The sequence below is a fragment of the Gigantopelta aegis genome, chromosome 3 (assembly GCF_016097555.1).
Source record: "Gigantopelta aegis isolate Gae_Host chromosome 3, Gae_host_genome, whole genome shotgun sequence".
Taxonomy (NCBI): Eukaryota; Metazoa; Mollusca; class Gastropoda; order Neomphalida; family Peltospiridae; genus Gigantopelta; species Gigantopelta aegis.
In genome coordinates, this window is record NC_054701.1 from 53,122,610 (window position 1) to 53,266,788 (window position 144,179).

Genomic DNA, 144,179 nt, shown 5'->3' on the forward strand with positions numbered 1-144,179 from the left:
CAGTATGAATTATAGGCCAAAACCAACTTTTCTTCAGTGCTAACTTTGATTCAAACTCCATTCAGAGCCATGTACAGAGATTATTGTCAAGGTCAAGGTCATTGTGAACTTGCATGATCGAGTGATGGCTAATTAATCAACCAGTATAGTTTAATTAAATAAAATGACAAAATCATAATATTTTTTATTATGCACTGAATATGTGCTATACTGATAACATACATTTTTCAAAAAGTGTCCAGCTATGTGTCTTTATGACAACCAGGATCTGGTGTATTCTGACATAAACTGACAACCTCACTGAAACTGTTGTTTCTACAGTGCAACCTAATATAATGTACACCTCAAAAAGCATATATATTGCATATAGTTTTGTACAAATGCAATATGTCATATTAAACAACAAAATGTTTTAAAATAAAACTCCTGAAGATATTTACTTTCAGTTGGGTGTGTGTACTCAGGTATATATGTAGAGACAACAAAGATAGTCAGAGTACCTCTACCCCTTTAAAGAATGCCATTAAAACACATGCACTTGATTGACCCCTAGATTATGAAGACCTTAACAGGCACATCAAAGAAATATCAGTATTAAAAAAATACACTGTCTGAGGAAGGAAACACAAACATGACTGTACCTGTATGAAGTAATGACTTAATGTCCTGAACATTAGTGTTGGGAGGAAATCCTGTATGCTGGGTGTGGGTGTCTTCAAGTTACCAGGTGTGGGAATTTCAAATCCATCGGCCATGCTGATTTTCATAATGAACCATCAAAACCATTGGCAGCCACCAATATTCCTGACTATATTTTATTTATAGCCTACTGTAGTTGGAGGTTTTAATAGTTGTGATATCTGGAATAATCATGCAGCTTTAACACATTTATTTTTGATTAATTACTGAAAAAAACCTGTTTTTAAATGAAAAATTACCCGAACATCTATTTTCTTGCATTATTTTCTAATCCGGATGAATACAATATGTACATTAGATGTATTCCTACAATCTGTAATCCAGCATTTTATTTAGCTAGTAACATTAGGTAATACAGCTTTAACAATAAAATAAATTATCAACTTAATCCAAGGCAGATAATCAAATCTGAAAAAATTGGTTCTGAATCTAGTATAAACTCAAAATGCTTTTCATGAGAGCTGACTAAGTGATTATTAAGAAACAAAAATGATCTGGAGATCTAAGTATATGTTTAACAACCTTATTGTTATGTACAAATAAGAACAGAAGGCACAATAGTGACAACAAATTTAATTATGTTTTTGGTAAAGTTTTTCTTCAAATTTACTTTAAATTTTGCATAAAACTACAAATTTGTCTAAAATATAACTTAGCACCCTATAAATATGTCAAAATGACAATAAAAATCAACTTCTTTACAAATTTGAGTTTTCAGAATTTCATACATAAAAAATTAACAATGTTAATGGAAACTAAAAGACATTAACCCACTATTGGCACATGCTATTTTTAATATAAAAATAAATTGCTATTAAAATCTTAGTTCAGGTTGCCTATATATAATACCATATTTAAGAGCAGTTGTATATGGCAAGTCAAATACCATGTAAAAAGAAATTATTGAAATCTTTACAGTATGAATTATAGGCCAAAACCAACTTTTCTTCAGTGCTAACTTTGATTCAAACTCCATTCAGAGCCATGTACAGAGATTATTGTCAAGGTCAAGGTCATTGTGAACTTGCATGATCGAGTGATGGCTAATTAATCAACCAGTATAGTTTAATTAAATAAAATGACAAAATCATAATATTTTTTATTATGCACTGAATATGTGCTATACTGATAACATACATTTTTAAACTCCTGAAGATATTTACTTTCAGTTGGGTGTGTGAGGAAATTCGTGTGACTTATTTTGATCGGCAACAGTCAACTGTAAAACTATTGTTTTCCCCGTTACAGCGTTAGTTCAGTCATTTAGCGTTACTTTCAATAATCAGTTGTGATTAACGCAAAGTTTTAAGCAACCCAGATAACAAAATATATTATGGTTCGAATGTTCATCCATTTTAGTTGCACTAGCTGTTGTTAATTTAAAAACAAATCATTTAAGTACTGACCTTATGATACAGGACGGACCAGAATATAATATTAACATCGTGCGTCCGAGGTGTAAATATTTTATTTTTCAAATATTTAATACATAGTAAACAAGCAGTTAGTCGATGAGATGAAAATATTGTCAGATTCCTTGTGTATTATTTACATTATTAATTGTTTTTAATTATTGTCAACTAAAATGTGTTTTACGAATCGTGTCGAAATATTCCGTACATATTTGTCGTATTATTTTGTTTGTTAATGTATTAACAAGCCACAATACTTGGCAAAACGCATTTATACTGTTCATATATTTATGAATAAACTGATTTAATTATATATATATATATATATATATATATATATATATATATATATATATATATATATATATATATATAATAATAATAATAATAATAATAATAATTGTCTCACCCACAATGCATATGCGAGTCTGTCATGTGTTTTCTGGGCAAACTGGGCAAAATAATATAATGCATTCTCCTTTTGCATGATAATGTATCGAATGCATTTTCTAAAAATATATAAATACGATCCGATAATAAAGTATTTACAAATGCAAGATTAGTTAGTCTTTATCTACATTTATCACTGATCTGTTACCCATTTACTCCGATTTTTTAAAACGCGATTTCACTTCCGTTACAAAATTATGAAAAAAATTTGCCATTCTCATCATATGTGTATAGGTTATTTGACTTGGTCATAAGCGCTCGCTATAATTTAAGAAATAAATGTAAAGATTATATACTCTTTAAAAAAAGTAGAGGAACCTGAAATATTAAGGTTAATATCAACTATTAGACCCAACATACTTTTTGACCACAGACATCCTAGTAAAGAACGTTCAGGTCTGTTTATCAACGCACCGAAACACATTCCATAGTTTGCACATGCATCACGCAGTTTCCCGTACACGTGCGTGGGGTGTCATTCTCGATTTTGACCATTTCCAGAAAGATCGATTAATCACTGTGGAACATTATTTCTGTCAATTGTTTTCATTCTGTTGATCATACAGTTGTTATTGTTTTGTTTTTAGTCATATTTATTGTTTGAATTTGCGATTTACTGATAAAACACGACAACTTTTAAATTTCACTTCCGACCCCAATCGTCCTTCAAGATGTTTGGTGGTCATAAAACCTACTGTAATACTGAACTACCGGTTGTAATGTTTGCCCAATTAATTCACTATTATCATATAACCATTCCCCACAGCTAATATGCCTTTCAGTTTTGGCAATTGTAAATTCTTATTGAAGAGTAATATAAAAAATTACAAACTAATTTTATTTAGCTTTAGAAGAAAAATAGTTTTATTGGAAATTCTATAGAGGCAGGTTAAGCACATGGCAACAGTTTTACATATACATCACAATAGACAAATATGGTACTTGATAATGAAACTTGTTATTTTTTAGTTGCGGCTCTTGCCATATACATCCTGTTTCATATATTAGTCCTGCAAACAGGATAATAAAAAATGACTAGTTTTTGAGTAAGTGTAACATTTCCATCCTGTCTGCACCAATTCTACTCTACCAAGCAACTCTACTTTACCCTAAATTAACATAACATAATACTCTGAAAATGTCTTCCTCCCTTTACGAGAATCTCATAAAAAAAATTCTAATATCACATCCCGTGTAAAACAAGGTTTATTACTCAACCCACAACCCAAAAGGATACATTCGAATAACCCATATTTTGTGCCAAATGCAGTCTTCTTCATATCCTCCTTTTGTGTGGCTATTTGTTAGTATGCCAAAGTAGCATCTAGTTTTGAAAACGACACAGTGCCAGTCAGTGTATCCAAACGCCAACCAATCAACGGCAATGGAAAGCTGTCGTTGAGGTTCACCGAGTTCAAATGTTGTAGTATATCTACTAGCTTACCCCTCCTTCCAGTGGAGGAGTAGTTACAATAAGTAAATAGATAAAATTTACAAGATCGCCATCATAATTCACTAAATTTGTGTCTCTTGCATGTGAAAACAACAAACTCAGGATGTTAAAGGGACATTCCTGAGTTTGCTGAAACGTTTAATATGTCATCAGCTAACAGAGCCTTTTTAACGATTGTAATTACATATCAAATATATTTTTCTGCATAAAATATTAGTGGCTGTATATTAAACGTGTTTCTAATATTTTTACTAAGTTAAAAAATATTTTTTTTCCTAAAATATGTTTTTTTCGTACGTACGAAATTATTTGAAGACCGAATACAGTTTGGGCTTCTTAGAAATATTAAGACGACCAGAAACACATTGAATATACAGACACTGATATTCTAAACAAGAAAATATATTTAATATGTAAATTTAATCGTAGAAATATTTTATTAGTCGGAAACATCGTACAATGCAACAAACTCAGGAATGTCCCTTTAATGACGTGCATTGTCATCATCAATTAGTCGAGCATTCTGTTATTATCCAATACTGTCAATGACACCGGCTTGAGGTTGAGGTAGTTCCTGTGTCTATGGTCATCATGATGGAAGTGTGTTGTTAAGCATCACTGATATTGTAAGTGTTAATAATATAAGCATATGGTGGCTTGCAACACTGTAAAAAAAGAAAAAGAAAAAAGAGATAGTAATATTAACTAGCTAAAACCTAAAAGCAAGTGAGATAAAATAAATACGCTGTATAAAGACGTGTGTGTACCACTCGATGGGACGAGTCATGCGCGTACGCTGCATTGTCGTATATATTATAGGCAATATATATGACAAACAGAGAATAATACACGAGTTTCAGTTTGATACCACTTATCTTACGAGCTGTTTAAAAACGTACCCAACAAGCGAAAACGAGTTGGATACGTTTTTAAACAACGAGTTGTAAGATAAATGGTATCAAACGGACACGAATGTAGTATTCTACTTCTTACATACCTCGAAACAATGAAAAATGTAAACAGTATAATGAACTAAATTATGTTGTTACAGAACGTAGCCTAACTGGGTCATGGCGTATGGATACTTGGTTTTGAGCATACATACCACGTCATAACAAAATCACTACTGTACTATCAGATCCGTTTTCCTTAAAAAAATAGAGCACTCTAAAACATTTGCCAACCACTCGGAAAATGAAATGGATGAAAAGCGAGCATTTTAATGTGGCGAAAGCATTGTAATAATACAGCTAATTTTGAATCTGAATGACGTTAGTATTCCAATGACGTCACTTTACATCTACAATGACAGGAAGGAAGAAAATGTTTTATTTAACGACGCACTGAACACATTTTATTTACGGTTATATGGCGTCAGACATATGGTTAAGCACCACAGATACTGACCGAGGAAACCCGCTGTCGCCACTTTATGGGCTATTCTTTTCGATTAGCAGGAAGGGATCTTTTATATGCACCATCCCACAGACAGGGTAGTACATACCACGGCCTTTGATATGCCAGTCGTGGTGCACTGGATGGAACGAGAAATAGCCCAATGAGCTCACCGACGGGGATCGATCCCAGACCGACCGCGCATCGAGCTGGCGCTTTACCACTGGGCTACGTCCCGCCCCCTGCAATAACACTAAACTGGGTCATGACCGAACATACACAACGGTGATCTCCTACACGGGTGTAAGAATATAGACGGGTTTATTGCCCAGTGAAGTCAAAGTACTGTGCGCGGCCATGTTTAAAATCACGTGATCGGACCGCCATTAAGGGAATGAAACTTGCACAATAATAACATGTGAAGGCATTGCATCTGGTTGCATTTTCTGAAAGGATAATGCAACCTCATTTAAAGATTGTAGATTCATATCAAAACTGGTGGAAATGTGTTAATAATTAAAAACGTAAATAATAAAGCATGTGAATACACGTGAATACAAAAGCTTAACGAATAATTTAAACTTATGCAAGCAAATATAATTTCCCTGGACACCTGTATAGCCTAATATATTGAACTTTAAAACAGTATTTTAGCCACTGCGGACGGGGGTATCAGATGACACCCCCACACCCTAGCCTATGCTCCTGTTTTGTTTGTACTTGTCTTGGGCATCACCAGTAAGTGTCAAAGGGGTTCGTTTTTTAATTAACTAGTATTTAGAACATTTAATGACTAATCAGAGGCGCGTTTTCAGGGTAATTTAGTGTTGAATATTGTGGATGATTAATTTAATTTAATTTGTTTTCCTAGAAACAAGAAAATAATTTTAAAAATATTTATAATAATTAAATAATAAAAAATAAATTAATTAATTAATAAATTAATAATAAAAATATAAATATGAATAATAATAAAAATAATAAAAAATAAATAATATTAATTACGTCACATACTTCAGAGGCTTCCACCCCTCTTGAAAAGTATTCCATAATAAAGTAAATTGGTAGACGGCCATAAATTACTTGTTTCTTGTCCTAGGAGATCTCAGCGTCATAGCTACAAAGTTTTGTGGGGATGGGGTAGGTGGAGGGGATTCTGTTTGTACCTAAAACTCCTCAAACGGTTAAGAATAGGATTTTCCTTAAGTTATTATTTTTACCAGATGTTTTTGCCTCCCCCCCCCCCCCCCCCCCCCCCCGTTAGCTACGCCCCTTGATATAGATGACAAGGTTACATTCTGGTATGTGGAATCTGTTATTGTAATGGTTTTTCTATGATTTCTGTCTTGGCTACATGTGAGGAAAATCTATTGATAATTAAAAGTAGGAGAGTAGTTTATCCTAATTGTTAACAATTTTGTTCGGACTTTAAAGTCTATAACGTCCTGGCTCGGGGGGGGGGGGGGGGGGGGGGGGGGGGGGGGTTCGCATACATTTCTCTTTTGGAGAGAACTTAAATTTTCTTGTTCTATATGCCAAGGTCTTCAGAAAAAGTTTGGGTGACACTTCCAGGTTAAGTACGTTTTCTCACCAGAGCACATTTATGATTTTTGGTTGGCCGCGAAAAGACTAAAGTGACGATATTAGAGTTTCATGCAATAAATAATTATTTGACACCCATAGATGATTCATTTTGATTTATTTCAATTATTTGGGTGTTACTAACTATATTTTAGCATTATTCATTGCCATAAACCTGGGTTGGGGGTACACAATGACCTTATTTTACATAGTTTTACTCGGAAATCGCTTTCGATTTGAAAGTAGCTCAAAGTCTAATGGCTTCTCAGTCAACCAATACTGTAAGCAGAGTTCCACAAATTGGCCAACTGTTTCTTCATTAAATGCTCAGAGCAATACAGTTTTCTGTTTGATACCTCAAATTGCTGGATGATACCCATGTGGCCCATTGTATCTCTACTCCCTAAAATAAACACTTTTAGGGCATTTCGTCAAATGACCATATCTCCTAATGTAAGTGCCATAAGAAGTTAATCTTTGTGTCTATAAATGTTTTGATCCCCAAAAAATTGACTGGTACCATTACTGTGACTTTTTTGGAGTTGACCTAACTATCATAATTCCAAAATGGCGTCCAAAATGGCCGCGGAATACTGAATTAGACATAACTTCACATACAGAAGAGCATTTGAAGTGAAATTATTACATTATTAGTGCAAAAGTTTCAAACATACCAAAATACTGCAGAACTCAAGCTAATCTTATCAGACAATTTTTTTTTTTACATGAATTGAATCAGGGCTAGCTCTGGGTGAGCAAAACATTTCGCCAAATTGTCTATTAAACTTCAAAAATTGCAGAAATCGACAGTTATTATTTTTAAACAAATCAATTATTACATGAAATTATTTCGCCAAATTAAAATAAAATTCGCAATTTGCGAATTTGGCGAGTGCCAGAGCTCGCCCTGTGAGTGATGTTTTCTTACACTGACAGAATTTGCAACATTTGACCTCAGCCACCCTGCATGGGCAAACTGAACTGATACACTTATGACATGAGCATATGACTGACCAATTAACCTCAAGGAGAAGCTACGATGTTGCAGACATTAGTTGACCTTGGTCGTGCTCAAAGCCACAATATTGCGGTTTCAGTGATTCAACAGTTTCAGGGTCGAGATGGCTCTGCAAGGCATGCATGGTGGTATGAACATTATATAACGCACGCTGGATAGGAGGCAGAATACCATGACTGGTCGGGGGCAGGTTGTCGAGAGAGCTGCCTTTATTGAAATCTAAAACCTGCATGGAGGTCACAGAAATTTGTGATATAACATTTGTGGTATATCAGCACCGTCACCGAATAAAGCTCAGCATTGCGAATCATGGCTGTAGAGAGGGCTGAATATCTTTTCCTTTTACCTGGTAGAGTACGATGGAGTATTGCCGAGATTCAGAAGTATTTCCACGAAGATGACGACAAATTAGTTTCTCCAGAAGACAGAAGAAGTTTGGTGTTGTTTGAACACCAGAAAGTCTGTTTTGTTAGAGGTGTTCCTGGTTCGATGGAACTGTGTTCATTTGGTACAGTATTGGTGCGCTTCCTTCTCTCATTGTCCTTTACTGACGGGTCATCCAAGTAAATGTCGAACACATAGTCACATCGGCCAAACTGACGATAAACATCAGAAAATGACATGAAAACTCAAGAGATCCTGACAGTTGGAAAGGCCAGTAAAACGAATCTTACGAACAGTGGCCATGATGTCTATAACAAATGACAAGTTTCTCTGATGTGTATATTCATAGTCCTCAGTCTTGAGATGAGTCTCTAATGCTAATCACATGTCCACCGATTTGGGATAAGGTGCCCGTAGTGGCCCATATTTTGGGGGAAATTTGCAAAATCTCACGGCGGCCACAAGGGTGCCGTGGCTATCCTGCGGGTACCTTGGCATTCTTTCCTCGCCGTAGGTCGCATCGGAAGCTTTTAGCGCAGAGTTAAAAGTTCCTGATTGGTCGTAAACCCGTAGACACGTATACAGCATCGCACGGGCCCAGTATGGCCACTGCAACATTCGTACGGATGCCATACGATTATGGCACTGAATTTCGGGCCCCTCAAATCGTACGGCACTCATACAATTTCCAAGATCATCGTACGAGTATCTTACGATGTCCGTGCGAGTCCCTCTCGAATCCCGTACGATTTTTGCAAATCGTATGAGATTCGAGAGGGACTAGGCTCCTGTCCGACTGCCGTCCGTAGGATTATCCTGCGGTACCCTTGCAGCTTACCCACAGACGCCTCGCGATTGGAGTCGAGAAAACTTCAAAAGGCACGACGCGGACCCCGCTGAATATGTGACTGCTACACATGGATGCTGCAGACCCCTGTGATATCGAAATCATAGAAATCCGCCGTAGGTAGAAACATTCGTACGGGGCCCGGTGGATATGTGACTGTAGCATAACTCTTTGAGTAGCTGGCTTTTCTTTGGGCTGGTCATCATCCCATTGTTGAATCTCACAATAATGAAAACCACCAGGAACAAGCCACAGCAAACAATCACGAAAATAGCGAAGGAGGTGAATATTGGTGTAGAAAATGATTGAAATCGTCCGTGATCATGGCCTCACAACAAAGGACCTTTTGAAATATGTCACACCCTTTCCTCTCCTGTTCAGTGACAATGATTTTATGACCAGCCCACCTCTATCAAAACAGGAGGAAATGTTCTGGCCTTCAAAAAACAAGAAGGTTCTGGAGAAACTAATCTATCGTCATTTTCGTGGAAATACTTCTGAATCTTGGCAATAGGCCACTTTAAAAGATGAGAACAGGCAATGTGTTATGGTTTACAAAGGCAAAGAAAAAGATCTGGCCCACCTTCTATCATTTGAAGAAGCTGACCTTCATGTCTTGGATTCTCTTGAGGCAGGACACAAAGTATGTGTCTTAATCTCCATTGATATAGATGTAATTGTCGCCCTGCTCTACCACATCCCCGTATTGCTGCAACACGAACTTAAGGAGCTGTGGGTACGAACTGGAGTGGGAGATTCCACTCGGTAGGTGTGTGTCCCTTCCTACTCTGTTCGACATCCTGGGTCATCAGCACTGTACAGTATTCCCAGCTTTGTACAGCCTTACATGGTGTGACATCACCAGCAAAGTTGGTACGAAGAAGGCAGCTTTGAAAGCAGAACTGGAGAAGTATATCAAAATCTTTGGGAGATATTCGCCCCTCTCTACAGTCATGATTCGCAATGCCGAGTATTATTTGGTGAAGGTGCTGAGATACCACAAATGTCTATGACCTCCATGCAGAGATTTCCGATTTCAGTAAAGGCAGGTCTCTCGACAACCTGCCTTCGATCAGCCACAGAATCTTGCCTCATATCCAGCGTGCGTTCTATAACGCCCACACCACCATGCATTCCTTGCAGAGCCATCTTGACCCTGAAACTGTTGGATCACTGAAACCACAAGATTGTGGCTATGAGCAAGGTCAACTAATGCCTGCAACATCGTAGAAAACCCTCGAGGTTATTTGGTCAGTCATACGCTCATGCCATAAGTGTATCGGGTCAATTGGCTCTTGCAGGATGGCTGAGGTCAAATGTTGCAAATTCTGTCCGTGTAAGAAAACATCACTCAATTCCTGTAAATGTAATTGTCCGATAAGATTAGCTTGAGTTCTGCAGTATTTTGACATGTTTGAAACTTTTGCACTAATAATGAAGTAATCTTTAAATAGTAGTAGACAGTTATCAATGATAAATAATGATAATTCATGAAAGGTTCATTTGTACTATATTAAACACAATATATAGGCCTGATGTTTTTAATGACTGAACTTCATTCTTTATTAATGTGGACTTTTTGATTGGATGGGGTTTTTAATTATTATCTGGGATATGGTAGGGAGAAGGAGGGGTGCAGAATTTGTGTATTTGATTCTCTTTTGTTAAGTGTCAATTGGAATGTATATGTGAAGTTATGTCTCATTCAGTATTCTGCGGCCATTTTGGACGCCATCTTGGAATTACTGCCAATTAGGTCAACTCCAAAAAATCACAGTAATGGTACCAATCAATTATTTGGGGTTAAAAACATATTTATAAACACAAAGATTAACTTTTTGTGACAGCTACTTTAGAAGATATGGTCATTTGACGAAATGCCATCAAAGTGTTTATTTTAGGGAGTAGAGATACAATGGGCCCCATAGGTATCATCCAGCAACCCGAGGTATTAAATGGAAAATTGTATTGCTCTGAGCACTTAATGAAGAAACTTTTGGCCAATTTGTGGAACTCTGCTTACAATATTGGTTGACTGAGAAGCCATTAGACTTTGAGCTACTTTCAAATCGAAAGCGATTTCCGAGTAAAAATATGTAAAATAAGGACATTTTGTTTCCCAAACCTAGGTTTATGACAATGAATAATGCTAAAATATAGTTAGTAACACAAAAACTATTGAAATAAATCAAAATGAATAATCTATGGGAGTCCAATAATTATTTATTGAATGAAACTCCAATATCATCATTTTAGCCTTTTGGCGACCAACCAAAAATCATAAATGTGCTCTGCTGAGAAAACGTACTTAACCTGGAAGTGTTACCCAAACGTTTTCTGAAGGCCTTAGCATATAGAACAAGAACATTTAAGTTAACTCTCTAAAAGAGAAATGTACGCAAACTACCCCCCAGAGCCTATACTATTACGTAGCCTAATTGTTGAACGGCACCATATATATACTCTTCAAAAAAAGTAGGGGAACATGAAATATTGACCACAGACATCCTAGTAAAGAATGTTCAGGTCTGTTTATCAACACACCGAAACACAATCCATAGTTTGCACATGCATCACGCAGTTGCCTCGTGCGTGGGGAGTCATTGTCGATTTTGACACGGTCGATTAATCAATGTGGAACATTATTTCTGTCAATCTTTTTCATTCTGTTGATCATACAGTTATTGTTTTGTTTTTAGTCAATTTTATTGTTTGAATTTGCGATTTACTGATAAATAAACGTCAACTTTAAAATTTCACTTCCGACCCCAATCGTCCTTCAAGATCTTTGGTGGTCATACTTTGGTGTAATACTGAACTACCGGTTGTAATGTTTGCCCAATTAATTCACTATTATCATATAACCATTCCCCACAGCTAATATACCTTACAATTTTGGCAAATGTAAATTCGTATTAGAGTTCCCTTATTTTTTTAAAGAGTCTGTCTGTCTGTCTGTCTGTCTCTCTCTCTCTCTCTCTCCCTCTCTCTCTCTCTCTCTCTCTCTCTCTCTCTCTCTCTCTCTCTCTCTCTCTCTCTCTCTCTCTCTCTCTCTCTCTCTCTCTCTCTCTCTCTCTCTCTGTGTGTGTGTGTATGTGTGTGTGTGTGTGTGTAATGTTTTGTGGCCACACCTATAGTCCGTCCTACGGGGCATGGGCGGATCCAGGACATATTAAAAAGGGGGCACATTGGCTTGTTAAAAGGGCATCTTAATAAAATAAAATAAAATTGTAGTTAATGTAAATGCGTTTGTGTATATATCGCAGTATACGAACGGAAGTGTACATTAAATGACAAGCTGCGTTTTTCTGTAGCACTAGCTGCATTAATAAAGATTATTTTATGAACTTTGAGGCCCGTCGGATTATTTTTTTTAAAGGGGATAAGCTAATGACCAGGGTCGTTTTAAACACGATATGTGTAGGGGGGAGGGGGGGGGGGGGGCGTCCAGGGTAAATTTTTGAAACTGGATGGCTTTAAAGTTTAAATTAAATGCCTTTTCTTGGCACTGAATCGCAAAATTAGCCATTTTTAAACAATAATTTAAAAACTATTTTTTTGCATAGTATTGAAACCCAAGAATGTGTTTTTGTCCCCTTGGCATCTTGATAGAAAAATTACCCATTTTCAGACAGTGATAACTTCCTCTTTTGGAGTTTTACAACACAAACATTATTATTTAACCCGGAATTTTAGCATTGACCGGGGGCCGGAGAACCCGAGAAAAAGCCATAGAATCAAGTTTGTTTCATATATAAGTATGACTATCAAATATTTGATTGTAATTTGACTTTGATAACTTTTTTTAAATGGCACAATTCTAGCCTGCAATCCCCCCCCCCCCCCTCCCCACACACCCACACCCACAAAAAACAAACAAAAAACCCAAAACAAAACAAACAAATAAACATACAAACAAACAACAACAAAACCATATAAAGGGCACTTGTAAGCACTTGTAAATTTAAAACTTTAAAAGACACTATCCTAGGGACGGCTCCGTCTAGGTAGGGCAATTATACATAAAAACAATATAAAGGAGCAGTTGAAATGTTATAACTTTAAAGGGCACTATTCTAGGGACGGCTCTGTCTAGGTAGAGCAGTTATACACAAAAAAAAAAAAACACCCCAAAACCCCCCCAAAAAATACCCCAAAACCCCCAACCTATATAAAGGGGCATTTGTAAATTTTAACTTTAACTGGAACTATTCTAGGGTCGGTTCTGTCTAGGTAGGGCAGGTATACATAAAAATGACAGAGCCTATTGTTCATTAGTCATTTTGAAAATCTATACAATTTCAAAGCAAAAACTATTAGGCTATCATTATGCAACTTTGATCACGCAACTTTAAGGTGCTCATTACTCGCGTTAGACACTGTGGTAAACTCCATTGAGACAAAGTAACACAGACACACATCTGCAAGATTGCGCATACACGCACAACTTAACTTCATGCAGCTAGCTAGATAGATAGATAGATAACTAAATGTGCTCATATACCACTAGGGTTTCGAACACGCCCATCCGGAGTCCAACCTCCGATAACATCGGTGGCCTGACTCGGGATGTGTGTGTGTGTGTGTGTGTGTGTGTGTGTGTAGAGTTGATAGTGGGCAGAATTTTGGAAATAGCAATTAGTGAAAAGGTTAATAGTATTAAAAAAGAAGAAGAAAAGTTACAAGCCAAAAATAAAAAGAATTGACTGCTCGGCCGAAAATATATATAGGCTAATTTGAAGCATTTTTGAATGACAGTCGAAAAATGAAATAAGAGAAAGAAAAGAGGATCGGACTATTTAATAATATTTAAAAAAAGAGTAATTTTTGACATAAAATTTTGAACGAAGGTCTAATGTCCGATCTATATGTCCACGTGAGAGGCCTCGTTAAGGCTGTTAGGGTGCACAGCTTGTAGGACGAGATAGGTTGCATCCCGCCAAGAAAACCCCTAGATTGACCGTCATTAGACGTTGAAGGTGTAGTGCTGTGCTGAAATACAGATCGATCTTGAGAAGCCGGATCCGTCTGAACGAGAGCGAGTATCAGACTAGGGTATAGTCCAGTCGTCATGTGTTGGTACAGTGGTGCGGATGGGCCCGACTCCGGAGGATACAAGATGGTATCAATATAAAACAAAGTAAAGTCTACAAAAGAGTAGTAGGGGCCGACCCCGCTTCTTATTTCTTCTTAGAGTGGGGCAGCCAATCTTCCAGTGCAGCTAGGACAGGTTCGGACATGTACAGACTAAATGCGAACAACCGTGGCGTTCTGCAGAATGGCCGTCATACGAGTCACGGATAAACAAGTCAACATAGTCAGCCGGAGAAATTACGTGGAGGCAAGGAATCCAAGAATCCAACCTGGTGGTGCAGGCTGTGAAACGAGAAGCGTTCCAGCGTTCAATCAGTTCCAACGGCCGCATACATCCCAGTAGAAAACTCCATTTCGTTGACAAAAACAAAACAAAATGGAGGATTCCCAAATCGAGCACACGAAAGCAGTGCATCATGCACAAGCGAAACAAACACATCTTACCGCGTCGATCTCCAGACTGGGAATCTCATGCAGCTAAAAATGCTTACGTGCAAAACAATTTTTATATAAACAAAAGGGCACATGAACATTTTGAGGGCACTTGAATTTATTTATTTTTTAAATTGGGGGGGAGGGGGGAGAAGGGTATGCGTCCCTCTGGTCCCTCCATCTGGATCCGCCTCTGTCCTACGGGGAACGCCTTTTTATGCTATGGAATTTACAAGTTATCTTTTTCTGAGTCGATTCTTTTCTACATTAGAAACAAAAATAGTATTATTTTGTTATTTCAAAACATTTAAAATTTTCTTCTTACGTCAAACAAAACTGAAATTATTTACAAAAAAAGAAAAAAGAGTATAAGGATGTGATGGACTATAGGTGAATACGGAATTTACTACAAGTTATTTATTTATGAGCCTATTCATTTTTATATTGAACACAAACATCATTTTTAAAATGTGTTATTTCCAAAACACTTTATTTTCTTATTACGTGAAACCAAACTGAAAGTTTTTAAAATACTCCCCCCCCCCCCCCCCCCCGACATTTTTGTAGGATGATAGGACGGACTATAGACATCATTCGCTGTATTTCCCATATTTGCCACACCTACCACCAAAAGCCCGTTTATCGAAGCATTTTTGTTAATATATATGATGAAAAATACAAAAAAGCAAGTCTACATAATGTCCTCTCTGGGTGGCACTTAGCTCATTCTGAAGCCGGTCTAGTAAATATAATATTTTTCAAATATTAAATACTTACTAAAAAGGAAAGTTAGTCGATGAATAAATAATTTTTAAAGAAAAAAGCATTGGTTGTTTAGTATTTACATTAGTATTTGTTTTAAATTATCATCAACTAAAATGTGTTTTTACGAATCATGTCTAAACATTCCGTAAATTTTCGTTTGTTTGTCATATTATTTTGTTTGTTCACATATTAATAGACCGCAATACGTGGCAAAACACATTTATACTGTTTATGTATTTATGAATAAACTGATTTGATTTAGTCTATATTTTTAAACAATTCGTCTCACCTACAATGCATATTGGAATTCGCCATGTTTTTTTCTGGCTAAAATCCTATTAAAAAAAATCCAATGCATTCTTGTTTTGCACGGTAATGTATCGAATGTATTTTCTAAAAAATATATCAACACAATCCCGATCATAAGGTATTTACGATAGTAAGATTAATTAGCCTTTTTCTGCATTTGTCGCAGATATTTTAACAATTTACTCCGATTTTAGTTTTTTTTTAAACACGATTTCACAGTTACAAAAGTTTTATATTTTGTCATAGCCAACATATGGGACTCAGTCTGTATAGGTGTTTCACTTTGTCATAAGCGCTCGCGGCGCTCGCTAATAATGTTAAAGTATAATATATTCACAATGTACAATATTAACTGTGCTTGATCAGCCGACATCATAAGAAGGATGTTGTCAAAAACTGAATGGTAGCCATGCTGTGTATACTAAACGCCAAAAGAAACTATATACTTAATATTGTTCCCAGTTATTTTTATAATATTAAAACATCATAACAATGGCAATATCATTTGAACCAGATTGCATTCACAAACAAAACACTTAAAACACAATTTCAATATATTTTACATCCTGTGGTGGGTGGGTGTAAAAATAAAAAAAGTAAAATTGTAACACATTTGACAAATCGAAATTCTTAGTCGGAAATTGAGGTAACATATTGCATTTGGAGTCTTAACTTAGTTAATGCTGAACCACATTTGCTTGTGTGTTTCGTCATTTATGTTCCAGCACTCCAACAAATGCAGGACGAATGCAGAGTTATTGGTTATGTCTCGCCCTCCTGCATACTATGTGTGCACAGATTTGACACTCTAAATGAATTGAAGCATGCCTATTCGATGTTTGCATTGAACTTGACTGAGCCTAGCCATTTAATACTTTTCAATATCCAATATGTTTTTCAAGTTTATTCAATGACTACCATTCAGTATTTGATTCATTATGAACTAGTCATTTGCATACTTTTAATTTAATCATGCACGTTTTGTTTTGCAAAACCAGTTTACCGGACCAGCAGTGAAATGCCTGATTGCCACTTTTGTTGGGTGATTATGTTCATGTGATAATTTGTAGAAATGTATTAATGTATTTGAGAAAATATGGTATTTTAAAAAGTGTAGTTTCTTTTGGTGTTCAGTATGCATGTACTGCTTGAAAATAACATTTATATGGTTATACACAGGTACAACTAAATATTTAACACACAGTAATACATAAATATATGTATTGTGACATTTCTAAGGTCTCACTACACAGATCTCTTCCGGGTGAGAGTTGATTGATCACGGTCCACTATAGTTCCTAATTGTGACACAAGTTATGGTTCACATATTTACTTCTAGGAAATGGTGAAGAATTAAAACAATATGTGTGTGTAATGGTAAGCCTTCTGTCTGTATTTTGCCCATGCTATTTTGTAATATTATGCATTGACCTTTTGGGACATCGGTAAATGAAACACCTGTTCGGACCGGTATTACAGCCAGATGCGGTTAGATAGCAAAATACTGAGACGGAAATATTCTCAAGTTTGGAGTAAAAATAAATGCTTATATAATGTATGTTCGCAATGGTGCATGTTGTTAGTGCCAACGAGAACACGTTCTATTGGCAATCTTCATTTGAAGCTGGGCAATTTAACATGGGTTTCAATGGCAGATGACATCTGTGTAGTGAGACCTAAGCAGTTGTCAAGATAGAACATACCTGTTTGGACAGGATTGAAAGATCCAGTCAGGAACACCTCGTTTAGGATAACCAGCCACGGCTCGGTGGTTCTTGAGTCTGACATGACTAAAAACAATTTAGTTAGCCAAGTCTTAAGTGTGTGTGTGTGTGTGTGTGTGTGTGTGTGTGTGTGTGTGTGTGTGTGTGTGTGTTAGAGCTGTTACGTTGCAGGAGGTCGCGACAGGATACGTATCCCGATACTTTGGTCGCGAAACGATACGTATCGTGATACTTAACTTTAGGTCAAGTTTATGAATCATGATAACCGTAACCAAAATTTACAGGATTACAGGATAGTTTTATTATCACCTCAAATGCTGGGGAATTCTAGCGGGAGAAGGTCAACTCGCACCTAAACCAACTTGCCCCCCTACCAACTCGCCCAGCCGTTTGTCAACTTGCCCCACACTGTTTAGTCGACTCATATCATTACAGTTTTATTAATTAAATATAACAATAGTTTAAGCAATAATGTATGCATTAAATACTGTTGAATATGCACAGCAGTCGGAATCCAAAAGCCTTGCCTGATCATTCCTTTAAGAATATAAAGAACAAACTCACAAACGTCGTTAAAATAGGCTTGGCAGTTCATTGTAATTGATTATTGGATCTCCCCAATATAAAACCATTTTTAAAAAGTGGTCGTAATAGCGGAGTTTCAGTGTAATATTAATTTTTAAAATGACACTAAAGTTGTACACGTTCACTTTTAATTTCGTCACAGTTATTTACGGACAGTAAAGTTTTGGGGCGAGTTGTCCAAACACTGGGGCGAGTTGATCAAACGCTCGGGCGAGTTGGTTTTGGGGCGAGTTGACCAGCATTCATTCCAGCAACTGAACGTCGAAATTACGTTTTCATTGCTCTACTGTGCATGTTCCGTAAGTTCGTAAATTTCTGCTTCAATGTTTTTTTACCAAAATTTATTAAAACATGAATGTATCGTATCGCGATACAGCTGTCCTGAATCGATGTTACGTATCGTGGCTCTCATATCGCGATACGATACTCGATCGTTACAGCTCGTGTGTGTGTGTTTTATTACCAGAGTGCGTTTCAGTATCGTCAATATCATATACATGTATTAGGAATAAAAAATGTATTATACTTTTTTTTTCTTATATGATATTGACGATACTGAAATACGCGAGGGTAATACTCTCTTTATCATGTGATATCAAACCTAATCGTTTTCATATATGTAAAGGTCAATAGATGGTTTATCTAATTTGTGAAAGTCATTAACATTGTGCCCACTATTTGTCCCCTGAGAGGGGATGAAGTTTACTATTGATATAGGGAAATGCATTTAAACTTTATTTTCTTCAGATATACTGGACCATTTCTAATTAAATTTGGTCCTTAGCTTATGGAGAAATTTACCCCCGACCCCGAAAATGGGTGTTGTGCATTCCATGATTCTGGTAGATGGGGTCAACAATTTACTTAGGTGACATTTTAGGCCTATGGACCTCTTGTTTTAACATATTCATCTATGTTTTATGTCGTATAAAAAAACCCTTTACCTCTCTTTGTTAATAAGGTATATGTCACCATCGATCCACGTTGTCACCAATGCATAATCAGCCGGAGAATGTGACCAAAACGTTGTAATAGTGTGTGATGTTACATGTGGGGAGTCACGATTTTCACTGAACCTCCAAAACATGGTATCCTAAAGAAAGACAAAGTAAGCATACTGAGCAAGGCATTTAAGTGAATAAACCTATATACTTTCTAAGTCCATCAGACTAAGACCCTGCAGGTTTTATAATTTGTTTTAATTTATTTGTGAATATCCCGCCAGCAACAAGGTCTAGATTTATCCTGCTCAGTGCAACACTGCAAGGCCGTAGGAAGCGGTAAGGTCGGTCAGGATTAGGCCTGATTAATATTTGCAAGATTAATAATAATAATACCCCCCCCCCCCCCCCCCCACAACAACAACAAAACAACATATTCCGGCACGAATAAATAAAATAAAATTATTAGCATTTTCACGCTGGTCATACGGATAAAACAATAGAGGTTGGATAAATTATGCCGCGGTTATGGCGCCAACTTGGAAAATCCGATAGGTAAGAGAAAATGATTAAATTTTCTATCGATTTGTAAAGTTATTCCTTCAGAATATGCTGTTAATTTGAAACGAAATATGGTTAAACAAGTGTGTAAAAGTTGGAAGTGATTCCGCTGATAAAAAGTCCGCAAACAAATAATATATTTGCACAATGTTATATTTTCTGTACACTTCAGTTGGGTTTTTTTCGTTGTGTTATATTTAATGTAATACAACTAAAATTAATAGTTATTTAAGAATGTTATTTTAGAAGTGTTATAGGATAAATAGAATTAGCTACTTGTGTTTTTAATATGTGAAATATCAACCTCGTCTAGTTAATCGGTATGGACTCGGTTGCTATTTTCAATATTAAAAAGCACCCGTGACGAATCCTCTATATACTTGATTTAAGTTGCTAATTCCATGTTATTAGACCCAACTCGTCCGGTATGATCTCGACAGTCGTGGCTATCTCTGAATTATTACTTTAAATTTCTGGCTTAAAATTCGAAGTGGTCAGACTAAGCCCACAGATAAAAGCTGATGGGGAATGGCAGGTGTTTAGGCACAGATAGCCACAAGAGACAAGCACCTGTCGCGATTGGAGAGACAAGGACTGGGATGTGGAGGTGGACAGCGAAAGAAGTTGAAAAATAGGAGTTGCCAGATCGGGAAGAAACACACACACACACACACACACACACACACACACACACACACACACACACAAAGAAAACAGATCATCACATGACTATATCATTAAGCATGTTTCGATGTGTGCACCGATATGCTGTTTAATGGGTCATACAAAGTTTCGGTTTGGGTCTGAGACTTTCATGGGTTTATTTTGTCGTAAAATGTGCAAAGAAATGAACGATAATAGAGTATGCTTTCATTTAAGGTCCAATATTTTTATTTCACAAAATTATGAAACGCACATGTACATTGTGGGGGAGAGTTGCCATGTCACCCGACGTAAATGTGTTCTAGGATATGTCCTTAAACAAAATTAACAATAAAAAAATCTTAATACCCCCAGTCGCATTTCTCCGCCGTCATCGAAACTTATCAATGTGTGCTTCAAAATGCCTGAGAATGAAGCAAAGAAGCAATTTTTTAAAAATGGGTGGATTCAAAACAGGTCTTACGAATAATTGTTGGCTTCCTACGGGCCTGCAGTGTCAATGAATTTATACACTGGTCATATTGTTGTTACATTATTTTATAGACATGTTTTGAGCTTTGGTATTCGATATGTATACCTATTTTTTACCTTAGGTAATTCACAAAAAGTTGAATGTTAGACAATGTATACATCATACACAAAACATTACTAGGTATTACATAGTATTGCATAACATCTGAAAAACGTATGTATTGGAAAATAAAAATACGATTCTAGTATATCTTTGTAATACCCTGATTTCGTATGAAATAGATAATAATTTTACTAACAACAAGGTTCTGAATTTGTGCATATTAATTGCGTACCTCTATATTTTTAACCTTATTTTTCCATCTCGGTAATAAAAAGGATAATTAAAATGTCCACGAACTCATTGAAATCATAAACATACAACATATTTGTCTACAAAATATGAAAAAGCCAATTATAATGCTCTTTTTTGACAGGGTCGACCATGTTTGGTTTATTAATATATATGCTGTATTAATTTAACTGGTTCCCTAACCAGTAATTATTTTCTGTAATTAATACTATTGATGTTGTGATTATTCATACTTACATTATGTGGGAATTGTAACTGAACAACTTACACCAAAAATGAATATTTCTTCTTTAGCGTATTCTTGCGTTCCCACTATTCCACGTGGTTCTTCTGGCATGGACACCTCGTGGAAAGAATGAGGATACTCGTTTGCTAAATGGTACCCGTTAAACCGCCACACGTTAAAACCTACAATTTACAGCATTGTGCGTTAGTTCTTAAAACCTATCAAAATAAATAAATAAATAAATATATATATATATGTATGTGTGTGTGTGTGTGTGTGTGTGTGTGTGTGTGTGTGTGTGTGTGTGTGTGTGTGTGTGTTTCCAGGAACCCGACCCTACCTGGTAAAGAGAACCAACCATTTTGTTTTTTCAAATTGTTTTTTTCGAATGTTTTAAAAATTAATATGTAGGTTACAAAAGTACATACATAACATTTTATCTGGTACCGTAGGGATGTATGTAGTAAATAAAAAAATGTTTTTAAAAGCCTACTTGTCGTAGCTAATTTTGTTCGTAATAGATATTGATCTATATTTACTTTTATAGTATTTTATATTATTGAAATATCTTCCGATGGAACAGGATGTATCGGGAGGGACCAAAGGTGCACTAAAAACGTTTTCATCATAAACTATTTAGCATAGATTAAATCTAGTTCAAGTATTTCTCCTGTTAGTGTCACAAAAGTTAAAGTTTTATGTTTTTAACGACACCACTAGAACACATTGATTTATTAATCATAGCCTATTGTCAATAATTCTGACATATTCTTAGAGGAAAGCCGCTATATTTTCCCTACACTACAAGGGATCCTTTATATGCATTTTCTCTAAACAGGACAGTACATACCATGATAATTGATTTACCAGTTGCGGGACACTGATTAGGACGGACAAAAGTAATACAATTATTGGTTCACAGAGGGGATTCATTCCTACGATCCATGCAAACACCCCAGGCGAATGCTCTACCCACTGAGCTACACCCTGCCCCCAATGTCACCCATGCACGTATTGTCCATAGGCCAGATCCTGAAATTTAACAAATTGGTATCACCTTGGCGGGCAAATTCTCACGGTGTTTTTTAATAACATTATGCCTTTAGTTAATAAATTAGCATGATATACTTTTGTAAGCAGTAGCGTTTTGGTGGACATCACCCCATAAACACATACTGAGGTGAGGACACATTCTTGTACAATATTTTGGGGTAGCGTAAACAAAATGTATCATAACTTTACAACCAACGAACACAGCCACACAAATTAACACTAACAATGTTTGTATACGGAGTGAAATTAAAAACTTCACGATCTAAAATTTGAATAAAGTCAATGAGTGTTGAAAGCAGGTATTTTTTAGGAATAAATATTGTAAATACACTCCATTTGAAGCCCATCACAGCCCACGTGACCTGATCTATAGCACGTGCATAGCACCATTGAGGCAAAAGTGGTTTTGCACGTGCCACTGGTCACATGACAACAATAGCACACGTGTTCTCAATATTATAATTTTTACATTGAATAAATAATGGTATTCATCTTCAATATCAGTATTACAAAGTTTGCATATTCTGTTTTCTCTAGGGACGTTAAACCATCTGCCAGTTTCAAATGGTAATCTTAAATTTGACTACGCAATTTAGTTATCCAGTAACTATTTTGGTAGGATAATCTCGACAAATAGGTTTCGAAGTAAAATTATTTTTTAAATAATGTGTAAAATTGATCCCTATAAGAGTTTGTAATGTCTGAGAACCACTGTTGTATAAATTGATTGCATAGGTTTTGTTTAAATTCTTGTTTATACGATTTAAAATCATTATTTTGACTGGTATAGATGTACCCCATTCCCGTGTTATCGAAAATACTTGTTATGAATTTCAATCATTTAAATTGATTTCTTTCACCACTTTTAAAATAAAACATTAATTTATATAAAATACTGCTAAGTTTATTTTCGTCTTTAATCAGTTTACTCCAAAATGACACCATTATTTGTAAATTTTCATAACCCCAAATTTCTGATCCATATAATAAAATCGGTTCAACCACTAAATCAAAAAGTTTTAATTGTATATAAACTAATATGCTATTGTTCCGTATTGTTTTTGGTATACGGCAAAACGTGCTTTTTGAGCTTGGTCTACAAGGTGTTGCTTTGCATTAGATAAATTCCCATTATATTTAAAACAAATTCCTAAATAACAGTAATAATCAACAATTTCCAATCCTTCCTCTTGCAACATAAATTCAAGCTCGACTTTCTCTGCTACAAATCACAACTTTTGTTTTACTCACATTAATGCTAAGATTACAAGAGTTACAATAGTCATCAAATATATCTAAAGCATGTATACCAGCAGGAAAATCATCGACATATAGCGAGCAATCAACACCAGCTTTTAAACAATGGGTGATGCTATTAATGTTCATACAAAATAGAGTTACTGACAAAATGCTACGCTGACGAATATCTTTCTCTTGGAAGTGAGAATCAAGATACCACTCGGCCAACCAGGTCTGGCACACAAAAATGAAAGCCTAATTAAACCGTAGTTAAGAAAATAATGTAATAATGATGAGATGAATGGTGAAACTGTAGGACTTCCATTTTTCTATGGTGCAACTTGACAGGGCCTTACTCCATGCTTGCTGTCAGTTGAGATATCTCAGTATCACCTGGGATAAGCATTCTGGCTGTGCGGTAATTCACTAAGAAGAGGACCATAATGACACCAGGTGCCAACCGCATTGCTATGATACAGGACGCATACATCTAGAACAGCAATCAAAGCGTCAACAGAAGAAACGTGATGAATGTGTACTCATGGAAGCAGACACTATGGTATATAAGAAAAATCCCCAGCCCTGACTCTCTTAAAAAGAGCAAAGATGATGTGATTCTACTTTGTTTTCTTTGTAAAAAGTAAACGAACACCCTAGTATGCATGCAACTGCTACCCTGATGTAACTTCTGTCTTTACCTGCTCAACCGCTCAACCCTTGCACTAAGCAGATCCATACCTCCAGCTACTGAAATGCCTCATAGTTATATTGTATGATAAGCTCAGTAAACTGGAACATATTGACGAAATAAGGGAGGTGTTAAAACTGTCAGAACGGGAAGACAATGGACATTATCACACATGATGACCTACTTCACCACTTAAAACAAGTTACTTACAAGCTGAAATATCACTAACCAATGAACAGAGTTAAAACTATTTTAGGTCACCTAGGAATGAATAATATATGCCTAACACAAACCTTTCTATCTGTAAAATGGCAATCACAACAAATTAGCATAAGACCAGTATTTACAAACATGGAAAATTCATATTTCAAAGTCATCGACAGGTAAAACCTACAAACTTTTTAAAGAACAATTAAATTTTGAAAATTATCTTAATATTATTCCTGAAAAATTATGGAACATTATTTTAGAGAACTTATGAGCAGTAAAATAATAAGCACACAAAAACATTTAGCTAAATTCATGATTATAATTTCTCAAGTATTTAAAGGCCCATAACAACAATACCCAAGGGGAGGAGGGGTTGGGGTCACGGGCCTGCTATTATGACCAAATTAATCTATATTTCCCCTAGTATCTTACCCATGAACATGTATGTCACTCTTCCGCTGGGCATAGTGAAGGCAAAATCCAGACCAACTGGTGCTCCTGGAAACACGTCCTGCAGACTCGCTGACCGGCGTTCACCACTGATATTATCATCAATCAGGAAAGCCCGGTTATTCAAAATGCCCCACTTTCGCATGTCCGGCCCTATACGTTTAAATACAGTACAGTAACATTTGGCTACATCGAACTTCAAAAATTTTTGACTACCCTTAATAACTTACGTTGATATTTAAAATAAAATAATCAGATTTAGTTTGACAGCCTGTCCAAAATGTTCAAGTATTGTGGATACCTTTTGCTAAGTCAGTCATTTGTAATAAGCGACCCTAATTTAAATAAACACGAGATTTAGGATGAATTTATAGATGAACATATATATAAATTGATTATGATTTAAAACATATATCGTTAAGTTATTTAACGTTTTGTAGACAATTTTCTTATGGCTGGAATAGCTCGTATTATAACATAAAAGCAATCATTTAAAAATAATTAATATGATATACCCTTGTCTAATTGTGCATGCGTGTTACATTAAAATTACCAAATTATTGAGTCTCAATAATTCATAATATTGACATGGTTAACTGCAAATTCTGAGTTTGTATTTAAGGATGATTCGTTATTTTGAGTCAAATATCCTAGAGTAATAGGTCCCAATGGAGTGGAGATGGGTACTGGGTACGTGGACAGTGTTAGGGAATGGCCCATTCCCAGATGTACAAGGGATGTAGAAAGTTTTTTGGGTTTTGCAAATTACCACTGAAACTTTATAGCCGAGAGTGCAAAAATTGTGGTTCCATTGTATGAGATCCCTGGAAAGAAACCATTCATTTGGGGTATCGCTCAGGAGACAGCTTGGATTAGGCTGAGAAAGCGTTAGTGTCAAATCCGGTGTTGATGTTGCCTAACACAGACGACTTATTCATGCTTGACATGGATGTGTTGGATAGGGCAATAGGGGCGGAGTTGTCCCAAATGCATAATGGCAAAAAGAGGACGGTTGCATATGCCAGTTGTAGTTTGACATCTGAGCAGAAAAAGTATTATATTACCCGGAAAGAACTGTTGGCGGTGGTAAGATTTGCCCGCCAGTTTCACCACTATTTGCTGGGTAGAAGGTTTCTGGTACGGACTGACCACAACAGTTTAACATGGTTGTTAACTTCAAGGAGCCACAATGAAAGTTGACTAGATGGTTGGAGCAGTTGGGTCAGTATGATATGAAAATTCAACATCGACCTGGAAAACAACATGTGAACGCAGATGCTCTATCGATATTGCCAGTACTGCAACCATGCCCTGAGTTTGAGGCAGGCGTCAAGATAACAGTATTGCATAAGGGCACGTGACAATTGCGGAACGTTTTTTCATAACGTGGACAATGCAGTGTCTTTAGCTACCAGGTTGGATCAACCGCCAATGGAACGCAGATGATCCCCACTACAGGTGAGATTGATTGATTGCAAACATATTTTATTGTACCAAGAACAAAAGAATTGGGCACAAGTTTGACAACTTACGAGGCCCTCTTGTATATTCATATAATATACTTGGCGACCTATATTACATAGCTGTAAATATAAACTACATGTATACATTCAAGGATAACCAGTGTAAGGAAATGTATTATATACAAAAGAATGTGAAGGAAAGAAAACAAATTATACAAAAGATTACACAAATAGTACATCAAGTACAGTTAAATTCGCTATCTCATTTACAAATAATCCTTATGGTAATTTAAACAATACTTTATTAATCAAAACGATGAGGTTTATATATATATATATATATATATATATATATATATATATATATATATATATATATATATATATATATATATTTGAACATTAGTAAATATTTCTTTATTATTGGCATCGCTTAATGTGCTTCTACCATAAAACAGTAATTGTAAATCTATTGGTTGAAAAAGCTGCAAGGAATTACATAGAATCAGTCTCTGTTGTTCATATTGTTTACATTGTAAGTAAAAATGGATATTGTTTTCCAATCTGTATCCACAGTTACATGAAGGGTCTGTGGTAAGTCCACGTCTGTACAAATCGGCGTTTAAAGGGCTACATCCATGTCGTAATCTGGTATGCAATATATTTTCTATTCTTTTTCCACAGGAAAAATAATATGGAACTTTATTTACCACTGGTGTTACTGCTTTTTTGAAAGACGATATTGTTTCACACGTTTGAATTGCTGGGCTTAAATTATTCCATAAATCAATTGCTGAATAAATAAATGATGATTTTAATAAGCAGGTTCTAGCAAAAGGTGTAGATATGTCCTCCCGATTTCCTAACATATAAGGAACCCTTTCTTCTAATCTTTGTGGAATACAATTAGTTAAGAAATCGGGAGTCATTCCTTTCATTATTTTAGACATTGTACACAGTTTGTTTTGTTTTTCTCCTTTCACAAAGTGTTGTAAGACCGGTTTCAATATATAGCGAATAGGTGAGAGTGAACCAGTTGTGCAGAGTACTGAATTTCAGCAGTTGCTCACTGGGGGTATCGAGTTCGACCCTCAGCCACAGAGCAAAGGGTTGTTGTGTACACACATAATGTGGGTGCGGTCTATAAAAGTGTGCTGTCAGTAACTACTGTGATAATTCCTCTGTGGGATAGTCAGTTGACCAGATGAAGGAAAAACAGCGGGCTGATCGAGATTTCAGACAGGTCATCCAAAAATTGGAAACTCAGGTAGTACCCAGTGGGAGACCGTGAATCCAAATTTTATTGGATTAACATGGACATATTTCATTTGGTTGAACGGGGGGTCCTCTATAAACGGATTGAGCAAGGAACTGCTGGTCGTACCCCATTCTTTACGGCGTGAGTGGTTTCGGGTCAACCACGATATTCCACCTTCAGGTCACCAGGGTGTGAAAATTACTAAGGGTAGAATGCGTGCCCGGTATTATTGGTATAGTATGTCACGGGCTGTAAAAAGTTTGTGTTTACCTGTGTGCAGTGCAACCATTGTAAGAAGGGTAATAGGAAGGCGAGATGCCCAATGAAACAATTTCATGTGGGGGTCCATTGGAGAGGGTACATCTTGATTTCCTAGAGTCATTACCCAAGACTGAAAATGGTAATGAGTATGTACTCATGATGGTAGACCAGTTCACAAAGTGGGTAGAGTGCACATACCGTTGCCCTCTCAGACAGCTGTGGTGACAGCGAGGGTAGCTATCAATGAGTTCTTCTCGAGGTTTGGTTATCCTTTCGAGATATTTACTGATCAGTGGAGAAATTGTGAGTCTGAGTTATTTCAAGATGTGTAAATTGCTCCATATTCACAAGGCTCGAACCACGCCTTATCGTCCGTCAGCCAATGGACAGGTTGAATGGTACAATCGTACACTCATGAATGCTGTTCGGTGTTACATTGACAGGTCTTAAACCTAGTGGGATGAAACGGTGGCTCAGTTGGCAGAAGCTTTGCACTCTGAGGTAAACCGCCACACAGGTTACACTCACAATCATCTTATGCTGGATAGGGAGGTCTACCCTTCTAAAATGCTCCAAATTATATAAATATTCGGCCGAGCAGTCAATTATTTTTATTTTTGACCATCTACTTAACTAATATAACCCACTTATCACTGATTAAATTCTATTAAATTTTGTTTTTACTAATTTCTATTTTCAAAATTCTGCCCATTTTCAACTCTACCCCTTCACCCCCTTCTGTCCCAGACCCAGTAACTGCCTAGGAGAGACATGCTTGAACCTTAATTGTATATAGGCACGTTAATATGTTGTCCAATCCATTCGTAGAGGAGCATGTTGCTAGTGCGTTAATATTTTGCTTTTAATTTGGGCTGATGAGAATGGTGGCCCCAATTACTTGCATACAAATTAATGTCCTGTTCTTTTTCTTGTAAGTATTCATTTCATTTCGTGCTTTTATCGAATTAAGGTTCATGCACGCTATCCTGGAAACACACCTCAGCTATCTGGGCTATCTGTCCAGGACAGTGGGTTAGTTGTTAGTTCTTTAGTGAAAGAGAAGAGGGTGTAGTTACCATACGTCTACCCACTGAGCCCTTAAGAACTCGCTCTGGGTTGGAGCCGATACCGGGCTGCGAACCCTGTACCTACCAGCCTGTATTCTGATGGCTTAACCACTGCGCCACTGAAGCCAGTAGTATTCTTTAAGTGTTCTTGTAAATTTTAAGGTAGGTAGCGTAATATCAACAACTAAGTTCGATAGTAGCTAAGATCGCTTTGTAAAAATTAGTGTTTAACTCGGAAATAAATAGTACAGAGCTGAATTTTTCAGGATAATCGCAGAATATTATTATCAATAACATACAAAAGTCCACAAGTTTCCAAGGTGTGCTAACTTTACTACAGACGTAAATGTATAATTATCGTGTGATAACCTGATTACGTTTATACATTTATACATTTTATTCAAATAAATAATGTGTACCATATTTAATTAAGATAAATCACTTAACAATAGTTTATGGACCTAAATGTGCAAACATTCTTTAGCGGTTTATATACATAGATAGTGTTAAATATATTTTTTTAACTTCTTAATTTAAACGCCGGGCCAAATTTTTATAAAATGGTATTTTCAGTATTTGAGCTCGGGGTACAGTTCTTTTGTGGCGTGTCTGCTTATCTGACTGATCATCATTTGATTGCAAGTACATAAGTACATGTACAATAAAATACTTTGACCACTAACAATTTACCTTTACCTGTTTGAAAACAAACGCAGATTCAGGCAGGGGCCCACCCCACCCCCTATTTTGGTGAAACAATATAATATTACAGAATACACAAAAATGCAAAGTTATCCCATCCACATGTCAAGGACCTTTAAATTATAGTTTAAAAATCTACAACGGGTTTTGACCCCCACCCCACCATGTCATGTCATGTCATAGGGTTTTACGTGCACATTCAGAACAAGCTGTTGTAGCGCACGCCTGTCGTGGGCACAAGAGCCGGCCTTGGCCGGCTCCTCCGTCCATGACAGGAAAGGTGGGGGGAGGGAGAGAAGGCACCGCCTGCACTGGCAGATGCAAGGGAGCACCAGCAGCCCGATCAAATCGGTAGCAGGCGGGTGGTGGTGGTGGTGGTGCTATGGAATTTGAATGAAGCAGTTAAATGCCAAAGAGAAAAGGGTGCGCAATTTTGATTGAGGGAATTTGGCGCAATTTTGAACGGTCGGCCAAGCTAACATAGGTTTTGATATTAGTGCATCGAGAGTAGCTCGTTAATTTTAGACCTCTACGATGCTGTGGTGTCTCCCTAGGTTGCCCATAGGGCCCTTATAAAGGGCCTGACCGCTTCTGGTCGAGGCATCACCAAGTACCAAGTTATTACCAGCAGCAAGTATTGGGGGTTTGGGTGGGGGAGGCCGATATTCTTTTGTTCAGCTTCCCCCGGGTGCATTGCAATTGTGTACTCGGAACGGTATTCTTTTGTCTACACCCCACCCCCACCCCCCTCTATTAATGGCACTCAGTCACAGACTTAGTGGGCCTTATTTTTCTAAATATGAATTATAAGTTAAAACTACATTAATTTGGAATACCAAACCTCGCTATTGTATTTTAATTAAACCACGATTGAGGGAATCCCAGTGAGAAGCTTAATTTTTTTTTAAATTGGAACTATTTTATGAGGAGCCTAAAAGATATGGCAAAATCGCGTATTGATGAGGCTATATATATGACATCCGTGTAAAGTACCCTTGAATTTTATATACAGTGCACGATCGCCGTGTGTAGAGATTTAAAAATAATATATATTCACAATTTGTTTTTTTGATTTTTAAAAATTATTATTATTTATTGTGTTTTTTTGTGTTTTTTGTGGGGGTTTTGTATTATTATTTATTTATTTTTTACAGAGCTACGGTACACAGGGCCACTGTAGGCGCCTGTGTAGGAATTTTAGCAAAGGGGTTCTAGACTGATGCGATCAAAGTTTACAGGGGGTGGGTCGAGACACGCTCCCCCGCACAATTATCGGGGGGGAGGGGGGAACAGAAAAGAAAATTTGCTTAAGCAGGGGGTTGAGCAAACGAGTATTATCATTATTTATTTGTTTATTTTTCAAACTTCAGCACTAAAGATCGATGCGAGTCAGGCAATCTCATGGAAAGTATGTGTCTGATGGAAAAACTGTAGCACAAGCTACCAAATTCCCATCCCGTGATCCGTCTGTATACACAGGAATGGAATCACGGTACTTGTCTTGAATTTCCATGGACAATTGTTTATAAACTACAGCATCTGTACGATCTTTCTTCAAATGCGCCAGATCAAACACAATTTTAGGTGGTTTAGTTAAAAATATCAATGTCTTGTGAACATTTCACACACTTTTGACTGTCTATTTCAATGACCTAATGTTGGTATAATCAGTATTCTGTATGACCTCCATTTGCGCTGATAACAGCCATGCATCTGCAGTTCATGGATTGGATCAGACGGTTTACTGTTCCTCTGGGGCTGTTGGTCTATGCGTCACGTATCGGCTGCTGCAGACCTTCTTGGATTGCTGGTCGGAGGCGCATTTGGTTGAGATGTCTCTGTATCTCATTCCAAAAATGTTCAATGGGGTTCAGATCGGGGCTAAGAGATGGCCATGGCATGGTGATGATATTGTGCTGATGTAGAAAGTTCTGTATAATCCTAGCAGTGTGTGGACGGGCATTATCTTGTTGCAAAATATGGTTTCCATGACGACGAAAAATGGAACAATTTAAGGTCCGAGCACTTGATCAATATAGCGTTGTGCCGTTACTCCATTTCTGTGACCAGGGCCAACATTTTGGACAATTATGAGTCCCACACGCTGATAGAAGCCAATTCCGCCCCATATCATAACACTCGGTCCACCCCATGCGTTCCACTCAACGACACATCTATCAGCATACCTTTCACCAACTCTGTGCCACACTCGCCTACGTCCGTCCTGGTGATCAATGCAAAATCGGCTTTCATCGGAGAAGAGAATTGTATGCCAATGCCTATGACGCCAATTCACGTGATTTTGGGCCCACTAGAGTCGAACTAGGCGGTGTTGTTGTGTCAGAACGGGTCCTCTTGCTGGACGTCTGTTTCGAAGGTTTCTTCCTGCAAGCCGACGACGAACTGTCTGACCGTTAATGTGTCTCTGGTGGTTACCAATAATTGTCCGAGCTGTCTCATTGGCGGAACGGAACCTGTCAACCAGATGGGTGCGACCAATATGCCGATCTTGTCTTGCCGTGGTCACCCTAGGTCTGCCACTTTGTGGTCTATCACCAGCTCTTGGAGACGATAAATTGTTGATGGATGCACATTAAAAGTGTGTGCAATGTCATCTGGCCTATCTCCAGTCATTAATCTCCCAATTGCTCTTTCACGTTCGGCAGTCGTTAATCTTGACATAGCTGCTGCGCCAAAAACAACACTGAAAACATTTGTTTTCGCGTTTCCTTTTATTCATGTTGACTGAATTAATAATGCGCACACCTCAGATTGCACGTGCTGCACTAGCACGTGCATCCCTGTTGAATAAGAGGACCCATAACCAACATGACTAGTGCGTGCAAAACGTAAGCTATTCCCGAGATTTTCAATAAAACTGATTTACCAAACCTTGCATTGCATTATAATAATTATGTAGCATTACTGAAGTAATTGTATTTAGAAAAAAATGTATATTAACATTTTTGTGTTTCTTTTGCTGTTCAGTAGATTTACTCCGGGGAAGCATGACTCGACCAGGTTACCATGACGACGCGGCATACTCTAGACCTAGTCACGACTCACTAGACGGAGTGCTGTCTAATAGCTAGGCCTACTGAAATAAGCTGGATTAATCATTATTTGATATCGATTTAAACCAAACGTAATTTAAAGCTTCAATTTTCTTTCGTTTTTACTTCTTTTTTTGCTGAAAGTGGTAGAAAAGCTTTGAAATGCGGTAGGCGGTAGAACAGTAAAGAAATCGGTAGTCTACCGCATGAAGTGGTAAGGTTGGCAAGTATGCACCCACCTCTGCTAAAATTCCTGCACTCGCGCCAGGTGTTAGTTTTTGGAAATAGAAAACAAATATCAGACTTTCTATCTCTTGCTTTTAGTCTTTTTATTTAAATTTGACATGCTTTGTCATCATGCTGGTAACCCTCGGTTACACTGGTGTAACAGAATTCACAAAAACAGTGACGCAATTACCATTAATACAATTTATTTGTCGTTGCTTACATGCAGTTAAACACGCTTGTTTGCCTTCCTATATCGGTTTGGGCATACGCATGCGTATACTAACTTTACGTCTGTTACTATATTTAGCTCATTGTGTAATTTCTGACATGGGCTATAGAATATTATCATGACATCTTGAAAAACTGGCGTCATAACTTATGTTTTTCAATGATTTAGTATTATTTTTTAAAACATTCATCTTGATTTAAAATATTTAAACAAATTAACATTTTGATCTTTATATTTATAGTAAAGTTGTTACATATTTATGTTGTTACAGAATGGTAATTACATGTGTATTGTTGCGCGGGTGGGTTTGTAGGTGAAGTGTTAATGGTTCTAGAATAAATGAACCTAAGTTTACAAATGCTTTGTTAATGTAAAAATTAAACGAGCAAGAAAAAGAATCAAACACCTTTCTGAGGTTTATCTAAGCCAATTCCAGCACGCGAGACAATATGTTTCTATAATAGTCTCAATAAACCTCGGCCCTCACAAAACCATTTCGTGTCTTGGCCGAGTTGGAATTGCCTCATCTATACCTCACAGCGCTCTGTGTCAAAGGTCAAAGTAACTTTTATTAAAAATAGATATCATGAACAAGCTGGTTGCCATGAACAAATTACCTTTCTGGATCAAATGTCAAGGTCACTGAAATACGACGTCATCGCTCTACCGACTTAATTTCCCATCCGATCACATATAGGACTAGGATCCTGAAACCACAGGGGGGATTTGCTGCGTTTTCGATGCCTTGTTACTATTGTATTATTAATAAAATGACGACGATGATGAAAATGATGAAATATTTAGACAACTAGATACCTCTCACTATGGCTTGAAAGAGAATGTCACATGTTATATAGGCAGGAGTTGTCGTGGGTGCCCAGGCTCCTATGGTGGCATGCCAGCCGTTGGGGGCACCTAAGTGAAAAACAGTCGATCATTATTATTGTTAGATTAAACTGAAAACATTTTCCAATATATTCATTACTGTACTCGGTCAAATATGAAATATTTTTTTAACTTTAAAACACTCTTTGCCTGAAATAAAATCAAGTCTACAAATCGCAATTAAGATATTACCATTAAAAAAATATTAACATGTTTTTGTCAATAGAAGATCGATTAACTGCAACTGGATGCAACTGTAATTAATAATTTTAAAAAACAACAACACTTAAGTAAAAATACAACATCAACACGCATAGAACATTTTAAAAATTAAAATATAAATAAAAGGTTTCTTAATAAATTACTAACGAACTGTATAGCTCAATGGCAATTTATATAAGCTCATCTTCAGGTCGTATTATGGTATGGAGTTGTTCGTCCATACCTCCCAATTGAAATAGGACGATGGAACAACATCCCTGAAGAAAATCGATTATGCACACTATGTAACTCTAATGATATTGACGACGAATATCATTATTTATTCTCTTGTGCCTTCCTTAAGGAACCACGAAAATGTTTCCTAAAACGATATGTTTATCTAAATCCCAGTACGGTACCCGAAATTAAAAGAATTATTTACCAGTAATAAAATAGGTGTCCTAGGAAAAGTCGGTAAATTAATTCAAATAATCAATGATAAATTCAGAAGACCGTAGATATATCTGTAACAATACATACCACACCACTCGTGGCATTGTATTTTATTATTATATATACATGTATATGCATTTATATATTACATACTTGTCTCCTGTAAACAGTAGCCTATCTTGTCATGTAAAACATTGTTGTTCATGTTTCCCCATGTGCCGTTGTCTAACGGCCTGGGTGTCATAAAGTTATGTTCTGTTCTGTCCGTACGCACTCGTCTGTTATATATTTTTTGTCCGGACAATATTTTGGATACCGATGCATGCAGGACCATCAAACCTCACATGCAGGAACAACTTGAGATAGTGTTGCGTCGCATACCACTACAAAAAGTTAAATGTTGAAGTGTGTTTTGTCAAACGATACCACTAAAGCACATTGATAAGATAATAATCGGCTATTGGATATCAAACATTTGGTAATTTGTACTTATAATTTTGAGAGAAAACTCACTACATTCTTCCATTAGCAACAAGGACACTTTTATATGCACAGCACATATCATGCCCTTTGATATATCTGAGAATGGGTCCACCAAGGAGGTTCGATCCTGCAATCAAAGAACCTCAGGTAAGCGCTCTGTCGTCTGAGCTAGATCCAGCTCCAATGCCATTACTAGGTCATTATAACTTACTTTTCACGTACTACACATTAACGTGAATCCTTGTCCGGTGCATATCTTCCGTATAAATTTATATAGGAGAATCATTACTAGATAACTGTGACATACTTTTCAAGGTTTACTGCATATTAAAGTGAATCCTTGTCCAAGCTATCATATATTCGTCATCAATTTGTATAGGATCATTAAACATTGCATGCAACTTGGGATGGTGATGTGTCGCATACCATTACTAGGTCACCGTGACCTAGATTTCATAGATGTTCAATGGAGTTGAGACCTGGCGATCTTAATGGTCATGGCAGCACATTAATTCTCTTTGTAGGAAATCCATTCAATCTAATTAAAATTAGCTCCACTATTACATGTGGATCTAACAGCAGCCCGTTGGAGCTCATGTCCAGTTGACCTTTCATTCGACCAATCAAAACCTTACTTGCAAAATCATGCCAGTGATTTGAAAAGAATTTGCAAACATTCGGGATTATGCCGAAGGTATACGAAATGATTCGGGTGAATTACGAAGTATGCCGGAAACTAATTTAAATAAAAAAAATTATATAAAATTCGTTAGAAAAAAAAACCCGTGATGGTATAGCCATAAAATCCGTTTATACTAGTATACAATCCAGACTTTATTACTGCACTATACCCCTGTTTTTTTTTAAATGTTGAAATAGATCAACAAGTTCGCCTATTGCATAAATAGTCTCGCCCGATATTTTTAGAATTTGTATGCTCCCGTATAACGCTATATTCAATTGTTTATTAACATTGAGCTATACAGCTCATCTGTATAAACATTATAAATACATGTGCAGAAGAAACAAAGCACAAACAAACAATACATAAACATACATGTAATCGGAAAATGCATTAACAATATATATATATATATATATATATATATATATATATATATATATATATATATATATATACATATATAGATACATACATATATGTATATATATATATATATATATATATATATATATATATATATATGCTATTTTCTTAATTTATCTGCCTTATAGAGAAATTTTCCAAAGTTTTTTTTTTTTTATATATATTGTACAGCTGCGCCAATTTAAAAGATGAAGGCTTTTTCCAATAATAGGGTTTTATATATTGTTTTCTTAAATTAAAATATAAAGGGCATTTTAAAATATAATGAAATTCATCTTCTACAGCATTTAAACAATATAAGCATAATCTGTTCTGTCTTCAATGTGGTAGTATCTACCAGTTTCAATTGCTAACATGTGAGAAGAGAGTTTAAATTTTGATAAATACTTTCTATACACTATTGGAATTGACTTACGTAAATAAAACTGGAGGTTACAAGTATTTGTGAAATATTTGTATAAAGTACACTTTGGTGAACTATTAATTTCACTCCTGATATGTTGCGAGGCCTGATCTAAGATTCTTTGCTTGATTACAGGTAAATACAATGAATGTAATTCTTATTTAAGCCAAAATTCACCAAAACCTAAATCAATAATTTCCTTTTTAACATGATAAGCCCAATTTTTCTCATTATAATTTTCTACCCTGTTATATAAAAACTCATAACAATTTTTTAATATACAATTTGGGATGACTAATAATTTACACCAATATTTAATCATGTTATATATTCGAATACCACTCAGTGGACGTCGGCCAAGCTCTGTATATACCATTAGATTACAAGTAGATTTCTTAATGCCTAATAATTTCTTACAAAAATCAAGATGAATACATTCAATATTTTCACCTTTATGTGAACGCCATACTTTTCCGATGCATAACATAAAATACTACCAATCAAACAATGATAACAATGTTTGTGGATTAAGATACAAAGCTTTAATACTACGGTTTAATGCAAACATTGCTTTTCTGCCTTGCTCAGATAATAATGTTTTCTGTAAAGCCGAATTTGTTGTTATAATACAGTAAAATTCCTAAATATGTAAACTTGTCAACTATTTCTATACTATTACCATCATAAATCCATTTTTCTTTTTCTTTTAATTTACCAGCATTTCTTAAAAACATTATTTTTGTTTTTGAACTATTAACATTTAAATCCCATTTCGTACAATAGTCTAATAAAGTATCTAGCTGAAGTTGCAAGTCCTCAACAGATTCTGAAAAAACACTTTTCCACGTATACCAATCTTGTGCAGTTTAAACCATAAGGTAGATCGATTGAAAATAGAGACGCTTCTTTGATGACAAAGGCTTACTAATAATTGAATGCAGTGCAACAATAGCATCAACAGTGCCAAGTTTTGGTTGAAAACCAAACTGGGCATCTGTAATAATGTCATTATCTATAGACCATGACAAAAGTCTCTGGTTAATAATGGATGTAAACAATTTTCCAAAACAACTGACTAAACTAATTCCTCTATAATGATTAGTGTCCAAAATGTCACCTTTCTTAAAAATTGGCACAATTACAGCAGTAGACCAACTCCCTGGAAAATAACCACTCGTTAACACACAATTAAATATCTTAAATAATAATGGTATTAAAAGATCTTTACATTCAATGAAATACTCATTAATGATACCATCACTACCGTAGGCTTTATTTTTTCTAAAATCGTGTATGGCCATTTCTGTTTCTTAAATAGTAATATTTTTCTCAAGCTCCTCAAACATAATATCATTTTTATGAAAAGAAAATATATCATCTTTACATTTTGCATCATCTGATGCCAACAATCTGAAATGTTCTATACATTTTTTCAATTGAATATTTCCAATTTGTTTTCTTCCTTTTGAAAACCTATAATAAAATTGTTTGGGATTAATTTTTTTTAAAAGGTCGAGCATGTCACCTTCTGTACGTAAATAGTTTCGTTTCCTTTTTTGTTCTAACTTCTTAAACTTTCGTTTTTTTTAAAAGCTGGTGATTTTCTAAAGACTTGTTTCTATTAAAAACTCTAAGGGCATATAAATAATCCAAATAGTATTCCTTTAATTCAATATCAAACCATGGCTTGTCATTACTTCTTCGCGGAGGGCAGGGGACATTACAATGTTTACTATTAGTTTTACTTCCTTCTCGATCACGTGACTTTATCGTCACTCCCAGCTGATTTCGCGATGCGACTAGACGTGTATACGTGCGCTCTCGTGTTACGGCCCCCCCCCCCTCCCCCCTGAGGGAATTGATAGCCAGCTTTGGGGCTCTGCTGGAGTTCCGGGTTACTTATACCGGAGCACGGGCGACCGTGTCTTTGGTATATGGTGACCCGGCTCCAACGAAGAGGAAAGGAAGGAGTGGAAGAGGAAGGAGGAAGAGGAAATGAGTGCCCGGAATGGCTCAGAGGGGATCAAAGCTTGCGGCTCAACCGCCTGCGTCGCCGCCCCCACAGACTTCTCCAAAGAGGACACAACAGCCATCGGCGCCTGTATCCCCGGATGACACCTACTCGCGATGTGCCAGGCTCCGCGGGCGGTTCCACCGACCTCCACTCCAAGGGCGGTGAAGAGGTCAACTATACCGACCGTTGAGTCGGCGCCGGGACCTGTTGCTGTTGCGGCGAAGAGGAAGGCCACATCTCCGACCTCCCAGCCAGCCAAGACCACCCCCCCCCCCCCCCCGAGGAGGACGAATGGCTCTTAGCGGGGTACGGAAAGAGCTTCACCCGTACATGCAGGGGGACACAACCGATCCGATGACGTTGAAGGGAGAACATCTCAACGCCGACTGGAGACCCCTGGCGGACGGCAGCCAGTTCGAACTGCACAACAAGGTGTTCAGCGGAATACACGGAGTAGTTGTGACGCACAAGAGGAACCAGACTTACAGACGAGCCATCCTGTTTCCCAACATAGACAACAGATCTCTTCACAGGATGATCAGAGCAGTCTGCGGCCCCGCCAGCGCCAGCGCCAACATCTGCTACCGACCCTCAGGGACTCACCAACGTCACCGACAAAGTAGCCAACCCTAGTTTTTGGGCTTAAATGGACTTTAAATTTTTTGGCCGCAGTTCAAAATTCTTATGTTTATTTTTTTGTAAACAGTCCAACGCACTTTACTTTGGCGCCCGTTCAATTGCTCAAATCACCTTAAAACCTTTTTAGGCCGAGCATTCAAAAATACTTTTGGATTTAATTTCTCAGTCCAGACATGTGTAGGATCAGGTTTTTCACTTTAGGATTTTAGGACTAAATTTCTATTCCAAATTCTGCCCACCTCAAACTTACCCCCCCCCCCCCCCTTCCTGGCCCGTACTTAGTCACTGGCGAAAGTCAGAGATTAAGCCCGTGACAGGCGTGCGTGAAGCTTTCGTGGCATATACGCACGTGTAAAAATCCAAACATTTCTGCAACCGGGCCATTTCAGTGTCAATTGCTTGAAAATCTTTTTCGTGCGTTCCACGGCTCTCCTCCCACAGTGTATTAATGAATTGCTGGATTTTTTTCAACTTCTGTTACCCTGGCTCCAAACTCTTTGACATCATTTTTAATGACACTGATAAGAGTTGCCACGAGGTCACTCACCCAGGGTGGGAGGGTGGGGGTAAGGGGGGGGGGGAGATGGGGTTAACATGCATAGCCTGTGCCTGTTGTGAACATACTTGTTGTTGCTGATTCAGAGAACCTGAAAACCCTTGCTGCTGAACACTCTACGGCATATACTGCTGGGGGCTTACACTAAAAAAGAGAGAAGTTCTGCTGCGGTAATTGTTGTGTCATTGGAATGTAACTCACACAATTTGACGGCGTGCTCGACACGTGTAAGTTCGCCATATTGGAATCGGTATTGTCTGCTTGTCCACCTTTACTCGATTTTGTCCTCTTTTTTTTTTGTGGCTTGTCACAAGTATTCATTAGGTCAATAAAATTAATAACCACAGAAAAATCCAATCATCATAGAGCTTAGTCGTGAGAAATCTCCAAAATTTTCGGTTTTCTTGGACCCCATCGAGCCATGTCCTCCTGTGCACACGCATGCGCACCTATAAAAGGCGAAGTGTAATTGGTCGATATTTAAATTGTTATTTATAGATGAAATGTCACCTGGACATGGGAGTCCACTCAATGCTGTTAGATCTACTGGTAGACCAATAGAGCTAATTTTAATCAGATTGGAAATGCATTGTTACACGTGCCGTATGCGGCCTAGCATTGTCCTGTTGAAAGAGTTCTCTCTGTCAATCCAAAATGGGAAGCATATGACGGCGAAGAGTACAGCTGTCATGGTGCCTTGTACGAACACAAGTTCACTTCTGCCGGTGTATGAAATGGCTCCCCACATCATGACATTCTCTCCACTAAATCTGTCAACTTGGGCGACGCATTTGTTGGCAAAACGTTCATTGCGGCGTATGTAAACACGTTGTCGTCCATCATGTCGCTGTAGAAGGAAACGTGACTTGTCGCTGAACCACACTCGCCGCCAATTTCCCAAGTTCCACCGTGTACATTCGTGCACCAGCGAACACGTAAAGGTCGATGTTGACATCGCAGGATAGGGTCAACATACGATCTCCTAGCCCGTAAACTAGGTCAAATTCGAAGTCGGTTCCGAATGGTTTGTGCAGACACCCTTTTCAAACCAGGTATGCGTCCAGCAGTGTTCGTTGCTGTGGCAGTTCGGTGACGCAAATGCAGAACCTGGATATAGCGATCTTGTGCTGCAGTTGTTATGCGAGGTCTTCCACTTCTGGGCCGGTCTTCAGCTGATTGAAACTGCTGGTACCTGTCCCAGAGACGTGAACTGGTGCTCTGATGGACGTTCATATGGCGTGCGACTGCAATTCACCTAACTGGAGGTGGGCTATTGCAATTGCAGGCTTAGTCGTGGCATCTTGTAACTCGCACACGTCGAAATGGAAATGAGGCATCATTGCGAGCATTGCAGCTTTAAATACCCATTACTACCCCAATCTTTTCCCCGAGTTTCACGTACATTCGCCAAAATGTGACCATTTCACGCCGATTTTCTGCAATTGTCGCACAACGTGCCACAACGTGCGTTAAATTTGTTTTACGGTGCATTTGGGCACAAACATGGTCATTCAGCAACATTGTACAAAAAATCCCGATATTTAAAAAAACACCACAAAACAAAAAACACTTTTCTTCTTTCCCTATGACCTATGCGTTTCTTTTTTGACAGAGTATATATATATAACCAAATCATGTCAACGCTGACGCCCGTTAACACCCATCGACCCCCACCGTATGCAACCGTCCGTTGACAACCTATATAGCCTACTGACGCTACGTACCGGCCTCGGTGGTGTCGTGGTTAGGCCATCGGACATAAGGCTGGTAGGTACAGGGTTCGCAGCTCGAAATTTAACAGTCTAATATTGGTACTGCAATCCTTTGCTCCCTACAAAAGGAATATTACTGTTATACAAATATGTTTTTTTTATATACACACCGTAAAGAGATTGGATCCCGTAAATGTCATCATATGAAATATAGTTCTTTTTCAAGCTACTGTAGTAAGCGTTCATTAGTGCGCCTTTAACCTTGGAATGTTGAAGACCAAGGGAATGACCAAATTCATGCGCAGCGACCAGTTCCAAATATTTCCGATTACCATTGGCCTTGTTAATATGAACAGTCCACAGCTCGTCGTCATCAAAATGAACATCACCAGACAGACGACCCGACCCAGGGGGAAAGGCATGTGCCAGAATAGTACCTGGAAAAAAACCCTAGGATTACACATGCTGCAAACGTGTGCTTGGAAACATTTCAGAGAAGTTATATGCACAAAAATATAGGCATGAAAATGAGTTTGAAGGTAATTCGTCTGGAAAGATCACTGAAATCTGATCTGATAAGCGTTATTATTTTGTTTCAGCGGAAAAATAATGCACTTTACCTCAAAACGTTTACAACAATATGAGTAACAAATAAAATTTGCTTGAAACGTACATTGTCTATATATTTGCAATGCTTAAGCATGTGTTTAAGAAAAAAACAGGCTTCGTAAATTCGGCCTATAAGTTTAGTATACGAAGGTAGGTGTGCATGCTAGTAACCATTTAAACACAAGCCCACGACATACATAACGATTCATTAAAAGCACCAGTTATCGCTTGTTTTGCAACAATCTCATCTGTTTTAGTTATACCTTTGGAATTTTTACTCTTGCCATCAAACGGACTTCCATCATTATGATCGCCCCTGGCAAACTTTATGTCAATGTCCGCAACACGATCCGTATACAGGAATTGCAACCGAGACTCTTTCTGCCAGTTGGCGAGAGCAGCTTTAAAACTGCTTCTATAAAACAATAAATTAGTCAGCCAGTAAAAAGGGAAATAAACATAGATATAAATAACTTACATACACATATATACATATACTAGTACATATATATATACACACACACACACACACACACACACACACACACAAACATACGCACACGCACGCGCACGCACGCACGCACACACACACACGCACGGTGTCCTGATTTTAACATAAGCAGTGTATGTAGCATGTGTCAAGGCTTGGCATTTATGGAAGAAGAATTAAAAAAAAAATTGTCTCAGTTTTTCCACTTTTAAGCCCCACCCCTAGGCCGTTGGTCAGAATAAACAAATTCACAATTTTGTTTCTCCATGGGACTATGAAGCTTCCTCCATAATTTATTTGAAAATGGGCTTGTAAGAGTACAGTTTAAATGCATTACTATAGTAAACTTCAACCTGGGGTACCTGACACTAAAGACATTCACAAATTAGATAAACCATCTATTGATATTTAAATATGAATACTATTCGGTTAGTGCATTTCTAGAAGCAGATAATTAGATTAAAAAAAACCCACCGATTTAATTGTCTTCTTTTTGGCCCCATCAGGCCCCTGGCAGGGAGGAGGGTGAAATAACCAAATTAATAAATTGATTTATTCTTGTGCCAAGGAGGCTTGCAACACTATTGGGTTCTAATTGGTTAAGTGGTTTGAGAAGAATTGTTTTTAAAATCTGCTTAAATTCTCATTAAACTCATCAATGTGTTTCTCTATGTGTGAAGGACACTTCCCACAACATTTGGTTTGAATTGGTTAAGTGGTTTTGGAAAAGAAGACGAAGATTTCTTCATATAACTATAGAAAAAGTTCATCTCTTCATCGGGGACAAACTGGGATCCAACATTAATGATATTTACAAATTATATAATATACTCTGTCAAAAAAGAAACGCATAGGTGATAGGAAAAGAAGAAAAGTGTTTCATTTTACAAAATATCGGGGTTTTTTGTACAATGTTGCTGAATGACCATGTTTGTTAATGTTCCTGGAATGGGACAGCATGCCCAAATGCACCCTAAAACAAATTTAGCGCACGTTGTGACACGTTGTACGACAATTGCAGAAAATCGGCGTGAAATGGTCAGATTTTGGCGAATGCAAGTGAAACTCGGGGAAAAGCTGCAATGCTCGCAATGATGCTTCATTTCCATTTCGACGTAGACGAGTTACAAGATGCTAAGACTAAGCCTGCCGAATCAAAACATTGCAATAGGCCGTCTCCACTTAGGTGAATCGCAGTCAGCAATCGCACACCACATGAACGTCCATCAGAGCACCATTTCACGTCTCTAGGACAGGCACCAGCAGTTTCAATCAGCAGAAGACCGGCCCAGAAGTGGAAGACCTCGCATAACAACTGCAGCACAAGATCGCTACATCCGGGTTCTGCACTTGCGTCACCGAACTGCCACAGCAACGAACACCGCTGGACGCATACCTGGTTTGAGAAGGGTGTCTGTACAAACCATTCGAAACCGACTTCGAGAAGCTGGTTTACGGGCTAGGAGACCGTATGTTGGCCTCGTCCTGCGACGTCAACATCGACATTTACGTGTTTGCTGGTGCACGAATGTACAGGGGTGGAACTTGGAGAAACTGGCGGCGAGTATGGTTCAGTGATAAGTCACGTTTCCTTCTACAGCGACGTGATGGACGACGTGTATACAGACGCCGCAATGAACGTTTTGCCAACAACTGCGTCGCCCAAGTTGACAGATTCGGTGGAGGGAGTGTCATGATGTGGGGAGCCATCTCATACACCGGAAGATGTGAACTTGTGTTCGTACAAGGTAACCTGACAGCTGTACGCTACCGGGCTGGAATTCTTCGCCGTCACATGCTTCCCATTTTGGATCGACAGAGAGAACTCTTTCAGCAGGACAATTCCAGGCCGCATACGGAACGTGTAACAATAGATTTCATACAGAATGAGAACATCAAGATCGCCAAATCTGAATCCCATTGAACATCTATGGGACGAACTGGACAGACGTGTAAGCCAGGGTGACCCGGAGCCTCAGACGCTTCCGCAACTGCCACATGCACTGCAGGAAGAATATGCTAGGATTCCACGTGCCCGGATTCTGAAACTCATTCAGTCCATGCCAAGGAGATGTCGCGCAGTGATTGCTGCTACTGGTGGCAACACAAGGTACTGATTTCAGCGTCCTCGTGCGACGCTGTTTGGTTACGAAAACGCAGTCCATAGCAAGAACATTGTCACATACTCATGTCAAACTTGACTGTGATACGATCATATATAATTAAATTATGCCACTTTGTATTAAACAGATAATTCCATGAATTCCTGTGCGTTTCTTTTTTTGACAGAGTATATTTTAAAGCACAAAGAGTCAGCTGGAAGGATTCGAACATATAAGAAGACTATTTGATTTAGTCCATGAGCCAGACCGAATCTGAATACCAAAAAGGTGACCAGATCCAACAGTGATTTTTGGTTAGTCTAGTACCTGAGGGGTCCAAAAAACTGTGATGGACTTTTTGGAAGTGTAGCTTAGTGCCCGTATGGTGGCCATCTTTAAAGATGGCCGCCGGTTTGGGACTAAAATATAATACTTCATAAAAGTGACTTTGGAGCTCTAACCACATGGCCTACAGTTTGGAGTATTTTGGATCACGCATCTTATGATGTATATATAGTGTACCTTAATTACTATTGTCTGTTCCAAATTTAAGAAATAATGTAAAATATTTGTGGTTTTTTCCACATTTTTCTAGTAAAATTTATCACCATTCTCTAATACTGTTATGGTCAAATTTCCACTTAGGTCATCTAGATGTATTCGATGCCATCCATATACATGGTCTTGTTTGAATTTTTGTACTCTAAGCGTTTTACTGCCTAATTTTCGTTTTCGTCATTTGGAAGGGGTAGTATCAGATAATAAGCTGCCATAAAGATGACTTGGCGACATGAAGTTACAGTTTTTTGGACCCCTCAGGTACCAGACTTCACTGTTGGATTGGTCACCTTTTTGGTACAATCTCAAAATCCAGGGTCTGGCTCATGGACTAATTATAGCATTTGTGGAAGTAGAAAAGAATGTTTTAAGATTGCTAAATTTCCTCAGCTGGGGGGGGGGGGGGGGGGTGGTGGTGTCAAAGTGACCAAATTCAAAAAAGATTCAATCACAATTTGTTCGGAATTGGTCAAGTAGTTTTGTAGAAGTTGAGGAAATTACAGTTTGAATGCATTTTTCAATACAGAAAACTCTACACGACGACGGACGAAAACGTGACCTAACGTTACAGTAAGATAAACCTGTTACCCTTCCTTACTAACCAAATTATTGGCTACATAATATATAGTAGCACGCTTAAACACTTTACCTACTTTAAGCAGTACCTCAATGAACACAACGTGTGAAAAGTATCTGCCTTAAAGGGACATTCCTGAGTTTGCTGCATTGTAAGATGTTTCCGACTAATAAATATTTCCACGATTAAACTTACATATTAAATATATTTTTTTGTTTAGAATATCATTGTCTGTATATTCAATGTGTTTCTGGTCGTTTTAATATTTGTAAGAAGCCCAAACTGGATTTTGTCTTCAAATAATTTCGTACGTACGAAAAAATAATATTTTAGGAAATAATATTAAATTTAACCTAGTACAAATATTAGAACGATCAGAAACACATTTAATATACAGCCACTAATATTTTATGCTGTGATATATATTTGATATGTAATTACAAAAGTTAATAAGTCTTTGTTTGTCGATAACATCTTAAAAATTGCAGCAAACTCGGGAATGTCCCTTTAAATAATGTTTGCCTTTAAAACATGCTCAGATCAGTTTCCTAGTTACGGAAACCACCGCCATTGTACGCCTATTTTTGTCCACAGTATATTATTATTATCCGTCACACCACGTAAAGTTATATTAGGTGGCGCAGCCAAAATCTAGAAATGTATAAAAACAATACTTGCTTTTGTTCTTCGGGTGGTACCTGTTGCGTATATGATGAAATGCCCCAAGTTATTACTCTTTTTTTCCATTTTGAACCTGAAATACTGGACAATATTACTCATCCATAGAGCTAAGTACACTTAATTAAGTAACAATGCCTAAACATCACTGAACATGCTGGTTAACACCTTTAACTCCGTGCAATAGTCGAAGGTCAGAGGGAAAAAGATGCAATTATATCGCAGATAAAACCCAGTTTGCTAATGATCAAATACAACATTGTTCTACCCTAACGTCTTTAAACAGCAATAATGGAATCTAAAGAGGCTTTTGATATATAACTTTGAGTATGGAAATGACATTCAACGACCGAAAATGTGTTATTTTAAATCCATCCTCAATTTAGATGAGGATTATTTAAAGATAATTATTTCAAGACTTTCGTTAAAAATACTAGTGTTCCTGTTCTTTCTTCAACGGGGTGATGGTACCTCTATAACGGTTGTGTGTGCGTGTGTGTGTGTGTGTGTGTGTGTGTGTGTGTGTGTGTGTGTGTGTGTGTTAAAACGGGAGGCGTCTCCAGTTGGAATCTACAGACACTGCAATGTTAATACACCATACGGGAGGGGAAAGGGACGTGGCCCAGTGGTAAAGTGCCTGCATGATGCGCGGTCGGTTTGTGATCGATCCCCGTCGGTGGGATATTTCTTGTTACAGCCAGTGCACCACGACTGGTGTATCAAAAGCTGTGGTATGTGTTATCATGTCTGTGGGATGTTACATATAAAAGACCCCTTGCTACTAATGGAAAAAAATGCAGCGGGTTTCCTCTCTAAGTCTATTTGTCAAAATTACAATATGTTTGACATCTAATAGCCGATGATTAATAAATCAATATGCTCTAATGTAATAAAATAAACTTTAATACATAATATGTAATAATAATAATAATAATAATAATAATAATAATAATTGGTTACGAGTAATTAGTGATGGGATAATGACATCAATACAATGAAACATGTAATTTATGTACAGACATGTACACATATCAGGAGTTTCATTAAAAAAAAACCGTCACACCTTTTGAAATTGAATAACGGAAACGTTTGTAACAAAGAGCATTGAACATTGCAACAAAACAGTTTGAATTGTTGTCTATAGCTGTGTTCACACTTACACACGTTAAACTGGTTTAATTATACTGGTTTAGCTAAAACACTTTTGATTGGAAGTTACGAGCGTTCACAAGTGTAATAGCTGTATTGGTATAAAGTCTCACTGTTTATGTAGTAGTATATAACCGGCTTCGGTGGCGCAGTGGTTAAGCCATCGGACTACAGGCTGGTAGGTACAGGGTTCGCAGCCCGGTACCGGCTCCAACCCAGAGCGAGTTCCTAAGGGCTCAATGGGTAGGTGTAAAGCCACTACACCCTCTTCTCTCTCACTAACCAACTAACAACTAACCCACTGTCCTGGACATGCAGCCCAGATAGCCGAGGTATGTGTCCAGGACAGCGTGCTTGAACCTTAATTGGATGTAAGGACGAAAACAAGGTGAAATGAATCAAAAGTAGTATACAGTTTGCTTGTTGTTTTTGCATATATCCATGTTTGAAGGCTAATTAATTGTGATATGAAGTACATTTTTAAGCTTAGTGATAGCCAAGGAGTTATTTTTTAAAATTGCATTTGGTTTATCACCATTGCTCCATGCCGTTGTGGGACTCGAACCTGTGGCACCGAATCGCCAGCAAATTGCGAGAGTAACCACGGTTTGGGTAGAATAAAATGGTGTGCCAATCTTCCAATTAAAAAAAATATATGTACATTAGATGTTAAGTAGCTTCTCAAATGGTGTAGCAAATTTTGAAATTATGTTTTCATGTTAATTGTTATCACTCTTTATAACTGATGTACCAAATGAAAAAATTAATTGTGCAAGTCCGATGGAAAACATTTTCGCATTGGATGTTTCATGTAATTGGTGAGGTGAAAGATTTTTTTTAGTGATTTCACAGATGTTTATTTACAAGAATGGGTAACAGAAATAGTAGTAATAGCTATAAATTATTTTAGATAATTAAATTAATAATACGTTTAGAACAAAATTATTTTGTAAGAATTAATTGGTATTGGAGAGGACTGCCATATAGCTGGTGATTCGTAAAAACCGAATACTAATTATTACGACATAAAACAAACACTAATTATTGTCAGATAAAACAAACAGTAATTATTACCAGATAAAACACACTAATTATTGCCAGATAAAATTAACACTATTTATTGCCAGATAAAATAAAGGCTACTGTTACCAAATCAAACAAATACTAGTTATTACCAGATAAAATAAACTAATAAAGGAAACAATAGTTATTACCAAATAAACACTAGCTATTACCAAATAAAACAAACATTAATTATTACCAAATAAAATAAACACTAGTTATTACCAAAACGAACGTTAGTTTTTACCAAATAAAGTGAATAATTATAGTTATTACCAAATAAACAAACACTAGTTATTGCCAAATAAAACAAACACTAGTTATTACCAAATAAAACACTAATTATTACCAAATAAAATAAACACTAGCTATTACCTAAAGGAACGCTAGTTATTGCCAAATAAAACAAACACTAGTTATTTGCAGATAAAACGAACGCTAGTTATTTCCAAATAAAACAAACAGTAAGTATTACCAAATAAACAAAGAATATTTATTACCAGATAAAACAAAAAGTAGTAAAACACTAGTAGTTATTACCTGTTAAAACAGACGCTATCTATTGCCAAATAAAACAACACTAGTTATTACCACTTGAAACAAACACTAATTACCAGTTGAAACAACGACTAGTTATTACCAAATAAAACGACACTAGCAATTACCAGTTTAAACAAACACTAGTTATTACAAGTTGAAACAAATACTAGTTATTGCCAGATAAAACGAACGCTACTGTTTTTACCAGGTGAAACAAACACTAGTTATTTCAAAAGAAAGCAAACACTAGTTATTACCAGTTAAAATGAACGCTAGTTTTTATGAAATAAAACAAACACTATTTATTACCAGTTAGCACTAGTTATTTCCAAATAAAACAAACACTAGCTATTACAAGATAAAACGAACACTACTTTATTACTAAATAAAACAAACATTATTTATTACCAGATGAAACGAACGCTAATTATTACCAAATAAAAAAACCCTAGTTATTACCAAGTAAAACAAATTATTTATTACTAGATGAAACAAACACTAGTTATTACCAAAAAAACAGACACTAGTTTTTACCAGATAAATAAACACTAGTTATTACCAAATAAAGAAACACTAGTTTTATCAGATAAAACGAACGCTGGTTATTACTAAATAAAATAAACATTATTTATTACCAGATGAAACGAACACTAGGTATTACCAAATAAAACACACTATTTACTGCGAGGTTAAGTAGACAAACTGCTAGCTACTTGTAGTACAATAGTCAAAACACAGCCAGTAAAACAGTATAGAAATGAAATGGCCGTTTTATTAAACGACATAAAATATGTAATATTATATAACATGTAGTAACTTCTGACATTATAGGTGTTACTAGCACAAAAACGTAAATAATACATTTCTGTTGATAAAAATGACTATTCTAGGTGGGGGAGAATCCGCCACATTGCTAGTTTTACCACGGCCAACCAGCTTTATAACATTGCTCGCTGGCAGAGGGCAAACGAAGCAACCCCAGCCCCCATCCGTAGCATACGAGATAAAATGAACGCTGGTTATTACAATATAAAACATTATTTATTACCAGATGAAACGAACACTAGCTATTACCAAATAAAACAAATGCTATTTATTACCGGATAAAACGAACGCCAATGGCTTTGTCTTATTGTTATCTGTTTCTACGTCGTTGTCGTTGTCTGAAGGGTAGTCGACCACCCCACATCTCGGTGTTGTCATCATCATATAGGTACTATGATCCACCATGCCGGTCACCGATAAACTGTTAAATTTCTGAAAACGCCTAGCAAAGGTTTATATTAGTATTTAAATGTGCTAGTTTTTATAACTCAAAAACACACACAAACACTCCCTCCCCCCCACCCCCCCCCAAAAAAAAGCACCCCCATCCCCACAAAAAACCCACAAAAAGAATCCCAAACAAACAACAACAAAACAAAACCAAACAATACAAAAACAAAAACAAAAACAAAAACAAAACAAAACAGGAAAAAAAGAAAACTTATTATCAGTAGTAAAAGATTCCCGAGGAATAGCAGTAATATAATAATTATATTATTATAATTGAGTTAGTGTACAATTATGTGAAAATGCATTATATATACATAGTTAATTGTTTATTATTTATTTATTTATTATTTTCGTACAACACGCTTGGCTATCTGGGCTGTCTGAGCAGGGTTAATAATTAGTTGTTTCGGAGAGAGAGGTCTCCACACTGAACCGTTCAAATTCACATTGGGTTGCAGTTGGTACTGGAATCTGATAGGTTCTGTTATGTGATAGGTTCATATCCTGACATACCTGCCCACCAAATATATATAGGTATATGTAACAAAAATGTGTGCGGGCACCCTACACCCCATGCATCTCTACATAATTGTCTGTTTATATAGTTATGTTGTCTTCAAAAAGAATGCTCTTTAACCAAACCATATGCATGAGGCCTACGAGCTACGCGGTCGATCCCACTTACGTGGTACTGAATAGTATTTATTGATATATGAATATCTATATATTGTATGTATGTCGGGTTTTACAAAGATATTAGTGCAATGGCACAGGGGATATAATGTAATTCCGTGGGACTTGAATGTTAATTTTTGGAGCCATCCATTATAGTAATTGTTATAGTTTGTAGATTTAAAAACAAATATATGGTTCCATTTTTACTAATCACGGTTATTTTAACACTGTTCAGGATCAGTACCCAAAATTTACTTACAGAATCAAAGAGGTATTGTTTCCTTTAGAACATAGGCTTGGGTAGCTTTTAGTGAGCATTATACAGATAAGTCAATAGTATGCATAAATATAGAATACAGGGAAATAAAACATGTTAAAAGCTATTTTTAATTAAATATTGTTTTTAAAAAGTATTTCATTTTTCTAAAAAAACAAACATATCTGGATTATGTGAATTTAGTTTATATTATCAAATGTATATATACCTAAATTATCCCTAAATTATCCGTTTCTTAGGTAACATAAAGGAATATATAACATTTGGAATATATGACATTTGTTATTATGGTGAGCATACTATATTACTTGGCTTCAATATGTATGTGTACATTTCAACTAAAACGTTTAACGCAGTATTCACATTATCATCTGACTTATCACGATCAAGGACAAATGTGTGTCTTTGATGATAAACACATACCATTCAGGGCATAGAGATATATTCTGTGGTTGTCGTGGAAGCCATTTTTCAAAATGGCCACTGACTGCCATGAAATCCAGTGCTGGTGTCAAAAATAGAAGGTAGCATTTGGGTTTTTTTTGTTATTACACCATTGCACATCTTGTAGGGTTACTGCTTAATGACAATTGTTGGGGCAGATCCAAAATACAAGTCACTTATAGTTATTTGTTTATGGAGAAAGATGTACACGTTTTATTTCTTCTTTTTTTAAATAGGTAACATTAAATATTTACATAGTTCATACTAGACTAGTATATTTACAATCGTGTGTGGCTTCTACTTAATACATATTTATGGGTAAGCATCAGAATTAATACCAAAATATGTTCTTTGAACAAGGGCTATATTCGCCTACAGGGTTTATATTATACTAGTTAGTATATATGTTAATTAGAGAATAACTACGAGGAATTACGGATTATCTGTCTCGAGGATTTTACAACATTAATTCACGAGGGTCAGATAATCCGTAATTCCTCATTACCGGTGCACATCTAACAGTATCCACCCCTGCGTGTGCTGTAACCTCACCGTGGTGCAGGGGAGTAACATTCTCTTTGAGAATGGCCAATACAGCACAAAATTGAAGTTTTGAGTAAAATTCAGTATCCGTAAAATTCTGTGATATTTATGTTTTTGCACAGTTATTTACACTGTTTTTATATTGATGTTGATCATCACTTTATTTATTTGCATTACCATAGTTTGACACCCAATAGCCGATGTATTTTTCGTGCTGGGGTGTCGTTAAACATTCATACATTCATTCATTCATTCTAACAGTATCCACAGAAGAACAGTTCCAAAAACAGTCAAAATAATAAAATAAAAACGAGTTTTTTTCTTATATTGGTACATATATTGTGTTTAAACACGCGCGCGTGTACACACGCACACACAACCTGCACTCTAAAAACCAGTCATTTTGTGACGTTAACCCAGAAACCGCCGGTCATAAGCAGGGCACACAGTGCAAAAACATTTTGACTTTAAAACATCCAAATTAATTCTTTTCAAATTGTTATTATGGAACAAATAGTTGGCGTTATAAAAAGGAATACAGAAAATGTGGTAACATCAAAAGAACCATTGAAGTTAGAAAGGTATTGGTCGCAAGGAAACAAACACAGAAACAACTCGAAAATAACAGAACATTGCGTGACCCATGACACGTCCTAGTTTGAGCCAGTTTGTTGCACGTGGCTTACAGGTGATTGCGTGCTGTACCATTTAATCGGACAACAGTATTCGACGCCGTTTAGCTGGATTGTTGGAAGTGTTTTGATGTTCATGATTGTTGTCATCGTTGCTTTTGGCGTTGATGGTAATGTCAAAAACAACACCATAGAGGGAGCTGAAAACAGATTGTGTACCATGTTGGATACCTCGAGTGTATAGGACATCTCGCGTTTACCAATATCAGTTTTCACAACGTAAATGTTATTAGTGTTTAGCGTTTGTATAATGTTGACAACCCTCCCAATCAAATCTCCATCAACTTTAACTAAATCGTTTATATGAATTGGTGACAGAAACGAAGCCATGGTTTTTGTGTTAGCAGACGATGTTTTTGTAGATGTCTGATGTATTTAATACACTTTTTTTTCTTCTAATTAAATAAATTATTTTCATTTATTATATACTCATCAAAAAGATTAGGGGAACCTAAAATATTAATGTTAATATCAACTATTAGACCAAACATACGTTTTGACCACAGACATCCTAGTAAAGAACGTTCAGGTCTGTTTATCAACTCCCCGAAACACATTCCATAGTTTGCACGTGCATCACGCAGTTGCCCCGTACACGTGCGTGGGGTGTCATTCTCAATTTTGACAATTTCAAGGAAGGTCGATTAATCACTGTGGAACATTATTTCTGTCAATCTTTTTCATTTTGTTGATCATACAGTTGTTATTGTTTTGTTTTTAGTAATTTTTATTGTTTGAATTTGCGATGCGGCGTATGCAACGCGATGAGCGTCTACGGGCTATTGGCATGCTGCAAACGGGCAGACGTCAGCGTGAAGTGGCCAACACCTTCAATGTATTGAAGTCAGTGATTAGCAGACTATGGAACAGATACCAACGAACCCAAAATGTTGACGATCTACCCCATTCAGGTCGTCCCAGGGCAACGACAGGAGTACAGGATCGATTCATCCGTAACCAGGCTCTAAGAAATCGACCTCAAACGGCAAATCAAATTGTTGCAAACCTTCATCAGGCTACTGGTGTCCGAGTTACGAGTCAGACGATTAGAAATCGTCTTCATGCAGTCCCTATTCACTTTGGACTTCCTTGACAGGCGTGGTCGGGTCTGGCGACGACGAAATGAACGTCACAATGCGATTGCATGACAGATTTGGCGGTGGATCGGTTATGGTGTGGGGGTGGTATCACTATGACAGAACCCCCCCACACACACACACACACACACACACACACACCACCACCACCACCACCCCACCCAACCCCCACTCCATAATTGTGCAAGGAAGGGTCACTGGGCAGTACTACTGGGACAACATACTGACACCATTTGTCGTCCCGTTTGCTAGGCATGTGGGTCGACGTTTTGTTTTCAGGACGACAATGCCCGTGCTCGCCGTGCTCGAATCGTCAATGCTCACCTGCCATGACCAGCAATGAGCCCGGACCTTTCCCCATATTGAACACGTCTGGGACATGATAGGGAGACGTGTGCATCAACGTCAAAGACCACCGACCACGTTAGCGAAACTTGGTCAAGCGCTGTAAGAGGAGTGGAAGAGACTTCCTCAAATGGCCATTGGGAGACTCGTACGCAGTATGCCTCGTCCACTGAATGGATGTCTAACACATCGTGGCGGTATCGCCTACTACTGATAAAAAACGTCAACCTTCAAATTTCACTTCTGACCCCAGTCGTCCTTCAAGATAGTTGGTGGTCATAAAACCTACTGTGACACTGAACTACCGGTTGTAGTGTTTGCCCAATAGGATTGTATCAGACTTTCCAACAGGTAGCGCTCGTTGCACTATACACCATTCCGATTTCTAAATTTGTATTGTCGTAACGCACCGATCGGTATATCCACTCTATTATTCCCGACCTAATTGTGAGTATGTATGTGACTAAAGCGTAGAACGGCTAAAAATTTAAGTAAATAATAAAAATTGCTCAGTTGGTGGTAGAAAACAAAAGTGGAATAATAAAAAAGAACAAAATAATGTTCAGTCAAATCGTGGGTGGTCCCTAACCATGTAGGCTACTCCCTACCGTTCTTACAAATTTCTATCATATATCCACCATGCCAAAGGCATTAACTGTGTACATATTTGACTGATAATACTGGAGTGTTTGCAATAAAAAAAACGGTAACAGCATTTAATAAAGTTTTAATTTGTAAAACGACACGTTCCATTCTTCGCTGTTTACTTCTGGGTTCTATTCAATGTTTGTTATCGCGATTTAATATGAACATATACGTGTTTAAAACCACAAATTATTCGTTTGCAGAGTAGTGTAAAATTCAACCAAATTTGTCAACATAATTATTTTTAATAAATTATTTCAATGAAATAAAAAAAAAACCCACCAAACCTAACCCAACCCAAACAAAATTATTGAAGTTATGGTAACACAAATAAATTATATATATATATATATATATATATATATATATATATATATATATATATATTGTGAGACCCCAGTATATTTATAAGTAATACTGTTTGAGTTACGGTTTTGTTTTCTTAATTGTAAATTGGCGCTCACATAACTCCGGTATGATACCATTACCAACCGCCAACTTACGAAGTCTTTTATGTCCATTTTATTACGTTTGGGCGAATGTCGATCCTTTTAAATGATGTAATTATTACTTGTGTACATTCCAAATTCATATTTCAATGATGTCATGTCGTGGCGAAGAAGTTTCTTGTCACTTCTGAGTGTTTAACAAATCATGTTTATATACTCTTCAAAAGAAGAAACGCAAAACCACATTGTCGTAACATTTGGAGAATTGATTTAATTATTGAATGGTGAGTCCGATAATTACCAAATGTTGCAGGATTGTTCACAATTCACTCTAGTCCATTGTGAGTAAGTGATAGGACACACCACCAAGGTCAAGGTTATCTGGAGTCAATACCGGGTGTGGCCTCCGCGTGTGTTGACAACTGCCTGGCACCGCCTGTCCATTGAAGCAACCAGAGTACGGATGACGTCACGGGGGATGGTGGCCCACTCGGCCTGCAAGGCTGCTGCCAGCTCGGGCAGGGTCTGGGGCTGTGGTTGTCGCTGTCGGAGGCGTCGGTCCAACTCGTCCCATAGATGCTCAATTGGGTTCAAATCCGGTGATATCGATGGCCAAGGAAGGACATTAATGTTGTTGTTCTGTAGGAAAGCCGTTGTGAGACGTGCTGTGTGAGGCCTGGCGTTGTCATGTTGGAACACTGCGTTGGCGTTGGCCATAACTGGAACGATGTGTGGCCGGAGGATCTGGTCAATGTAGCCCTGTGCATTCAGGTTGCCCTGCACGTGGACCAGGTCAGTTCTGCCAGTGTGTGAGATGGCTGCCCACACCATGACACTATCCCCGCCGAATCTGTCCACTTCCTGCACGCAGTTTGCCGCATAACGTTCACCACGACGCCTATACACGCGACATCTTCCATCATGACGTCGGAGCAGAAATCGGGACTCGTCACTGAACCACACCTATCTCCATCGCAGTTGAGGCCATTGTCGATGAATCTGGCACCACTGCAGTCGGAGTCGACGGTGTTGTGGTGTTAAGATGACACCTCGAACTGGACGTCTGGCACGAATTCCTACCTCACGTAGGCGGTTCCGTACGGTCTGGTCGGATATCCTGCGCAAACCTGGTATTGCTGCGGCTGTGGAGGTGGCAGTAGTCAATCGTTCCCGAAGGTGGCGTACCCGGATGTAGCGGTCCTGCCCGGAGGTAGTGACCCGTGGTCGACCGGATCTAGGGAGGTCACGTGTTGATCCATGTTGCTGGTAACGGTCCCACAGTCTGGAGATGGTGCTTGGGGACACATGGAATGCCCTGGCAACGGCCGTTCTGGATTCGCCTGCGTCTAGTCGGCCGATGGCATTGTTTCTCTGCGGTTCACTGAGACGTGGCATGTCCTGGATTGTCAACTGTCGGCCAGATACAGAGGCCAGGCAAGCGAACACCCTGCACTTTTATACTGTCGGTGTTCATGTTGCACGTGCAGACAACGCACGTGCAGTGGTGACATGGTTTGCACGTGGCTGCGTTTTTGCGAATATTCACATTTTGGAACTTTATTGTACAGTAGCTGCGTTTTATCGAATGTAACCGTGGGAATGTGTTTGGGACATGCAATGACCTTATATTCATAAAGCATGAACCGGTAGGAAACATAAAATCGGAGTTATAACCCATTTGTACCCTTTTGCGTTTCTTTTTTTGAAGAGTATATGTTCACGCACTTGCAAATGGCGGTAACGACCGAGTTGACTGTGACCTTCAAGAATTATATTTATTGTACATCCGGGTCACAGCTGTCAAACATTTTACGGTAAATACAACTAAACTTTGGAAAACCAAAGTTTAAATTATTATTTTGGTAGGAATACGAATGAGATTAGAATTTACTGTATATGTTTATTTAGATAATTTATTGAGGTATTAGTTTACACCAGTAGCCAAATAGGGAAGCCGGGTGTACTTTTAGCGTGACTAGCCTGACCCAGCCAAACAGGGGGACGGGTCTGATTTCAGCCGGCTGATTTTGGTTGTTTTAAACGTGAATACCCTCTCAGTGCGCTGATTCAGCATTTTTCGTTGATTAGCAAAAGTTATAAAAAGGCAGCGTTTAACGCTGGCCGTCAGTCTGGCTTTATCCTTATATTAGGTGGTTTGGGACCCATTTTGTTTATTTTCTAAAAGTGTGGGTTTTAAATAAAGAGTTGAGATTAGACAGCCATTCTCACTAATAAGTAGTATCAATAAACATGATAATTATATTTGGCAATAATTCATTAGAGATTTATTATGTAGGTTAATAGCCTTCAATCATAAACTGAGAGCCCAGAAGTGCTATGGTATTTACTGTGAAAAGTTAACATTGAGATAAAGTGTCTTAGACCTGAGTGATGTCATTCTGAGATAGGAATATGTAGTCTTTTGAGTTAGAAGTGTAGTTTAATATATTGCTGAAGTAGTGGAAAGTGAGATAAGTTCACTTGGTGTATAAGAGAAGATAGTGTAGAAGTAGTGAAAAGTGAGAAGTATTGAAATAGAAGTTTAAGTGTAGTTTAATATTGCTGAAGTAGTGAAAAGTTAGATAGTTCAGTCGGTGTATAAGAGAGGATAGAATAGAAGTAGTGAAGAGTGAGAAGTATTGAAATAGAAGTTAAAGTGCAGTTTAATATATTGCTGAAGTAGTGAAAAGTGAGGTAGTTCACACTGTGCATAAGAGAAGCTAGTGTAGAAGTACTGAAGAGTGAGAAGTGAAATATAGTAGTTGTGGGTGATGTAATGCCACCCTATGTAGTTTATAGTGTTCAAGTAGTAGTTGAGGGTGATGTAGTGCCACCCTGTGTAGTTTATAGTGTTTAAATAGTAGTTAAGGGTGATGTAGTGTCACCCTGTGTAGTTATTATAGTGTTGAAGTGACAGAGAATGATGTAGTGCCACTCTGAGTAGAGAAATATAGTACTGAAGTAGTAGGAAGTAGTGAGAGATAGTATTAGAGATAGTGTAGTGAACTATAGTATTAAAGACAAAGCAATATATTAAACTAGCACATCTGAAGTTAGAGTATAAGTAAATAGAAATTTAGTTGTAATGGATATAGTTGTGTAGTTGCATAATGTAGTTTAATGATGAAATAAGTAACCTGAATACTACTTACCTTAATGGATGCATATAGCTGACACAATGTTAGTTTTTAGTAACATTTAATGACATATTGGTCAATGTGTATGACGTGAAAGTGTTTGTTGATAGCAAATTACTGATTGATATACAAATAATATAGTGAAGTGCAAGAAGTATTTTATTGAGACTGTTGGAAAACTATTTACTCTTGTTCTTACATAATAAATGATTGAACTTTACAAATTTGTTGTGTCATCTTTGCCTTCTATAGTTATTTGGGAGTTTATTACCAGCCATTCACAAAACATTCAGACGCTCGGTCGTCACAATATCTATCTATCTATCTATCTATCTATCTATCTATTCTATCTATATATATATTCAATGTAAAATCAAAAATTTAAAAACGATGTATATATGTATACATGTAATAAAAAGTTTAAAAAATCAATAACATACATATAATTACAGAAATAAATATTACATTTTCAAATTTCAAATGATGAAAAATAAATAGGAAATTAAAAATATTAAATATACTGTTTTTTGTTGTTAATTTTCTTTTTCTTTTTTACATGTAAGTAGAAATATAACAATGCTTTTCATACACATTTACATGAAATTAGAAATGATAGTGGTATTATTTTGCAATATTTATAATTTGGTAATATAAATAATTTAATTTATGTGTACAATGACATAATCTGATAGGAATTCTGATTTCACTGAGCCTGTTTTAACATAAATCTATTTTACATACCGGTATCTAAATAATCTACTTTTCAGTACTTACATTAAAAAAAATCCACTGTAAGGTCATACACTTATTTACCAAGAAAAATCATATCTTTCCATGATTTCCACTGATATTGAAATTAACAGCAATTGAAAATTGCTTTAGACATTATACTTTTTGTTCTCTCCAAAGACTGTAAGAGTAATAAATTATAAATTAAAGAAACAAAATACTGCTATTTTACAAATGTGGATTTCTAAAACCAGATGCAGCAAGAAATAATTATGACTATATATAAAAGTACACTTACGGTTTACTAATAGTTTAAAGGTACAACATCAATTAACTTAACACTAATTACATTAATTTCAAGAGATGCAGTATTCACACATGGCTTGTTTCATGTTCAGTATATGGTCACAATTGCTTGCTTAGCATGTACATATATTTGATAAGTACATAAACAATACCTATCTGGTATTTATATTTTCAGTCCAACAGTGTGGCTTTTTTCAATGCCATGCTAGAATTTATCATAATGTAGTCGACATACTCCCCCCCCCCCCCCCCCCCCCCCCCCCAAATTAAAAGTATTATAAACTGTTATACGGCTTAACAGTCACTGGAGAATAAAATGTTGGGATTTTGCTACATTTGTCCAAAATAGTCTAGTCAGGCCAAAAAAAAAAGACAAATAAAAAAAGAGAAGCCCCCCCCCCCCCCCTCCCCCGCCCCTCAATTTTTTTTGTTTTTGTTAAACAAATATTAAAATTCCCAGTTTCAGGATATTTATGTAAATCAATTCTAGATTATAATTTGCAAAGTATTTTGTTGTGGTCAGTTTGTTTTTGGGTCAGTAGCAAAAACAAAACAGTTTGTTGTGTTATGCCTCAAGTATTAATCAAATCTCACATTACAAAACGAGCTCTTCAGTCTCTTTAGAATAACCAATAATGAAAAGAAATTAATATTTTTATTATAACATCTCAGCACATTTTAAATTTGGTGTTAAAACATCTGTGTTTCAGAAAAACAGCCTTCATAATTTTGACCCATGGTTTTGGCACTTGGCATAGATACTGACTCATTGAGAAGGTAAACCCATGACCACCACACCGGCTACTCCTACCAATTACTTTAATTTCAGCATTTTCACTTTCATTGGAGTTATTTATTTACACCACCATCACAGCATCCTTTGGTAGTGTTTTTGTCAGTAATTTCAGATATGCTTAGTATAAAAAGAAAATGCATCCTACAAACATATTATATCTTACAAAAGAGATACCCAACTAGTAGGTCCCCTATAGATAGATTAACAAAGGAATAATCAAACATGGAGTTTAACAAATGAAGAAAATAAAATTTTATTCTGCCTTTTACCTAAAAAATACAATTCTGGGAACATGACTAAAAATATTAGGTAGGGCCAGTCTAAAGTTTAAAAAAAATCCCTACATTTATACTCAAAAAACTTAAAATAAAATAAAATTAAAAAATGGGGGAAAATAATCGGGGTAAGCCTTTTTTTAAGGTAGGGTCGGTTTCAAGAAACATTTTTTTTTTTACGCCTTAATGGGCACACCACATCTCACTATTCTGTCTATATTGTATTAACATGTGCTATTTAAACTTATTCTGGGTGAGCATGCCTCCGAACCCCCCCCCCCCTCTTTCTCTCTCTCTCTCTCTCTCTCTCTCTCTCTCTCTCTCTCTCTCTCTCTCTCTCTCTCTCTCTCTCTCTCTCTCTCTCTCTCTCTGTATCGTGGCGTATTGGAAACATTCACTGACTGTCGGAAGTAAATGAGTGTCGTGATATAGAACAGAACATTTATTTAACGTTCGTCTCAATGACGTCAAATAAACTAGACCGCGCACTCGCTCCAAATTGATGATAAACTCCTGACAACTTCCGGTCAGGGCAAAAGGAAAGCAGATACGCTTGTACTAGATGTGAAATGGTGAATTCATGTTGTGCCGTTTATAAAATATCTTATAAATTGCCCCCCCCCCCCAAAAAAAAAGAGAAAAAAAAAGAGAAAAAATTAATAATAATAAAAATAATAAAAATTAAATACACAATAGATACATTTAACAAATTATCTACATTGAAAAATTACTAATTTGGTGTGTGTTGGGTGGGGTGGGGTTTCAATGCTATAAACTGTAATACATACACAATTTATGCTAATAAAGGTTCTTGTTTGGGGTTTTTTCTTTTCGTTTTTGTTGTTGTTTTTTGGTGAGGGGTGAGTTCCTATTCAGAAGTAAATAAATATATACTTGCTTATAAGTGATAAAATATTATTTAGTTTTTAAAGGCGCTCAATCACGGATTTAGTGGGCCTTATTTCTCTAAATATGGATTACAAATGGAAATTACATTCATTTGGAATACCAAACCTAGTTATTGCATGATCCAAGACATTTTCATTGAACTACGATCGAGGGAATTCCATTACACGCTTCATTTTTAAAATTTGGAACTCTCCTTGTGAAATTTTTGTTCCAACCATTGCTCCACAACTGGTGTAACAAAGGACGTGGTATGTGCTATCCTGTCTGTGGGATGCGTCATATAAAACATTTCTTGCTGCTAATCGAAAAGAGTAGCCCATGAAGTGGTTACAGCGGGTTTCCTCACTATATATCTATGTGGTTCTTGACCATATATCTGACGCCATATAACCGTAAATATAATGTGTTGAGTGCGTCGTTAAATAAGACATTTCCTTCTTCTTCTTGTGAAAAGTCATAAAAAAATACGGCAAAACAAACTCGTAGTGATACGACAACCGTATTTTGACCCATGGTTTTGACACTTGGCATAGATACTGACTCATTGAGACGGTAAACCCATGACCACCACACAGGCTACTCCTACCAATTACTTTAATTTCAGCATTTTCACTTTCATTGGAGTTATTTATTTACACCACCATCACAGCATCCTTTGGTAGTGTTTTTGTCAGTAATTTCAGATATGCTTAGTATAAAAAGAAAATGCATCCTACAAACATATTACATCTTACAAAAGAGATACCCAACTAGTAGGTCCCCTATAGATAGATTTTACCTAAAAAAAACAATTCTGGGAACATGACTAAAAATATTAGGTAGGGCCAGTCTAAAGTTTAAAAAAAACCCCTACATTTATACTCAAAAAACTTAAAATAAAATAAAATAAACAAATGGGGGAAAATAATCGGGGTAAGCCTTTTTTTAAGGTAGGGTCGGTTTCAAGAAACATTTTTTTTTTACGCCTTAATGGGCACACCACATCTCACTATTCTGTCTATATTGTATTAACATGTGCTATTTAAACTTATTCTGGGTGAGCATGCCTCCGAACCCTCCCTCCCCCTCTCTCTCTCTCTCTCTCTCTCTCTCTCTCTCTCTCTCTCTCTCTCTCTCTCTCTCTCTCTCTCTCTCTCTCTCTCTCTCTCTCTCTCACACACACACACGCTGCAAGAAAGAGTGTGGAAAGATGTCAAGGCTGTACTATTATGCAGATACATGTCAGTATGTTACTCAGGCAGATCCAAGGGGTACAAGTGGTGCAACCTCTTTTATGACATACCAGTATTTTCCGAAATTATCTTCTTGGTGTCATTGTATCCAATGTATTTTTCAGCATGGAAGATCAACGTACATCTGTGCATTTGGGATAATGATGAAATTTACAAAAAGTGTACATGGGGGAGGGGTGGTAAAACAATCACTGATGTTGTGCTTAAATACTGTAGGATGGTCCCCAAATACTTATTTGAAAGACCTACTACCCATGATACATTGATAAGATGGCGCACATCTCTCCGCAAACGTACTTTCGCTTTTATCAATGCCCACGTTGTACACTCAAAACCATTTTGTCGCCATCAAACCATTTTATCGCCATAGACAAACTAGTTCGATTCTACACATATTTTAGGATACAAAAATTATACGGTATATAATTATAATTTTTGTATATTTATTAACTCGACACATGGAATGAAATATTGCTTCCAAATGTTTTGTGTGTGTGTGTGTGTGTGTGTGTGTGTTGGTTTGATTTTTGTGTTGTTTAACTATTATTTTATTGCATATGACATGCGGTATGTAAGGGAATCTGTTAATAAAACGTGTCATTACTAATGATGCATATTTAAAATTGGCCAGACTGGTCCTGGTTGCGTTATATCGTCTATATGTATATATAACCCACTGTCTGTCTGCTTTATGTCTCTCTGTCCTTTATCGGGTGGTATTTAGCTCAGTCTGTAGAGCGTTCGCCTGAGGTGCTTGGGTCGCAGGATCGAACATCATCCTCAGTGGACTTTCATTAATTTTGTTCCGTTCCAACCAGTGTCCCATGACTGGTATATCAGAGGCCGTGGTATGTAGTTTTATCTATTGGAAGTGCATATAAAATATTCCTTTCTGCTTTGTGGATTGGCGTCAGCGGGTTTCCTCTCTCGTTATATTTGTGGTCCTTAATCATATGTCCAGTACCATACAGAATAAAATGTACTGAGACGGTCGTTATTCAAAACCTTTCGTCTTGTTCTGGACCCATATTCACAAAACATCGTAAGCCTACTATTCACGAAACAACGTAAACGTAAGTTACGTGTAAAGTTGGACGTAAATATAAGAGTTACAACTAACGCTGCACGTAAGTCGTATACATATAATAAATCAAGCACGATCGCCGTTGTTTACTATTATTTGCGGAAAATGGCAGCATTTCCAATAACTGAAGCAGTTCGCCCACGGATTGAAAATATTTTGTTTTGTGATCGAACGGATGTTTTCGACTCGTTATCTTTCCCTTTTTAACAATGTTCTAAAGTTTGTACCAAAACGCGGATCCTCACCAATACCAAAATGCCATGGTTCGTCATTCGCGATGTTATTGTTAGCAGACGACACATGAAATTGCGTTTTGCTCATTTGTAATTTACCAGGTAGCCATCGTTTCTAATTTTTTGGTTTTTTAATTTCTCCGGTGAGAGTTAAATCGTAGATTTACGTCCAATTTAGTTACGTTTACATTTACAACCGTCTTTGAGAATAAGGTGCTTCTTGCACGTAAACGTAAATCTACGGAAGACGTAAGTGCTAGTCGTAGATGTAACTTTACACCTTTTTGTGAATATGGGTCCAGTCCTTTATGTATGCTCACACTACTAGAATTTGATTTAGAGCAATAATAATATGTGGTTCAGCAACATACCATGGGAAAACCATATCTCTCTCTCTCTCTCTCTCTCTCTCTCTCTCTCTCTCTCTCTCTCTCTCTCTCTCTCTCTCTCTCTCTCTCTCTCTCTCTCTCTCTCTCTCTCTCTCTCTCTCTGACAGCTGACGGCAAGTCAACGTACCATTCCATACATTGAGGGTAGATAGATCGTACTCGGTGGACTATTTTAGTTTTTATAACAACCTAGACAGTGCCCTGCGTGTTTCCCATGTGTTGTCCTGTCTATGGGGAAAGTGCACATGCAAAATGTCTTTCATCTAATTCGGTAGGAATAGTATATTTGCCGCCAGGAGGATTACATGTTCATTTCCCAAGTGTCAAAATTATTAAACACCAAAAGGTCGTAGATGACGTTTGCTGAGGTGTCATAAAACAACGATTCCGGCCCTGTATGCATGTCTGTGTGTGTGTCTCTATATATGTGTGGCAGGCCATCGGTCTACAGGCTGGTAGGTACTGGGTTCGGATCCCAGTCGAGGCATGGGATTTTTAATCGAGATACCGACTCCAAACCCTGAGTGAGTGCACCGCAAGGCTCAATGGGTAGGTGTAAACCACTTGCACCGACCAGTGATCCATAACTGGTTCAACAAAGGCCATGGTTTGTGCTATCCTGCCTATGGGAAGCGCAAATAAAAGATCCCTTGCTGCCTGTCGTAAAAAGAGTAGCCTATGTGGCGACAGCGGGTTTCCTCTAAAAACAGTGTCAGAATGACCATATGTTTGACGTCCAATAGCCGATGATAAGATAAAAAATCAATGTGCTCTAGCGGCGTCGTTAAATAAAACAAACTTTACTTTATATATGTGTGTGTGTGTATATGTATGTGTGTGTCTGTATATGTACGGTATGTAGTTGTGTGTGCGTCTGTCTGTGTTTATCATGTCTATTTGTTATTAGTATAAATAGTGAAAATGTGTCAATTGGGTTAATTTCAGTAATATTTCTTTTATTTGGACTTTCCGACACATTATTATTTAAGTGTATTAAAAAAAACAAAAAAACAATTAAGTGTATTTAACATTGAACACTTGTGCCTTCTTCAACAACCCCAATCAAGCCCCATTTCGAGTTTACAAAACTGGGGAGCTGTATCTTCGTCATTATCTTGAAATAAGAAGTAAGGCGCCATATTGGCTTCGAAAATACTGTCCCTGATCTTTGGTTGAGGTTATTTTCTCCTTTTATGCGCAGGCTAGTTAATTTTTCCTTTATTATCCTCCAGCTTATGATGTACTGGGTTTCCTTCCACTTCAGCTTCCATATGTTGTTGGATAATTCTGTTTCCTTTTCGTATTTGACGTGTTTGAATGACTTGATATGATTGTTGTACCTCTGCTTAAAGGTTCGTCCAGACAGACATATGTAGCTTTTTGTTTCTGAACCAGATGTTACGTTGGCTTCATATACTATTATCCTGTTCAATTATTTAGACCCAAAGTTTTTTGCAAATGTTACGTTTATTTCCTATTCGATATTTGTTTTCTTTGCATTTACATGAAAACAAACCCAAACCCGACAGGTTTTATATACAAATCATCATATAAAATGCACGAAGTTGACTTAATTCCACTTTTTAAAAATCTCTGTGTCTTTTGAACGCACGTTATTTCTCCTATAAATAACTACGGTCATTTGCATATCAAAACATTGGGATCTGAGGCTACGTGAAGGCCATTATAGCTTGTTTCACTAAATCAAGGTTATTATTGTTTTGCAGTGTGTAACAGCATTGTCTAATCTTTCCGTTAAACATAGATGTAAACAAAAAGAACATGTAACCCTTTCTTGTAGGTGCATTATATTTAATAAATTTAGCTAATGTATTATGTATTTTTATTTTTATTTTATCAATTATATATTAGCATACCATACCTAACCTAACACAACTGAGGTGTAGCACAGTAATAAACACAAATCACCTCACACACCGCAGGAATGTGCTTTCCAAATTTATAAATAAATTTAATGCAGGGCCGGACCCAGAAGACCGGGGGGGGGGGGGGGGGGGGGGGGGTGTGGCGGGGGGGGGGGGGGGGAAAAAAATGTCAAAGGCCACCAACATCAAATAATAATAAAAATGTTATTTAATTTGCCTCTAAATTGGGAACTCATACGTACATGTATATATATATATATATATATATATCTATATATATCTATATATATCTATATATATATATATATATATATATAGTATTTAGGGTGGTGCTAGGGGCTGGGGTTTGAGGGTTGGGTGTTACATTTGTAATGCGAAAAACCAAAGGGCTATTGTTCGGACACGTTTGGGTTCAACCACTTTTTCATCCCGCAGACACAGCCCTGAATGTTCAAAATACGATAGCATTGCTTGGTCAATAACATCATTATTTCGATCTATGACTGCACGTGCTATTGTAGCAATGTGTAAACCACGTAAAATACAAGTTAGGTAAGGTATATAAATTCATTGAAAATGTATTAGTCGACATTCTTGTTATTGTTATTTGAGGAAAAATATGGGTAAATCGAAAAACACTTCAGTTGATGTAAAATCGTGTATTAAGAACGTTTTCTATTATTTTGAAGATGAATATCAGCGCGGTAGACCTAGGTATGCTTCTTATCGAATTGTCGATCGAGTTGCCGCTGCACTTAAAGTTTCGGTTTCAACAGTAAAAAGAACTGTGAAAAATCTAAGCTCTACGAATCCAAGCACAGAAATCACTGTTAAAAAACGCGACCGAAAACTCATCGATTTATTTGATAAAGATGTTATTAGACGACGAGTATACAGATTTTATAGAGAGGGCGAATTACCCACATTACATAAGATTAAGGTGGCTTTAAGGGAGGAATGTGGAATCAATATATCCATATCAACTTTACGAAGAACACTCCATGACCTCGATTTTAAATACCAACATATGTCTACAACCGGAAAAGTGATTTTTGAGGACGCCAATATATCAGACAGGAGACTGTCCTATCTCCATGAAATATCCAGTTTACGAGAACATGGGTATTTAATAGTGTATCAAGATGAGACCTGGGTGAATGTCAACCACACAACATCCCACCACTGGACAGATATCCACCCGGACACAAGTACCGCCAATCACCTGCCGAAATCAGATGCTGCTGATCGAGTTCCTAAACTCTGTTCGGTGACTGGGAAGGAAAAAAGACTTATTATTTGTCATGCTGGCTGTGATAAATATGGATTGATAGATGGCTGTGAATTGATCTTTGAGGTTAAAAAAACAGACGGAGACTATCATGGTGAGATGAATCATGAAAATTTCATCAAATGGTTTGAAGAACAACTTATGCCTTCTCTACCAGAACCTTCTGTTCTCGTCATGGATAACGCAAGCTACCACAACAAATTAACTGAGATTACACGATGTCTTGCACTAAACGCTAAAAAGGAAGAAATTCAGTCGTGGCTACGAAACAAAAATATACCTTTTGAGAATAACATGACAAAGCCAGTTCTTTATGAACTTGTGAAAAGTAACAAATGTGCAAAGCAATTTGTTACTGATGATATTGCTGAACGCCATGGGCACTTGTGTCTAAGACTGCCACCAAGACATTCTGAACTCAATCCGATAGAACTGATCTGGAGTCAAGTCAAAGGGCACATAGCTCGTCATAATGATGGTAAAATGACCACGGTGCGGAGAGAACTTGCACATGCATTGAACTCTGTCACACCTACACACTTCTCTGACGCAGTTAAACATGTAATAAAGATCGAAGATTTTAGAAAACAAAATAGTTTTATAAGAAATAAAATACCCCCTGTGATAGACCCCCTTAACGAAGATAGTGATGAAGAAATGAGTTCGTCGACTGATTAAGTTATTTCTCCATACCCATCAGGAGTATTACTTTAATGTATGCATGAACTCTTTAACACCAAAAACTATTTATTTCCATATCATTCACTATCAAACAACCTAACAACCTATAAACTAATCGACTAGAAATGCATATAGACTACACATACATACGAGACAAAATGTTTATTTAACGACACACTCAACGCATTTGATATATGTTTATGTGGCGTTAGACAAAACGGTTAAGGAGCATTATGACAGTGAGAAAGAAACTCGCTACCGCCACATGGGCCACTGTTTCCGATAAGCAATTTTGATAAGCAATAAGGGACGTTTTATATGCACCATCCCATAGACAGGATAGCACATACCACAGCCTTTATACATCAGTTGTGGTGCACAGGCTGGAACTAGACACAACCCAATGGGTCCACCATGTGGGATCGATCAGTTGACCTACCATGAGCGAACGCTTTACCTCTGAGCTACGTCCCGCTCCATATACAAAAGAAGCCTTAAGTGGGGTTGGGGTTGTGCAGAGGGTCACACCTCCACCAATCGCATGCATACCATATTCTTCTCTCTCTCTCCCTATAACCATATAACCATAGATTAACATATGTTGAGTGCGTCGTTACATAAATGACGTCTCTCTCTCTCTCTCTCTCTCTCTCTCTCTCTCTCTCTCTCTCTCTCTCTCTCTCTCTCTCTCTCTCTCCCTTCAGCGCGCGCGCTTGTGTATTCCACAATATAATTATAATATTTGATACATATTTTTTTTTCAAACTGAGGTTTTGTCACTTGAACTCCCCACCTGAATCCGCGCCTGCTTCATGTTTACAGATATTTTCTTAAATATAGGTCATACTACGATTTGTGCGGATAGGACGATAGAACCGAACATTAGTTTGAAACGCACTATAGAATGATGCTTTTGATATGCAAATGACCTTAGTTATTTATAGAAGAAATAACGTGCATTCAAAAGACACAGAGATTTTTAAAAAGTGGAATTAAGTCAACTTCGTGCATTGTATATGATGAGTTGTATATAAAACCTGTCGGGGTTTGGGTTTGTTTTCATGTAAATGCAAAGAAAACAAATATCGAATAGGAAATAAACGTAACATTTGCAAAAAACTTTGGGTCTAAATAATTGAACAGGATAATAGTGATTTTTTGTTTAGGCATTTACCACCTAGTGGGCATTGTTCCTTGATTCTGCAGTTACAGTCATTTTCTGGTGAATTGTTACGTGGATTTTGTTTGACTTTGGAGATGCAGCTTCTTATGATTGATCCAATATTTTTCATGCAACTATAACTTACTTTGATGTTATTTCTGTTGAAAATGTTGTGATATTTATAGTCACGTAGGAAGTGCCTGGATATTAAATTGAGGAATACCTTTCCAACATTTGTTTTTACAGTCTTGCTTTGGGGGGGGGGGGGGGGGGGGGGGGGGTGTGTTAAAGCAGATGATATATATATATAGAATAATACATGAGTTTTCGTTTGATAGCATTTATCTTACAACGAGTTGTTTAAAAACGTATCCAACGAGCGATAGCGAGTTGGAAACGTTTTTAAACAACGAGTTGTAAGATAAATGGTATCAAACGCACACGAATGTAGTATTCTATTTCTTATATATCTCAGAACAAAACAGAACAGAACTTTATTACGCTCAGGCAGTTACACAACGGCATATGAGGAACATGATATATAAACTGTAGTGACAAGATAGGGTTTACAGGAGACAGTAGAACAATGATATTAATACAAATGCAATACAGTAATAGAAAGAAAGAAATGTTTTATTTAACGACGCACTCAACACATTTTATTTACGGTTATATGGTGTCAGACATATTGTCAAGGACCACACAGATTTTGAAAGGAAACCCGCTGTCGCCACTACATGGGCTATTCTTTCCGATTAGCAGCAAGGGATCTTTTATTTGCGCTTCCCACAGGCAGGATAGCACAAACCATGGCCTTTGTTGAACCAGTTATGGATCACTGGTCGGTGCAAGTGGTTTACACCTACCCATTGAGCCTTGCGGAGCACTCACTCAGGGTTTGGAGTCGTATCTGGATTAAAAATCCCATGCCTCGACTGAGATCCGAACCCAGTACCTACCATCCTGTAGACCGATGACCTACCACGACGCCACCGAGGCCGGTACAGTAATAGAGACAGTAGTATAATACCAATACAATGGAATAATAAAGGCAATAATAAAATACAATTAGAATGAAGTAATGTAATATCACATTGTAATTACTACCAAAATGTGATAATCAGACGCGCACATATATATATATATATATATATATATATATATATATATATGTATACTTGGGTAGTGATAGACATTGTAAATAAGTATAGGCCAATGTTCTTTTAGGGTTTACTGCATTTATGAACAATTTCTGTTATTAATTTACATAATTTCTTGAGAACATCTGTTTTGCTATTCGTCATTAGTAGTTTAAATTTCAATATACTTGATTTATTATAATAATATGGCTTAAGCAAATGTTTACGGGAGTTAGTGAAATAAGTACATGTGAATAAATAGTGAAATTCATCTCCAATGTCATTATTGTTACATAATGTGCACGTTCGATCATCTACTGGGGTGTTGTTCCAGCGTCCTATTTCGATTGGTAAGTAGTGGTTAGATGTTCTAAATTTGAGTAATATAGCCCAAAATGTTTGTGGTAATATAATAGATATTTTTCTTATCTAAGATTTTTTTTTAACTATAGTGTACATTTTACCTCTTGATGATAAAGCTATGTTACTATTCCATTGTTGTAAATACTGGTCGTTTTGTCTTAATTTTACTTGCTTAAGAAGTATTTTTATGGATGAAAAGTTCTGTAACATTTGTTATGCCTAGCTGGTTAAATATATCTTCGACCATTGTTATCCATTTATAACTATATCCATTTACAGAAGAGTCGTGTAACATTAATTCATGCAGTAAAAACGATGATTTTGTTTGTTTACCAGATACGATACGGGCCCAAAAACGTACAATTCTTTGTTGAATAATTAATTTTAGGGGTCTTCTTCATAGTTCTCCATATAACATGAATAGCGGGGTTCCTTTTTTACTGGTAGGATGTGTCTTAAGAATTTTATATGAATATTTCCAATGATATTGATGTTTTCGTAACCCCATATTTCGCATCCATATAAGAGAATCGGCAGTACAATGGAGTCAAATAGTTTTAATTTGCATTCTTCTGAAAAGTTATTGTCTTTAGATTTAGACAGAACAAAGTACATTGCTTTTGTTGCCTTTTGAGTTAGCTGTTTTTTGCTTGTATTAAATTTCTTTAGTTTAGTAAAAGTAAGACCTAGGTGTAAAAACCTTTTTTTAATCATTACTGGTTCCATTGAAAATGATTATTTTACTTTTACTTGCATTTACTATGAGTTTCCATTTATTGCAATATTGTGAAAAGACATTTTGAGATTGTTGTAAGTCAGAGGCGTTTGATGCGAGAAGCGCAGTATCGTCAGCATATAATAAACATAAAAAGTAAAGAGCTGTTTCATAGAACGTTTCATATGTCTCCAGGGATACAATTATGGCTTTTTAAGTAATTATCTAGATCATTTAGATAAAGGGAAAACAGGACAGGCGACAAAATTTCTCCTTGTCGGACACCGATGTTGCATGGAAATAGGTCTGAGGTTTCGTGTTTTGTACAAATACATGACTTTATTCCTTGATACATTTGATAAAAAAAACATTTAAATTTCCATTTATATTATTTTAAAAAAAATTCTGCCAGAGGCAAGTTCTAGAAATTAGATCAAAAGCTTTTTGGAAATCTACAAAAGCACAAAATAATTTATGTTTTCTTGTCTTTAAAATAGCAGGGTGAGTCAACATATGTGGTGCTAATAGGAGCTACATGTATATCTGTTGTATTAACATAATATGGATTTAAACAAACTTTTATTATTCACTTCGATACTTAAAGTGCAATTGACAATTAAATGACATCAAAGCGGAGATTATAAGGTACACACTTATAGACTGCATTTAATCAGTATACTAGCTCTGCACGGACAGGGTCCTACTCCCGGAGGCAGCGCTGATGTGATCTTATTTCAGACACCCTCAGACAGCGTCGAGGGGATCTTTATCTTACAGGTATGTTCTCTCTCAGACAGCATCGAGGGAAGCATAACCGACACTACACACTCCCGGAGACATTGTCAATGGGATCATCCATAGGTATGTGTAGACTTTAATCAGCTGCCAAGGTCATATATAGTTTTGAAGAATGAGGTCATGTTTAAATATTAGTAGATGTATATAATGTCTAATTTATAAAGTTAGTTTATACATCGAGTATATAAATGTATTGTTTGTTAGTAATACATTATTTACAAAAAGTATCTGTGTTGGTTGTTTATAAATTATATTTTGGCACGAAGCTTCCATTAATTGTCAGTTAATGAGGTGTTGAAATTCACAATAATGATTGAATTGTTGATCGGACCAGCAAAGATTCATCTGACTGGATAGGACTGACTAGATGCGACTTTGACATTCTGTACATAGTGCCGAAACAAGAGTAGCAGTGTGACGACAGCCACATGCTGCAACATCGTTTTGGCTTCGTACACAATAAGCCCAAATATAACAGCCTATCTGATCGCAATTTCAATTCATGCCCATATTTCGTATTGTTACACTTTTAAATTACACTATTTTGTACAAACATGGTTAGATACGTTAATAATCTCTGAACAAAACATTTTCAACAGCAATTTTGCACTTAATGTTTTCTAGTGTAAAAATGCCGCGTCATGACGGAATGATGGATTAATCCATTGTCTAAACGATCAGGATAGATTTCCGAATTATAAGAAATTATTGTTTATTATTATTATTATTATTATTATTTAAATAGAGGTGAATAACCTTACTGTATGTTTAGTATCAGTGCTGGAGATAGTTCTAGGAAAATGAGACACTTAAAATTCCAATAGGATGGATTTTATAGTACCTAACTACCGAGGGTACAATATCATCCATCGAAGTTAGTTTTCGCAAAATATGTAGACACTAACAATTATATATAATATATATATATATATATATATATATATATATATATATATATATATATATATATATATATTATATATATATATATATATATATGATGGATTATTCCGTTATCTAAATGATCAGGGTAGATTTCCAAATTAAAGTAAATTATTCTTCTTATTTTTTATTCTTCTTATTTTATTTTTTAAATATATGTGAATAACTTTACTGTATGTTTAGTATCAGTGATAGGGATAGTTCTAGGAAAATGAGACACTTGAGATTTCAATAGGCTGGATTTTACAGTACCTTAACCACAGACACAGTACACGATCATCCACCGAGTGTACTTTTCCTCAATATGGTATATTAATTTACATATCTGTTACATACATATGGATGTATGGATAGGTCAGAACAAATTATCCCCTGCACCAGTGTGTTAATATCTATGTATGTAATAGTCAAGCTCGACATGCATACAATATATAGACATACATACATACATACATACATATACATACATATACATACATACATGCATACATGCATACATTACATGCATATACACATGCATACATTACATGCATACATACATACATACATACATACATACATACATACATACATATACATATACATACATACACATACATACATACATACATACATACATACATACATAATCCAAACCAAGACAATCCAGTTGTCAATGTCCTAAGTCATGGCTGAACCTTGTATTTCGGTATACATAATTGTATTTTGCGGTTTTTGCATCTTTGGAAGGTGCTGATTGAGTATCCGTGGGGTGCAAACGTTGCATCCTTAAGCATTTTGAAATATTCAACATGGCATCCAAGATGGCTGCCAGGATGGCTGCCAAAACACACAATATTTAAGGTATTTTATCACCTATGACAAAACTGATGATATCTATGACAGTGTTTTAGGAGTAGGCTGAAAGAATTACCACTTGGGTGAGCAGAATTTGGTGCATAGTTGCTAATTTCGACTATTGGTGGTTCACATCATTAATCTATTTTGAACTACCCCAAGTTAATTAAGGCATTGCATTATCATTGACCACTATCACTATGCTCGTTGGATGACTGTTCATGTAAGATATCTAATTGCCCTCGAGGTTAACTGCCGTACCACAAATGCACAGTTTCTCAAAGGCAACTTTGTTATGCAGAAAACCAGGCACAAGTTCTCGGCGTTAGTCTGTGATCAAGTTCATAAACAGCTGAATGCAATGGTGAAGGGGAATGGAGGCATAATAGGTATCACTGAAAATGAAGCAGCATTGAGGCGGTGGATGGTGGCAGGCCCAGAAACAGCTAGTCTATTAACGGAGTATGATGACAAAGATTCCACGAAATAGGACACAGGATGTCACCATGAACAAATACCAAGTGTGCAGAAGACTTTCCTATCTCAAGTCAAGAGCATCACAGATGCGATGGAGGAACTTGGCAACCCCTTTGCTGATACAAGCATAGACCTCTACATACTTGATACCAAACTGATAATGCCCGACAGTGTGGTACATACCATAAGGACCACAGTAGACATAGGCAAAACACAGTAGCAGATATTTGTTGCGGAGCATGTCAATAACAATATCTCTGACACCATACACAAGAACAGTCTACCCCTGTTAAATTCTAGTTCAGGAAAGAAACCTGCGAAGTTCACTTCCAAAATCTCTAACTTGCATAATAATGTTCATCTCTTCTCACGGATGTATATATCGTGTCAAGCTAGAGACAGTGATATGGATGCCATCTTCGTGTATGAAAATCATGTTTGGCCTCCGTCGCTGGCATCAAATAGCATTATACACCAAACAAGCAAATCTGACTTGATGGAATGCTTGGAGTCATTGGTACCTCAACCGGAATCTGTTCCAAATGTTGATGTCAAAATTGTTGATGGTGCTGCCCTTGTACACATACTTGATCCAAAGAAGTCCCAGGTTTCTGTCAAAACATTGCAGGACTATTCACAACTGGTGTTCTTGCCCTATATAGAACGCATGCTACAAGACGTGTTTCGTGTCTGGGATGTCCAAAGGCACAAACACGACAGAACTGTGAATATGGTAATCATCTCCGGGGCGCAAACACCACCATCATTCCAGTTAACTGGATGAACTTCCTTTTTTGTGATGCAAACAAAGATAATCTGTTAAAACGTCTAGCCAATGCAATACAGGAATTTCAACCTCCTCAACAGAAGCAAGTGATCTCCACATGTGGTCAGAATTCTGTATCGTCTCCCATAGCTGACCTCTCAGACTTGTTCTGCACTCACGAAGAAATGGACACACGGCTCCTGTTTCATGCTTCCCAGTCATTACATCATGGATTTACCAAGCTGATGATACATGCAACAGATACTGATGTGGTTGTTCTCGCCATTGCTGTCTCAAGTGTTTTACACGACTGAGAAATATGGGTAACATTTTGTCATGGTTCTAAACTACGTTACATCCCCTATCATCTAATTGGAGCTGAATTAGGCAATGGTGCATCATGGGGTCTTCTGTTTATGCATGCAATATCAGGATGTGATACTGTTTCTGCTTTCCATAGAAATCTAATGCTCTAAGCCAGGTATCCCCCGACGACATGGACCAAATAGAGAGATATGTTGTTCTCTTTTATCAGCGAACATCAGCACTCAGCCATGTTAATGAAGCCATGAAACAGCTGTTCACTCAAAATCGTAAAATGGAAAACATTCCTCCAACATTACATGCCCTGGAACAGCATGTAAAAAGGGATGTTTATCAGGCAGGGCATATCTGGGGACAGTCACTTATAGGAGATCCCCAAGTTTCATCGCCAGATATGTGGGGCTGGAAGAGAGTTAGAGATGGTTCCCCATGGAGTCCATGCTGGACCACTCTTCCAGAGGGAGCCAAAGGTTGTCAGGAACTGTTGAAATATGGATGAAAAAGGGCTTGTACAAAAAGATGCAAGTGTGTCAAAGCAAATCTCGGTTGTACACAGTTGTGCTTCTGTTCCTGACAGTGTGACAGAGAGTACGAAAGCAAATCTGAATAATGAGATATTGACAGAGAGACAATTTAAAGCCCTACTCCACCAAAAAACTCAACATATATATGACACACCATTGGGTTAACTGACCTCAAAAACAAAGCTTCAGGTATAGATACCATGATCACAGTAATCGGAACACTTACAGATTAATGTTATGAGCATTTTTCACCATGAAGATTTATGTTATGATATTTCACATGTGTTCTGTGTAATTCCTTGACCTCAAAAATATGGGTATAGACACCAAGATCATGGTAATCGGGGCACTTGGAGCCGTTTTATGTGCAAAAACGGTATTTGTGGCGGCCATTTTGAATTTGTTTTGGGGGAATGAACGGTTGGAGTGTTGTCGTGGTTCCTGCAATTTTTGAAATCAGCATATTAAAAAAAAAACTTAGGGCAAAGTTTCATGCTTCTTTCCAGAAGTGTACACACACCCCAATCACATACCCGCCCCGCTATAATGGACTGAATCTCCATTAGCAAAGTTCATACAGCATGTATAAGACTAAAGGCATTATATATAAATACCTTAATATTTACTGTCATTTCGACAAATTTTTATGTTTCTGAATTATGTTTTAGAGAAATCTCAAGTTTTGTCCCCACCTCCTAATAAATATATTCATCTATTGATGATATACCCCAGTGCGCACTGTAACCTTACCGTGGTGCAGGGGTGAAACATTCTCCTTGAGAATGGCTAATACAGTACAACTCCCCTTTTGGGGCACCTTGTTTGCCGTGAGGTGCAACCCGTGAAAATGGATGATGGGATCCTGGTAATTGAGTTGGGGCATACCTGCGGGTATAACTTCTGGCAATACATCACTTTGGCCTGGAGTTCATATAAACGGGTAGTCAGGGTGGCCCAACCTGATCAATCGGCTGGTCACGCCAAGCTCTAGAGCAAACAACCTTTGTTTTGTTAATTTTGTCAGTAACAAACATTGTTTATATACCGTTTTGGGTGATTTAATTTTGTTTCTTGCCCAAGTATATCAACCATGTATCCCTGGCATGAGTGTCTGCTGGTTATCTGCAGCATCATGCCCCCTTGTTGGATTCGGTGGTGGGTGGGGGCATGGTTGATGAATACTTTATTCAATAATATGTATAAAAATAAACAACAACGTATAGATGGGACCCTGAAAAGTGTCCACACTGAGGTTTCGGATTCATCATCATCTGATAAATATTAACATTAAAAATTCGAAAGTTCTTTCTGGTGATGCTTGGCCAAGGTTCCTTGTCATCAAATCTGATGATGATGGGGATTTGCAAAAGTTATCACCATTTGCAATTCAGAAAGGAATTCAGAGATTGGCTAGTGAGCCAAAAAAAATTTAAAAGTTGAGGAATGGATCGCTTTTGGTAGAATGTTCTTCAGAGTGCCATTCCAGGTGCCTTTTGAAATTGAAGTTACTGTGCAACATATTAATTAAAGTCATTGCACACGCGTCCCTTAACTCATCAAAGGGCGTCATTCGACCTTGAGATCTGGAAGGAGTTAGTGAAGGAGAGATTTATGAAAATCTCTCTTGGGCATGGACTTTATAGGTCAACTTCCTGTTTTTATTTTGCTATTTTTTAAAGATAGATCTTTTAAAGTTCGGGTGGGGTCGATTTTGTCCCACATTCACCCACAGGAGATGGGTGTGCCTCAAGGTAGTATCCTGTCTGTAACTTTGTTTTCTGTGAAAATTAATAGCATCACTCAGTGTTTAACACCTAGTGTGGATTACTCGTTATATGTCGATGATTTTCAAATTTGCTATAGATCGTCCATTGAACGTAAGTTGCAGCTTTGTTTGAATAAACTTCATCAATGGGCAACTGACAATGGCTTTCGATTCTCAAAGGCAAAAACGGTTTGTCTTCCAGAAAAGAGGTCTCCACATAGATCCACAGTTGTTTTTGGACAAAATTCCGATTCCAGTTGTGGAGGAGACTAAATTTCTGGGGGCTATATTTGACAGGAAACTATCTTTTGTGCCCCATCTTAAATATGTTAAAAAGAAGAGCTTAAAAGCTCTTAATATTTTAAAGGTTATTGGTAATACGAAATGGAGAGCAGACCGAAAGGTTATGCTCCGTCTGTATCGATCTCTTGTGAGGACAAAACTAGATTATGGATGCAGATGCTAGATCCTATACACAACCAGGAACTTAGGCTTTGTCTTGGTGCATTTCGAACATCTCCTGTAGAGAGCTTGTACGTTGATGCACAAGAACCTTGTTTGGGTGCTAGACGTGCAAATCTTTATCTGCAGTATGCTACCAAGGTTAAATTATTACCGAGACAACCAACACATGATGCGGTGTTTGATAACAAATATATGAAGTTGGTTGATGCAAGGCCAAATGCTATTCATGCATTTGATCTTTGCATTCAGCGTTGTTGGTTTTTTATTGCTTTCCAACATTGATTTATCAGACACTTTGGAAACTCCTTCATATTTTGTTTTACCACCTTGGTGTATTACATCACCTAAAATTGTGTTTGATCTTGCGCATCTGAAGAAAGATCGTACAGATGCTGTTGTATATAAGCAATTTATCATAGAAAACCGTGGTGTACCGTGATTACATTCCTGTTTATACAGACGGATCACGGGATGGGAATTCTGTGGCTTGTGCTTACAGTTTTTCCATCAGACACAATCCTTTTCATGAGACTGACTCGGCATCGGTTTTAGTGCTGAAGTTTGGGCAGACATTAAAGCGTCAGAAGAAATCAAGGATTCTGTTGCATCCAAACTTATTATTTTTACTGACTAACTTTCGTGTCTCCAAGCTTTACGCAATATGAATATGGATTATTCCTTAATTGGGATGGTGATACAAAAGTGTGTCTTTTTATCCATTGCCAATAAAGTTATTGTAGTTTGTTTGGTGCCCAGGCATTTTGGCATCAGGGGTAATGAAAAGGCAGATTCAGCTGCCAAGTCTGCTTTGGATTTGCCTCATGCCAGGGTTGGTGTATCTTATACCGATTTTAAACATAATATTAACCAATTTATCTTTTCAACTTGGCAACGCGATTGGGATGGTGCGGTTGCGAACAAGATTCATGCTATCAAGCCAGTCTTGGGAGAATGGCAGTCCTCCTATAGACAGTGCAGGAAGGATGAAATAGTCTTGTGTCGTGCTCGCATTGGTCATACATACTTGACCATTCATTTATTTTGAAGAATGATCCCCCACCGCACTGTCAGTGTACTCTGATGGTACGCCACATTTTGGTGGAGTGTCCTCATCTCAAAGAACTTCGAAAAGATATACACATGTATTTGGACAAACAAATGTGATGAAATCATTTCGATTCCATCCAGAATTTGAATTACAATTTTTACGCAATACTGAGTTTTACTCTAAATTTTAATATTGTATTTTTGCACAGTTCTTTACACTGTGTTTTAATTTAACTGTTGATTTTTTATATTGATGTTGATCATCACATTATTTTTGCATTTATCTTAGTTTGACACCCAATAGTCGATATATTTTTCGTGCTGAGGTTTCGCTGGACGTTCCGACATATCCAAAGTAAATACTATAATGAAACACTGTTGACAAATTTTCCACTAAACTAAGTCAAACAGTTTTACTCTTGGTTACTCTATTTTGTTAAATAAACTTTGCAAAGATAAAAAAAAAAGATAAAAAAAAGGGTTCAAACAATTGGAAAAATGAATTGAATTCCTAGTTGCTTTGCCGTACATTGCGGTAATTGTGAGACGTACATGTAGGCTATGCAAAGGAGCTCAATCAAATTCGTAAGTTAATCTAACTTTGTAACAATCGAGCTCAGAATTAAGGGAGTACATGTGTTTCCTCCAGTTATTTAAACATCAAAGCTGTTAATTAATCCCTTAATTGGTATTTGTCAAAACAAGACAAGACTTTATTTACACTCGGCCATTACACAACGGCATAGGAGGAACATATACATAAACATTTTGTTATATACACATGGCAAGATAGTTGACAGTAAATACATTAATTACAATACATTCACAAACACATACAATCATGCATATCAATACATTATGTAATAATACAGATATTTAATACAGATATACGGGTATCCAAGTACTTATAAACGAATAGATTCTCAGGCTTGTTAGTGTGGCTTGTACTCTGTGTTAGTTCGAGCGAGTGCGAGAGAGTGTTTTCCAGGATAACTCTCTGTGTGACCAGTCACCGCAACAGAGTGTCCATTGCCAATCTGCATAGGATTTTGCTGATTCAGATCAATGGCAGTGAAAGAGAGACATTTCCATTTGACCATGCAGTCAAACGGTGGATGGAACAAAAAAACTGAAGAATATTCCAATAATGTGCTATTTGTATTGTTCCCACTACATTATCCTGTACGAATTACTACAGAATAAAATTTGCTTGTTATATTAGTTGTTGTTAGTGATTATTTATAGTTACTGTTATTCGTTTAATGGTTCCAGTTTTGTAATTAGAGATGTAAAGATTTCTGCCCTGGAAATGGTGAAAGTGCCCCCAAAATGTTCAATTTACCATGCCTTGCAACATTCCTAGGGAAAACACTATAATGGTTAGACGTTCTAAATTTTAAGAGTGTTGTTCACAGTTTTTCTGGTAGTTTATTAATATAGCTTTCGAAAAATAGTTGTTCTTTGTATAATCGGTAAATGTTGCCTCTCGATGACAGTGATATGTTATGTTTGTAAATACTGATCGCATTGTCTTTGTTTAATTTGTTGTGAGAGACAATTTACTGATATGAAAGATTGTCTTATCCTGATATCACCCATTCCCAAGTTATTCAGTGTGTTTTTAACAGTATTAATCCAGTTATAGTTAGTTCCGTTAGTAAGGTGGTAATTTAACATAATTTTTTATAAAAGAGTAGACAATTTTGATTGTTTTCCTGATATCAGTCGAGCCCAGTAACATACCATTCTTCTATATATAGTTAACTCGACAGGCGTTCTCCCTAACTCTCCATAAAGCATAAATATTGGCATTGCGTTCTTAACAGGTATGATGTGTCTTAGAAAGTTTATTTGTACAGAACTGCACAACAGTGACACTGGAGCATGCGCACATGTAATTAGCTCTGCGTACGCAATCACGTTATCGGCTGAATGGGTATTCAAAGTATAAGTAATGCAGTAATGATTGACATCGGTGTAACCGTCTGGTTTTCTGAGGTAAACTTTGCATTAAAGGAACACAGTGGGACTGGATAATTTGGTCCGGTGCAGTTGAGAGGTTTAGAGGGGTAAATTTTAGTATTAAAAGATACGCAAATCACGGGACCGTGTAAAACGTCCAGTTTTGATGGAATTCCTGTTTGCCGAGGGTGTGTGTGTGTGTGTGTGTGTGTGTGTGTGTGTGTGTGTGTGTGTGTGTGTGTGTGTGTGTACATACACACACACACACACACACACACACACACACATATATATATATATATATATATATATATATATATATACACACACACACACATATACATGTTACTACCAGAGTTTCTCTCGGTATCGTGAATATCATATATTAGGAATAAAACATGTATTATATGAGCCTCTGGGGAGCATAATACATTATTTTTAATTCTAATATATGATATTGACGATACCGAAACACACGAAGGTAATAATCTCTTCATCATATAATCTCAAGATTAATACAACGTGTTTTTTTAAAATGTATATGCAACTTTAATTCCAATCCGCCATTATTAAACATTCAAATGACATAAGAATAATTTTTTGTGGCGCAGTGTCTTTTTTAATAGAAATAAACTATTGATTAACGTTTGTTTTGGGTTTGTTTGTTGTTTGTTTTTTTGTGTTTTTTTAACGCTGGAGAGCTATAAGTGTAAAATTGCTGTTGAAATGTTTTTATTTGCTGACTATGAATGCATACGTCAATTATGGAGTGTCACCCTAGTACGTTTGCTTAAATGCCAATAAACATAGTGCCGTGACCTCGATTAATTTACATCTAATTTGCAAAGTTATCAAATTCATAAAGTACAAGATCTGAAAAATATCACATACTCTGCACTAAAAATGTAAGATATGATATATATATATATATATATATATATATATATATATATATATATATATCATATCTTACATTTTTAGTGCAAAGTATGTAATATTTTTCATATATATTTTTATATATATATTAGGGCCATGCGAATCTCAATTTTCCGATGGAATCGAATTTTGAATCGAATTTCGAACCTCGAATACCTTGGAGAATAATCAAGTGTATTAGATGGTGAAAATTCAATATTATTATACGGTGAACATAGACAGTGATGATAGGCAAAGAAAATATTGTTGGAATATTTGTCTTAACATAACATATGACTAGATTTTTTTATTTTTTTCCTCTACGAATGAACACAAAAAGTAATGTTGTTCATCGGCTGAAATGCATATGAAAGACAAATATTTTAAGTTTTACATAAATTTTTGAAAAATATTAGAACAAACATATTTGTAATGTATAAATACACGTACTACTGTACACTAGTATTTGAGTTATATGCCCAGTTGTTTCGACTTATCCCATCATTGATATTTAGTTTGTTTTAACGGAGCTAATGCACCAATGGGTCTTAAGAGAAAAAACTTCTTTTTTTGTTACTTTTCTCTCTATTCTGACTGCATTGCAAATAACATTAAATATAACTTGTTTTGATTTAATATATGCAAACACTTTTTTTTTATCAAATAAGAACAGCTTTCTTTGATAGTAACTTTATATTTGCATCATATGTCGCAAGATGGCTTGCATACACATTATGACTGTTAACTGCCAGGGATTGGGAGTTCCTGAAAAAAGAAGGGATGTTTTGAACTATTTAAAACAAAAGAAATGTAGTATATATTGTTTACAAGACACACATTTCACAGCAGAGTTAGAACATTATATACAAACTCAATGGGGATTTAAATGTATATTTAGTTCTTTGTCAGGAAATTCGAGGGGTGTAACTATTCTGTTTAATAACAATTTTGAATACAAATTACATAAAATGAAAACAGATATTTCCGGAAATTACATAGTACTTGATATAACTATAGAAGGGGAGAGAATCACACTTGTCAATATATATGGTCCAAATGAGGATAGCCCAAATTTTTATGAGAACATTTTGAAATTACTTGAAGAATTTGAAAATGAAAAATGTATTCTTTGTGGTGACTTTAATTTGGTGCTTAACCAAAATCTAGATACAAGAAATTAGATACATATTAATAACCTTAAAGCTAGAGAAAGAGTTTTAGAAAATTTTGAAAAATTTAGTTTTAAGGATCCATTTCGTAAACTTTACCCTGACCTAAAAAAGTATACTTGGACAAAAAAGAACCCAGTGAAACAAGCTAGATTGGACTTTTATCTTATATCCGAAAATCTAATGACATGACAAAGGTATGGATAGAGAGTAGTTACAGGTCTGACCATTGTGGAGTCATTTTACAATTAAGGTTATCTAATATGGAAAAGGGTAAAGGACTTTGGAAATTTAACAACTCGTTACTTAAAGATAAAAAATATACTGAAACAATTAAAGAAACCATTTTAGATGTTAAGAGTCAATATGCAGTACCTGTTTATAACTTCGAAAATATCAAAACAATTTCAGATGAAAATTTTCAGTTTACAATTAATTATCAACTTTTTCTAGAAGTTCTGTTAATGGAAATAAGAGGGAAAACTATATCTTATTCTTCATTTAAAAAAAAAAAACTGAAGACATTAAAGAAGTAAGTATTTGTGATGAAATAATTTTTTTAGAACAAGATGAAAATATGTTTGATTTCAATTTACTAGATGAAAAAAGAAAAAAAGGAAAAAAAGTTAAAAGGGCAGTTTATTAGGTCTAGAGCTAAATGGATTGAAGAAAGAGAGAAGCCCACTAAATATTTTTGTAGCATGGAATCAAGAAATTTTCACAGTAAACTTATCTCTAGAATAGAACTTGATGATGGTACTATAATAACTGATACAAAAAAAAAAATCTTAGAAGAAAATAATAATTTTTATACAAAAAATTATATTCCAGTCAAGAGTCAGGAGTCAACTTTAAAAGAAAATTTTAAACAATTAAAAAATATGAACTTCAAAATATTAACTGATACGGAAGCAGAACAACTTGAAGGAAAAAATATGTACTCTGGTGGATTTTCTGCCGAGTTTTTAAAAATGTTTTGGTTAAATTTGGGCCATTTTATTGTTAGATCAATTAATTACAGTTACGATATTAAAGAAATGTCAACCACACAAAAACTGGGAATAATTACTTGCATACCAAAACCAGAAAAATTGGAGGCCAATTGTTAGATCAATTAATTACAGTTACGATATTAAAGAAATGTCAACCACACAAAAACTGGGAATAATTACTTGCATACCAAAACCAGAAAAATCAAAACTTTTGTTAAAAAATTGGAGGCCAATAACATTATTAAATTGTATTTACAAAATTGCTTCTGGATGCATTGCAAATAGGATTAAAAAGGTGTTGGACAAACTTATTGCAAAAGACCAAACAGGCATTTGAAATTACGGCAGATACATAGGCGAAAATATTAGACTAATCTATGATATTATGCAATATACTGAATTACATAAAATCCCTGGCTTGTTGCTTTTAGTTGACTTTCAAAAATCTTTTGATTTTGTGTCATGGAAATTTATTGAACAAACTTTGGAGCTTTTTAATTTTAAAATATCAATAAAACAATGGATACAAATATTTTATAAAAATTCAGAATCTAGAGTAATGCAAAATGGTTTCTTGTCTGAAAGCTTTAAATTAGAACGAGGCTGTAGACAAGGCGATCCTTTCTCCCCGTATATTTCTATAATGTGTGCTGAGATACTAGCAATATTAATAAGGAATTCTAAAGAAATTAAAGGTATTAACATAGAAGGTGAAGAATACATAATATCTCAGTATGCAGATGATACAACCTTCATGTTAGATGAATCTTTGGACACAACTCTAAGAATATTAGACCAGTATGCTAATGTTTCTGGTCTGAAAATTAACTATTCAAAAACTAAAATTATTTGGATTGGTAGTAGAAAGTTTTCAAAGAGGTATTTCATCATTCAAAATGGAAACTAACTTGGGGTGAGGAAAATTTTAATCTATTAGGTGTACAATTTTCTGTTAATATTGAACAAATTAGTATAAATAATTTCGAACGAAAAGTACTTCAAATGAATAAATTAATAAAACAATGATCATCAAGGAAGTTGACTGTTTTGGGTCGAATTGTTGTTGTTAAAACTTTAATAGTACCACAAATAATTCATTTACTTATTTCCTTACCAAATCCACCTGAAGTAATAACAAAACAAATAAATACAATGTTGTATACTTTTATTTGGCAGAACAAACCAGAAAGAATTAAACGAGAAGTATTAGTACAAGACTATAAAAATGGAGGCATTAAAATGTTACATTTTTCAAATTTTATGATTGCATTAAAAGCCTCTTGGATAAGAAGACTTTTTACCTCAAATGCAAAATGGAAAACTCTATTCCAGGCAATAACAGGACTAAAGACAGAAATTTGGTTAAATTACGGTGATTATTTCCTTCAGAAAAAACAAAAACTAATTAAAAATCTGTTTTGGAAAAATGTATTACAATGTTGGTTAAAGATGATACAACAAAAACAGACTTGGGAAAATAATGATAAAATAATGAGTACAAATATTTGGTATAATAGTCATATCATTAAAGATGATAAACCTTATATTGTATAAACACTATATTGAAAAAGGCATATTTTTTATACAAGATTTATTGAATGGGCAAGGACGGTTTATGGATTATGAAGTTTGTAAAGCAAGATACAATGTAAAATCAATTAATTTTTTTTAATATGCCACTTTAATAAGAGCAATCAGAACATTTATTGGCAATATTAAAACTGATAACCAAATAATATTATTTGTACCTTTGAACAATCCAATTTTCCCTTTCAATCTAAGAATTTTTCTAAAAGATGCAAAGGGATGTAAAACAATATACCAATTATTGAAAAGGAATAAAGTAATACCTACATCACAAATAAAATATTGTAAATTGGGTTTTACTTTTTCTCCACAAATATGGGGATATTATTAGATTACCGTTTTCAGTTTTAAAAGACCCATCTTTAATGTGGTTCCAGTATAAAATCGTATACAGAACTATAGCAACAAATACTTTTTTGCATAAAATAAAATATATAGATTCTGATATTTGTCATTTTTGTTATCTCCAACCAGAAAGATTGGAACATTTGTTTTATAATTGTACAAAAGTTGCTGAAGTCTGGAAAGCTGTTGAATATTGGTTACAAGCCAAAGATGAACACATCTCATTGGACAAAAATATAGTTTTGTTTGGACTTACAAATCAAAAATACAGATTTATTAATTGGCTAATTATTAATGTAAAATATTAGTAAAAAAAAAGAAGAAAAAAGATGCAGTTCACGAAGAAATATTCAGCTCAGTGTAGCCTTGTGTAGCCTTGTAGCAGTGTAGTACTGTAGGCAACGAGTCTACATTTGGGCTAATCAGCAACTAATCAGTAAACTAAAAAATACGTATGATTAAGAGTATTATTTGGTTAATAGGTTACTTATACGAATTTCATTTTAAAATGTGAGTTTTCTCCTGCTTTGTCTTCCACATTGTTTATTGTTTATTAATGTTAACGGTTGGCCAAATAGTTTGTCCCTCTTTTTCCAAATGTCCGTACACTGCAATATTCGCAATTCCGAATACACAAAAATCGAATCGAATGTATGTATGTGTGTGTGTGTGTGTGCGTTCGTGCGCGTGCGTGTTGTATGGTATGCATATATAGAGAGGTAAGATAGATAGATAGATCTATATCTTATTCTTACTAACCTCAATGCGGCTTTTCTAATTCCAGCCAGTTTTTCAACATTTTCATCGCTTCTATTTGTCCCAATTTTTATGTATCCAAAAGTAGCTAAATATGTCTGCAACAACGATAAACAGAAATCTATGAATATCTACATAAAGTATAAAGTCCTAACCAAATTGTTAACAACTACGATGAATTACTCTCCTACCTTTAATTACCGTTACATTTCTCCCAAATTGTGTACAGACACACGTTATGAAAAAAACATTACAGTGACACATATTCCACATATGAAACTGTGACGATGTACCAATATTGACTTCGCTGAGATCGCATAGGGCAAAATATAAGCCGTTTTCTTCCGTCTGCCATTTTACTTTTTATGGAATACTCTTCATGAGGGGTGAAAGCCTTTGAAGTATGTGACGTAATTAATGTGAAATCAATGTGCTCTAGTGGTATTTTTAAACAAAACAAACTTTTAAAATAATAATAATATGACGTCATCACGTTTGCTTTTATATCATAACATGTTATGACGTAGTTAGATTAAGACATATCCTTTCAACCCTCTTGGAGAGTATTCTTCCACCCACATCCTCAGCTACCAAATATCATAGTCTCCGTGTGTTTCACCATGTCCAAGAATGGAAAGGACACAAACTGGATCCTCTTGAATGGGGTTGGAAAATATCTGTTGGGAGGATGATCCCCATACATTCAGACTTGGCCGCAAGCACCAGAGTCTCTTCTTAAACTTGTGAGTTGTTCTTGCAAAGGGGGTTGTGCCAACAAGTGCTGCAGTTGTCGCATTATTGGTTTGCCTTGCATGATGGCATGCAGTGACTGTAGAGGCATTTGTGCAAATAATGATGATCTGATGGAAGATTGATTGGTAACTGACTTTGTAATATAATGTTGTGAAAAAATACCATACTGGGACTCTTAAATATGATTATTTTATTCTAAGGACTATTGTTGTACAGTAAATGAAGTTTTTAATTTACATCACTTGCTTCACTAAATCTCTCAGTATCTGGCATTGAAATCATCACTTCCTTCACTAAAACTCTTAAGCATCTGACATGGTAAGACATTATTAATAAGACATTAGAATAACACTATATCAATTAATTCACATAAAAAAAACTTAGGAATGGCCAATGATAGTATAAATGTACCCTAATTATATATACATGTAATTGTTTCTTGCTTTGATAGATGATTGGCTGCCATCTTGAAATTATTGTAATAAGATTACAACATCATATCAATATTAAGAGTGAATTTTTTCACATATAAACTAAACAGGAATGATCACTAATATAATAAATGTACCCCAATTAAAAAAGATATTACATTTGGGGATTTAATACTCACATGGTGGCCATCTTGGAATTATTGTAATCTGGTTAATTTAAACATCACAAATGTATCTAATATTAATTAGCTGATACAAAAGTCATAAAAATAGCCTAAAATATTATAAATGTATACAATATAAAATCCTGGATATAAGATTTTCTGTTTTTGTATATATTTGGCGGCCATCTTGAATTTTTAAGTTAAATAATCAAAAGATCAGTTGGCAACATTTATTTTTGGATTCAGCATCAATAAATTATGTAAAATCAAATGAATGTCCATTTTTTAAATACCAAATACCATAAGGGTTGTTATTAAGCATGTTTTATAAATATGGTCAAATCTACTACAAAAAAGGTACACAATGATACATTTAGAAACTGAAAATAAACAATGTTCCACTCATTATATTTTAGTAGAATTTTACTATGTTACTTAGGTCGGTCCAAGGTTTCAAAAAAAAAAACCGCCACTTTAAAAATCTTGCAATTTGTGGTGGGTCAAGTCGTAGACTGACTGGCCTGAAAAAGGCAAAATGGCAGTCGGTGTAAAAGGAACGCAGGTTCCTAGGAACAGTAGTCCTATCGGACCTCCAAAGCTTAGGAACCATAGTCCTACCCGGACTTTCATACCTGGTTTATGTGTAAGTTGTTTTTATCCTAGGACTTGTATTCCTACCGGACTTAAATTCCTTCTACAGCAGTGACAGAACTACCAGTCCGGCAAATTAAATGTCCGTTTATTATACTCTGCAATTTGCACGAGCTGCCAGAAAGACACGAGAAAAAAGTGAGGTTTTGGCAGCCTTCCCTCGTAGTGTGATGGATAAGTGTTCGAGTCTCTTAAGATTATTGTGAGTTCAAATCTCTATGTCAAAAAAATATTTTTAAGTTTAAATATCAACGTAATTTTTTTTACATCATAGACTTGTGGATCAGACACGTAAGTGAATTTTTGTAATCGTCTTACATTTTTGCTAGCATCTTGAAGTAGGACGAATATATTGCTTTTATCAAAAGTATATAATGCAACTATACATTTAAAGTAGGCTATATGTCCATGAGTTGAACACGAAGAAATATACCCACCCACCCCAGTATGTAGCCCAAAATTGTTTATATATATATATATATATATATATATATATATATATATATGTATATATATATATATATGAAAACTGGTAACTCCAAAAAACTTAACATTTGGCGAACAACGAATTAATTCTCACTGAGGTCACTCCCCCAGTCGTGGTGGTGGTGGTGGTGGTGGTGGTGGAGGGGGGGGGGGGTGGACACATTCGGGCAAAATGGGCTGGCCTAAAATCTACACCATGTATGTCCATCATTTTACTCACAATATTACTTGTAATCCATGTAAAAATGCAGACTGGTTTGTTTAGTATCCTATATAGGGTCTTGGTAGTAATGCGAATATAAATATATGTTGTGTTCCAGATTCGGACATTTTCGTTTCATTCAGGCAATAAAAATCAAGGGACATTCCCGAGTTTGCTGCACTGTAAGATGTTTCCTACTAATAAAATATTTCTACGATTAAACTTACATATTAAATACATTTTCTTGTTTAGAATATCAACGTCTGTATATTCAATGAGTTTCTGGTCGTCTTAGTATTTGTAAGAAGCCCAAACTGGATTTTGTCTTCAAATAATTTCGTATGTACAAAAATATCTTTTTTGTCAGAAGATAAAATGAAATTCAATCTAGTACCAATATTAAGACGATCAGAAACACGTTTAATATACAGCTACTAATATTTCATGCAAAAAAATATATTTGATATATAATTACAGTCGTCAAAAAGTATCCGTTAGTCGACAACATCTCAAAAATTGCAGCAAACTCAGGAATGCCCCTTTAACTTAGGATACTGGCGCCTGTCTTTATTTAAAAAAATTCTATTTATTGCAATATTTTCCATTTATATCATTTGCAAGAGTATGTAAACATTTTGCTGACCGTATTAAATGAGCAGAACCAAGGTCTTTATTCACTGCGTGTTGTTCCAACTAACAAATGTTTAAACATTTAAATGTAACTCGAAAAGATTTTCCATAATTCGAAGCATGTATTAGTACTCGCAAATAAGTATAACTTGCCCATATGATATACCAACACAATTATCTGTTAGACATCATGTACTGGTATTTGATAATAATATTAATAATAATTCAACTATAAAAATGTGATATTTGCGTTATATAAATTATCTTGTTATTATATAATTTTAAGTTTGTGCCTTGTTGTCATTAATGTTGCAGGTGCGTGTACATATGGTATGGGGTGGGGTGGCGTGGTCTAAACACCCCTCTTCAAAGCAAATTTCTACTTGCCACAGTCTAGACCACCCCCCCCCCCCCCCCCCCCCCCCCCCCTGCATAACTTACTGAACATGTGCCTGCTTTGTCAATTTTGCTCATTTTCAAAAAGTAATTTGGTCTAACATATGGCATATCAGACTTTGGGCTCTATGATATCTTAGTCCCAACCAACCATACCATTGATACAAAAATATGTTAAATGGTTGTTATTACGGTTTATCAATTAATAGAAATATCAATGACTAAGAGTGGGTTTTAGCAGTTCAATGGGCCACTACACCGACAAAAACAAAACGGTAACCGCTGAACAATTATCATACTGTCAATAATATGCACACACAATTTACAAAGATATTTTTAAACAGACTAACTAATCATGACACTTTTATGCCTGACAGTTTTGGTTATAATAGGCATTCGGGTTCCCGTTTTGGGAGAAGGGGAGGGGGTTGGGGAGTCTTGGGGGTGGGGGCAGGCTGATTTTTATTGCCCGAATGAAAAGAAAATGTCCGAATCTGGAACACAACGTATATTTATATTCGCATTACTACCAAGACGCTATATAGGATTCCAAACAAATCAGTCTGCATTTTTACTTGGATTACAACTAATATTGTGAATAGAATGATGGAAAAACATGGTGAACATTTCAGGCGAGATCATTTTGCCCGATCTTGTCCATCCCCCCCCCCCCCCCCCCCAGCACTCCGGGGAGTTCCCCCTCCCCCTCCCCAGTCTCAAACGCTTATGATGTTCCTTAACGGACAGATAAAATAATACAGAGACCCTTTCCCCAACTCGTCTCTTATGCTTATGATGGTCAAAACTGCCATAAGGCAGTCAGTGATAATTAATTTCAAGTGTTTTGATGCTATTTTTAATTTTTCATCAATAAAAGGCAATTGTTCATGCTTATTATTCCTGTTATTTTTATATTGTAGTAACTGGTCATTATAGTACTAGTTATTAATACTAGTTACTAGAACTAAGTTCAGTGTTCAAAGTTTTATTTCAGGGATTTTCAGGAATCATAAGCAAAATATCGGAAATAAATTCCAGAGGACTAAGAATACTAGGATTGAAAGTTCTGTGGACTAGGAGTACCAGGAATAAAAGTCCCACGGACTTACATTCCTCGGAATGCACGTCCCACATACTTAAATTCCTAGGAATGCAAGTCCCACAGACTAGGATTCCGAGGAATGAAGTCCGAGCGGACAAAGATTAAAAAAATCGCAGTTAATCGAATTGTGACTTACTGTCAAAATATAAACTTATAAAACATATTATTAAAAATTATGTTGGTGTATATAATAATTGTCTTTTGCTGTTCTCCAAATGTTAAGGGGTTTTTTTGAGTTACCAGTTTTCATTTACCATACATATGTATATGTTTTCAAAACAATTTTGGGCTACATATTGTTTTGTTGGGTTTTTTTCATATATTTTTTCGTATTGAACACATGAACATATAGCCTACTTTATATCTGTAGTTGCATTATATACTTTTGAAAATAGCAAAATATTCGTCCTACTTCAATATGCTAACAAAAATGTAAGACGATTACAAAAATTCACTCATGTGTCTGATCCACAAGTCTAAGACGTACAAAAAAAATAATAAGTTGATACTCAAACTTAAAAATAATTTTTTGACAGATATTTGAACCCACAATAACCATAAGAGACGCGTACATATATCCGTCACACTACGAGGGAAGGCTGTGTAGGGTCCGCTAGTGTTCACCTGTCCACTAGTGTAACAATGAACATTGCAACCGCTAGTGTTCATTGTTACACTAGTGGACAGGTGAACACTAGTGGCCCCTACATGTGTCCCTACACGGCTGCCAAAACCTTACTTTTTTGTCGTGTCTTTCTGACAGCTCGTGCAAATTGCAGAGTATAACAAACGGACATCTAATTTGCCGAACTGGTATTTCTGTCATTGCTGTAGAAGGAATTTATGTCCGATAGGAATACAAGTCCTAGGATAAAAACAACTTAAAACTAAACCAGGTATGAAAGTCCGGGTAGGTTCCTAAGCTATGGAGGTCCGATAGGACTACTGTTCTTATGAACCGAGGTCCTACGGACTTCGGTTCCTACGGACCTGCGTTCATTTCACACCGGCACAAAATTACATGCTTTTTGCCCTGTGCGATCTCAGCGAAGTCGATATAGGTTACATGTTTTTTTGTCAAAATATCTATTAAGGTATCGAGTTTAATTTGATTACAGAAAAAAATAAAGTGAACGACAAAATGTGTAAGTATACAACATTTTGATATTTTGCGTCTTCTGCTATACAGGGTTTTAACAGGTAGTCGATTATTTCGTAAAAAATAGATATTAGAAAAATTAGAAAATCAGACCTTGTATCTTTTATATAGCAGGGATCGAATTTTTTGGTATATGTAAATACACGTTAAGTGGTAATAAATTTGTCATGTTTGAAAGCAGTATAAGCAAAATATTGCGGAAATATTTAAAATTTACCCACTGGCGTAGGAAGCGGTGGGGGGGGGGGGGGGGGGGTTAAATATATATTTATACATATATGTTTATATATGTGTGTGCCCCCCCCCCCTTTTTTGCACCTTCCTACGCTAGTAATACCGATATACAACACATTTTAAATTTCATTCATGTATACTAATCTGTGTCAAGTGCCTGTGGTAAAATCTAACAAAAAATAAAAGTAGGAGAGCAATTTATCGTAGTTGTTAACAATTTAGTTCGGACTTTAGTTGTCTCAAAAAGAAAACAATATAAGTTGTAGAAGCATCACGAGGGGTATATGGCTTTTTATGTACCCTCTGTGTGTTCTTTTACCCCAAGATGTTAAACCATATAGCCAAATAATCAAAATAACACCCGACAATAATTGTTAAAGCCGCACACCCTAGTTCCATCCAGCGAAAATAAATTATAATTTCGTTAATCTACAAACCTGTAACATACTTAGATCACGTGTTTATCAAATGGAGTGAAAAAGCAGGTTTTATATCGATAAATACCATGTCCCAATTGCTTGAAATAATTTTGAAAGTTAGTATTCTGATGTCACCGGTATATGTCGCTCGAAGCACAACAATGCCTACGTCACGACAAATTTCACAGACTTGGGGTGCGTTCCTTTCACCTCTCCTGGACATGTTCCAACTGTTCTGTCCTGGTTGTATCCCCTCTCCAGATATCGTAAGACTTAGCAAAATTATTGGTTTTAAGGGTTTGTAACGTTTTGTATTGAGACACTTACTTGTCTGAACTTTATTGTTACTGAAAATGTTCACGAACTGTGAAGAAAAATCTCACAAATGAACAACAACAAATCGGATGTTGATTGCGCAAACCGTGCACGAGAAAACAAACCGAACCAAAATGATAACGGTCACGTGGTATACCAACGTCTGTGACATTGAAATGGAAATATCCCCTCTAAAAATAGATTAGACCTTGTCTGCTCAACGTTTTTTTCTCAGAGGCCCGTGCCATTTTATGAAATACGAAAAATGCATTTTGTTGTATTACAAAAACCAGGATTACCAAGATTACCAAAAAAACACTTCAGGTGAATAGAAATGTATATTCTATATAATAAACGGTAAGTAAACTGCAATTTTATTTGTGAAAAAATGGTTTTAATAGCGAAAAACAACGCCGTAATGGTTAACAACTAGCCGTAACTAGGGTGTGTCTCTTCAACAATTTATTAACGGAGCCGTACCACACGGACGCGAACGAAACCACTTGCCAGTAACGAAAAATAGTTCCATCATTAGTTCCATAATTAGGTAGCCGAGTTCAACATTGCAGCTTTTAAAAGTATTGAAATAGTGTATTTTATAGTAAAAATAAAATTAATTATGTATACTTGATTGATTATCAATGTTATCTATAATCTAATTACTGCTTTAGCATTAATTGGGGTGGCTGGAAACTTGGAAATTACAGACGGGGTATAAGAGAAGTTGGCTCCGCCCACAGGGGTATAAGGGATTTGTCCAACGGCAAACGACCAATGAGATTAAAGAATTCTACATGAAGGCGAGATAAATGATTATATTATCAAAAATATCCTTTCCTGAACGAAGTGGCCTTGGGTTCATACAATGAATACTTGCCAAACTGGCTCCAGTTTGCTATGACCCCAGACTGCCAGAACAGTCACAATTGTTTGAAACAGCCAACATGCAAAATTTCAGGATGGCTCCAAAGAAAACAGTCACAGAAATCACATGGACACATAAGCACAATTTTTTTTTTAAATGCACTATTACTTAAGTACCACAAAGTGAAAACAAAAGCAAGCTAAAACAAACAGTGCCCATGTCTAAAACAGCACCGAGGGTGGGGATGTGGTGGTATATAGTGAATAGTCTTATGTCAAAAAGCAGTGTAAACGACAGAGGCGTTACACGGGAGATGTCAGAGGTTCAGACGTGGACTCGAAGTCGGGTGAATTAAAATATAAAGATTGAACTGGCACGTCACTGCGGACTGACTACGCTGTATATGATAAATTGTCATCCCCTTGCAACCCCATTGTTCTTGAAGGTGCAAGCGTCATTCGAGTGTTAACTGTTATGCCACTTTTAATCAACGAATACCGCCACTGGTATGAGTAAATCTTACAGCATATTGGCAAACAACACAATAAACTAATCATTCAAATTTACTTACAATGCAGTTTCAAACAAAACTGCCGTGGAAAATACCGTGGGCACTATTTTTTAACGGCAAATTATTTGCCATAGACATTTTTTTAATTGCAGGGGTTTCACTCCGCCACCCCGTCTATCATAGACGTTCCACACATGCATACTCATTAAAGGGAATTATTAGAACTCCCCCACTATATCATACATTTTCCACACATGCTCATTAAAGGGAATTATTAGAACTCCCCCACCCCTCCCCTTCTATCATACAGGTTCCACACATGCTCATTAAAGGGAATTATTAGAATTCCCTTACCTCGTCTATCATACAGGTTCCACACATGGTCATTGAAGGGAATTATTAGTATCCCACCCATTCTATCATACAGGTTCATTAAAGGTAATTATTAATACTCCCCCTCTCTGTTTATCATACAGGTTTGATACTTGTATGCTCATTAAATAGAATTATTATACCCCCCCCCCCCCCCCAAATCCCGTCTATCATAGATGTTCCACACATGCTCATTAAAGGGAATTATTAGTGCTCCTCCATCCAGTCTATCATACAGGTACCACACATGTTCATTGAAAGGAATTATTAATACTCCCCCCTCCCCGTCTATCATACAGGTTTGATACTTGTATGCTCATTAAATGGAATTATTATAGCTCCCCCATCACGTCTATCATACAGGTTCTACACATGCACATTAAAGGGGAATTATTATAATTCCCCCACCCAGTCTATCATACAGGTTCCACACATGTTCATTAAATGGAATTATTAGAATTCCCCCATCACGTCTATCATACAGGTTCCACACATACTCATTAAAGGGAATTATTAGTACTCCCCACCCTACAGTTTCCATACATGTTCATTAAAGGGGAATTATTAGAATTCCCAGTCTATCATACAGGTTCCACACATACTCATTAAAGAGAATTATTAGTACTCCCCCACCCCTCCCCTTCCATCAGACAGGTTCCACACATACTCATTATAGGGAATTATTAGTACTCCCCCACCCAGTCTATCATACGGGTTCCACACATGTATGCTCATTAAAGGGAATTATTAATACTCTGTTTGTCGGTCTCTCTCTCTCTCTCTCTCTCTCTCTCTCTCTCTCCTCTCTCTCTCTCTCTCTCTCTCTCTCTCTCGGTATGTCTGTCTGTCTCCGTCTGTCTGTCTCTCTGCCTCTCTCTCTCTATCTCTCTCTCTCTCTCTCTCTCTCTCTCTCTCTCTCTCTCTCTCTCTCTCTCTCTCTCTCTCTCTCTCTCTCACACACACACACACACACACACCAACAAATAAATGTTAATTACAATAATGAAATGCATTTGCATATTGTAAACTTACATCAACATCGGAGAGGTTTTGGCTGCCCGAACTAATTGCAACTAATTTCGATTTTAAGCTTATTATTATACCATTTGTTTTTTCTCCTAATTAAAATTGTCAACGTCCTAACTTTAATAACCCAACCCCCCCCCCCCCCCCCCCCCCCCCCTGTCTTGGACACATCCGCCAGGAATTTCGGAGGATCCAGCTTGAACCCTCAGTGGATGTAAGCACGTGTCAAATGTATTCCCCCACCCATTCTGTCATACAGGTTCCACACATGTCCATTAAAGAGAATTATGAGTACTCCCCCACCCATTGCCTTAAACGGAATTATTAGAATTCCCCTATCTCGTCTATCATATAGGTTCAACATATGTATGTTGGTTAAAAGGAATTATTAGAACTCCTCCACCCCATCTATCATACTGGTTCCACGCATTGTCATTAAATGGAATTATCAGTACTCCCCCACCCATTCATACAGGTTCCACACATGTTCATTAAAGGGAATTATTAGTACTCCCCCACCCATTCATACAGGTTCCACACATGTTCATTAAAGGGAATTATCAGTACTCGCCAACCATCGCCTTCTATCATACAGGTTCCACACATGTTCATTAAAGGGAATTATCAGTACTCGCCAACCATCGCCTTCTATCATACAGGTTCCACACATGTTCATTAAAGGGAATTATCAGTACTCGCCAACCATCGCCTTCTATCATACAGGTTCCACACATGTTCATTAAAGGGAATTATCAGTACTCGCCAACCATCGCCTTCTATCATACAGGTTCCACACATGTTCATTAAAGGGAATTATCAGTACTCGCCAACCATCGCCTTCTATCATACAGGTTCCACACATGTTCATTAAAGGGAATTATCAGTACTCGCCAACCATCGCCTTCTATCATACAGGTTCCACACATGTTCATTAAAGGGAATTATCAGTACTCGCCAACCATCGCCTTCTATCATACAGGTTCCACACATGTTCATTAAAGGGAATTATCAGTACTCGCCAACCATCGCCTTCTATCATACAGGTTCCACACGTGTTCATTAAAGGGAATTATCAGTACTCGCCAACCATCGCCTTCTATCATACAGGTTCCACACGTGTTCATTAAAGGGAATTATCAGTACTCGCCAACCATCGCCTTCTATCATACAGGTTCCACACATGTTCATTAAAGGGAATTATCAGTACTCGCCAACCATCGCCTTCTATCATACAGGCTCAATAAAGGGAGTTATGATAATTCCCCACATCGTCTATCATACAGGTTCCACACATGTTCATTAAAGGGAATTATTAGTAATCCGCCACCCCGTCTATCATACAAGTTCAACGCATGCTCATTGAAGGGAATTATTAGTACTCTTGCAATTGTCCGCGGCAATCTCCACGGCCGTGGAGATTGCCGCGGAGTTTTTCGTTCTCTACGGCATTTCTTTTGCCGTGGACTATATTGGATTTTTTTTTCAAGATGCATTTTGTCCTTATTGTTAAAAATAAATTATACTTTGTGAACTGAAAACAGATTAAAAGTAAATATTGAAATAGTAACCACACCGTTATTACTAAGTATCTGAATGTCAGCGTCATCGGGCATGATCGTAAATACATCAATCTAATTAAAATTAGCTCCTCTGGTTAATTACTATTCTAGTTGACCTTTCATTCGACCAATCAAAATCTTACTTGCAAAATCATCCAGTGATTTGAAAAGAATTTGAAAACATTCGGGATTATGCCGAAGGTATACGAAATGATTCGGGTGAATTACGAAGTATGCCGGAAACTAATTTCAATATAAAATTTTATATAAAATTTGTTTCAAGACGAAAAAACAACAACAACCCCGCGATGGTATAGCCATAAAATCTGTTTATACTAGTATACAATCCAGAGTTTATTACTGCACTCCCCCCCCCCCACCCCTGTTTTTTAATGTTGAAATAGACCAACAAGTTCGCCTATTGCATAAATAGTCTCGCCCGATATTTTTAGGATTTGTATGCTACCGAATAACGCTACAAAATGCGAAGTGTAATTGGTCGATATTTAAATTATTTATAGATGAAATGTTACCTGGACATGGGAGTCCACGCAATGCTGTTAGATCTACTGGTAGACCAGTAGAACTAATTTTAATCAGATTGGTAAATACATGTAAATTATTCGCATTAAGCAAGTATCAGCTAGGTAACTCTCTTGACTTTTCACAGAACATGCACTGCAGGGACCACTGGATGGCAGGGTGGGGTGGGGGGGGGGGGGAGGTGACAACTTATACATCGTTGAACCGTGGATATGGTGTAATGCGCGTGCTTTATTTTTAGTAAAATGTTTAACATAAACTCCTACAAGTCACAAATTTCTCAGTCAATTATATTGGCAAAATATGCTATCCTTTTCTGGTGCCAAGTGGTCTAGGCCTAATAAAAAACAACAACAAAAAACACTTTACTGATTTACTTGGGCTAGAAGAGGGTGGGGGGTGGGGGGTGGGGGGGAGGGGGGGGTATTTGGTCTTCCTGACAGATTTCTTAACAGATATTATGTCGTTATTAAAGAAAATGAGTTTAATTCTATATCTAATCAACGATTACCGCCACTGGTATGAATTAATCTTATTGGCAAACAACACAAATAAACTAATCATTCAAATTTACTTACAATGCAGTTTCAAACAAATCTTCCGTGGAAAATACCGTGGGCACTATTTTTCCACGGCAAATTATTTGCGATAGACATTTTCTTAATTGCAGGGGTTTGACTCCGCCACCCCGTCTATCATAGACGTTCTACACATGCATATATATTCATTAAAGGGAACTATTAGAACTCCCCCACCCACTATATCATACATTTTCCATACATGTTCACTGAAGGGCACTTCCAAGCTAACTTGCGATGAGGACAGACGTCTCGCCATGTACTCTCGAGTTACCCCCCTCCCCCCTCCTCCCCCCCTCCCCCCCCCCCCTCCTCCCCCCCCCCCCCCACTGGGGGACTCTTACTGAGTTACGGGAAGCTACTTGAGTATCGCGTCACATACACCGGGTCATGGGCTTCCGTGACTTTGGTGTACGGCGACGCGATCTTACAGAAGAGATGGAGGAAGAGGAAAAGCGCGCCAGGAACGGCACGTGGGGGGGGGGGGGGGGAGGGGGCAAAACTGGCGGCTCAACCGCCAGCGGCGGTCCCTTCTGCGACGTCGCCCCCAGCCCAGCCTGAGTCGAGGAAACCAGCTACGCCGGAACCGTCGACCACCGAGAGGGACAGACTCAACACCGCGGTCTGTGAGACGTAAAGGCCCTCCATCGCCGACCACTACGTGGTCCAGACAGAACTGGCGGGTATCCCCGGTACTGCCAGTCGTCAAGCCACCGGCCCGTTCAGACGCCGTTGGAAAGAGGAAGGCCGTCGCTCAGCCGAGCGACCAACCTGACAATGCCCGGCCTCCTCCAACACCCGCACCGTCCCCTTTCGACTCGGAAGCCGTCTGGAAAGTTCAGATCGGGAAAATCAGGTCCGGCTTCCTGAAGTTCGTGCAGGCGGACACCTCGGATCCGGCATCACTGATGGGCGGACTAGTGAAACCAGAGCTAAAACAACTGCCTGATGGAAGCGCTTACGAGCTACACACCATCAAATCTACAGCCGGAAAGACGGGGTTGGTACTAACTCAGCGCCGAGAAGGAGTCTACCGACAAGCGGTCCTGGTTAGAGAGATGGATAGCCACACCATCCACAGGATCGTCAAGGCCCTTTTCGGCAACGACTACCGGAGTGTCATAACCATCCTTGCCGACCAGAGATGGAAGCACTTCATCCCCGCCTTTGCCGGTTCTCCGCTCATCGGTTCGCCGTAGGCCAACCTCCACACCCTAACGGCTTTAACGAGGCCACTCACGTGGACATATGGATCGGACTTTAAACATTTAGACCTTCGTTCAAAATTTTATGTCGAAATTACTTCTTCTTTTTTTAAATATTATTAAATAGTCCGGTCCTCTCTTCTTTCTCTTATTTATTTTTGGACTGTCCTTCTAAAATGCTCCAAATTATATAAATATTCGACCGAGCAGTCAATTCTTTTTTATTTTTGGCTTGTAACTTTTCTCTTTTTTTTAAATTCTTTTAACTTTTTTACTAATTGCTATTTTCAAAATTCTGGTCATTTTCAACAATATCCCTCCCTCCTCCCTCCCGAGTCAGGCCACCGATCTTATCTAATTTCTTTTTGACCACCCGATCTAATTTAGCGACCAAAGTTAATGAGTAGAATTTTCTTTATTAATTATATTAATTAGATATGCGCATCAAAATTTTAAAGGCCCACTATTTAATTTTTGGATGTTAATTTCAAAATTGTCCGCTTAATTGTTTTCTGTTCCGGGACAAGCCCCTGGCTATCCAGAGACAGGCCCCGGGACGAACATGCTCGAAACTCTAGTGGTAAAAATTATTCGCACTCGCACTTGCAAAATCATCCAGTGATTTGAAAAGAATTTGAAAACATTCGGGATTATGCCGAAGGTATATGAAATGATTCGGGTGAATTACGAAGTATGCCGGAAACTAATTTCAATATAAAATTTTATATAAAATTCGTTTCAAGACGAAAAAACAACAACAACCTCGCGATGGTATAGCCATAAAATCTGTTTATGCTAGTATACAATCCAGAGTTTATTACTGCACTTTTCCCCCTGTTTTTTAATGTTGAAATAGACCAACAAGTTCGCCTATTGCATAAATAGTCTCGCCCGATATTTGTATGCTGCCGAATAACGCTACAAAATGCGTAGTGTAATTGGTCGATATTTAAATTATTTATAGATGAAATGTTACCTAGACATGGGAGTTCACGCAATGCTGTTAGATCTACTGGTAGACCAGTAGAACTAATTTTAATCAGATTGGTAAATACATGTAAATTATTCGCGTTAAGCAAGTACCAACTAGGTAACTCTCTTGACTTTTCATAGCACATGCATTGCAGGGACCACTGGATTGCAGGGGAGGGGGAGGGGGGTAACAACTTATATCGTTGAACCGTGGATATGGTGTATTGCGCGTGCTTTATTTTCAGTAAAATGTTTAACATAAACTCCTACAAGTCACAAATGTCTCAGTCATTTATATTGGCAAAATATGCTATCCTTTTCTGGTGCCAAGTGGCCTAGGCCTAATAAAAAACAACAACAAAAAACCCACCAAACAACTTAACTGATTTACTTTGGCTAGAAGGGGGGGGGGGGGGGGGGGGGCATTTGGTCTTCCTGACAGATTTCATAATAGAAATTATGTCGTTATTAAAGAAAATTAGTTTAATTCTATATCTAATCAACGAATACCGCCACTGGTATGAGTAAATCTTACAGTACGTTGGCAAACAACACAAATAAACTAATCATTCAAATTTACTTACAATGCAGTTTCAAACAAAACATCCGTGGAAAATACCGTGGGCACTATTTTTCCACGGCAAATTATTTGCCATAGACATTTTCTTAATTGCCGGGGTTTTACTCCACCACCCCGTCTATCATAGACGTTCCCCATATGTATACTCATTAAAAGGAATTATTAGAACTCCCCCACCCACTATATCATACATTTTCCATACATGTTCATTGAAGGGAATTATTAGTACTCCCCCACCTCGTCTATCATACAGATTTCACACATGCTCATTAAAGGGAATTATTAGTACTCCCCCACCCCTCCCCTTCTATCATACAGGTTCCACACATGTTCATTAAAGCGAATTATTAGAATTCCCCCACCCAGTCTATCATACAGGTTCCACACATGTTCATTAAATGGAATTATTAGTAATCCCCCACCCCTCCCCTTCTATGATACAGGTTCCACTCATGTTCATTAAAGGGAATTATTAGAATTCCCCCACCCAGTCTGTCATACAGGTTCCACACATGTTCATTAAATGGAATTATTAGAATTTCACTACCTCGTCTATCATACAGGTTCTACACACACACACACACACACGCGCGCGCGCGCGCGCGCGCCATCAAATAAATGTTAATTACAAAAATTAAATGCATTTGCATGTTGTAAACTTACATCAACATCCAGTTGGTTAAAACGAATTGTTAGAACTCCTCCATCCCATCTATCATACTGGTTCCACACATTGAAGGGAATTATTAGTATCCCTCCCATTCTATAATACAGGTTCCACATATGCTCATTAAAGGTAATTATTAATACTCCCCCTCCCCGTCTACCATACAGGTTTGATACTTGTATGCTCATTAAATGGAATTATTATAGCTCCCCCATCACGTCTATCATACAGGTTCTACACATGCTCATTAAAGGGAATTATTAGAATTTCCCTATCTCGTTTATCATACAGGTTCCACACATGTTCATTAAATGGAATTATTAGAATTCCCCCATCATGTCTATCATACAGGTTCCACACATGTTCATTAAATGGAATTATTAGAATTCCCCCATCACGTCTATCATACAGGTTCCACACATACTCATTAAAGGGAATTATTAGTACTCCCCCACCCTACAGTTTCCATACATGTTCATTAAAGGGGAATTATTAGAATTCCCAGTCTATCATACAGGTTCCACACATACTCATTAAAGGGAATTATTAGTGCTCCTCACCCCGTCTATCATACAGGTACCACACATGTTTATTAAAGGGAATTATTAATACTCCCCCTCCCCGTCTATCATACAAGTTTGATACATGTATGCTCATTAAATGAAATTATTATAACTCCCCCATCACGTCTATCATACAGGTTCCACACATACTCATTAAAGGGAATGATTAGAATCCCCCCACCCAGTATTTCCCATTTCTCCTTCTATCATAGTTTCCACACATGTTCATTAAAGGGAATTATTAGAATTTCCCCACCCAGTCTATCATACAGGTTCCACACATGTTCATTAAAGGGAATTATTAGAATTTCCCTACCTCGTCTATCATACAGGTTCCACACATGTTCATTAAAGGCAATTATTAAAATTTCCCTACCTCGTCTATCATACAGGTTCCACACATGTTCATTAAAGGGAATTATTAAAATTTCCCTACCTCGTCTATCGTACAGGTTCCACACATACTCATTAAAGGAAATTATTAGTACTCCCCCACCTAGTCTACCATACGGGTTCCACACATGTATGCTTATTAAAGGGAATTATTAATACTCTGTCCGTGTCTCTCTCTCTCTCTCTCTCTCTCTCTCTCTCTCTCTCTCTCTCTCTCTCTCTCTCTCTCTCTCTCTCTCTCTCTCTCTCTCTGTGTCGTGGCGTATTGGAAACATTCACTGACTGTCGGAAGTAAATGAGTGTCGTGATATAGAACAGAACATTTATTTAACGTTCGTCTCAATGACGTCAAATAAACTAGACTGCGCACTCGCTCCAAATTGATGATAAACTCTTGACAACTTCCGGTCAGGGCAAAAGGAAAGCAGATACGCTTGTACTAGATGTGAAATGGTGAATTCATGTTGTGCCGTTTATAAAATATCTTATAAATTGCCCCCCCCCCCCACCCCAAATAAAAAAAAAAAAGATAAAAAATTAATAATAATAAAAATAATAAAAATTAAATACATAATAGATACATTTAACAAATTATCTACATTGAAAAATTACTAATTTGGTGTGTGTTGGGTGGGGTGGGGTTTCAATGCTATAAACTGTAATACATACACAATTTATGCTAATAAAGGTTCTTGTTTGGGTTTTTTCTTTTCGTTTTTGTTGTTGTTTTTTGGTGGGGGGTGAGTTCCTATTCAGAAGTAAATAAATATATACTTGCTTATAAGTGATAAAATATTATTTAGTTTTTAAAGGCGCTCAATCACGGATTTAGTGGGCCTTATTTCTCTAAATATGGATTACAAATGGAAATTACATTCATTTGGAATACCAAACCTAGTTATTGCATGATCCAAGACATTTTCTTTGAACTACGATCGAGGGAATTCCATGACACGCTTCATTTTTAAAATTTGGAACTCTCCTTGTGAAATTTTTGTTCCAACCATTGCTCCACAACTGGTGTGCTATCCTGTCTGTGGGATGCGTCATATAAAAAAATTCTTGCTGCTAATCGAAAAGAGTAGCCCATGAAGTGGTTACAGCGGGTTTCCTCATTATATATCTATGTGGTTCTTGACCATATATCTGACGCCATATAACCGTAAATATAATGTGTTGAGTGCGTCGTTAAATAAGACATTTCCTTCTTCTTCTTGTGAAAAGTCATAAAAAAATACGGCAAAACAAACTCGTAGTGATATGACAACCGTATAATGTCTTTTAATTTTTTTTTTTTATAAACGACCGCCTTGTATAGAGACTTAGCAAATGAGTGCCGGCTATATAGCTACTTGGCAAATAATAAAACATATATTATTTCATTACGAAAATAACTGCAAATTCGCTGAAATAAAATAATAAACAGTCGGAACATGAACTCACCATTTATTATTATTATTATTATTATTATTATTATTATTATCAGATGCGTGTGCATGGAATTTAGCAGGGGAGAGAGTCTAGATTCGAAAACGGATAACATGTTTTCCAGCGTCACCATACGACCAGCCAGTCATTTTTCCTTAAACGTTTGCAAATTATTTTGATTAATTCGTAAAGTGGTCATTCGGCTTAATGTACAGCGTAAAAAGCAACAACCAAACAATATAGGGGCTACTGTCGCATGTTTTGCCCTCCAAAGGTTGGCTTAATTATTACTTAACCCAGGTGAATCCAGTTCTATGTGCAGGTACACGTTCAGCCTGCCGTTTGTGCGTGTGTGCACGCACGTTAATCTTGCATTTTTATATAGCCACTCCCCCTTCCGATAAAACACCGCCCCTCCACCCCAAAAAGGTAGTAGTAGGCTAATAATAATAATAATAATAATAATTATAATAATAATAATTATTATTATTATTATTACTACATGTATTATATTGTTGGTAAAATCACGTCGCGGTGGGGTGGGTGGAGGCAGTTGTTACAGAAACATTACATAAATTTAGAAGGGGACCCGGGAGTGGTCTCAGCGTTACTAGTAAAAAAAAAAAAAAAAAAAATTGTTTTACTGCCCCTTGCAATTTTGCGCATTTGAAATATGACTAAATACAGCCAAAAAACTCAACTTTTAGTCATATTTATTTGCGGTAAATTTAACTTTAAAAAAAAATTACGTAAGGAGCTTCAAAACTGCAATCAGTGAAAAAGTGTTACGTTCAAGCCCTGTTGTTAGTTTGTGTCCTGTCCGCAGTTAGTTTTTCTTTCAGATAATGTACCTCAGCAGCTGATAATTTGTAATTTTTATTTTTATTTTTATTTATTTATTTATTTATTTATTTATCTCTGTCTATCATACAGGTTTCACAAATGTATGCTCATTAAAGGGAATTAGTAGAACTCCCCCACCCATTCTATCATACAGATTGTACACATGGTCATTAAAGGGAATTATTAGTACTCCCCCACCCCGTCTATCATACAGGTACCACACATGTTTATTAAAGGGAAGTATTAATACTGCCTCATACCTCCCCTTATATGATACATGTTCCGCACATGTTCATTGAAGGGAATTATTAATACTCCCTCTCCCCGTCTATCATACAAGTTTGATATCTGTGTTACACATAACTCCACCATACTGCCTATCATAGAGGTTCCACACATGGTCATTGAAGGGAATTATTAGTACTCCCCCACCTCGTCTATCATACAGGTTCCACACACACACACACACACACACACACACACACACGCCATCAAATAAATGTTAATTACAAAAATGAAATGCATTTGCATGTTGTAAACTTACATCAACATCCAGTTGCCTACTATTGTACGTCGGTGCACTTATTACCACAAAACAGCAATTTGGTAAAACCATAAGCCACAAGCAGACGTTTAACACAAGCGTTATACTTATTAATGCCATTTTGAAGAATGACCCAGTTAACATTGTAAGCGGCTTGTTTGTAAGTAACGTGTCAGTACACATGTATACGTGTCAAGTAGTTAACCACGTGACGTATTGGAAACATTCACTGACTGTCGGAAGTAAATGAGTGTCGTGATACGGAACAGAACATTTGTCTAACTTTCGTCTTGATTAAATCATATCACTTGAAACAATGTTTTTATAAAACATTTCCCTTGAAGTCAATATCAAGCTGAAAGACAAAATGTCCACCACTACCCCCCCCCCCCCCCCCCCCACACACACACAAGAAAACGAAAAACAAATAAAGAAATAAAATAAAGAAATAAACAAAAGTCCCCGAGTGCTGGGAGGAGGCAGGGAAACGATGGACAAATTATGGCAAAATTAGCTGTCCTGAAAACTTCACCAGGCATTTCCATCATTCTACTCACAATATTAGTTGTAATCCATGTACAAATATAGAGTGATGTGTTTGGATTCCTACATAACTACTTGGTAGTAATCAAATATAAATATACGTTGTTATTCAAACTCGGGCATTTTCGTTTCTTTCAGACAATAAAATATGTATTACACATATCCTGAATAACACTGACATCTGTATTAAACATAACCTGAATAACACTGACATCTCTGTTAGATTAAGTCTAAATAGCATGGACTTCTGTATTACACATAACCTGAATAACACTGACATCTCTGTTAGATATAATCTAAATAGCATGGACTTCTGTATTATACTTAATCTGAATATAACTGACATCTGTATTACTAATAACCTTAATAACACTGACATCTGTATTACGTATTACCTGCATGAAACTGACATCTGTATTACTAATAACATGAATAACACTGACATCTGTATTACTAATAACCTAAATAATATGAACATCTATATTACACATTACATGAATAATATTGAAATTTGTATTACACATAACCTGGATAACAATGACATCTGTATTAAACATAACCTGAATAAAACTGACATCTGTATTACACATAACCTGAATAACTATGACATCTGTATTACACATAACTTGAATAACACTGACGTCTGTATTACACACAACCTGAATAACACTGACATCTCTGTTAGACACAACCTGAATAAAACCGACATCTGTATTGCACATAATCTGAATAACACTTACATATGTGTTACGCATAACCTGAATAAAACTGACATCTGTATTATACATGACCTGAATAACACTGACGTCTGTATTACATATAACCTGAATAACACTGACATCTGTGTTACACATAACCTGAATAACACTGACATCTGTATTACGTATTACCTGCATGAAACTGACATCTCTATTACTAATAGCCTGAATAATATGAACATCTGTATTACACATAACCTGAATAATATGAATATCCGTATTAAACATAACTTGAATAACACTGACATCTGTATTACACATAATCTGAATAACACTAACATCTGTGTTACACATAACCTGAATAACACTGACATCCATATTACTTATTACTTGCATGAAACTGACATCTCTGTTACCAATAACCGGAATAATATGAACATCTGTATTACACATAACCTGAATATAACTGATATCTATATTACTAATAACCTGAATAACACTGACATCCATATCACTTATTACCTGAATAAAACTGACATCTGTATTACAAACAACCTGAATAATATGAACACCTATATTACACATAAACTGAATAACACTGACGTCTCTGATACACATACCCTGAATAACACTGATATTTGCACTACACATAACCTGATTAACACTGACCGTTCTGTTATACATAACCTCAATAACCAGGACATCTGTGTTACACATATCCTGAATAACGTCATGGACATCTGTATTAAACATAACCTGAATAATAGTGACATCTGTATTACACATAACCTGAACAAAACTGACGTCTGTGTTACACATAACCCGAATATAACTGACATCTGTATTACACATAACCTGAATAACACTGCCTACAGTACTACACATAACCTGAATAACATTGACATCTGTATTACACATAACATGAATAAAACCGACGTCTGTGTTATACATAACCTGAATATATCTGATATCTGTGTTACACATAACCTGAATAACATGGACATCTGTGTTACACATAACCTGAATAACATGGACATCTGTATTAAACATAACCTGGATAACACTGACATCTGTATTAAACATAACCTGAATAAAACTGACATCTGTATTACACATATCCTGAATAACATAAGACATCTGCGTTACACATAACCTGAATAATACCAACATCTGTATTACACATAACCTGAATAATATTGACGTCTGCATTACACATAACCTAAATAATACTAACATCTGTGCTACATATAATATGAATAACATCGACATCAGTATTGAACATAACCAGAATAACGCTTACATCTCTGTTACACATGAACTGAATAACATGGACATCTGTATTACACATAACCTGAATATCACTGACATCTGCATTGCACATAACCTGAATAACATGGAGATCTGTATTAAATACAACCGGAATATTAATGATATCTGTATTAGACATAACCTGAATAAAACTGACATCTGTATTACACATAACCTGACATCTGTATTAAACATAACCTGAATAACACTGACATCTGTATTACATATAAACCTGAATATAACTGAAATCTGTATTACTCATATCCTGAATAACACGGGCATCTGTATTAAATATAACCTGAATAATACAGACATCTGTATTACACATAATCCGAATAAAACTGGCATCTATATTACACATATCTTCAATAACATGGACATCTGAAATAAACATAACCATCTATATTACTCATATCCTGAATAACATGGGCATTTGTATTAAATATAACCTGAATAATACAGACATCTGTATTACACATAATCCGAATAAAACTGGCATCTATATTACACATATCTTCAATAACATGGACATCTGAAATAAACATAACCATCTATATTACTCATATCCTGAATAACATGGGCATTTGTATTAAATATAACCTGAATAATACAGACATCTGTATTACATATAATCCGAATAAAACTGGCATCTATATTACACATATCTTCAATAACATGGACATCTGAAATAAACATAACCATCAGTATTACACATATCCCGAATAACATGGACATGTGTCTTACACATAACATGACAAACACTGACATCTGTATTACACATAACCTGATAACAACTGTCATCTGTTTTACACATAACCTGAATAACACTGACGTCTGTATTACACATAACCTGAATAACACTGACATCTCTGTTAGACACAACCTGAATAAAATGGACATCTGTGTTACACATAACCTGAATAACACTAACGTCTCTGTTATATATTAACTGGATGAAACTGACATTTGTATTATGTATTACCTGAATACAAATGACATCTGTATTATAAACCACCTGAATAATATGAACACCTGTATTACACATAACCTGAATAACACTGATATCTGTATTACATATAACCTGAATAACACTGACATCTGTGTTACACATAACCTGAATAACACTGATATCTGTATTACATATAATCGGAATAACATTAACATCTGTGTTACACACAACCTGAATATAACTAATATCTGTATTACTAATAACCTGAATAACACTGACATCTGTATTACTTATTACCTACATAAAACTGACATCTATATTACACATAACCTAAATAATATGAACATCTGTATTACACATAAACTGAATAACACGGGTGAATTACGAAGTATGCTGGAAACTAATTTCGATATAAAATTTTATATAAAATTCTTTTCAAGACGAAAAAACAACAACCCCGTAATGGTATAGCCATAAAATCTGTTTATACTGCACTTTTCACCTGTTTTTTCAATGTTGAAATAGACCAACAAGTTCGCCTATTGCATAAATAGTCTCGCCCGATATTTTTAGAATTTGTATGCTCCCGAATAACGCTATAAAAGGCGAAGTATAATTGGTCGATATTTAAATTGTTATTTATAGATGTAATGTCACCTGGACATGGGAGTCCACGTAATGCTCTTAGATCTACTGGTAGACCAGTAGAGCTAATTTTAATCAGATTGACAGCTGATTCGTTTTCAATTTCTCAAAAATTATATAAGTTAACAGTATGAAATTTTTACCTTGCAAATTTGTTACGGGGAGCATTTTTTTGCGCGCCGAGATATGATTTACGGGCGCTATACGGGCGTGGGCGCGTTCGCGCCCGTCAAACGGCAGTCACTGCATAATACAAATGTCAGTTTCATTCAGTTAATATTTAATAGAGACGTCAGTTTTATTCAGGTTATGTGTAACACAGAAGTCAGTGTTATCCAGGTTATGTGTAATACAGTTGTTCATATTATTCAGGTTCTTAGTAATAGAGATGTCAGTTTCATGCAGGTAATAAGTAATACAGATGTCAGTGTTATTCAGGTTAAAACACAGTGTAAAGAACTGTGCAAAAAATACAAATATCACAGATAGATAATATTAAAATTTACAATAAAAGTCACTATCTCGTAGAAACTGTAAAATAAGTTCTGGTGGAGGATCCTTCTTCAAAATAAATGAATGGATCAAGTATGTATGACCAATGCGAGCACGACACAAGACTATTTCATCCTTTCTGCACTGTTTATAGGAGGACAGCCACTCTCCCAAGACTGGCTTGATAGAATGAAGCTTGTTCACAAACGCACTGTCCCAATCATGTTGCCAAGTCGAAAAGATAAATTCGTTGATACTATGTTAAAAATCAGTATAAGGTACACCAACCCTAGCATGAGGCAAATCCCAAGCAGACTTGGCAGCAGAATTTGTCTTTTCATTACCCCTGATACCAACATGGCTGGGCACCCAACAAAATACAACATCTTTATTGGCAAGAGATAAAAAGACACACTTTCGTATCATCATCCCAATTAAAGAATGGTTCAGCTTCATATTGCGCAAAGCATGGAGACACGAAAGTGAGTCGGTAAAAATAATAAATTTGGATGCACTAGAATCCTTTATTTCTTCCAAGGTTTTAATGACTGCCCAAACTTCAGCACTAAAGATCGATGCTGAGTCAGGCAGTCTCATGGAAAGGATTGTGTCTGTTGGAAAAGCTGTAGCACAAGCCACAGAATTTCCATCCCGTGATCCGTCTGTATACACAGGAATGTAATCACGGTACTTGTCTTCTGTAAGATCTTTATTCAGATGCGCCAGATCATAGACAGGTTTAGGTGGTGTAATACACCAAGGTGGTAAAACAAAATATGAAGGAGTTTCCAAAGTGTCAGTTAAATCAATGTTGGAAAGCTACAAAAACCGCTGAATGCGAAGACCAAATGTACGAATAGCATTTGGCCTTGCAACAAATAACTTCATATATTTTTTTGTCAAATACCGCATTATGTGTAGGATGTTTCTGTAAAGATTTAATCTTAGTAGCATACTGCAGAGAAAGATTTGCACGTCTAGCACCCAAACAAGGTTCGTGTGCATCAACGTACAAGCTCTCTACAGATGTTCTAAATGCACCAATTCATAGGCTAAGTCCCTGGTTGTGTATAGGATCTAGCGTCTGCAAGTAAGACTTGCGTGCCGACCCATACACAACGCATCCATAATCAATTTTTGATCCATAACTTTTCGGTCTGCACCCCATTCTGTGTTACCAATAAATTTTAACATATTGAGAGCTTTCAAGCCCTTCTTTTTAACATATGTAAGATGGGGCACAAAAGATAGCTTCCTGTCAAATATAACCCCCAGAAATTTAGTCTCCTCCACAACTGGAATTGGATTTCTGTCCAAAAACAACTGTGAATCTAAGTGGAAACCTCTTTTCTGGCAGATATGCATACAAAACGTTTTTGCCTTTAAGACTCGAAAGCCATTGTCAGTTGCCCAGTAATGAAGTATATTCAGACAAAGCTGCAACTTACGTTCAATGATACTCATATTGGACGATCTATAGCAAATCTGAACATCATCGACATATAAAGAGCAATACACACTGGGTGATGCTGTTAATTTTCACAGAAAATAGAGTTACAGACAGAATACTACCTTGAACCACACCCATCTCATGTGGGTGAATGTCAGATAAAGTCAACCCCACCCGGACTTTAAAAGATCTATCTTTTAAAAATTAAGAAATAAAAACAGGAAGTCGACCTCTTAGGCCCATGCCATGGATGTCGTTTAAAATCCCATACTTCCACGTGGTATCGTAAGCTTTCTCCAAATCAAAAAACACTGAAACCAAGTTCTGATTATGGATGAAAGCTTCCCTATAAAACGTTTCAAATCTAACAAGATGATCAACCGTGCTACGTCTGCACGCCACATTGCACGCTAGTTAGCAATTTATGGGATTCAAGAAACCAGACAAGTCTACGATTGATCATTCGTTCCATGGTTTTACAAATGCAACTTGTCAAAGCGATAAGGCGATAACTACTAGCATTAGTTGGATCCTTACCAGGCTTGGGAATAGGAATGATAATTGCTTTCCTCCAATCAGAAGGAAAGTCTCCAGAAATCCAGATGTTATTAAAACTATTCAAAAGAACCATCAAAGATGATTCAGGTAAATGCTTTAATAACTGATAATGAATTTCATCTGGTCCTACTGAAGTATCATGGGCTCTACGAAAAGCATCCTGCAATTCCTCCATAGAGAAATGCTTGTTGTATACTTCAGCATTTTCAGATGAAACATTAATGGACTGCTTTTCAGCTTGAGTTCTAACAGATGTAAAAACATCTGTACTGAAAGCAGAAGATGAATTATGAGAAATGTTGTCTGCCAATGTTCACGATGAGACGTGACATCCATATCATTGACAGACAAATGATGAACTGTATTACTGGATTCTTTACCTGTGATTTTACGGATCCTATTCCAGACAGATTTTACTGTCTCCAAGTTGAATTCACAAAGAATTCAACTTGGAGACAAAAGTTCTCCAAGATGATTTCTTGCTCTGTCTGATCTCTCTGCGAGCCTTAGCCTTAACAATGCGATAAGCATTCAGGTTCTCCCCAGTAGGTTCAAGTTTGAAACTCTCGAGTGCATCCTTGCATGTATCAGTAAACCATGGTTTATTGAAACGCTTTGGCACTGCCGAAGTCTTAGGAATAGTTTCATCTGCAATGTCCTTCAAGATGGAAGTGAACAATGACATGCGATCATCAGCATCAGTAATGGCAAATTGTTGCAGACGAGTGCTGTACAGATGCCGAAATTGATCCCAATTTGCCTTCGCCAACTTCCATCTTTGAACCTTTTCAAGTGATGGAGGTCCATCATTCTCCTAAATAATGGGAAAGTGATCACTACCACAAGGGTCTGAACCAACTTTCCAGGAGAAATCAAGAAAAAGTGAATAAGAACTACAAAGGGAACTATAGAAGTGAAAGAACCATTTGCAGAATGAACTTTTTTATGACTTTTATCATTAAATAAAAGCAAGTAATTTTTTAGAATTAAGTCTTCCAATTGTTTACCTCTAATATTTACATCCTCGCATCCCCACAAAGTGTGGTGAGGTTATTAGTAATACAGATATCAGTTATATTCCGGTTATGTGTAACACAGATGTTAGTGTTATTCACATTATGTGTAATACAGATGTCAGTATTAATACAGATATCAGTTATATTCCAGTTATGTGTAACACAGATGTTAGTGTTATTCAGATTATGTGTAATACAGATGTCAGTATTATTCAGGTTATGTGTAACACAGGTGTTCATATTATTCAGGTGGTTTGTAATACAGATGTCATTTGTATTCAGTTAATACATAATACAAATGTCAGTTTCATCCAGTTAATATTTAATAGAGACGCTAGTGTTATTCAGGTTATGTGTAACACAGATGTCAGTGTTATTCAGATTATGTGCAATACAGATGTCCATTTTATTCAGGTTCTGTCTAACAGAGATGTCAGTGATCAAAGGTTAACCCAGCCATTAGAACTTAGGGAAAACACACTTTCTATTCATAGATTTGACATGACACTGTCGACATTTGGACGTACCAAATGTAAGCTGATGAAAGCTGTAGCTCAATTCAGGAAACAGCAGCTGGCATGTTTTATTCATCCAATACACAAGACACTATCAAGACTTTGTACAGCTTTATTCAATTCCAATAGAATGACAATTCGCTTTCACGGGTGCCAGACATTGATTGTGCAGTTAAACATCGTGGAATCACAAATGATGCATATGACAGTATTTAAGGTACATGGACTATGCAGTGGATGAACTTGGACAATGAAGTGATTGGTCCATGTTCACGAGGTTTGCAACATGGTTGATTTGAACTTGAAACAATCTCGAACAAACCTGTTGACTTGTTAATGCAAAGAATTAAAGACTCAGTTCTGGAGATTGCCACTGAGTGATCTATTAAAACTGTTGCAACCATTGCTGAATAACTGGGTGCATAAAAAGGTTGAAAATAATTGATATCATAACAAATTGTCCTCTTCACGATTCAAATTCCCATCCGCCCGCCCCCCCAAAAAAGAACGAAAAGAAATTCAGATGATACAGCATCCATGGATCTGCATGGAAGATAAATGAAATTACATTACAAACAAATTTTAAATGTTTAACATAAGAAAGAATAATATAGGATAAATAGAAAACAACATCTTCGATGCTATGGACGCCATCTTGGATTTTATCGTGAAAACATAATTACATCAAATTGGCCAATGTATGTTAGGAAAGAGTAATTATTTTTGTAACTTTTTGGCAATCTTATCATAAAATAAATTTAATAGACCTTTATAATTGGTGTGCACATTACAAGTAGTTTCAAATGTTTTTGATGAGTTAGAATAACTAGAAAACAATAGTTGTTTTTTCCGTCAAAATGGCCACCATCTTGGATTTAATCATGACTGTCTTATCATATCACATTTTATCATAGACTCCAGTAACATTCTATCAGTTTTCATTATTATAAATTAAAATGTGTTAGTTCTTTATAATTGGTGAATGAAAAGGTTGAATACAATTATCATGGACGTTTAATGTCATCAGTCTTAGTTTGTTTAATAACACCTCAGCACATTTGCACTTTCCCATATATAGGAAGCACATACCATTGCCATTGACATATCAGTCATGGGACACCAATTAGGAGGGAAACAATCCAATAATACCTAGGCCAGTTGATTCTGCGTCGACCCATCGCACCTCAAACGAATACTGAACTATATCCACAAGCATTTTTTATGGATCTCATTGGTGGCAACAAGGGAATTCCCTTGTCGTAAGTGTATAAGTCTTTCGAGTTACAGTCGAGTTCCTCTAGCTTTACGTATGCTTTTCGTTATACTACTATTTGTTTCTACTACTACTTCGAGTTACACGCCCCTGGGATGGTCAGCTAATCTTCCTGTTTTGTTTTGTTTGTTTGTTTGTTTGGTGGGGTTTTGGCGGGTTTTTTTAAAGTTACATTTTTGCCTGGAATAAAGTGTTCTCTTTGAGGCCAGTGTCTTTTGCGGTAGTGTTGAGATGTAGCACGACTGTCCCACAAGCAAACAAAAACAAGGATGTTTTGTATATCTTCCTTGGAGTCCTTTTAAGAAGCTAATCATTTTGAAATCGCCACAGACCTGCCATTTGTACCTGTTGTAGTCTATAGTTTCCAGAAGAAATTTGACATTTTCGTAGTGCCCAATTGGTATTGATGAATACTGATTTCCACTGTGCAGAAGAGCACATTTGAGACTTCGAGAGGAACTGTCTATGAAGAGAGGCCAATCAATTGCAATAGCAATGTAATAAGGCATCAAACTTTCTTTTTATACAATCTAAAAAAACCCACACCCGTTAAATAAATAATACGGTGGTATATTTAGGACATACACACCCTTTTCTTACTTTTAAAGATACTGAACTTCGACTTCTATCTCGAAATCTGGACTTGTTTTGTCAAGTGATTAACTTATTAACTTGAAATGTCGGCATATTATCTCAAGATTTCGACTTATAATGTCACGCTCTCGACTGGTATCATGACTATAAGCCACTGAAGGTACGTACACATTGACAAGACATAAGTATAGCATTCGAAAATATAATTTGAGAGCTCAAGGTAATAGGTTCAGCCCTCAACATCAATATAATAAGTCGAGATCTCAACACAAGGCCCACTTTCCATTAACATGATTTGCGCACAGAAATGTGCATTTTTATACCTATATTTTCGTAATACTAGTATGACATCATCAAAGTACTTTTAAGCCACAAGTAAACATTGATTTACTTAGTTTTTGTCTATGCATGTTGAATGCACACTCATCCTATTCTACGCATGCTAAATGCACACTCGTCTTATTATCTCGAGCTCTCGACGTATTATCTTGAGCACCTTACTGATTACCTCAAGCACTCGACTTATTATGTTGAACTCTCAGCTTCTGTATCAGTACTGTACAGGCAAAAGGAGAATTGTAAAAGAAAAATACATACATGTTGACGAGAGTTGAGATGTTGAGTGCTTGATACAATACATTGATATCTTGCGATAATAAGTTGAGAGCTCAAGATGATGAGCTACATTTTTTTCGTTACTAGCAATGGATCCTTTATATGCACTTTCCAACAGACAGGAAAACAAATACTACGGCCTTTGACCAGCCGTGGTGCATTGGTTGTAACGAGAAAAATCCAGTCAGTTGAATGGATTCACCGAAGTGATTCAATCCTGTAACGCAAGCAGCTCGGGCAAGCAGTCAACCGACTGAGCTAAACTCCGTCTACTCCCAGCCAAAAAACCCACAAAAAAACCCCAAACAAACAGAATTGCAAAATATAAAGACATACTTGATGTCAACATAATAAATCAATAGCTCGAGATAATTGTTCCAGTAGCAGCAAGGGATCTTTTATACTTTGATAGGCTTTTGATATACCAGTCATGGGACACTGGTTGGGACGTGATAAACATTCACAAAATGATCCACTGAGGAGATTCGTTTATGTAACCAAAAAACCTCAGGTGAGCACTCTACCGATATCTAGATCCTGCTCCCTTAAGATAATAAGTCAAGAGTTCGAGATCTTTAAAGTAAGAAAAATATACGCTTGTGTCCTAAATATACCACCATAGTCATTGGTAGTCCGTAGAAAAAGGAGTATCTTTGCAGCAACTTTGTATCTCACCTAACCAGTGCATCACAACTGGTTAAAGATCGTGGTATGTGCTTTCCTGAGAAAGTGCATATAAAAGATTCCTTGCTGCATTAGAAAAAAATGTAATGGGTTTCCCCTGAAGACTACGTTTCAGAATTACCACATGTTTGACATCCAATAGCTGATTATTAATTAATTAATGTGCTCTAGTGGTGTTGTTAAACAACAACATAAAACCCTTGTATCTCACCAGACCGATCTCGCCAATGCATTAAAACATGTTTTATTTTATAAAATAAATAATTTGTAATGTACGTTTGAAGATTGATTTAGTTCTCTAAAAAATAAATTTAGATTATTTAAATTATTATTTACAGACGAAATGTCACCTGGACATGGGAGTCAACGCAATGTTGTTAGATCTACTGGTAGACCAGTAGAGCTAATTTTAATCAGATTGGTTTAAAGTTTGGTTTGTTTAACGACACCACTTCAGCACATTGATTCATTAACCATCGGCTGTTGGATGTGAAACATTTGGTAATTTTGACAAATCGTCATCAGAAGAAACCCGCTACATTTTGTTCTAAAGCAGCAAGGGATCTTTCCCACAGACAGAATAACACATACCACCGCCTTTGATATACCAGTCGTGGTACACTGGCTAGAACGAGAAATAGCCCAATATGACCACCGACGGGGATCGATCTCAAACCAACCGCGCATCAAGCAACCGCTTTACCACTCAGCTACGTCCCGCCCCATTTGGGAAAGAGTAACAAGCGATATTTTGTACTGGTGTACATGTACTGAACATGCTTACTTACTTAAAAAAACAAAACAAAACCCATTTAATTAACACGTACATCACACCCTTAAAACAAATAATTGAAGAGGAATTTTGCGACAATAATGTATATTTTGAATTTGAATCGTCTGACAATACACTAAATTTATAAAAAGTATGTATTTAGAAATATGCGCACACACCTTTATTAGTAAAATAATGATTTGTTTTGTTGTTGTTTTGTTTGTTTTGTGTGAGATTTTGTTTGTTTGTTTGATTGATTGATTTTTTATTTTTTATTTTTTTTTGGAGGGGGGGGGGGTGTAGGTGGTGGACGTAGCCCAGTGGTAAAGCGCTCGATGCACATTCGGTCTAGGATCGATTCCCGTCGATGGGCCCACTGGGTAGTTTCTCGTCCCAGCCAGTGCACCACAATTGGGACCGTAGTGTGTGCTCTCCTGTCTGTGGGGTAGTGCTTATAAAGGATCCCTTGTTACTAATGGAAAAGACAATATTATGTCAAAATTACCGAATGTTTGACATCCAATAGCCGATGATTAATAAATCAATGTGTTCTGGTGGATTCGTTAAACAAAACAAACTTTTTTTTGTAACTACGGTTTTTCCCCCCCACTTTGTTTAATATACCCAACATACGTGAAACGTAAATTACAACTAACTGGGAGATATTATATGCTACCCTATTCCATCCAACTCGTACATACCACTGCTAATTGCTTTGCATAATAAAATAAGAAAACTTCGTATGATCGAGTTGATCGTGATTGTTCTTTCAAATATTTTTATTATTATTATTAAAGGTTGCTGGTCGTGTTAGAGACATGCATGTTTTTGACATTTTGCCATGTAGAAAGACTTTGATATTAAAACAGCATAATCAGCAATATAAGATAGCTTGTGTATGTATTCGCGCTTGATATGAAGGAAGGATAGTACATACCACGGCCTTTGTTACACCAGTTGTGGAGCACTGGCTGGAACGAGAAATAGTCCAATGGGTCCACCGACAGGGATCGATCCTAGACCGACCGCACATCAAACAAACGCTATACCACTGGGCTACGTCCTAACCCCGCTTGATATGAAGATACTAGTACACAGTACAGTGTATGAAGGTGGAAATGTATGCTAAATATACCAAAACACCTATCTGATCAATGGGACATGTAAACTAGTAAATAGCAACAGTATTGTGAGAATTGCCGTTAACGAATATGAAGATTAACTTTAGAGACAGTTCATGCACGCGGACCCACCCCCCGCCAAAGGACTATAGAATTAAAAGGTTATTTACCATAATTTTAAAACCTGCGTTGATCATAAAAAGGAAAACAATTAGAGAGAGCATTGTATAGCTACCTATTTGGAAATATAGTCCTGCAGCAGAGGCCCCCAAAAGTAAAGTGTACCGGGGTCGGAAGTATAACATTTGTCGCCATGGTGGAAATTAATCTCTGGGGTGCAGAGATCTGATCATGAAAATATAAGATGACATTTTCTATAGTTGGTCTATCAATAAAATCGTATGTCTTTATAGAACTACAACACTTAGAAAGGTGATCTTGGTATGAAAACTGATGTTTATGGAGTCACAATAAGTTCATCAAAACGGTGTGTTATAATGTCAGATAACTGGTAGTCAAACAGTTAAAATGGCTGAAGATAATGGCGATGTTTTTGACATGAAAATCGAATAAATTGTATTGGAAAGGCACTTTTTTAATGTTAAATATTAAAATTTAATGGTTGATAAGTTTAGTTGACATGTTTTGAAGAATACTAAAACAAAATTTAACCCAAAATTGTAACAGTTCGTCTAAAATGATAAATCAAGACGAGGTATATATGCTATACCATTGTAAGTATAGTAAGCATTGTAATTATAGAGCTATTAACACTCATACGTTACCACAACTACAATACCAAACCATAAACGAATTAATAATGAATGAAATAATGAATTGTTAACAAATCCATATCACGAAAACCACTGAGGCTAATATATAAATTGAGTACACAGTGCTAAGCATACTACCTTCCTCATACTAGTTATCATCTGGTACACTGGCGGTTTCATCTCAGCATCATCTTCACATACAACATAATCATCTGGTTCGTTTATTGCCTGATGTTCTGCGTGGTTATCCATTGTCAAAGCATGATCACTTTGAAGCACAAGAAATGGGCGGTAACTTTCGTATCAGGTTGTTCAGCAATTCTGGATAATTAGCTTGGTACTCTTGGTAGCATTTCCAAACTCATGTTTGAGTGTAGCGACATCTCGCGATGTCATCAGCCGGTAGAGTCAGCACTGCTATGTACATGTAAGTTAAAACTGTCTTCATTTCGGGTAGCTTATTTGGTGAATTCCATTGTGACTTGTGGGACATTTGTTCAATAATTCCCAAAGTGCGGGAGAAAATGTAAAGAATTTAAATAAATAATGGTGTGGTCTATCACATATTAAATGGGAAGTATTTATCTGTCTGAAAATATAAAACCGTATACGTAGTAACGTGATTCGTCTTGTCAAAAAGACACATGGGACGTTTACGGGCCACGTCTTTTGACAGAGTGTACTCAAGTTGTAATCACGATCTCAGCTCGAAAGACAGATTTTTGTATACAACCCCTTTATTAGCTACATATTGCAATTCTGCATTAAGATCAGTTTTGAGAGAAATATCTCTTTCACTTTTAATACAGCTTAATTTTCTAGTGTAAATGATGGGACAAAAACATATTATTGACGAGATTCTATCCTCTGACGCCATATAACCGTAAATAAAATGTGTTGAGTGCGTCGTTAAATAAACCATTTCCTTCCTTCCAGATGCTATCCCTAAAAAAACATAACGTTTTGTGGTGGATATGGTTTGTCAATATTCTAGTAAGCCATTTCAAAAATGAACTGAACACTGTTTGTCTCAGAAAGGATATTCATATTTAAAAAATAAGACTAAAATGCAGCATTTGACAACTTTTGTTTTCACTAGCCGTTTGGCATGGTAATATTAGTTATTTACTAGCCCAACATTGAATATCATTAGCCATGGGAGTGGGGCTACCATAATCTAGAAGCCCTGTATACACATGTACATACTGTACACTTGTTTTCTTTACACACACACACACACACACGCACACACACACACACACACACACACACACACACACATATATATTCTGACACAAAGACACACATACATTTTCCAAGTAAATACTAAACACATTAGTCCATTATTTTAGTTTCCGTGATACAAGTATACCTTTTTTGTTTAATACATTATACATTTGGGCTATTACACGTCCGTAGGAACAAAATCTGGAATGGGAGAGGGGGCAAAATCTAGTAATAGGGACAGCCTTTGGAGGGGGCATATTTATATAGAAAAGAAGAAAACAACCTATATTTTCGTACTGCACCCCTGCTACAGGCACATTTGCAAAAAAACAAAAAAATAAAAATAAAAATAAAAATAATAATAATTAGTTTAAACAAGAAGTTATAATTATTATAAATATGTGTAATTTAACGGTATATACTTTTATTTTAAAATTTAAAAATAAATAAATAAATAAGATGTAGTAGCCGAAGTATGGCAAAATAAATACAAGTATAGAGAATGTCCAAGCAACTCTAAAATTAGATTAAATGAAAAATTAAGACCACACAAATTTGATGATGCATCCGTTTCTTTTTTTCAGGGAAGTCGACGGAATTGTGTATTTTATTTACAGTATAATGTGGAATTTTTATCATTGCACATGCTTTAAACAATTTGGTTGCTATTAACATCAGGTTTGTCACGTTTTAGTGCATCTACCCAGAAGCGGCGTCTAGTCTCTTCTTTTCGAAATTTATATAACGATATTTATTTTTTTAACATCATTTTATGATCTATGCAGACAACTGCACAAAATATTTTAGGTATCTTGCCCGTTAACTGCTGTAAATGATCGACGAAAGTTGCCTCAGTTCACTATGTCATGTCATGTCATAGGGTTTTACGTGCACATTCAGAACAAGCTGTTGTAGCGCACGCCTGTCGTGGGCGCAAGAGCCGGCCTTGGCCGGCTCCTCCGTCCATGACAGGAAAGGTGGGGGGAGGGAAGAGGATGGACCGCCTGCACTGGCAGGTGCAAGGGAGCACCAGCAGCCCGATCAAATCGGTAGCAGGCGGGTGGTGGTGGTGGTGGTGCTATAGAATTTGAATGGAGCAGTTAAATGCCAAAGAGAAAAGGGTGCGCAATTTTGATTGAGGGAATTTGGCGCAATTTTGAACGGTCGGTCGAAAGGTAAATGGCCGAGCTAATATAGGTTTTGATATTAGTGAATCGAGAGTAGCTCGTTAATTTTAGACCTTTACGATGCTGTGGTGTCTCCCTAGGTTTCCCATAGGGCCCTTATAAGGGCCTGACCGCTTCTGGTCGAGGCATCACCAAGTACCAAGTTATTACCAGCAGCAAGTATTGGGGGTTTGGGTGGGGGAGGCCGATATTCTTTTGTTCAGCTGCTTCTCCCGGGTGCATTGCAATTGTGTACTCGGAACGGTATTCTTTTGTCCGGTTCCTTATTAGAGTACGTGCTGGGCCATTAAACGGGGGCGGGTACATTGTTATCATTAGTCAATGCACTCTGTGTACTGATGCAGTGAGCGTGTAGTCTGTGTGTGAATCCTAGTTTTGTGTTACGGTTGTACCTATTGTCTTAAGTCCCTATTCTAGTGAGTTCAACGGTCATTCATGACCACCCATCCCCCTCCGTCCTTGTATAGCATTGAATACAATTACGGGGGGGGGGGGGGGTGTTAAACTAGCCTAGCTATCTAATTTGAAGGGTTAAACCCTTATAGTGTAGGTATTGGTTTAAAAGCCTAGTGCTTGGCATACTTAACTTTATTACCAATGCAATAAAACGAAACTAACGGTGGCAAGTAGCAATTGTATACACATATGCACCGATCTAGGTACTTAGTTTGAAGAATTTTGATTCCCGCCCCCTAAATATAAGGATTTTAGTAGGCTTACTTGGTTTGTCTTCAGGCTATCTGGATAGTTGGGTATCGGTTTTCCTGCATGTCTTTGCTTCTGGAACCCTAGTTGACTTACCTTAGTTAGCTAGGATGGAATGCATCAGTAATAAAATAAAATAAAAAACATGGTGCGGGTGCAAAGACAAATTCGTGCAGTTTATTTACAGTTAGGTGTAGTGGGGTTCTTGATCCGTGATTGGCTGGATTGAACCAATGAGAGTGCTGCAAAAACATAGGCGATAATTAGTGGTGTCCTATCTTGGTTGATTATCTAACGATGTTGATTGGCTGGTTAATTAGCCAATTGGGTTACTGCTACTTCGATCCTGTCTTAGTGAGAAAGAAAGAAGAAGAAGAAAAAAAAAGAAAAAAAAAAAAAAAAAAAAGAAAGAAAAAAAGCGGGTGGTGTATGCCAGTTGTCAATCACGAGCTTCAGAACATGAACATATTTACAGTAATTCACTATCAAACCATAAGTAACTACGGTTCCAAGTTTCACCGCGTCACGTGATACACAATGGCGGCCAGAGGTCGAAGTACCCATATGTTCGGTTCCGAGAATATTATTTTGAGGAGATATACTAATATTTCTTTCACTCCAAGGGCGAACCACATGTATATATCGCACAAATTATATATTCGCACCATGCACTTATTATTAATGAACAAATAGCAGACCACGGTAAGTCACCCACCCAGAGCCCAGAAGAACAACCGAACGCCAGAGAACAGAAGACAAACCAAGTAAGACAATAAACCAATAAGAAATCAAGAGTTAACCCAAACTACTGTATGCAGCACACGCTAACCCTAGTGTACATTATCATCCGCACCAATCAGTTCATCCTTTCGGGGGGCGGGAATCAAAAATTAAGACAAACAAACCAATAAGAAATCAAGCCTAACTAACTACCCTTTACTAACAACGATTACCAACATATAGATATTAGTCAATTCAGCAATTGTTTTTTTTTTTATAAAGTAATTCATGGGGTGGGTGTCGCTCAAAGTTATTTTACCTAACTAAACTGGGTGTGTCGTTTGATTGTGTGAATGTGGAAAGATTGTTCATTAGTAATAAAATAACTATGCAAGCAATAGGCTTTTTAACCAATACATACACTATAAGGGCTTGCCCTTTAAATTAGATACCTAGATTAGTCTAATCTCCCCCCCCCCCCCTCGCCATTGTGTTAAATGCTACACAAGGACGGAGGGGGAGGGGTGGTCGTGAATACCGTTGGAATCACTAGAGTAGGGACTTAAGACAGTAAGTACAACCTTAACACCAAACTAGGACTACATACAGACTACACGCTCACCGCATCAGTACACAGGATGCATTGACTAATGATAACAATGCATCCGCCCCACATTCAATGGCCCAGCACGTACTCTAATAAGGAACCGGACAAAAGAATACCGGTTCCGAGTACACAATTGCAATGCACCCGGGGGAGGCCGAACAAAAAAATATCAGCCTCCCCCACCCAATCCCCAAATACTTGCTGCTGGAAACATGTACTTGGTGTCACTAAGGAGGAAGCGGAGGACCATGCCAACATCAGCACGTCGACCACCCCGGAACAAAACGCCTTGCCTACCAGTGTCTACACAATTGCACGAGTCTCCTCTGGGTTGTCATGCCACGACCAGAAGAGGTCAGGTCCTTATAAGGACCCTACGGACAACCTAGGGAGACCACCAGCATCACGAAGGTCTATAATTAACGAGCTATTCTCGATTCAAAACCTATACTAGCTCGCACATTTACCTTTCGACCGACCGTTCAAAATTGCGCCAAATTTCCTCAACAAAAATGCGCACCTTTTCTCTTTGGCATTAACAGCTCCATTCAAATTCCATAGCACCACCACCACCCCTCCCGCCTGCTACCGATTCAATCGGGCTGCTGGTGCTCCCTTGCACCTGCCAGCGTAGGCGGTCCCTCCTTGCCCCCCCCCCCCCCCCACCTTTCCTGTCATGGACGGAGGAGCCGGCCAAGGCCGGCTCTTGTGCCCACGACAGGCGTGCGCTACAACAGCTTGTTCTGAATGTGCACGTAAAACCCTATGACCTGACCTGACCTAATGGCGAACACCCAGAAATTATCTCCCCCTTAGAGGTCGCGTCATTACTATACGTCCTAGGGCAGTAGGGGAGATTCGGGTAATTGCGGACATCGACAAAATGCGGAAAATCTCGACCATACTGCCGCTACATTCCATGTTCGTACATTAAACATTTCATTTTATTGTCTGCAAATTGATAATGAGACTACAGATAGTACTTGAAAATCCATGTTTCTATTTTTATCCCGGTGTCACTTTAAAAACAAAAGCAACATTCACAAAAATAGTATCTTATGCCACATGCACGCTGGCATCGGTCACGTGATATAACTTATTTCTTCAAACGTTTTCACTGGATATGTCTACCAAATTTCGAGTAAAATGTTTCAGAATGAGAGAATATATTTCTGTATTTTAAGAATCTTTTATAATATGATACATAACTTAATTTAAAAAAAAACAAAAAGCAATCGTATTAACAATAATAATTGTTTGATAAAATTAACAGAATAAACTCGTCAGCAGTTGAACGACTACGTAAACCGCAGTGTTGCGAACAACATAGTACGCTGCAGGGATGATCTATTCTAAATAAATATTTGTGGGTTTTTTTATAATAATAAACTCATTTTTATTTCATTTCATGTTTAAAATAGCAATATTTGGATCAATGCGATTTCAGTGGCACAAGAGACAAAACTTGGGTTCGGAAAATAACTTTAACCTAATTGCATATATAATTACTGTTGTACTCGGTTTATTTCTTCAGAAGATGATAAAAGATAATTATACAGATTTACAAGTTTTATTATTTATATTTTGTAACAAAATAAATATATAAAATGCCGTGGATTAAAAGAAAATTGTATCCATTGACCATGTCCGCATTTTGCAGCCTCTTACCATTCGTACTTTATTATAATTTACGGTAACAAAATAGAATCTACCCAATGGCTAATTGTGATATATAGTGTGTATACATTCTCGGTGTGTGGATTTAAATTTTTAAAATTATTTATATATTATTTGAATAAAATCTAGTTGAAATATTACATTTTCTTTCTTTTATTAGAGACCGCACCGGAAGACTGTTAGCGTCACTCACATCCGTTACACCATTGCCGAATGCAAGGTTTGAAAAGCACTTTAGTTAACGTCTATAAAACATTTATTGTTTAATATTGGAAGAATTCCAGTATATGTAACAGTTATAAAATACATTGATAAAACTTTATAACAAAGATAGAACTCATGTTACTTGCCACTTTACGTTTTATTCAGTGGCAAAGTGAAAAAGTAGTGATACCGCATTTAATTACAACCGTGTCCGGTGTATCGGCGCGTCCGGTGATTCGGCGCACTTGGTATTTTGCTTATGTACGCTTAGGAAGTTGTCATCTTCTCGGTGTTTTTAACGAATTAAAGTTCAATTCCTTTTTTAAATGGTTAATCAAGTATCAATATATTTCTTAAGGGTGCAATTAAAAAAAAAATTAGAATTATCAATAATTATATCATAATTTAAAAATAAATCATTCACCTGTTTTCGTGTATATAAACGCGAAGTAGGTCAGCCTTATTGATATTAAGAACGTTAAAACCAGTCTAAAACACCTTTCCCGCATTTTTAAAATTATAGTAAACAGTATAAATGTAATTATTTTTGTTCGGTTATTTTTATTTAAATTGAAAAGGAAAACACAGACAAATGCAAATAAAACGAAAGTTTTACACCTTAATTGACAGTCATTTCAGTTCACAATTGTCACATTGTTATAAAAAATAAAAGCGAAATAAGATCCAGTGTGTGCACAATCTACCCGAGAAAAATAAAATCATGTAGGCATCTTAGCCATGCATGATAATGAACATTTATGCATCTGCAGTATTGTGCCACTCAAGAAAACGATTCCGAAACTGATCATGAGATGGGTCATGTGTAATCGTTCATTTTGATAGTAATATTTTTAACAAGACAAAAAAAAAAAGTACTAAAATAATTCTGGGACAATAGTGTAGCGTTTAGGGCTAAAAGTGAGGTCATGGGCGGTCTATAAATAGCGGGGTAAACAATCCACATCTACTGCGCCGAATCACCGGACATGCAAATCGTTTCGGATACAAGGGGGTGCCTATATTTATGCACCATTTTAAAATGTTTATTTACTACAGACATAAACCAATTTGTAGTGTATTTCAGATTATGCACAGCTTCATTGGTGAGACACATTTTATTAAGTAGTTCACAGTGTTCACATAGAAAATGGTCCTTGAATGCTTAGGTGCGCCGATACACCGGACCGGTACTACAGCCAGACGCGGTCATATAGCAAAAAACTGAGACGGAAATGTTCTCAATTTTGGAGTGAAAATAAATGCTTATATAATGTATGTTCGCAATGGTGTATGTTGTTAGTGCCAACGAGAACCCGTTCTATGGGCAATCTTCGCTTGAAGTTGGGCAGTTTCACACGGGTTTCAGTGGCAGATGACATCTGTGTAGTGAGACCTTAGTGATTACTGGTTTACATAGAATAAAGTTATCATATTAACTTTTTACATGCCTTACATATTGTCATTTATTTTCTGTAGCTAACACATAGTTGCAATACGTCTTATGTGTATCAGTGTTCTCGCTGGGTGGAAATTAAAGGAGGGCGGCCGCTCGGCACTACACCCTTCAAAAAAAAAAAAAAAAAAAAAAAAAAAAAAGGGGGGGGGGGGGAAGTAGTTTGGTTGTCATATTGTTGTGTGTTGGTGGACTTTGAGAAAAGACATACTCCTTATTTTGCCTACAAAAAAGTGCAAAAAGGTTTATAAAAAGACTCGTCTTTTAATTGAACCGAAGATGATATCGGTCTGACATTCACGGGTAGTTCCGGTTTTGCTGGACCGATCAAAGTTTTAATATTATTATTTTCAATAAAGATTTCAAGATATACGAAAACAATAAAGATGTTTGTAAAGTGATCTCCTAATGTCAGATACATTTTTGTTATTTCCATCTTCATCGAATGAATCGATCGCTGTGATAAAATATTATCGCAAGCTGATAAAAAGTAGTTTCGTTTTTGTAAAGGCGGTGTATATATTATTTGGCACTCAAAATAATTGATTTTAATGATGAACACTACCACTTCCGTTGTTTTTATAAGCGTTCATATCCCCCCAAAATGAAAAGTTTACAATATTTTATAAAGAACTGCTGAATAAACAGAATAACAGAAAGTAAAAACCATCAGTTACAACCAATTATATCTGCAACTGAGGACAAAATATCAAACGAAAGTTAGCGGAAACAAAAGACAGAATGACCGTTCTGATCACGTGACAAATTTGTCGCCAAATAAGGGGTTTTTTCAATCGGAGATTACCGAATCCGTAAAAAATAAAATGTTTTCATTGCTTACATAAAATATTACTTTTATTGTGTCTATCAAACATACAAATGGATACAGATATTGGACAAAATAGAGGCTGTTAAAAATACTGTTAAATTACGTTACGGTAACTTCGTACATGTTTCGTCAATTGCTTTTTCGTGCACAACGCGGCTGGTTTTCTTTGATGTCCAGTGTGCAGACTGATCGTTGTTTTTTGTGTGGAAAAAGTGTGCATTTGGAAATAGCGGAGATAGGTGCTGGAAAATAAAGAGGGGCGCTCAAAAATAAAGGAGGGCACTCAAAAATAAAGGAGGGCGGGGAACGTGAAAGGAGGGCGGCAAAATGGAATAGCGGGGCGGGACGCCCCGCTTAAATTGAGCAGCGAGAACACTGTGTATTATAACAGCTTGGGTTGCCATATAAGAGAAACGAACAACGGGAATCTGAATTAGTATAATCTATATTTAGTACCGATGTGTTTCCGTGTACTTTAAATGTCGAGGGGACAGGGCAGGTCGGGCAGAATATAATTTTTGTTGATGCAATTTTCAGGTAATGTTAATTATAAATTTTAACAATTTTGAAATGATAAGATAATTATTAATATAATAATTATGATGTGGGCTACAAAATATATAATTTGTATTTATAATAAAATTTGTATGCAGGATTAAGTTAATTATTTTTATGATTTAATAATTATTTTATTTCCAAATAATATGTAATAATTAAACAATGGCAAAGTTGTTACTTTACAAGTTCAAAATTACAATAGTATTATTGTCATATCTTATTATATAGATGTATTGGCAACAGTATAATGTTCCACTGAATACATTCTTTTATTCTTAAAACAAAATACAGTTTCTTGAAATAATGAAATGCTTTTGTTTTTACAGATTGCAAAATTACCACATGATGTTGCCCTTCCTTACCGGTTGAATGCAGGCAACAAAAAATAGCAATAATAAAATATAGCCATCCTCAGACCTAAACATCTAGGGGGAGCAATATCTCTCTCTACTTGCCCATCACACCTAAGATTAGTTTCAAGGAGAATAATATATAGTTTCCTTTGGCATGTGAATTTATATACATGTAGTATCAATATGGTAATATTTTAAACTGCCCCCCATAAACTACATTAGGGAGCAAATAATCAGTTCCCTCAGTTATTTTCATGTCGAGGTCTACAACCTAATAAAACATAAGTGTTACCTGGTCGAACAAACATGCAAATGTTTTAATAATAGGGTTTAACCTGGTATATTTAGTAATAAAACACAAAAACTTAGCTGAGTAAATAATGGTTAATATATATATGTATAATATTGGTGGTGTTTTATATCTAGTCACAATGGATACTGCAGATATTTTCTTGTTCAGTCTTGTGCTGTATTGGAATTGTTATTGCAGTTCAATTTAAGTAATATCTACAAAACTAATTTTTAATAGTATACAGCTGGAGAAAGGGGGCAAATATGGTTGTTAATAAACTGATCTATATCGGTATGCCTTCTACTAGACTACACATATTTATCCTAAGTTGCTTTTAACCCGGGTTAAATTACCTCATGTAGATGCACTTACGTAGCATATTCAAGGAAAATATATGAATGAGACGGTTAAATGCTATATTCTCCATGTCAAACAGTGTTTTCAAAATGGAAAACAAATATCAGATATGGCAGTTGACCATTAATTTTATTGCAGGTAATTTCTAAAGCAGATTACACACACAAACACACACACACACACTGAACTGTAGAATACCATGAAACTACATATATATGTAAAAAGGTAAGTCCTCTAACTTGAACAAGTAAAATTTACAAATGTACTACAACCACCAAATTACACTGATCCACAATAGAATAGATTTTTTTATGTATTTTTAGATTTATGTATATGTATGTGTAGTATTTTCCCTAGCTTGTTTTAGCACGATGCAGCACCATGCCTCAGTAGTCTAGCACCATCTTGCCTTAATCAGCACCATGCTGCCCTGAGATTAAATAAGCCTTTTTCACTAATTAATTCTAAAATTGCCTTTATAAAACACCCAAAAAGGTACTATTAATTAATAAAATATGCCTTTTACATCTTTTGCCATTAATTTATTAAAGCAAGCACATAAATTACATTAATGTTTATTTTAATTAATTTTTGTGTATTTTTAATGAAAAAAAGTGCCCCGAAAATGGTGAAAATGCCCCAAAAGTGTTTGGTCTACCATGCCTTGACAAATTTCTAGGGAAATCACTAATGTGTGTGTATATATTTGTATATGTATACATATACATATATAGATATATATATATATACACACACACATATACACATATATATATATATATATATATATATATATATATATATATATATATATATAGACACACACACACACATTAGTGATTTCCCTAGAAATTTGGCATATATATATATATTGAAACAAAGGCACACACACACACGCACCAAAGTAAATACTAAACACACGGAGAAAATTAAAAAATAAATAAATAAGATGTAGTAGCAGTGGTATGGCAAAATAAATACAAGTAGGCGCCTATAGATAATATCCAAGCAACTACGATTAAATGAAAAATAAAGACCACACAAATTTAATGATAAAGGAATATACTCTTTATTCAAGAACTGGAAGCATCGTTTTGTTGGGGGGTTTTTCATGGAAGACGATGGAATTGTGTATTTTATTTACAGTATAATGTGGGATTTTTATCACTGCACATGCTTTAACCATTTTGTTTGCTAAATTAATCTCTGTTGGTGTCAACAAGCAACAACATTAAAGTCAACGTAGTCACATTCTGTGAGGGAAGCCATGGAATTCCATCAGGTTTGTCGTTTTAATGACCCTACCCACAAGCGGCGCCTAGTCTCTTCTGGAAATTTGTAAAACGATTTTTTTTTTAACATCATGTTATGGTTTATGCAGCCAACTGCACAACATGTGTTAGGCATCGTGACCGTTAACTGTTGTAAATGATCGACCAAAGTTGCTTCATTTCACTATCAAACCATACGTAACTAAGGAGAAGCTTCACCGCGTCACGTGATAAACAATGGCGGCCAGGGGTCGAAGTACCCGTATGTTCGGTTCCGAGAATTCTACGACTTCATTTCACCAATTAAACCACTGTTTGCACACCTTTGACAATGACAGCACTAAATGTGTATATAATTGTCTCAATAACACAGCATGGGTGATGTAATTTTGTTTTTTAATGCCACTAACTTTTTTTTTTTTTAAATCAAAGTCTAATAAGCCATACGACCAACAATGAAGCAGTCTCTAATTATTATAAATTTGGTAATTATGAAGAAACTCGGTTTCCAAAAGCCTAACACATACATCTGTTATCTCTCTTGCTCTGTCCTTTTTGTCTCTCACTGTCTGTCTTACTTCTCTCTGTCTTACTTCTCTCTATCTCTCATATAACACACACACAAGTTGACATTTGGCAGAGATACAACATTAATGGTACACATTTTGTCCTCTTACATATTGACCATTGACCTGTATATCACTTTTTCCATGGCCGACTGATGCTCTTTACTCTGTACAATTGAATGCTGTGATAACGCGGGTAACGAATGAGGAGTTACTGATTACTACATGTAGCACATGACGATGATGGTAATGTTCATTTGTAATGCACAAATGAGTTTTATTACATTCCACATGTTGTATGATAGATGCTTATTCGACAAAAATGGCTGGGTTTTTTTTTGTTGAACCCTTTTTGGAGGTGGATGGGTATTATAATGACCAATTAGTCGATTATACTGATCATATTAATGGTATTTTATTTGAAAATAATGAATACATTCGTACAATTTTGAGTGTGCCAAACTTTGTGGGGTTTTTTTTTTTTTTTTCAAAACGGAGTTACCTATCCTGATTACAAAATGTTTATTTTGGGGGTCAGGGCCAATTGAATTTTTTATTATTATTCTTTTTTATTATTCTTTTAAAGGTATTTCTTCAGTATAACAAACAATCAATATCATTCTTGTCATATTTAAAAAGTGTACGCGGTCCCTACTTTTATGTACATGTATGCTATGTGGACATTTGTTTATTTGTGCGTTTCGTTCACTGCTTTTTGGTGAGGGGGAGGGTTTTGGTAGGTTCATCCTACCCCCATGGCATTGATCATGTTTGTTGTCGATTACCGGTATTAATTAATTAATTTATTTATTTTTAATCAATAATTTCACAGACTAAAACAAAAAATGTTTTAGAAACGACACTTTAAATTTATGTACAGGGCCAGCTGGGTGTATTTGAAAGTGGGGATGGGGTGGGGGTACTAGTAGTGTGCTGTCTGTTAAAGGGTGGTGAGAGAGAGAAGGGGGGGGGGGGGTAGGAGGCATGCTCACCCAGAATAAGTTTAAATATCACATGTTAAAGGGACACCCTAGTTACGTTTATTTGTTAACCATAACGGCGTTGTTTTTTGCTATTAAACCCCATTTTTCACAAATAAAATTGCACTTTACTTACATTTTATTATTTAGAATACACATTTCCATTCACCTGAAGTGCTTTTTGGTAATCCTGATGTTTGTAAAACCACGAAATGCATTTTTTCACAAGACGTGTTGTCGAGAAAAAACCGTTAAGAAAGCGAGGTCCTATCTATTTTTAGAGGGGATATTTCCATTTCAATGTCACAGATGTTGGTATATCACGTGACCGTTATCATTTTGGTTCGGTTTGTTTTCTCGTGCACGGTTCGTACAATCAACATCCGATATCTGGAGAGGGGATACAACCAGGACAGAACAGTTGGAACATGTTCAGGAGAGGTGAAAGGAACGCACCCCAAGTCTGTGAAATTTGTCGTGACGTAGGCATTGTTGTGCTTCGAGCGACATCTATCGGTGACATCAGAATACTAACTTTAAAAATTATTTCAAGCAATTGGGACATGGGGATTCCCATGGTATTTATCGATATAAAACCTGCTTTTTCACTCCATTTGATAAAAACGTGATCTAAGTGTGTTACAGGTTTGTAGATTAACCAAATTATAATTTATTTTCGCTGGATGGAACTAGGGAGTGTGGCTTTAATACAATATAGACAGAATAGTGAGATGTGGTGTGCCCATTAAAGGTAGACTAAACTCCAACAAGAGCCTTATGTGTTGGAAAGATGCATACCCGGACCACCAACACATACTGACACTTTAACAAATGAAAAACGTGTAATTTTAGAATTAATAAAAAAAATTTGATTATTCCTGCTAACTGAGGGCAGCCATTTTATTTCTTTTTTGTGACGACCGGTGGTATAGCTTGGGGCGAAGCGACGTCAGCTCAGGTCCAACTTCTCTATTATGCACAGTGTAAACAAATGCTCTAATTTACGACAAGGCGCTTCGCTTTCATCAACCTGACATAAATGACTTGATAGTATAATAAACTATTTAACTAAATATATTTCAATTTGCATCAATATAACGAAATGGAGTTATAGTATTTTTTTCTATAAAAAAATCCAAAGAAAAAATGCATATTATTAGGCCTATTGGTAGGATACGTTCGAGCAAAAACGACCACTCACGATACCCAAGTGATAATTTTCTTTTCTTTGGGACTACGTAATTGATCAGTTTTGTGATTTTAGATGGGAAAGTCTACTTAATCAAGGGTTTTACAGAATTACTTACAGTAATAAAGCTGGTAAAGTCCATTACGATTTGAGGTTATCACACAATACCCTGTGATCTTAATAAAAGAGGCACGTCTTTTTAGAAAGAAAGAAAGAAATGTTTTATTTAACGACGCACTCAACACATTTTTATTTTACGGTTATATGGCGTCAGACATATGGTTAAGGACCACACAGATTTTGAGAGGAAACCCCCTGTCGCCACTATATGGGCTACTCTTCCGATTAGCAGCAAGGGATCTTTTATTTGCGCTTCCTACAGGCAGGATAGCACAAACCATGGCCTTTGTTGAACCAGTTATGGATCACTGGTCGGTGCAAGTAGTTTGCACTCACTCAGGGTTTCCCATGCCTCGACTGGGATCCGAACCCAGTACCTACCAGCCTGTAGACCGATGGCCTGCCACGACGCCACCGAGGCCGGTCGTCTTTTTAGTGTCTCGACACAGTGTCTAGGGACCGTCTAAGTATACACCTGCCAATCAAGAGTTGCAGGTACAGGCCACAAAAAGAAAAGACCAATTAAACAAGAAAACACTCTGATTATTATTTCAGTACGTGGGTTAATTTATATACAAAATATAATACAGTTATTTGAACACTTTGACAATGGTGGTTTATTTTGTATTGAAAAATAAACCACATATACACGTTGCTGTGTTACTGGGATAGATATTATTACAGAACACTGCGATGCATCCGCAAAAATCAGGTGTTTTGTTTCTTCAGTTCGAAGACTAATTCCTGATGTGACGCGTTAGGTATTACATAACCACCAGCTTGCCAGAGGGCGTATTCACTGGGATGGTACAAAATGGCTGCGCCCGTTATATATAATAGCCGTCACATTTAACCGTTTTATTAATTAACTATGCGATTATACTTGTTGATATTAAGCAATAATGTGCATTATGTATCGTTGAATATGTACACCAGTCCAAAAGCCTTACTTTAGCATTCCTTTAAGGTGTAAAAAAAAGAAGGAAAAAAGGCTTACCCCGATTATTTTTCCCCATTTTCTTTTAGTACAAATGTAGGGTGGGTTTTTTTTTAGGTACAACGCAAAATAAAATTTTATTTTATTTTGTTAAACTCTATATTTGATTATTCCTTTGTTAATCGGTCTATAGGGGGCTTACTAGTTGGGCATCTCTTTTGTAAGATATAATATGTTTGTAGGATGCATTTTCTTTTTATACTAAGCATATCTGAAATTACTGACAAAAACACTACCAAAGGATGCTGTGATGGTGGTGTAAACAAATAATTCCAATGAAAGTGAAAATGCTGAAATTAAAGTAATTGGTAGGAGTAGCCTGTGTGGTGGCCATGGGTTTACCTTCTCAGTGAATCAGTATCTATGCCAAGTGTCAAAATTATGAAGGCTGTTTTTCTGAAACACAGATGTTTAACACCAAATTTAAAATGTGCTGAGATGTTATAATAAAAATATTAATTTCTTTTCATTATTGGTTATTCTAAAGAGACTGAAGAGCTCGTTTTGCAATGTGAGATTTGATTAATACTTGAGGCATAACACAACAAACTGTTTTGTTTTTGCTACTGACCCAAAAACAAACTGAAGAGCTCCTTTTGCAATGTGAGATTTGATTAATACTTGAGGCATAACACAACAAACTGTTTTGTTTTTGCTACTGACCCAAAAACAAACTGACCACAACAAAATACTTTGCAAATTATAATCTAGAATTAATTTACATAAATATCCTGAAATTTGTTAAAAAAAACTTTTAAAAAAAAGGGGGGGGGGGGGTAGGCATTTCTCTTCTTCTTTTTTTTGCCTTTTTTTGTTTGTTTGCCTAAATAGACTATTTTGGACAAATGTAGCTAAATCCCAACATTTTATTCTCCACTGACTGTTACGCCATATTACAGTTTATAATACTTTTACTTTTGGGGGGAGTATGTCGACTACATTATGATAAATTCTAGCATGGCATTGAAAAAAGCCACACTGTTGGACTGAAAATATAAATACCAGATAGGTATTGTTTATGTACTTATCAAATATATGTACATGCTAAGCAAACAATTGTGACCATATACTGAACATGAAACAAGCCATGTGTGAATACTGCATCTCTTGAAATTAATGTAATTAGTGTTAAGTTAATTGGTGTTGTACCTTTAAACTATTAGTATGCCATAAGTGTACTTTTATATATAGTCAAAATTATTGAACTTTTCTTAATACAAGTACTGAAAAGTAGAATATTTAGATACCGGTATGTCAAATAGATTTATGTTAAAACAGGCTCAGTGAAATCATGCAGAATTCCTATCAGATTATGTCATTGTACACACAAATTAAATTATTTATATTAACAAATTATAAATATTGCAAAACAATACCGCTATCATTTCTAATTTCATGTTAATGTTTATGAAAAAGCATTGTTATATTTCTACTTACATGTAAAAAAAGAAAAAGAAAATTAAGAACAAAAAACCAGTATATTTAATATTTTAAATTTCCTATTTATTTTTCATCATTTGAAAATTTTATATTTATTTCTGTAATTATATGTATGTTATTGATTTTTTTTTTTTTTTATTACATGTATACATATAAACATTATTATTTTTATTTTTTTTACATTGAATATATATATTTATTTATTTGTGTTACCATAACTTCAATAATTTTGTATGGGTTGGGTTGGGTTTGAGTTATTTTTTTTTCATTGAAATAAGTACGGTATGTTGACAAATTTGGTTTAATTTACACTACTCTGCAAACGAATAATTTGTGGTTTTAAACATGTATATCTTCATAGTAAATCGCGATAACAAACATTGAATAGAACCCAGAAGTAAACAGCGAAGAATAGAATGTGGCGTTTTACAAATTAAAACTTTATTAAATGCTATTACCGTTTTTTTAAATTGCAAACACTCAAGTATTATCAGTCAAATATGTACACATTTAATGGTTTTGGCATGGTAGATATATGACAGAAAGTTGTAAGAACGGTAGAGAGTAGCCTACATGGTTGGGGAAACCCACGATTTATTTTGTTATTTTTTATTCATTAGTAGCAAGGGATATTTTATATGCACCATTCCATAGCCTTTGATATACCAGTCGTGGTGCACTAGCTGGAACGAGAAATAGTCCAATAAGCCCACCGACGGATCGATCCCAAACTGACCGCACATCAGCCGAGCGCTTTGCCACTGGGTTAGTCCGACCCTGTCGGTTGAGAAGAAATCTGAAGACAGTAGTATGTACTATGGATTATGTACAACACATTGAGGTTGTTTTGTGAACAACCCTCAAGGTTTTTTGTACTGGAGTTTTACTAAACATTCATTCATTCATTCATACTCACTTATTCACTCACAAATGCATCCATTCATGTATTTATTCAGGCTATATTGGCTAGGTGTTTGTACTTGCTGATAGGTGTATAAATACAACATCTTAGAGATTAATTTCAGCCACAGTGACAAATGTTATACTCTGGTCTAGGTTACTCAAAAACTAAGGCTCTTTTTCAGCCTCTGCTGCAAGACTAACATGGGTTTTTTCAAATAAAAATGTACTTAGGTCATGTGACATCTTTAAAAAAAAATTTTTTTTAAATGTGACCATATTTGTCCACCACATCAAGACCTATGATAAACTAGATAATAAACTTTCAAATGAACTATAATGTAGTCGTATGACTTTGGGGCATTAACCCGAAAAAAGGTGGCCCATGCCACTCTACTAAGGGTGATGTGGTACTTGCTCCCAAAATGAAATTCAAAATGGGCCGAAAATCCACATATTATGGTACATTATGGTACATTCCCATTTTGAATTTCAGTTTGGGAGTGGGGGGATTAAGCAAGTTGGTCGGCCTTTTTTTTTTTTTTTTTTTTTTTTTTCAAAGAAAGATTGCTTTCCTCATCATATAATGTAAATTTAAGTGACAGTTGGCAAATAGCTTGTTTGACATTGCACCTTCTCACCATAAAACTCCTGCTGTCGCCACTGAGTTCATAGATGCTATTCATTCAGTACAGTACTTATATTCAGTGAAACCCGAAAACATTTTATCAGAAAAAGAGCAATCATTTTAGTTCAGTTAATCTGAGGAACACCCGGACAAAATTGCAACAGAATTTTCTTTATTATGTTAATACAAAGCAAACAATATTATATAACATATACATATACTACAAATCTACCAAAATCTAAGCATAGCAAACATGCTAATTTATGACTTGTATATTTTCAAATAATTTGTAAAAATATACTTTTACGTACATTATTACATGCAAATATCTGCTCCAAGTTCAGCCAGCAAACGTTTCACTAATGTTGGTTTCCGACGTGACCATTTGATTTACCCTGAAGTGAACACACCAGTCTAGCGGATGTTTTTCTGCTCGGACTGGCTGAATGTAGCCCAGGTCTCTGTTTAAGTCAAATACTTTTTGAACACTTGCATGTGTTATAAAATACACATACATGTAGAATGATTCTTTAAAAGATTGGATTTCAAAATCACCCACTGTTATAACAATTTATGCAAAATATGAGTTCAGTGGCAGGTATAGCAATTAAAAATATCGGGTTTTGAAATCACAAACGTTATCTCAGTGGATATGCTTTGTACCAATGTATAAATAGTAGGAAATTTCTATCGAATGTTTTGTCTGAAGGACATTTACTCACCAGGGCCCCGTTTTACGAAGCGATCTTAGTGCTAAGATCACTTTAAGTGTATACAGTGACTATGCATTTAAGGTAATCTTAGAGCTAAGATCGCTTTGTAAAACCTTAGTTTTGAAAAATTATACAATATGATTAAACCCATCCTGATATTGGGTAAAACCCAAACAGAAAACTGTTATCCTGTCACGTTCAAAACCTGCATCATTATTATACTAATCAAAATAATCTAAAGATCAAAAAGTAATATCCAAAAAATCAGTTTCAGTGTGAATTAGATTGATGTAAACTATATCCAAACTTTTATTTATTGTTCCATATTTACAACAATAAATAAACAACACTGTAAACAAGTGAGTCACGTGACATGCTGTCAAAGTTGGAGGGGGTGAAACATTGAGTTTACACATTAGCACATTCGTTTAATAGTGTGTGAATCCACACCATGCGCGAAGACATTCGATGCGTGACATCGATGTTTCATGCTGCTGATCAGACGCCTGAAGAAGTCTTGGGGAATGGTCTGTCACTCTGCCACAAGAAGTTGACCCAGATCTTGCAGGTTGGTGGGAGGTGAGTGTTGATCCCAAACTCACCAGCCCAATGCATCCCAGACGTGCTCTGTTGGAGCCAAGTAAGGCGAATATGCTGGGCAATCCATCCTGGTTACACCTTGTTACCTGAGAAAGTCCGTCACCACCCTGGCATGGTTCAAGGGTCATAACTCTTGTCAAAAATGGGTAAATTGGCATGAAGTTAAAAGTTCATCTGTAACAGTACATGATAAAGATATATAAAAAATTTCAGTTCAATACCTAAAGGCCTTCTAAAAAGGAAGTCTGGAAAATCAAGTTTCACATTGCCTACGTTCAAGGGCCATACTTCCGTCAAAAATGAGTAAATCACCATGAAAGTTACACTTGATCTGTAACAGTACATGATAAAGCTACAATGTATATATAAAATTTCACCATAATATTTTCAGGTATAGTAAAACAAAAGTCCGGAAATGTTTTTCATATCTCCTAAACAAAAGTCCGAAAATGTTTTTCATATCTCCTAAGTTCAAGGGCCATAATTCTGTCAAAAAATTAGTAAATCACCATACAAGTCAAACTTGATCTGTAACAGTATATGATAAAGCTAAGTACAAAATTTCAGCTCAATATCTCAAAGCCTTCTCCAAAAAAATATCCGGAAAACATATATGGAACAGACGGATGGACAGACAGACAGACATACAGATGGATGGAGATGAAACCTATAGTCACCTCTGGTTGGACCGGTAGCGAACTAAAAACTATACGAAATATAAACTGCAAATTCATCACAAAGTTTGACCAGAATAAAAAGATAGTTTATTTTGTTTAATGACACCACTGAGCACATTGATTTATTATCTATTGGATGTCAAACATTTGACAATTTTTACATAATCGTCTTAGAGACAAAACCAGCTACCATTTTTTTTATTAGTAGCAAGGGATCTGATACATATATGTGCACCACTGCTTCAGACAGCAGGGTTTCTGCCAGTGAGTAAAATGGGTATGGCGCTATACCCACATGTTTTTGGAGATTTATTTTTATTTTTATAATTACTGTATGATTTTCTTAACTCTAACCCTAAACCTAACCCATTTTCTTTCTGGGGTAGGCACCCAATACCCCCTATTGACTGCGGTTGCATTCAGGTTCATAGCACCATACCCAAACATTTCTTTGTGGCAGAAACACTGGACAGGATAGCACATACCACTGCCTTTGATATACCATTAATGGTGCACTAATTGAACAAAAAATACCTCAATGGACCTACCAATGGGGATCGATCCTAGTCAGACTGCGCATTAAGCAACCACTTTACCACTGGGCTACATCCCACCCATGTTGCTGAATAACTAAACAGGTAATGTTACTATTAGGAGTCTATTAGAGGTCGGGGAGTTCAACTCATTTCTTCTTGCTCTTGCAACTCCTTCTGTCTATTAACTTCTTTTGCTGTTCACCTCCACATCATTATATACATGTGTGTTCACAATTATTTGAAAAAGCTACTGAGAATGTTACACTTTGTACTGTAACTATGACCGGTTTGCTACTTCACAATAATCAGTGTCAATTATCACCACTCTCAGGGCCTGACCATATGGAACTCATTGGTATCTTCAGTTCTGTGGGTTCTGAATGCTTCATGTTGGTCACAGCATCCTGACAACTGTTATCCCAGCATCACAGCGTGGTGTGCCCATTTTGTTGTCCACTAGTTCCCACAACCCTGTTAATGGGCTATATTCTTCAGTGGAATTTAACAAAGTGTGGCCATCATAACTAAAAAGCAAAACAAATAGTAAATGATTGTGGTGAAGAAAAAGGAATATTGATTAATGTTCACCAAACTCAAAATACAAATACACAATCAACAGAATGGGAGAAAAAATGTCATCATGCATATACATTGTGTAAAACACTTTCCTAAACATAATGGTTACCATAGACTTTGATATAATAAATGTTGAGTAAAAGTATAAAATAAGCAAATGGCTCTACTGCTCAAGCTAGAGTATGTTCTTATATGGTTATATATACACCACCATTAATTACTCAATAATGCAGATCGATTTCTATGCCAGAATATATTCTGTGAAAAATACAACTCTGTCGAGAGGGACATGTAACTACTAATTTTAGGTAGTGCTCTCAACTGACAAGTACTGTGTAAAAAATCAACATAGGTCAAACACAAAGTTGCACAGCCGTTATCGTTAGTATTACATATAACAAGTAACTTCAAACCAATGGGTTATTTAAATACTACATAAGTCATGGTATTACCGGTATACTGAAATACCAGTATTTTTTCTGTTATGTGTATGTACCGGTAGATTTTGTACTATACGTGTTTACTTCGGGACTTTCCATGGACAATAACTTACAGAAATACCCAAAATATTTATCAGTATCGTGAAACAAAATATATAATTTCGAGTAATTATTTAAAAAGCAAAATAGTAAATGTCAATTATTAATATATTGTTTGTGTTCCATTAACAAATCTTTGAAAAAATAACGGTATTTCCCAAAGTATTTAGAATCTCAAAACATTGCCACTTTCAAAAACATGGTAGATGAAAAATTTGTTGTTCGCAGCACATGTGCAAAACTGGACATTTGCAGGTCTCATGCTATCGTTCACTAAAGTCGCAAATTGTGAAAAATAATAAAAATTGGAAAAAGAATGTTCGGTTTGGCAAAAAAAAGGTGAAAGTTTTTTAATCTCGATTTTTAGTAACTAAACATGCTTTCAACCAATTTTGTTCAATTGATCTACCTCACTGTGTGAATATAAGCGCCATCTGCACATCCACATGACCAGTCTACTATTCAATAAGTCAGCTGTTTGTTGTAAAGCTAGAAAACGTGATCAAATAATATGAAATACTGTTTAAGACATGTTGCGTTGTTGATACTAAAATAAAATATTTGATTACTAGCTACAACAAGTTTACCTTTTTATTAGTCATGTTTCGAGCATTTTGTTGTATCAGATAATGTTGTAAAATCCAAGCCATGTGGTTATTACCAGAGTGTTTTTTGGTATCGTCAATATCATATTAGGAATAAAAATTGTATTATGCGAGCCTCTGGCGAAGATACATTAATACATTATTTTTGAATGGAAAT

General features: G+C 36.4%; 2 protein-coding genes across 3 annotated transcripts in view; both read right to left on the bottom strand.

Annotated features, from left to right (window-relative positions):
• Nucleotides 1–4,398: 4,398 nt before the first annotated feature.
• LOC121368721 (72 kDa type IV collagenase-like) lies at nucleotides 4,399–107,618 on the bottom strand. The gene is made up of 13 exons (XM_041493470.1): nucleotides 107,511–107,618; nucleotides 87,923–88,017; nucleotides 50,583–50,749; nucleotides 46,694–46,807; nucleotides 45,274–45,337; nucleotides 42,590–42,741; nucleotides 41,888–42,154; nucleotides 34,080–34,178; nucleotides 24,985–25,155; nucleotides 21,405–21,544; nucleotides 19,093–19,241; nucleotides 17,543–17,629; nucleotides 4,399–4,679 (listed from the first exon to the last, which is right to left on the bottom strand). Exons 1-13 carry the CDS (start codon nucleotides 107,580–107,582, stop codon nucleotides 4,604–4,606), a joined length of 1,653 nt encoding a protein of 550 aa, XP_041349404.1. The 5' UTR covers nucleotides 107,583–107,618; the 3' UTR covers nucleotides 4,399–4,603.
• A 33,942-nt stretch (nucleotides 107,619–141,560) lies between these two features.
• Nucleotides 141,561–144,179, bottom strand: part of LOC121368237 (kelch-like protein 12) — a 151,993-nt gene continuing 149,374 nt past the window's right edge. For both annotated transcript variants that reach the window (XM_041492876.1, XM_041492877.1), the window contains one exon: nucleotides 141,561–142,826. In XM_041492876.1, coding sequence (XP_041348810.1) covers nucleotides 142,697–142,826 — 130 coding nt within the window. In that variant the 3' untranslated portion in view covers nucleotides 141,561–142,696. The remainder of the gene's footprint in view (nucleotides 142,827–144,179) is intronic.

Coding starts and splice junctions, on each gene's coding strand:
- LOC121368721 (XM_041493470.1), bottom strand. CDS start 107,582: ATGGTTTTACCAAATTGCTGTTTTGTGGTAATAAGTGCACCGACGTAC. Junction 88,018..107,510: donor GTAGGCAACTGGATGTTGAT/GTAAGTTTACAA, acceptor TCGTTGTTGCAG/ACATATTTAGCTACTTTTGG. Junction 46,808..50,582: donor ATTGGCGTTCGTTTTATCCG/GTAATAAATAGC, acceptor CCAGTATTTCAG/GTTCAAAATGGAAAAAAAGA.